General features: G+C 42.4%; 9 protein-coding genes, 2 long non-coding RNA genes and 3 other non-coding genes across 20 annotated transcripts; 9 read left to right on the top strand and 5 right to left on the bottom strand.

Moving 5' to 3' along the window:
• Positions 1 to 34,791: 34,791 nt before the first annotated feature.
• On the bottom strand, positions 34,792 to 47,864 carry gata2a (GATA binding protein 2a). Of its 3 annotated transcripts, none has more exons than XM_086291623.1 (6): positions 47,435 to 47,864; positions 42,956 to 43,360; positions 41,613 to 42,188; positions 38,774 to 38,919; positions 36,687 to 36,812; positions 34,792 to 35,988 (listed from the first exon to the last, which is right to left on the bottom strand). In XM_086291623.1, exons 2-6 carry the CDS (start codon positions 43,182 to 43,184, stop codon positions 35,689 to 35,691), a joined length of 1,377 nt encoding a protein of 458 aa, XP_086147749.1. In that variant the 5' UTR covers positions 43,185 to 43,360; positions 47,435 to 47,864; the 3' UTR covers positions 34,792 to 35,688. The 3 variants fall into 3 exon arrangements, with proteins under 3 accessions (XP_086147749.1, XP_086147748.1, XP_086147751.1); XM_086291622.1 differs by lacking the exon at positions 47,435 to 47,864 and adding an exon at positions 43,596 to 43,689; XM_086291625.1 differs by lacking the exons at positions 42,956 to 43,360; positions 47,435 to 47,864 and adding an exon at positions 42,294 to 42,591.
• A 9,255-nt stretch (positions 47,865 to 57,119) lies between these two features.
• rpn1 (ribophorin I) lies at positions 57,120 to 62,720 on the bottom strand. The gene is made up of 10 exons (XM_086291617.1): positions 62,353 to 62,720; positions 61,334 to 61,398; positions 60,746 to 61,052; positions 60,443 to 60,652; positions 60,169 to 60,361; positions 59,988 to 60,087; positions 59,755 to 59,893; positions 58,542 to 58,661; positions 58,162 to 58,407; positions 57,120 to 58,074 (listed from the first exon to the last, which is right to left on the bottom strand). The coding sequence occupies exons 1-10, from the start codon at positions 62,590 to 62,592 to the stop codon at positions 57,892 to 57,894; spliced, it is 1,803 nt and encodes a 600-aa protein (XP_086147743.1). The 5' UTR covers positions 62,593 to 62,720; the 3' UTR covers positions 57,120 to 57,891.
• A 250-nt stretch (positions 62,721 to 62,970) lies between these two features.
• On the top strand, positions 62,971 to 63,043 carry trnaf-gaa (transfer RNA phenylalanine (anticodon GAA)). The gene has a single exon. It is a non-coding gene; the product is annotated as a tRNA-Phe (tRNA).
• A 4,778-nt stretch (positions 63,044 to 67,821) lies between these two features.
• trnaf-gaa (transfer RNA phenylalanine (anticodon GAA)) lies at positions 67,822 to 67,894 on the top strand. Its single transcript has one exon. It is a non-coding gene; the product is annotated as a tRNA-Phe (tRNA).
• A 512-nt stretch (positions 67,895 to 68,406) lies between these two features.
• Positions 68,407 to 73,338, top strand: rab7a (RAB7a, member RAS oncogene family). Its single transcript, XM_086291621.1, has 6 exons — positions 68,407 to 68,749; positions 70,331 to 70,409; positions 70,594 to 70,720; positions 71,221 to 71,439; positions 71,613 to 71,741; positions 71,849 to 73,338. The coding sequence occupies exons 2-6, from the start codon at positions 70,357 to 70,359 to the stop codon at positions 71,942 to 71,944; spliced, it is 624 nt and encodes a 207-aa protein (XP_086147747.1). The 5' UTR covers positions 68,407 to 68,749; positions 70,331 to 70,356; the 3' UTR covers positions 71,945 to 73,338.
• On the bottom strand, positions 72,398 to 76,872 carry hmces (5-hydroxymethylcytosine binding, ES cell specific). Of its 2 annotated transcripts, XM_086291620.1 has the most exons (8): positions 76,674 to 76,872; positions 75,595 to 75,747; positions 75,216 to 75,437; positions 74,736 to 74,879; positions 74,430 to 74,624; positions 74,081 to 74,235; positions 73,812 to 74,004; positions 72,398 to 73,720 (listed from the first exon to the last, which is right to left on the bottom strand). In XM_086291620.1, exons 2-8 carry the CDS (start codon positions 75,745 to 75,747, stop codon positions 73,529 to 73,531), a joined length of 1,254 nt encoding a protein of 417 aa, XP_086147746.1. In that variant the 5' UTR covers positions 76,674 to 76,872; the 3' UTR covers positions 72,398 to 73,528. The 2 variants fall into 2 exon arrangements, with proteins under 2 accessions (XP_086147746.1, XP_086147745.1); XM_086291619.1 differs by lacking the exon at positions 76,674 to 76,872 and having other exon boundaries at positions 75,595 to 75,795.
• A 70-nt stretch (positions 76,873 to 76,942) lies between these two features.
• Positions 76,943 to 83,314, top strand: LOC147330065 (tubulin monoglycylase TTLL3-like). Its single transcript, XM_086291616.1, is given in 16 exon segments — positions 76,943 to 77,185; positions 77,313 to 77,437; positions 78,788 to 78,885; positions 78,977 to 79,148; positions 79,239 to 79,294; positions 79,411 to 79,539; positions 79,624 to 79,724; positions 80,005 to 80,048; positions 80,417 to 80,521; positions 80,608 to 80,797; positions 80,905 to 81,053; positions 81,132 to 81,352; positions 81,354 to 81,376; positions 82,030 to 82,289; positions 82,438 to 82,613; positions 82,703 to 83,314. Coding segments are annotated over 15 exon segments (1,869 nt in total). The 5' UTR covers positions 76,943 to 77,185; positions 77,313 to 77,337; the 3' UTR covers positions 82,748 to 83,314.
• Positions 83,315 to 83,503: 189 nt separating this feature from the next.
• On the top strand, positions 83,504 to 88,834 carry uqcrc1 (ubiquinol-cytochrome c reductase core protein 1). Its single transcript, XM_086291618.1, has 13 exons — positions 83,504 to 83,705; positions 84,657 to 84,797; positions 84,917 to 85,003; positions 85,127 to 85,256; positions 85,485 to 85,683; positions 86,260 to 86,339; positions 86,442 to 86,557; positions 86,716 to 86,859; positions 87,278 to 87,438; positions 87,536 to 87,621; positions 87,941 to 88,029; positions 88,164 to 88,239; positions 88,333 to 88,834. Exons 1-13 carry the CDS (start codon positions 83,643 to 83,645, stop codon positions 88,395 to 88,397), a joined length of 1,437 nt encoding a protein of 478 aa, XP_086147744.1. The 5' UTR covers positions 83,504 to 83,642; the 3' UTR covers positions 88,398 to 88,834.
• Positions 88,835 to 91,137: 2,303 nt separating this feature from the next.
• LOC147330062 (uncharacterized) lies at positions 91,138 to 96,149 on the bottom strand. Its single transcript, XR_015129060.1, has 3 exons — positions 95,485 to 96,149; positions 92,196 to 95,268; positions 91,138 to 91,801 (listed from the first exon to the last, which is right to left on the bottom strand). It is a non-coding gene; the product is annotated as an uncharacterized LOC147330062 (long non-coding RNA).
• Positions 91,721 to 93,385, top strand: LOC147330063 (uncharacterized). Of its 2 annotated transcripts, XM_086291614.1 has the most exons (2): positions 91,721 to 91,922; positions 92,250 to 93,385. In XM_086291614.1, exon 2 carries the CDS (start codon positions 92,262 to 92,264, stop codon positions 92,631 to 92,633), a length of 372 nt encoding a protein of 123 aa, XP_086147740.1. In that variant the 5' UTR covers positions 91,721 to 91,922; positions 92,250 to 92,261; the 3' UTR covers positions 92,634 to 93,385. The 2 variants fall into 2 exon arrangements, with proteins under 2 accessions (XP_086147740.1, XP_086147739.1); XM_086291613.1 differs by lacking the exon at positions 91,721 to 91,922 and having other exon boundaries at positions 92,226 to 93,385.
• cidec (cell death inducing DFFA like effector c) lies at positions 95,564 to 100,238 on the top strand. 3 transcript variants are annotated; one of them, XM_086291612.1, is made up of 6 exons: positions 95,564 to 95,792; positions 97,077 to 97,145; positions 97,254 to 97,407; positions 98,088 to 98,237; positions 98,824 to 99,017; positions 99,750 to 100,238. In XM_086291612.1, the coding sequence occupies exons 2-6, from the start codon at positions 97,093 to 97,095 to the stop codon at positions 99,931 to 99,933; spliced, it is 735 nt and encodes a 244-aa protein (XP_086147738.1). In that variant the 5' UTR covers positions 95,564 to 95,792; positions 97,077 to 97,092; the 3' UTR covers positions 99,934 to 100,238. The 3 variants fall into 3 exon arrangements, with proteins under 3 accessions (XP_086147738.1, XP_086147737.1, XP_086147736.1); XM_086291611.1 differs by lacking the exon at positions 95,564 to 95,792 and adding an exon at positions 96,651 to 96,807; XM_086291610.1 differs by lacking the exon at positions 95,564 to 95,792 and having other exon boundaries at positions 96,886 to 97,145.
• A 986-nt stretch (positions 100,239 to 101,224) lies between these two features.
• On the bottom strand, positions 101,225 to 130,147 carry LOC147330058 (uncharacterized). Its single transcript, XR_015129059.1, has 3 exons — positions 129,714 to 130,147; positions 123,304 to 123,414; positions 101,225 to 101,551 (listed from the first exon to the last, which is right to left on the bottom strand). It is a non-coding gene; the product is annotated as an uncharacterized LOC147330058 (long non-coding RNA).
• On the top strand, positions 101,272 to 115,490 carry LOC147330060 (G protein-coupled receptor 22-like). The gene is made up of 2 exons (XM_086291609.1): positions 101,272 to 101,558; positions 112,528 to 115,490. Exon 2 carries the CDS (start codon positions 112,639 to 112,641, stop codon positions 114,169 to 114,171), a length of 1,533 nt encoding a protein of 510 aa, XP_086147735.1. The 5' UTR covers positions 101,272 to 101,558; positions 112,528 to 112,638; the 3' UTR covers positions 114,172 to 115,490.
• trnaf-gaa (transfer RNA phenylalanine (anticodon GAA)) lies at positions 117,814 to 117,886 on the top strand. The gene has a single exon. It is a non-coding gene; the product is annotated as a tRNA-Phe (tRNA).
• Positions 130,148 to 140,814: the final 10,667 nt, after the last annotated feature.

Below are 140,814 nucleotides of genomic sequence, written 5' to 3'. Positions count from 1 at the left end.
TCGAAAGCTGGTGGGTGGTTGCGGGCACCTCTCTAGCACAGCGTTAGCACTGAGGCCCGGCCCCGGCGTGCCCTCAGGCTGCCAAACCTTGTAGGATAGGAACCACTTGTCTAAACAGGGTCGTCCAGTGCGGTTGGCTCTGAAAATGAGGATCTCTCACCATGGGGCAGCCGCCGGGGGCAGAGCCTCGGCGTCAGGACCACAGGCCTCATTAAGTTGAGTCGCCAACGTGTTTACAAGTCAAACTCAACAATATTGAGTTCTTTATTTAAGCTTTATTTAACCTCTGTTTAAGTTGGAAGTGAAATAATAATAATAATAACATATCTGTTAAACGCACTGGTAGCAGTTAGTGTAGGTGAGCACGCTCTTGAATGCCTGCTTGTTACACTCTTCTTGTTTCACTGTTCTTAGGTATAAAGCCTTTTAATCCTGCGAGGATGATTTTTAATCTAGTGGTTGGGCGACGCCTATGCGCACTTTCAATTGTGACACGTAGCGCATAAAGCCTTTATTCAGATGTGTTAACCATTGCGCTTTGCTCCATACAAGTGCAAATCGAGTTAACGCTCCGTGTTCGCCTGTGTTTGCACTCCCTGCGTCATTACTCCGCTCCTACTGCCGGTGCAGCTGATTCTCTGTGCCTGCACACACGCAGACACACACACACTGCACACACAGATCCTCTGAAAGGCCACATGTTAATCAGCTGTGAGTTAAACTTGCAGCAGAGAAAAGACAACAGATCAGCTCAATTAACACAAAAAAGAAAGTGCTCCCTGCGCACACAGTCACACACGCACCGCCTTAGCCATTGCACCTGCAGCTGAAGGGGCATTGTTCCAGCAACCCCCTCCTCTCTCTCTCTCTGTCTATCTGCCCCTTGCTCTCTCTTTCTCTGTCTCTCTGGAGGGAAAGTGTTTTGTGGCTGCTCTTTTCTCTCCTCTCTGGGCCTTGGCCTTTCCACAGAGCGCCCCCCCTCCCATTTCCCTGGGTCGCCACTCTCTTTCGAAGATGCAGGGCGCCCCTCGCCTGCCTTACTGCAAACACAGCTGACAGAGGCCTGCTCACGTGCCGCTCCGCAGGGCCCCCAAATCCTTTCAAGTGTGAGCAAGTGCCGGCGTGAAACTTTGGGGGTTTTTTTTGGGGGGGGTGTTGTGTATTTTAGGAAAATCAGCGCCATTTATCCCATTGCTCTTGATGCTGCGGATGTCTGTCCATCCTCAGTTGTCTAATTAAATTGTTTCCTTAAGCAATTCAAACATCTTACAGTGTCCATAAAAGTTGAAATAAAGTGCTCAGCTAAATGTGGTTTATTTAAAAAGCTAATTTGTGTTCACTGAAAAATGAAAACTTTCTTAGATTGTGGTCTGTGAAGCACCTGTGTTACCGTGTTTTTTCTCCTAAGTGACTCAAAGCTAAATAATATAACGCGGAGAAAAAGACTGAATGACAGATATCAGGAGGTTATTGTTGACCCGCTCGCACTAAGACGGTGAAATGTTTTGTCTCCACTCCTCTTGGAACATCACTCCGTCCTTGGCTCTGACGCCGTTTTGCATCGCTCTCCTCTTTGGCTCCCTGTCCCATTTGTCACCGCAGCCCGTATTGCTCATTCCCACTGATCATCCTATCACAGTGCTATTTTTCATATTTCTCATATCCGCTCCCCTTATCTCTCCTCCAGTGCCTGGGCCAGACACGCAAAGCTAATACAGGCTCCCAGTACGTGCGCAGAATTCAGTGACCAAAGATTACAGCGGTGTGAAATACATATAGATTTCATATGTTATTCTGTGTTTGCTTGTAATAGGATCAGGCTTATCCCATTTCCAATAACCCAGGAGATAACATAAAAGTACACGCCGGTGATCAATGAGGAGGTGAAAGTCCTAACAGGTCCTCAACATTCCCAAATTATGACATCAGTTAATTATTTCCAATCTTATTTATTCATTGACCAGTGAGTCAATTTGTGTATTTATTGTCTAACACACTGAAAAAGATTTGCGATTTACACAGAGCTTATATTTTGTGTGTGTGTGTGTGTGTGTGTCCCAGCAGTTGTGCATATGCGAGTATCTGTGTCGAGGCTGTGACGGATGAGCTGCTGTAACTGTTTGAGGGCTGCTGCTGGTATTCTAACCATGCCGACTGTGTGTTTTATTGCCCTGCTTTCATATAGAGCCTGCATGGCTGCATCTATCTCCCCCGGTTAAAACAAACAGAAACAGCTTCCACCAGCATTCTGCCCAGCCTGCTTGGCCTGCCCTCCTCCTTCCTTGGCTCCAACAGCCCCGTCCAGGGGGCAATAAACTCGTTATCTCCCCTTCTCAGATCCTAATCTGACCGCCCGCCGCCCTGCGCGCTGCCAGGTGACCTGGGGTGGGGTAGGGTGGAGGGGAGGCAGAAGCTCCCTCTTCAGCTCCCCTCTGCTTGCCTTTTAAATCTCTTCAGCTTTCCCTGCCTGTCAGCACCATCTTAACCCCCACTTTCTGAAACCCTCCCTTGCCCGGGGCTCTGAAGACCTCCTCCTCCTTCTTCTCAGTCTCCTCCTCCCCACACCCTTTCAGCAATTAATCCAGCTATTGATCACAGTAAAAGTCTAAAGGCTGGGAGGCTGTGGAAAGACTAGTCGAGGCCCATTCAGGCCTGTGGCTACACAAGGCCACACTGAGAATGACGTTAGAGCTTCATGGCTTATCTCAATTGCTAACTTTAAATAAAAAAAAAAAAAGATGGTTAAAAGATTGAATTTCACACACTGGCTTCAGTTCTCCAGAGTGTAGGGACAAGCAAACTTTGTTTTTCACGTCTGAGCTCTATTACTTGTCAGCTCTGCCATATTGTAGCAGTTGATCTGTGTGTCTGAGAGGCTGCAGGCATTTTGACTGAGTGGACGATTTTGGCAGAATTCCAGTCATTCTTCACCTCTTTTTGAGGCGTGTTTTAAGATACTGCCCCACATTTAGATTATTATTCTTTGCATGCAGGGTCAAGAAAGGCCCTCCAACATTTTACAGTAAAGTAGAACCAGATAGATGCTGTGACACTCCTTTGGCGCACTCTACTTTTAGATTTATTCATAATGTTGACATAACCTGACTATGTTTAGTGTGGCTCAGACAGCATCTAGGGGCTTGCTCATAAGCCAGACCACCACCTGTGATAGTTGCTCAGGAACTGCGCAGATGGACGTAAGCTCTGTGTGACTGCCCCAGTCATAGCATATGGAAAAGTCCCCAAGATATCTATTGATTAAACATCTGTCTGACGGTGTTGTTATGCAGGTTTATCTTTCAGTATGTATGCACAAGATTTTCTTCCATGTAGGCGAATGTGAGTTTAATTCTTGGAATCGCAGCAATCTTCTAACTGTATCGTCAGATGTGTTTGTGAAACATCTCACGGGGTTTTCCATGATGATCACAACTGCATTTTAAACCGCTGTGCTTCTCCCTGGTGACACAGTCACTCTCTGTGCTGGAGCTGAGGGTGCAGTTTGGGTCCAGGTCTTTGATGTAAGGGATGAGGCGGGCTGTTTGGGTGTTTGGGCAGGAGCTGGGACAGACGAGGGCAGAATGTGATGGAGTGATTACTCTCCTTGCTGCTCTCCTGTCTGCCCTGGCATGAATGCCCCTCTTCATCCATCCTAAAAGGCACATTATTGGCCCGAGGAGAGTGGGATATCCTGGCCACTGACCCCAGTGTAGGGGTCAAGGGGAACAGGGGGGCAGATGAAAGGGAGCGTAATTATGGGCAAAAGACAAAAAGAAACCTTGTCTCCAAACAACTATTTTGGTGGGAAGTGGAGGGGGAGAGGGTCGGGAGGAAGGAGGGGTACAACTGAGATCAAGACTTTTTCCCTGGCAAGTTATGTCCTTATCGCGTCCCCTGTCCCGCCGTGTAAAGATGAGGACCAGCTCTGATTGGTAGAGATGTGGTTCTTATCTGATGGGGATTGGCTGAGGCCCGCGGGCACAGGAAGTGACAGCATGGTTCCCACAGTCCCACCTCTGTGAGAAAGATTCTGATTCACTGTGGGAGTGTACTGGTTTGTGTTTACATCTGTGTTTTGGTTATCCATGTCACCATATATTCAGTTTTTTATTTATATTCATTATCATCATCATTATTACTATTATTAGTAGTAGTAGTATTAAACTCTACACATATATGCATGCTGGCTTTCGCACTGTGTTCTACATGTTTAGTGTTTTGCGCGTTGGTGATTTTATGCATAGAAAAATATATTTGCAGAATATATATTTAGTCAGTGTGGGAGGGATTTCCTGCACTCCTGCTTTGCCCTCTGACATTGTGGCAGCCTCAGGGTCTGTGTTTATTTGACCTAGCATGCTCTAATTGGCCAAATGACCACCTGACTTTGAGTTTTTCAGGCGTATATTCCAGGAAAACATTTTTTTTTTACTGTAAGAAACCTGTCAGTCCCTGAGTTTGATGGGTTTCAGATGGCTGTTCATTGCATTTAAAAGCTCATCTAAGAAGCTACTATACTTCACTCATCACCAAAAAGGGCCACTGTGGGACATGGTGGTTTAGTGCGGTTTAGTAATGTGATGGCTGCCCTTTTGAATTAGGGGAGTTCCCAGTTTTTGAAGAATGACCCACCATATTGTCATGGGAGCCATTTACTGAGATATTTTCTGCTTTTGCGGTACATATTTTAATGTTCTGTTGTTGTTGTTGCTTTTTTTCTTTCTTTTTTAGTTTTTTATAAAAGCCCATCCTTGAAAAAGAATCACAATAAACACTGTGGCACTTGTCATTCCTGAGTACTCCCAAATAAGAAGTAAATTAATGATAATTTTTAGTAAGACTTGATTTGAAGGAGTGCACATCTTGGGTAATTTTAATCGACCATTTTTGATAAATTAAAATAGAGAAATCAGGAAAATAATCAGGACAGCATTATTGTATTGATCCTCACAACTCATGTTCTCTTTTAAGATATAAAGCATGCCGCCTTCATCTTCTGCTGGAGTGGGGTTTTCATTACTCTTTCTTACAGGTTTATTCAGAGAAGATGTGACACTTTAATGGGATCTGCCTCATTTCTCACGTGATATTTGGCACCTGATGCTTGAGTGAGATGAAAGGCTGTGTTCAGAGAACACAGAGCGTATCAGGGAATTCCCTGAAATATTTTTGTGTCGGTTGCATCATTTAACATTATTAAAGCAAATCGCACTTCCTGTTTTAAAATATTTGACAAGCTGAATATTTACTGGTCATTTGAATGATGTTTGAGCAGTTTTAAAACTTACTTTTCGCTACTCGTGAATGCTAAATGGGTTTTTTCGACTGCTTATGTATGAGGAGCATCTCCTTGCTTAAACTTAGATTCAAATGTACTCATTCAAACGGTTAGGGGAACAAATAGATGGATGGATGAATCTGTTTCTGTTCCTGTTTGTCTCTTTGCATTAGAAATGGAGAATAAGTTGAGATAATACATGTATAACGTCTTTCTTAGAAGGGTGTTGCTACGGCCTTAAATTAAGTTATATGTTTTGTTCATTTGTGTCATATACATACTGTTATGATTTGGATACTCATGTTAAGAAGGTTAACATAAGTACAAGTAGAGCCTAACTACCAATATGTCGGGCATTATTAGCTATTGGTTAGTTGTTGTTTTGGATATATCAGTATCTGAAAATATAGCAGTCAATAAATAAAATAGAAAAAAGTGTGTGTAAGAGGCGACTCTACAACTTGCCTGCTGGCAATGAGGCCACAAAGAGAAAAACCAGCTGAACCAGCTGAAGGAGCTCGAGCAGGGCATAAAGAAATAATCCACAACTTTTTGTGACAATACTACAAGATTATTTTTTTTCATTGTGTTATTACCTTAGTAAGAAAAAAGTTTAAAGTCTTAGATAAATCATTTATGTTTTGAAAGAAGACGACATATGACCTATATATACAGGTCACCAAATATTGGTTTTAAAAATCTTCAATTAGTCAGTATTGGTTGGGTTATATGTAAAAGTAATGGTAATAAGGCAAGGCAAGGCAAGGCAAGTTTATTTGTATAGCACAATTCAACAACAAGGTGATTCAAAGTGCTTTACAGAGACATTAGAATAAAGTCATTTATATAGCACATTTCCTTACAGATCATCTCAATGTGCTTATATAAAAGATGGAAACATAAAAACATGCGTAAGTTTGCCGTCCCTTCAAGTACCAAAACAAGAAAGCCAAGTTTACAGAGAAATTAATTCCAAGCTAAGGCACACAAAAAGAAAACACAGTAATTAAATGTATACCTTTGAGAATAAAAAAGGTTTTAAATTCATTTCCACCTTTTCTATGTCCAGTTCTAAAGATTTTCTAGACATCTAGCAGTTGATTTCATCTGTGCAGTTACTTATTTGTGAATGGAGGTTAGATCATCAGAGAAAAATGATGGGTATAACAACTCAGACTGAAACTCTGAGTCGCTGTTGATCTGTAGGTCATTGATGACTTTAGTAAGAGTCATCTGTCCTGTGATTGGTTCTGAAACCTGATTGTTGCTTATCATAAACTCTATGAGTTGAAAGTTCATTCAGTTATTTCACATTTCTTAAAAATATTTTGTTTTAGAAACAGTAAATATAATATGGCTCTATGCTATTTTTCTTAAGTTGTTGAAATACAGATTTGCACATTTTGATTACGATGACAGCAAGAAAAAAATTGCAAGACTTTATCTGATCTTCCAGTTTGTTTGAATTACAAGTGAAAATATAGACACCGAGTTTCGTGGCAGTCATTTAATAAGAATGTGAGACTAGAATATGTGCTAGATAAATGACTACAAGAGGCCTAGATATTACCTTGAATATCAGAAACTTTACTCAGGAAATTAACAAATTTGTTGCGTTTAACGTTGGAAAGAAATCAAGTTGGTATCGTTGTGACAGGATTAAATAGTTAAGAATGGATCAGAATAAAAAAGTAGAATTACACTAATTATTAGCCTATGGCTCAGGCTTCACACTGGTCTAAACGCTCAGTTTCCCAGTGGTTTCTCTGTTCTTGAATCTGTTTGATATCAACAATAGGACATGTCTCCAGGGTTATCACCTTCTGTTTAAACCTTCAATTTGGGTTGGGCAACCAACCAGAAGACAGTTGGTTTACGGATATTTTGCTCTTCCCTCATAAGAGACAGAGGATTAGGCTGCACCAAAGCCCAGTATAAGAAAAATAAGGATTATTGTGAACTGTGAATCATTTGAAACTACTCTAACGAAGTCCAAGAATAGAAATATAGACCTGGCAACTGTAATCTCACAGGCAATCATTTCAGATTAGTGTTGTGTTGAGGATGAAACCGGTTGGTCTAGTCAGACTTAAAGTCAGGACACGGTTCAGGCTTTCAGTTCTTATAGTTTAGAGGTTGTTTTTTTTTTGCTGGAATAGAGGAAAACTAATTTGAGAACATTTTGTGCAATGCTGAAAATGTTTAAAGTCACAGTAAGAAATGATACACCAACCTTAAAGTGCTATAAAACTGTGCATATAAGCCGACATATAAAAGCAGATTTCTGCCTCTGACGGGCCTCAAAAACAATCTAGTATGGATCGAGCGTTAAGCTAGGTTGGCCGCTCTTTCACTTTGAGACAAGTTTAATAATGCTTTACTTTGTCATAACAGAGATCACATTTCTGAACACAGTGAAATCAGTAGTTTTCTATGAATGACATGATTCAGTGATTTTGGGGACATATCTCAGTCCCCTAAGGTTCAGCTGTTGAAACATGCATGGATCCTCTTACCGTAGACCAAAAAGATAGTGTTGTAAGTGCAACGGCATCACGGAGCATCCTAGAATAGAAAATTACGGCACTTTTTATGAACTGTGTGTGAGCTGCACTTGCTTTTCTTAGGTGACAGTCTTGCTGCTATCGTAATCATCTTCAAGTATTAACATTAGTCTGCCCTTGCTGTTGATATAATTGTAAAGTGTAGAAGTAAATTTAAATCTATGTCCTCTGTTCTGCCTACTCGTCTAGCAGATGCTGCATTTTTGTACTGGGACAGTTTGCCTTCATCAGCCCAGAAAGACTATGATCTAGTGAAGGATAAGCTGAAAGAGGTTTTTGGTCCAAAATATTCTCTGCCATTCTTCCAGACACATGTGAATGCTCGCCCCTGGAAACCAGGTGAAAGTTTAGATGTGTACAGCGCGGATATTACCCGTCTTGTGCTTGAAGCTTTCCCTAACTATGACTACAATGCCTTGGAAGGTGAAAAATTTCGCCGTTTTGTTGCTGGGTTGGACCCCACCTTGCAATCTAAGATTCATGAGATGGGTGCAGAGGATCTCGACGGAGCCCTGCGCATTGCCAGCCGTTGTGAGAGAGCACGGGCAGCATTGCAACTTACAGCTGCAGGATCCTCTCATATTCCGTCTTCAGAACAGGTTGCTATGATACGTCCTCAGCCTACTGATGCTAAACTTCTTCAAGCGGTTGAGGAGCTCACGCTTACTGTAACCAGCCTGAAACATGAAGTACAGCAGTTACGGAAGAAACAGAGTTACCTTGCCCAACGTTTGGACTCCAGTCGTGATAGATCCTCCTCTTCCAATGTTCAGTACAGCACCCGCAGTGCGTCCCCGTCGCCTTATCATGCCAGACAACATTCCAGAGACTATTGCTCGCCTGAGAGGCGTTATCATCGTGATCCAGAGTCTCACCGTGAACGTCCTTCTTCCCCTGTTCCCCAGAGGTTCAATGAGTGGGACAAATGTGAGAAACACGATCAACGCACATACCCTTCCCAACAGCCCCCCCAGTATTCCAGGTACAATTACCCTGACAATAACAGATACCGACGCAGTCCCAGTCCTGCTCCACGTAGAGTTAGAGATGCTGCGTCCTACAGTAGGACCGGTGTTCGTTTCCAGTCCCCGGAAAGGCCTGCACATTTCACCTCCGGCCCACAGGGAAACTTTCATTAGCTGCTGTTGAGGGGCAAACATCAGCTACAGTATCAGGGCCCCAAAACCACATCCCCCAGTTCCCCTCAGAATCTGATGGATCAGTCTCCTCTAACGTCTTGGCTATTGTCGAGGGCATTGAAGTGTGTGCTCTAATTGACTCTGGTTCCTTTGTCTCCCTTGTGAGTGAAGATTTTCGAAACGCTCATCCAGCTTTGAAAAAACGGCCTATGGTAGCATCCTCTGTGCCAGCTCGTTCGGTCAATGGAGAACGTCTGGAAATCTTAGGCAAGTTAACCGTTGGTATTAGGCTTGGGACTCAGGTATGGCAGCAGGACTTTGAAGTCCTCAGAGGTGCTTACCAGCCAGTCATTCTAGGTTGGGATTTTCTGCAGAGGCACCATGCTCTTCTCGACCTCAAAAACAAAGTGCTGCAACTGTGGGACATGAAAATTCCCCTGTTGCCCAAAGGACATGAGGTGGCTGCCTGCTGTAATGTTTCCGTGTTAGCGCCAACCAAAATTCCAGCTATGAGCGAAACTCTGATCACAGCCTGTGTGTCAGCAGCCACACCGGCTTCTCCTGTTCCAACAGACTACTATGGTGTCTTGATCCCTAATCCAACATGTGACATTGTTGTGGCTCACACTCTCAGTGAAGTTCAGAATGGTACTACAGTGGTTCGAATGCTCCAGTGATGAAATCGAACTGTACCCTGGACAGCATCTTGGTGAGTTTCATTCAGGCTCATCTGTTGATATCATTCCACTGGAGCAGACATGTTGTGCTACTTCACCTGTGTATGATTCGACTCTGCCGGTAGAAATAGATGAAACAAACTTGTCACACTCCCAGGTTCAGTCCCTGAAATCACTTCTCCAGAAGTATTCAGGAATCTTCAGTAAGCACTCAGAGGACAGAGGTCACACAGGCATAATTAAGCATCATATTCACACAGGTGATGCTACACCGATTAAACAAAGAGCCTATAGAGTGACACCTGAACAGAGAGCTGAAATACAGACTCAAGTTGACAACCTTTTAAAGGCAGGTGTCATCGAAGAAAGCTACAGCCCATGGGCCGCCCCAGTTGTTCTGGTGCGAAAGAAAAATGGTACGTGGCGTTTCTGTCTCGACTATAGGAAACTCAATGCAGTGACAATCAAAGACTCTCATCCTCTTCCAAGGGTTGATGATGCACTGGATGCGCTGTCAGGTTCTGCCTGGTTCTCCACAATGGACCTTCAACATGGCTATTGGCAGGTTGAACTGGAAGAGAAGGATCGTGAGAAAACTGCTTTCACAACCGGCAGTGGACTTTACCACTTCACTGTTATGCCCATGGGACTCACAAACGCTCCAGCCACATGTCAGCGGTTAATGGAGATGGTACTTCGTGACCTTCCCTGGAAAACCTGCTTAGTGTATTTGGATGATGTCCTCATTTACAGCCGCTCTTTCGCAGAACATCTCCAGCATCTGGAAGAAATTTTTGGCAGATTCCAGGCAAGTGGCTTGAAGCTAAACCCCTCAAAATGCTGTTTTGCCAAAGATCAGGTACAATTTCTGGGCCACATTGTATCAAAACATGGCATCCAGCCTGACCCCAGAAATGTGAACAGTGTGCAAGCCTGGCCTATTCCACAAACAGCGACAGAAGTAAGGTCATTCCTTGGACTTTGTTCATATTATCGCAAGTTTATTCAAAACTTTGCGCACCACAGTGTCCCCCTACATGCTCTCACTGAGAAGCATGCAACTTTTCAATGGACTTCTCAGTGCCAGGATGCATTCATGTATCTGAAACATGCCCTCTCAAACCCTCCAGTGGTTTCATTCCCTGACTTCACATTGCCATTTTCTCTGTATACTGATGCTTCTAGCACAGCTATTGGCAGTGTACTAGCTCAAAAACAGGGACAGCAAGAGAAAGTCATTGCCTATGCTAGCCATGCGCTTACAAAGGCAGAAAGAAAGTGGTCGACTTATGATCGAGAACTCTGGGCCATTGTTTGGGCAGTTAGACATTTTCGGCACTACCTCTACAAGCAGCCATTTGTTATTGTCACGGATCACAAGCCCCTCCTGGGTCTTCGGAAAATACCCATTGACAGTGATAGAACTGGTCGCCGTGCTCGCTGGGCTCTTGAACTTGATCCTTTTGAGTGGACTGTGATTCATAAAGATGGCCACCGCCACCTCAATGCGGACGCACTGTCACGTCGCCCTGTCACTGGTGAAACCGTAGAGCAGGACACAGTCTGCACTGCTTCTGCTACCTTGAAACCTGAAGAGAGGTGCGTGGGTCCTGCAGGCCCGCCCAACCAACCATAGTCCCTGCAGTACTGACCAAAAACACATTCCATGCAATGACCTTCCTGATCCACGACTGCAGTGTGCAGCGCTATCTGTTTCATCCACATTTGTGCTTGAGCTGCCTGAAGATGATCTCAAAAGTGAACAACAAAAAGATCCTGTACTGTCAGAAGTCATTGGCTGGAAAGCTAAGGGTCAGAAACCACGCTACTGGCGTATGAAAAAATGCCCACCTCAGGAAAAAGTGCTATGGCATGAGTACTCTAGACTTACCTTTCACAATGGCTTACTCTGTCGTAAAGCTTTCAACCCGTCCCAAAAGTCAGTGTTGCATCAGTTGGTTGTTCCTGAATCTTTAAAAGACACTGTCCTACAGCTGCTGCATGGCAACCCAGTGTCCGGTCACCTATCAGCAGATAAGGTCCTGAAACGTGCTCAGCAGCTATATTACTGGCCATTCATGTCACGTGACATCAGAATATGGTGCACACAATGCACTCCATGTGATGCCAGACGGAATCCCACACCTCATCACAGAGCTCCAATGAAAACAATTGTTGCTGCGGAGCCATTTCAAAAGGTGGCAGCTGACATACTTGAACTCCCCATTACGAGTCGTGGCAACAGGTACGTGCTCGTTGTTCAAGACTATTTCTCGAAATATGTCAATCTCTATGCTATCGCAGACCAACGTGCCACAACAGTTGCAAAATGCCTGTTTGACAACTTCATCTGTCAGCACGGCGTCCCTGAAATGCTACACACGGACCAAGGACGTCAGTTTGAATCTGACCTGGTGAAACATCTGTGTCAGCTGCTAGGCATCCAGAAGACACGGACCAGCCCATATCACCCTCAATGCGACGGGATGGTCGAGAGGTTCAATCGAACACTTATTGACCAGTTAGCTAAGTTACTCCTTCAGCAGCCTGGCGAATGGGATGACTGCCTCAATCAAGTTGCTTTGGCTTACAACACCAGTCCTCACTCTACCACGGGGTTTACGCCATTTTTTCTCACACATGGACATGAGGCACGGATGCCTGCTAATATGCTGTTGCCTACCAACATGTCAGCATCATCTACTTCTGTTTCTCCTGCTGACTACGTCACCCAGTTGACTCAGAGACTTCAGTCTGCCTTCAGCACTGCTGCATGGAACAGAGATTGTGCCCACAACCAGCAGAAACAATTGTACGATAGGGGCATCAAACACACTCCTTATGTTCCGGGTGACTTGGTGTGGTTAAATGACCCCACTACAGCAAAGCAGAAACTTGCTCCACATTGGAAGGGCCCCTTTGAGATATTGGAGTGCCTTGGAACAGATGGAGAAAACCCTGGTGTCACGTACAGGATTCGCTACCTCCTGGACCAATCAGACAAGACTCAAATTGTTCACTACAATCGTCTCAGGCCGTACAAAGCACCTGTTCCTAAAGGTGGAACCAACTCACCTGCTGGTGACATACCTGTACAGCCCCAGATTCCACAGTTGACTGCATTATCAGGTGCGTTGCCCTTCACAGCTTCAAAATCTGCAGCTGAAGGGAGCTGGAATGTTCAGGGCCGCAGCCCTGCAACCTCATCAGACCCTCAGGTTTGTCAGCCACCACCTCTAAACCAGTCACGACCCCATTCCCACTCTCCTTTGTCCCCTTCTCCTCGGTCTGAGACTGTAACGACTTCTCCCTCTGGCCATGTGGTGATACACCAATCAGACATTGTCCCTTCAACTCCTCATCGAGTATCTGGTGTTTCACGGCGATGTGGGAGACGTCAAGTTGTGCCTCCCAGATACCTCAAGGACTATGTTTTGAACTGAACTTGTTTTTGGTTTTGCTGTTGTGTTATTGTTGTCCCCTTTGCTTGCAGCATGTTGGGGGGTTTTTTTCTCTTCCTTTTCTGTAGGGAAACGGGGACGTTTCTTATGTGAGGGGGGGAGGAAAATGTAAAGTGTAGAAGTAAATTTAAATCTACTTTGATATACAAAGAGGTGTTTACAAAGGTTATAAAGCTAGTTATGTAGCTATTTAGTGGTTACGTGTTTTGATATTTACATGTTTACATGTTTGAATGTTTAGACATGCATGTTCAAACCAGTAATAAGTATGTGTTATATCTACCTGGTTGTTTTCCCTGTTTTGATCTGAGTATAAGATTTCCTGGCTTCTGAGAGGCCAGTGAAGTATTCATGAGGGCGGCACACAGGAAGTGTGGGTTGTTGTTGCAGGGTGCTAAAAGTAAAGAGGCTGCTAAAAAGTTATCCGTCTCCGTCTTGCTGTTCCTAATTATTCAGAGAGATTCCCAACCATCTAGTGAACCCTCACGTTACATCATTAAGGATTTGTAAGTGAGGAGTGAGGAGTTGAATATCTGACCACTTGACAGCATTATCTAAAAGTTGACCGATTAAATAGTTGTGGGCTGTGTGCTTAAAGCGTGTTTTGACACCTGTGGGCTGCTGGAGTGGATGTGCTCAGTTTGCACGTGTCTGCATGAAGGGCAGATGGATTTAGGATAAGTAGAAGTGAGCACTCCCCATCACTCTGATGGATGGAGGTCAGGGAGGTGCGGGGTTCTCCTGCCCACCCAAGGAAGATTTTATTGGGGATAGGAGGAGTGCTGCCACGGACTGCTTTACCAGTTCAGGACTCAGATTCCTGGCCAAGATTCATGATTGCCCTTTACAGGAATGTGGTCAGGCAACAGGAACAGTGTGTGTGTGTATGTGTCTGTCTCTCTCTGCATGTGTGTGCATACATGTTGTTAGGGGTTTTTGTGAAGTGCCCAGCACACGAGCAAACTGAAGTGTGCGCTTACGATCTGCGCCGCTACACACGCGTATGTGTTTGATCTAGACTAGACCGATACTTTTAAACCAGGATTGAGAGCTGACACTTCAGGATGACTTAGTGGGAGCAATGAAAGACAGTCAGGGCTTGTCTTGTAAAAAGTACAAATTTGCGATTAGGGAGAGAAGAACCAGCATTAGGAAGGAACACTGGCCTGAGCAGCTTTATTACTGCCGGAGATTTACGCTCGACTTTATTCCCAACTGTCACTCGTAAAACTAAAGGAGAGGAGAGGCGCAGGGAGGGAGGGGATGATAAAGTAGCACGGCGCTATATGATAATCAAACCCAAACAGGAAGTTAGGCGGAGGACTTGGCAGGGGACGAGGATGTCATTGCGAAGCTTGATGCTCTGATGGCGAATGATATTTCTGTTATTACTCAATTCACCTTCAGTCAGTGCCCCCCCCCCCCCCCCCCCCGAACTGTCTTTCAAATGAAACCCTTTTTTTAGTATTTCAGAGAAAGAAATTCAATAAAGAATGGTAAATGGTAAATGGCCTGTATTTGTATAGCGCTTTTCTAGTCCCTAAGGACCCCAAAGCGCTTTACACAACCTGTCATCCACCCATTCACACACACATTCACACACAAAGAAAGCTAATAATATTTTCACTTACATAATGGCTGACTGCCTTATGCAATAGGATAATTGCCATATCCTTATTAACTCCTTTCTAACATAAACATCCTCTGTCACACAGGCACACACATGATAGTGTGATCGTGAATGTGTGTGGAGGGGCATATCCTCGGGTGATCTTTCTAAGAAAAAAAACAGGGGAAAAAAATGCTTTGACAACTTGAGGAGGAATTTGAAAAACTGTCCTGAGGAGTGTTTCTGAGAAAATAGATAAGATAAACCGATGGAGGAGTTCAATGAGGCATTCGGAGAGATCAACCCCTTTGATAAACTGGGAGATAAAGAGGGGAAGAAGGGGGGGTTAGATAGTTCAGGTATGTGTGAGGTAGTAAGATTTAGGAGATGCAGTTGGCGGGTTTTGTGTACGAGATTGTTGTTAGATTGCGGTATCTTATTTGAGAAAGCTAGATACATAGAAGTGGTAAGAATCACTTTTGAGCGCAGTGCCTGAGCATGCGGGATGGGCCGCGTGCTGTTGTTCAGCCACGCTTGGCTCTACGAGCCCCTCACTCGGACTGCATTGTAAAATCACATTGATCTGGCCTGACAAGGCGTTGAGTCTTATCCCCGCAGCGCAAGCTTAGGGGTTGACGCCACCGGCTGAGGAGGATAGCAGCGGCGGATAAGATGAGGGAGAGGCGAAGATCCTCTGCCTCATCGGCCGCATTAAGAGATGGGAGGAATCTAAAGTGTAAAATCGGCCTCTTTTGCGATCAGTTGGGATTTAGCACTGGTTTATGGCAGTCGGCACTGGCGCTGAGTTCTCCTTCCTGACAGGGTAATCGCCCAGGGGCTTAGCGCAACAGGAAGAACAATACCTCCCACTTCCTCTCATCTCATCTCACGGATGATCTGGACAAAGTACACGTCCACATCGACCATATCTGCCGGAGCGAAGCAGCCGGGGAGAGACAGGAGGATGACAGGCCGAGGCCTGAGAGAGCGCTTAGAAGACCAGCATGCTGTCAGTGAGGGGCAGGCATGAAAGAATGTTTGTGTTTGTCTGAAGTGTGTATGTGTGTGTTGTGGTTGTTGTCTATGCACCCCTCCGTGTCTCTGAATACACTGTTTATGCATTTGTGCATCACTTTGTGAGTTTGTGGGTTTTTTCTCTCTCTGTGTGGTCTGTTTGTGTGCACACAGCTTTATTAGATTACGTGTTTGCACACCTTAATCATGTATGTGTGTTTACGATATTGTTGAACGTGTGTACCTGCACTCAAATAATATGCTTATAAATGTATGTGGGGAAAAAACACGGCAACCACGATCGGGGGGGTCAGTGCTAATCTGCCTCAGGTTTTAGAATCTCGAATCCTTCCTGTTCCCACTAATAAGCACCCTAAATAAAGCTGTATCTCTGACACATGCAAATGAAGCAACGCAGCAGTTTAAAAAAAAGATCAAAAGATGAGAAAGGCTGCTATTACAGTAATCTACCTCAGCGGAGATGAGAGGCTTTTATCTGGCCTAAATTAACTGTCTGATCCGCAGTCCATCATCAGCCACGGGATCAGGAAAGCGTCAGGTACCGCTGCGCTGCACAAATGTGTTTCCAACATAAAACACTAAAAAACAGCCAGCGGTCTCCTTTTATCAGTTATGCAGAGTAAACTCATTTTAAATCTTTTCATCTCCGCCGAGCTCTTTCGGTGTGGCTCCTAAAAAAAAAAAAAATGCTGCATGAGGGGGTGAGTTTGGCAAAACTGCGGAACTGCTGAAGTTGTTGAATGCAAATGGGATACACTTACGATCTGAATCAGGAGGCAGACGCTACTCTGCCAGCTTTCTCTGTTTCATCTGTGCGGGCTGAGCCGGCTGCATTGTAACTCGAGATACAACTCTCTTCCCCGTAGTCCCTCTGTCCAGGTGCTGGGCTTCACTGCCCGTCTAAATCTGTTAAGTACAGTCTCACTCCTTTCTGTCTAGCACCGTGATAAGAAGCAGAGTTTTCCCGTCTCTACCTCACACGTGCATTCTCATATAACCCGGCCATTACTTTCCATCATTGGGGTTTATTTTACACGATAAGCGCACTGAGGGTCCATTCTCTCACAGCAGATCTTAAGGAGGACCCGGTGCCCTAAAAAAGGTTTTTGCTCTCTGAGGTATGACGGCCATTTTTATGGCGCTGGCCATTGCATTTAGCGGCTTGTTGCCAGGTTCTCATGTCAGGCTTTTACACAGCAGAAAAGTACACCACTGTGTAAATAAAAACAATCAGGGGTAATTATGTTACCATAAAAGCCCGCTGCTCAAAAGCCTGAGAGTCATTAGAGTGAGACGGAGTTGTTTTTACACGCATAAATCACTGATACACACACATCGGCACACACAAACACATCTGTGCATGCACACACAGACACGTAATGTAGCCCGAAGGCATGACCTCTGCCCTGCAAGAGCTGCTAATATGCTTAAATGACTGCCTGACAACTTAAAAAACATCAAAAGGGTGACTGCTCAGCGTAAATGACATGTGCCTTTGACCATGCAATTAGCACCGCAAGTGGCCACAAGAGGTCCCGCCTGTATGTGTCAGTGTGATACAAACTGAAGTTCATATCCATGCTTGTTTGACAAGCGTATATTCCCGTCTTTGTTTAGTGTGTTTGTGTGTGTGTGTGTGTGTTCGTTTGTTGTGTGTTACCTGCTTCTTTTGGCTGGAAACTGTCACTGTCTCTTTCTAATCGGATTGAGAGAACACCAGCGGCTAATGCAGCCTGCTGCCATCAAGTCGTCCATTTAAAGCAGCGCTGATCTGATTGTCAGGGTTTATTGATAAATGGAGCAAGCAGGGGCAGGGCCGAGCTCCCCCGCGTTCCCTCTGCTGTAGCTCTTTTCACTGGGAAGTGCTTCAGCTTTTACCTAGTTAGCACCCTTATCAGTCACAGTGAGTTTGGGGTCACTTTGGACAGGGACCTAGAGGGAAATGTTAAATGTAATTTCATTGACAGGAAATGGGGCTTTGGATGCGATTAGATACTTGTGGGACAGGTAGGGGAGAAGAGAAGTGCTGTGTGGAGTTTGTTTAAAAGCTGAATGTGCGGCCTGCGGTCCTTGTATCGCTCAAAGGAATCAGCCGCACTGCAAAGTCATTCAGTCACTTCACTTCAACCTCTGGCTGGGATTAACCGGCTGCTACTATGCATCCATTTGGTTTTTATTTTTCTATTATTCTTACCGACTCGGGGGTCTGAGAGAGCCATAGGTGCCCTGCTGTCACCCAGTAAAAAATGTTTGTAACACACTCAGATTCAAGAAAGCAAACTGCGAGGGTGAGCAAGGCTGCCGCTCCGGTGCAGCGGAAAGACAAAGATTTTCAGATTGAAATGTTTGTGTGAATAAATAGCTCTCCCCAGTGACTTGCGTTCAAGTATGTGAGTGTGTGTGCAAACCCTTTACTAGTCGTCTCCCTCCTTTTCTATGACTTCCTGCGACTCCCCCACCCCTCGCACCCCCACCTCCCCCCTCACGCTTGTGGCCACCACTCTCCCAGTTTCTGTCGCTCTGCGATCTTATCACACCTCTTCTGATTTCATTTGACCGTCGACGGCTAATCAGAGGCCAACATCTGGATGGTTCCCATAGCAACCGGCAGGACCAAATATTCTGGGCCTTAAAAGGTGGGTTGAGGTCTCGGTGCGGGGGTGCTGGGGAGCAATGAGAATTTCCCCGAGATTGACAGCTTTGATGGAGAGATGAACAGAGGCCTGAATGGTGCTACACTGCCACTGTGTTTTGTTTAGGGGTTTTTTTTCATGCAGTGTGTCTTTGTGTGTGTGCGTGTGTTTGGGTGGGAGTATATGTGTTACCTCATTTCCCCTGAGTCCGCTGCCCATCCCATGGACCCAGTGGGAAAGGGTGGAGCGGAGGGCTGTTTGTTTGTAAGTCTGTGTGTATGTGTGAGTGAAAAAGAGTGCAGGTTTAGCAACGGAGCTATTTTCTAACTGTACCAAAGGGCTACAAGCAGCCACAACAGTGGCCACAGCTTATAAATACATTCATACGCACAATAGTGTTTTTTTTCCAATAGTGGGAGAGAGGAAGTGCGCTGAGCGGTATGTAGACCCCTGCCGCCTTCATGTTGAGTCACCGAGAGCTTTACAGCATTACCAAGGCTTTAGTTAAATCATCTACTGTCATAGCTGCCGGTAGACGTCAGTAATTCTGTTAGCTTTCTTGTCTTTAGGATGCAGCTTTGTCGCCACCAGCAAGACAGATAGGTTCACATTGGATTGATCAGTGGATTGAAGGATCACTTCACCTGTTAATTACTGTCACTCTCCTTCTTTCTCCTCTCATATGAGCATCCCTCGCTGCACTGGCCTGCCTCTCTTCTTCATGTATTCATTAACCAAGGTCCATTAAAGTTGGACTCCCCGGGGCAAGTAAAAACCTCATTTAGTGCAGTCGGCTCAGCCAAGACGGGAAACGCCAGACCCCCTTAGCTCTAACTGGATTAGGAACCAGCCAACGGATGGGCCGCAGGACAGAACTCTCTGGTCCAACCACTTAAGACCATGCTACACCAAATGAGAGGTGGATAGGATGTGAGTAAACCGCTAGGCAATTTGGGGATTTCCATAAAAGAACATTAGCATTTTACTATAGTCTGTCTTTGCTTATTTTTCTTATCTTTTTATAGTTTCATTTTGTTCCTTCTTTAATGTAAGGTGTGGAGAAACGCACAGAGGATCATAAATATTTACGGACTGATAAAGGAGAGTACTTAAAGCTCCAGGAGATGGGATCTCTAGTAGTATTTCTGTTTCATTAAACTGCCGTAACTAACGTCAAGGTTAACGCTGGAAAAAGTAAGAGTTTAACACTGAGCAGTTAGTGATAATGGCTATCGGGACCCCACTGATGTGGTTTGATAATAATATCATCAAACAGTCCCATGAATTAAATGATTCGCATCTTGCTGATTCACTATTGCTGCGTATTTGATACATTTTTAGCTGAGCCTACTTCAAACCAGTGAAGCAAAATTTAAATTTAAATGAAAAACACGCCACATTTGGAGGATCTATTGCTCTTTTTTTAAATTTAGGCAATAGATTTTTTTTTAATCTCTTTTTTTTGTGGTGTAAAAAAAACCTCATGTCATTGCCAGTATTTCTTTTATTTTAATTTTAAAAAACTGTCAAAGGAAAAAGAACTATGACTATTAAATAAAATTATGTTAAAAAAAACACTTGACATATGAGGTGTGTTTTAGCAAGTAAAAAAAAAATATTTGGAGATTTCAGGTCATTCAAGAGTTTGAACGATCACTGATAAACACAGCGGTATGTAAGCACTCCTCTCATCCTTCCAGCCCTACCTCCCTGACTCGCTTATCTGGCTCTCTCTTGTGACACATTTTAAGACTATTTTTTGATGATTTACACGTCTTTTCTAAACAGGATCACAGATCCCCCCAGCTCAAACCGTGTGCTCCGTTCTCCCCCTTTCAGATATTACTCACACGGGACATTAATATGTTTTATTACAAGAATTTTGGTTTGTTTCTAACCACAATGATTCATTTCTTATTGTTGTTAGTCATGTGTAACCATTGGGTTTCATAAGTAGAGGAATTTCTAACTATGAGACTTTGCACCTGATGTGTTTTTCCTTTTTCTGGAAGGTAAAAAATCCCAGACTTTATTATATTTGAAGAAAAAGTTTTAAAGAGGTAAAGGTGGAGTTACGAGTCAGAGACAGGGTGGGACTTTCCTCAGAGAGCGCAGCATACCAAGAGAGGACGGGAGGGAAGGAGAGAGGAAGACACGTTTTAGACCTACACTAACACAAATGTTGTTTGATCTGTCGGGGAGCTGTAATTCACAACAATAAAATTAACTGCTGTTTCATCTCCCCTCCCCTCTCTTTCCTCTCGCTTTGACACCTAAATCAATCACCTCGTTTCCTTGCGGAGCTCCGATGTTCTTTTAGAGGTCAACAGGCGATAAATTTCTGCACAGTTTACATTAAGGTCTTCGAATGCCTTTATGATGTCTCATCATGTAATTTATGTTGCTGATTATTAAACCCCCACCCACCCACCGCCTTTTTTTTTCTAGCTGCTTAAAGCTCAAGATTATGTGTGATGTGATCATAATCAGATACAGTGATATTATCCAGTGTTATTAGCTCATTACCAAGTAAAAGCACAAACAAAGCCCGCAGCAAGATGACGTCTCAGTTGACAGTTGTGGGCGTTTTCTCATTATTGCCATGCACTATTGGTCAGTGTGAATCATTGCACACCAAAATACATCAACCATGCCTGCACCAGACTGGCCTTATAAACCCTACCGTTAGGAGTAATACTCCAGGGAGCACAGAGAAGCTGTGGGTGTGTGCATGTGAGCATGTGTGCCTTTTTTTTTTGGGGGGGGGGGGGGGGGGGTAGAAAATGAGGGAAATAGAAAGTAGAGAGAAAGCCACTGAGTGTCAGGGGGATTGTATGGATCCATTATGGTGCAGCTATAATTAAGAGGGACAAACAGAATGTGTAGGAAGAGCACTGCGGCGCTAACCACGGCCCACTGGGATCAATAAGTGTCTATTTACATCAGGCTGGACAGGAGCTGTCCAGCTCCAGAGTGCTGAGCCTCACTTTGTATGACTCAGACTGAAACATCAGGGGCTTCCATTGAAATGTGAAATATTATCTACTGAGATGTACAGTGTAACACGCCGTGCAGACAGCGCACTGAAAGGATCTCATGTCTAACACCTGTTGAAGGCGGCTAAGAGTACATGGGAGTAGAATAAGAGAGGGACCTGTCGGGGAAGATAATGAAATCAAAATGACAAGACAAGAGAGACGGATAACGGGAGCCCACGTTGAGAAGATGATGACAGGCAGAGGGAGGAGCGCTGATAACCTTGCTAGCTAAAAAGCTTCCTCTGGAGCTTAATCAGGCGTCCCCATTACAAAGACGAGCTCCCAATGGCTGCCCCCTCCCACTGCCTCCTCCCTCCACCCTTTCCAGCGCCTGATGCTCCCCTCGATAAACGGCATTATTAATTAAAAGGCTCCAATTGAATCTGTGTCTGATGGACGAGCCTTGGGACGATTAGCTACAGGACCTGACAGAGCTTATTTCTACATGACGGAATCTGTCGATAAAGGGAAGGAGACAGGTTCACGCACCAGCACAATGTCAGACGCACGGAGACGGGGACAGTCACACTGAAGGAGCCTTTTAAGTGAATATTTGTTTTCTGTTTGGGATTTGGCGCTGTAATATAAAAACTAGGGGATGATTGTAAAATTCTGGGATGCTGCCAATGACCGTTTCTAATATCAGAGTTTGGCTGATAGCTGATATTTTTTTTTCTTGTCTTTCAGCTGTTTATCATACAGTTTACAACATTTCAGTCAGTGCAGAACAGACACAATGCAACAAACAAACATTAGCCTCCGACACTGCCAAATGCAATGCCATGGTGCCGATATTTGAACACAATCACAGAGAATAACAGCATTTGTGTCTTTGTACCTGTTTGGTCATCTAAGAGGTCGTTGTTTTAATTTAGGATTGTTAAAACAACAGCAAATAGGATGATACCTTTACCAGCTCAGACTTGTCATAGAGCCTTTGAAAGCTTACCTGAGTTAACCTGAAGTTTCTACCTGCACATTGCTGTGTGTCTCGAAATGCTTGGCCATATAGGGGGCAAGAACACACCAAGACCACTCATGCATGTGTGTGTAGGGACCAGTTACAGAAAGCATTGTCAAAAAGAAATGTCTTGTTTTCATTTTACAAGGTTATACTGGGTAAACTGACTTTGCATCAGAGTCAACTTTTCTCAGAGGGATGGTCTGTCTACTCACATTAACACAGTTTTTACTGCGTGCGCAATCAAAACAAATCAAAATAAACCCAGGACTGCTGTCGCTACATTTTTCCGTAATTGTGCACGAACATCGACATTAAAATGCTGCTTAATGTGAATTTATTAGTCATAACAATTTATTTATTTTCCAGAATATGGGAACTTTTCATTTATGGCTCTATTCCTTTTGGTTGTCTGATGGTTTTCAACAGTTTCATCTTGTCAGAGATGTCTAACTGTTAATATATCCTCAGCTTCATTTAAATATATTTTGTGACATCAATCATATATTAGGACCCGTGAAACCACCTATTAGGACACATTCTCACAGGTTGTACGTCTCTGATTGAAAGTTAGGCAATAACTGCTTATTGAGGTATGTAGACATGGCTTGGCTTGGCTGGGACGCCCCATCACCTCGGCTCCTCATCCTCAGGGGAGGCTTGAGGGATCAGATAAGACCAGGTTCCCAGATCCGGGTCAGATTGACAGCTGAATGCCTGAGGAAGAGTGATTGGCTTGGGACTCAGATTGGGAGGAGGATCCCTTATACTGGAGGGCCCCCAAAGGGACCTCCGGGGCCCAGAAAACATTTGGACCATATTGGTACTGATTGCTTGATTGGAGAGAAATCGCTCTGGTGACAATTTATTACAAATAATAAAATTGGTTATTATCCAGCTAATTTTATAGGGCTGTGTGTGGTATGTTTATCTGTTTGTTTGTTTGTGTGTATCCAGTTGGCTTGTGAATAGGCAATAAAACATTTATAGCTCATGCAGTTTGAAGAGAAAAAAACCCTTGATAATTAAAGTCTCCTGGGATGCTTCGTGTCTTCCTGCTGTTGCAGGGCAGAACAAGATAGTTTAATAATGATAGCTTTAGTTGTGGTTGATTCCCACATATGCATCAACCATGGCTGCAACCACATGTTGGAGTAAAGGTCAAAGGGTAAACTCAAGGATTTTATCTAGAGAAAACTATTCAGTATAAGCAGTGAGAGTCGCCCCTCAGTGTCCAAGCGTGGCTTTAATAAGACTGTAGTGTTAGATTTTTGTTCATCAACTAAATAGACAAAGTTAGCTCTTTTATAAGTTGTAATTAATTTTAACTACATTATATAACTTGTGGCCTTGTGATTAAGAAGTTGTGTTTTGTAATTTTTCTTTTTTGTTTGAACATGCTTATTTAACATAGTAAACTAAAGAACAGATGTAGCCTTCAGCAGCTTCTGGGAAAGGGATTGTACTCTGTGTTATTCTGTGTTAAAAGGAGAAAAAATGAAAGAATATGGAGGGTTGCTAGAAAAAGAGGCAACTTGCTCTCAAGGCCATCTAGGACTCCTCCGGGGCTTCTGACTTAACCAGAGAAATAATGTTGGTGCAGACACAGACGGCATTATTGTCCTTAGCCTGCAGACAACCTTTCACATATTTTCCCTTTTTGGTTGATGGAGCTTTGAGACTTTATGTCTCTGGTAGACACACATGCAGGCGCGCGCACACACACGTTTGATTATATACACATACACATGCCCTTTATAACCGTGAACTGACCTATTAACCTACTACAGAGCGCCATTTACATCCAGTCACACACACTCACATATGATTACGCACTCGCACGTCGCGCTGCGTACGAAGCAGACTCGTGGACGCGGGCGCTCAGCAACCGTCTCCGTGTGGCACATACACGTGCTGAAACGCACACGGTGTTGGTCGGACAGACTAACTGGCTCTCGAGCTAATTGAGTAGAGTGTGTGGCCCCGTGTGGCCCCGGCCTGACCCCTCTGTAGCAGGGGACGCCGCTGAGCCTCGGCTTTGATACATTTGATACGGTTTAAGTGAGGAATGAAGACCTGAGCTTGTTTATATTTGACCTGGATTAGCGTTGGTGATGGTGCAGTAACGACAGAGAGAAAGTAACTGACAATGAGAGTCAGAAAAAGCAGAACTTTTGGAGGGGATGAAAAGAGGAATCAGTTGCGTGTTGTCATTGTTTCATGCGCATCTTTGTCATCTCCACTTTTTTTTGTTGTTGTTAATGCTAATTGTGTGGACACAAGATGAATATGTTGACATCGCTGAAGTCGGCTCGTGCTCAGTGTTCAGCTTGCCTCTTATGAAAATAGCTCACGCATTTGCAAGGCCTGCCGGAGCAAAGGGAGCAGCGTTCTCTCTTTGCTTTACTTTGTATTATGTCTATCATTCCATTGTGTATTAGTAAAATCACTACCTGGGTATTATTTTAATTGACTGACTGAAAACAAGAGATATCTGATATCTCTGTGTCTGTTTCTGTATGTGTCTGTTGTTCGATCTCTTACTCCCTTTCTCTCTCACTCTCTCCTTTTTCCTCCAGTAATGATTTGCTGTTGCTAATGGCTTCCTAAATTTTGTAGAAAGGGCAGAACTAGCAACGTCTAGAGTTTCAGGCACTGGAGGTCTGCCAAACAAGAAGGGGAAAGCATGGAGGGAGGGGGGATTCAAGGGAGGCTAGGCTGGATTGGATAGTTTAGGTAAGGAGTAAGGATATTGATTATTGAGGACCGACAGCGTGTTATCCTCATAATGGCATGCTTTCAAGATCTTCATATTTCATGTTGTTCCAACATTCATCCTTAACAAAACTGAGAAATCCCCCCCCCCCCCCCCCCCCAAATAAATCAAAGTGCATGATTCTTTTTTCCAGGAAATATTAATAGCAGTGGTGTCGTCAAAAGACGGAGCATAAAATAGCGTGGAAACTCTGATTCATAAGTAGCATTAATTGACTTGTCACATAGAAAAACAAGTAGCAAATTGTGGATTGGGCAAGGCCATAAGTGCAGTGAGTAAGTGATAACATTTTGCCTCAAGGTGTGTCTGGCCACTGCTGGGACTAACACACACGGACACACAGCCTTGGTGCTGCCAGTAGAATGGATCCTATTGTTGAGAAGCTCCACTGCCCATTCAACTTAGCCCACATGAAAGCAGTCAACGGAAGGGAGAATGACGAATGAGTGTGTTGCTGCTTGTAGTTTACATGCTTCTACATCTGCTGATGTGTGCGCGTGCGTGCCTGTGTGTGTGTACGCGTGCGCACTGCGGCGGCATGTTTGTGTGTGTTTGCTTGTTTGTCACATGATGTCCTGTGGCGATCCCTAACTAACCGTACAGGCGCCAGTAGAAGGTGGGGGGGAGTGAGGGTGGGAGACGGGCATGAGCAGACACAGAACAGGGAAGAGGAGCTATGGAGCCGTGGAGGGGGGCGCTCTGGCTGACTACTGTCACATGATGGGCATATAATGAAGCCAAACTACATTCAAACTGTTGAATGCACAAATGACTCATGACCTGACTTAGCATTGTGTAAACATGTGGCTTCAGTTCAGTCTTCTTAATAAACCACCATATGAGAGGATGCACTGCTGTCAGTGCTGGACGCAGACAGCTTCACGCTCTTTTAAGAAGTCTAATGAACGCTAAGAACCTGTGCCGTAGAGCTGGGACCTGCTAATGTTCTCACTGTCCTTTGATAGTATATGTGTGTGTGTGCGCACGTGTGTGTCCTAGAAACTTGGATCTTGGATCTCCTGCCAGCTTTCAGTACACGGCCTGTGAAGTATAATGTCGGTATTAAAAATACTTCACCAAGGCAGAGCATTTCATCACTTTCAAATTAAAAACGAAAGATTATGCCAAGGTGCTGTTTCAGACCACTTTTCCTCACTGGCTTGACAAGAGTCCATAGTCAACAGACAATGTATGGACGCAAGCGATGCTGAAAGGAACCACAGTGGCTTTCTGGAACTCTTTATCACAGAGGCTTACTAATCCTGTCATATCTAATGCTCACACTCCATTAATCAGCCAGGCTGTGTGTGTGAGTAGGATTGCGTGTTCCATGTGGCCGAGGTGGTAGTGTTTACCCAATGCGCAAGCCTCTGTTGGCCGCAGGCCTGGTAAGCCTGGCCATGATAGGCCACTGTGAAATGTAGCTGACAGAGGCAGCCCGTTGCCCTCTTCATTGTAATTGTGTTTGCGTTTGAGTGTGTGTGTGTGTGTGTGTGTGTGTGTGTGTGTGTGTGTGTGTGTGTGTGTGTGTGTGTGTGTGCATGAGCATCTGTGAATCTGTCTCAATCACTGTAGACTCTGCTGACTTTACTGTGTTGTGTACACATTGTTTCCAACTTCAGTGTGTACAAGTGTTTTGTGTCAGTGTATAGGGATTATTTTTAATACTGAAAGAACAAGAAGGCGTTTAGCTAATAGCTGAATAGTTGAGGAAGGGATAGAGAGAATGTTAATAGGGTGGGAAAGGGGAAGTGAATCAATGGAAGGCCCTGGCATTTTAGCTTGGTCAGCCCGGCCCCTCTCCACTAGTCTGTCGACTATATTTTCCCCTCTTTTCGTTCTCGGGCTTGCGATCAGTTCTCTTTCCCCTCTCCACTGCATTCCACACAGTTTTGTCATCCTGCCAAGGAAACAAATCAGAGAGCCCTCTCTCAGCCGCCACACTTTTCCTTTGTCTCGTTCTGACTTTCTCTGCTTCTGTGTGCTCCGCTTTCCTGTTCGGTCCCGCACCCAGCAGTCTCACCAACACTTTGCCGTGACCGGCCGCAGCCTATGATGTCACGCAAGGAGCAAAGGCTGTTGGGTAGTGACCCGAGGTCAAACGAGCTTGTGTCCAGCAAGCATTTCTGCTGCCTGAAAGCATGTTGTAAAATGCTCATTCTTCCTTTCCAGGAGAGTGCTTCCCTTGTTTGGAGAAAGTGTCTCCTGTTTCAAGAAGTCCGTCCTGCCCTTTTAAAGAGTTTCAAAGTGGCTCCCCGATTCCTTATTTTTCTTCCTCAGCTAATTTGATGTGTCTGTACTTGCCAGTTATCATACTACAGAGCTTGTTATTTGCGCCAATAATTAAATGAAGCCATTTACTGCGCTGACTTTTTAATTAATTTTCATGGGTTGTTTTCTTTTCCTTTTTTTCCCCGAGATGATCTCCAGTGAACCATGGCAGTTGTGAAATGTTTTAATCAGACGTGTAAATGAAATAATTCTATCAGTCAATTTGGTCTTGTTTTTATTTTTTACACGGGTGATTAACCATGTTACCAATTGGCTGGGTGGATTAGCTGGATTAGATGTTCCGTGTTTGTGTGTGTGTGTGAGAGCATGTGTGATGCCAATTAATGATGGTTTGGCAAGCTAGAAGTCAATCAGGGGCATAAACATAGCAATAGGGAAATGTACTCGACTTCACCAGAGCAAGAGAAGTGAGATTATACCTGCCCACATGACCGCAGGCCTCTTTAAGTGCCCCACCCAGGTGGAGAAGAAGTAGAGGATGGGACGTCTGAGATGTTATGCAGGATCTGTTTGAGAGTTTCTTGCTGGATTTCTGCAGGTGTAGATGCACCAGGAACATGTATGAAGAAGCTCCCTGTGACAGTTAAACCTCTCACCATCGTCTATGTTCTTGGCAACCCTTAGTACCGTGAGCAGCTCGGTGGTAAACGTGTTGCTCTGCTGTCTCCCGGCTCTTATCAGTTCATATAACCCTCACATAGACATTCATACCCGCACAGTCAGATCTTCTGCTAGCCACAGCAGTAGATGGAACTGATGCAAGGCTTCTATGACGACAAGAGGACAGGGCCTTATCTGAAGTTATGGTGATGACCATGATGGAATGATGACAATCTGCTTCTTGTGTGTTTTCTTATGGGTAGTACTGCGCAGATGTACACCTGTGCAGGCCTACAAGCACAAGCACGGTCCGCGATCAGGTGCTTTACAGTGTACGAATGCAAATAGCGACGTTTAACGTGGTGCATCCGTTGCATTCGAGACGAACATCCACTCGGCCAAGGAGTCCATGCAAACAAGCAAATGATCATGGTCATGCAGAAACCACAGGGAAGTGTCACTGGCCCGTTTTTTTTGACTCATCGTGCTTTCACCGCTGTGTCTTTCTTTCCGACAAATATGACAGATGCATATCAAGCTGTGCAGTCTGCTCAGGGGAGATAAGGACCAGTTAGGTGCTGGGGTTGCAACATCCCACTGAGCCAATGAGTGAGCACAACACCTTTCTCATACCGATCGTCAACAGATAGGCCTGCAGTGCATGTGTGAGTGTGCGCACGTATGATGCCTCTGATAATTCCTGTCTCCACTGAATTCTGGCATCGGCAGTGTTATGGTTCCAGGTCTGCGCACATCTCCTGTTCTGAAACTTGTTTGAAGTGAAACAGAAGTTGTGTAAGCAGATTTGTCTGTCCAGTACACAAAAGTTAAGGTTTCTTGTTGTAAAGAAGTTCAAGGCTGTAGTCTTACTGACCTTACTTATTTGCTGCTTTTGTTTTGGTTTTATTTTTTGTTTTCTTAGTGCCAATTCACAATGACAGTCTTCTCAATGTGCTTTATAAAGTAAGGTAGATTCCCTTGAATATTAAAGAGAGAACTGCTGCTTGGTGACGTGGCAGTGGTGAAGAGAAAGAACTCCAGCAGACACCAGGTTCAACGAGGGCAGCCATCTCTCACAGCTACATAGAAGATGAAGGGAAAGCAAAAAGAAAAGTGCAAAGCATAGAGTAAAAACATGCTATGGAAGAGACAAGACAAGAGTAAGTCATGGATAAATATAGTGACTGCAAAAACGGGTTTGTGATATCTAAATGTTCAAATCTGTCTAGAAACCAAAAGGTTTTCTTCTTTTATCTCTGGTTTGGATCTAAGAGCAGTCGTCATGCAGTTTTTCCTATTAAAAATAACACTCTGACCTCTCTCATTGATCACATTGTGCCTTTTTTAAAAATTAGTTTTTGCTGAATAAAAATGTCCTGTATATGTTACCGTGTCTTCTTATCTGTATTAACAAAGTCAGAGACACAACAAGATCTTTTCCTGGAGATAAACAGATAAATGTTGTCTAGGAATGCGCACACCCGATGTAGTGTTTTCCGCATGAGCGACTGGACTCGCAAGACCGAAATGAGATCTGGATCCTGTGAAATTTAGCAGCAAGGTTTCTCTGGTGTACCAGCGCATTTATGCAAACTTGATTCGTGCTTTCAGTGGAAGCAGGTAATCTGGGAGAACCTGAATACCTCAGTGCATTAGGGGTAGCCATGCTTTGTTGCAAGGACAAGTTGGTCCATGAGAATTAAGGAGGCTTGAAATTAAATTCAGGGCAGCCACAGAGCAGCTCTGTCACTTAATCCACCTCACAAGCAACTATCGTTGGTCTACAATAGCGACTTGAACAGCTTGGGAGTCTGAGCTTGGCACATCAGGTCTCTGTGGGCTTCTACTGTCCTCCTGTTCTCTGTCTGGTCATCATTTTCCAGTGGGAGTGTCCAGAGGATCCATCCAGGGGTAGGCACCTGGGTCCTATCCGTTCATTCCTGGCTTTGTTCCAGGATGCCCTCAACTCCCCCACTCGAAGCTTTCTCCAGTTACCTGTGAATGAAAGCGAGAGGAGCGGGACCGGGGCTGGGAATGGTGTGGGACATTATATGGGTGCGGAAGAGGATGGCAGGTCCAGACGCCCACTCCCCTGAGCCCTCCGAGGTATTTGTACTGTACTTGCCCACCAGTTTGTCAATGGGAGCCTGCAGATGAATGGGCTCATTTGTCCTCAGACAGTGGGGATGAATTTTGCCTGTTGGAGCAGGTGAGCAGGAGGGCCTTAGTGCAGCATAACACAGCATGAATGAGAACGTGAACACTACCTGTCCCAGGTGAACATCCTGAATGCTCCCTGTCCCAGGTGTGAGGAGGCTGACCTCGTTTTTCAGGGTGAGCTGAGGGAAGGGTGCTCTGCATGTCCACACCCTGCTTCCGACATGGACTTCTCAGCAGGTTACAGACAAATTACAAACAAAGGATGAACGCATCGGTGCAAAAGAGTTCAGCAGTTGGATGACTGATGCTAATTTATTAAGGTCTCAGGCTGAATCGCAACAAACTTCCTGTGGTTAGGAGAGCTGGAAGGTGTAGGAATTTTGTATCCGCTGTGTTTTAGCATGGAAGCGACTCCCCCAGAGTAGGACAAATAATCATTGTGGAGTACGATGTGGGAAGTGGAAAAGAACTATAACTGAATGCATAATTCAGAAACGTCTTTCAGTATTAGAGCACCACTCCCAGAAACCTTTTCGTTAACCACAAACTATGACAGTAAGGTGGGTTTTATTTCCCTCTTTCACTTTTCAAGTTTCATATTAACAAGCTATCCAAACTTACTGATGCTGACCAAATAAATCACGAAATAGTCTCCTGGGGTTAAAACATTTTACCTTTTTATTTACACACTTGTTTTTTCTTTAACTCTTATACTGTAAGGCCTATTTGAGGTGATTCAAATGATGTAACATGATCTTGGGTAATCAAGAAATATATATTACATATAGAAGAGTTGTGTGGTTGGCTCTCATGCCCTGATATAGTTTGTGGGACAAAATCGTCCCGACCTCAAAAAATTCAGCAAATAGTGAACATTTTTCTAAAGTCAGTGGCAGAGTGATTTTTAGCATTAAGTACTCATACCACAAACGCTGCCCTGAAGCATGAAACTTTGCACAGAATTACTCTTAAATACTGTACAACCACGCATCCCTTGTAATCAATCTCTTTTTTCGCTGTCTCTGTCAGACCTCTGTGGTCTTAATTGGTCTTAATAGTACAACAGAAGTATTTCCTGTTTGAACTTCTCGCTTCCTGTTTTTCTTTTTTTTCAGTGCTTTGAAAAAGCTGTGTCCTCAGTCAAGCTTGGTATGCAGCTGTCACTAGCTGGTGGCCTTTCAGTGCTCAGCGCGAAGGGGAAGAAAATAAAGTGTCAAGGGCCGTGAAGGTCATAAAAAAGTGAAAGATTACCCAAGATCAAAACACTTCTTCTGAATAATTTTCGACACATGGAGAGATCATTGGTGAGATTTGGTGTTCTAGCGGGTCAGGATGCGGTAGTTTCCTGTCAGCAGAGGTCATCGCAGATAATCTCCTGTCAGCTCTGGATCGCTCTCTGAGTGACAGCTATGACTGTCAGAGCCCCGCTCATCACATCATTGCTACGTGCTATACTTGATTAATCTTAGAAGAGTTGCTCGAGTGACAAATGGTGTGTATCAGTAGAGGTTTCCATGAATAGTGTTCACCAGGTGCTTTACTGAACATACACACCTTTTTCCTGTCAGGCTCAGTCAGACGGGTATTTCTATGAATTTCTCTTGATCCGTGAAAAGAGGAAGTTCACGTGTCGGCCTCTTTATATAGCTCAAACGCTAACTTGGTAACCATTACAGTTCAAACAGCTAAAAGCTCAGTTAATGCTTCATCATAGCATGACTTAAGTTCTGTTTTTGACTCCACAAATGAACTACTTGGGGAACTTTATAGCGACCCAAGGCATGAATAAATGCCCTGTGTTTGTATTATCTAAATACTGTCCTGACTAGCAGTCTTAATATCCTTATAGGGGTCTGAGGAAGGAGGGATGCTTTTTTAGCTAGGCCCAGGCAAAGGTCAACCCCCATTGCAACACACACACATTGGGAGACCTGCATTTGAACTGCACTGCACTTCCTTTCATCTTCTACGTCTCTCTCTCCCTAACTCAACTTTGCGAGGGGATGGTCGGGATACCTTTTGATTCCGCTAATTCAATTTGATGGAAAAACAAATACGCTGGAGGAGTGGGAGACAAGAAGAAAGTGGGAGTAGTAGGGGGATGGAGTGGGGGGAAAATGAAGAGATGGTTAGTTATATGCGAGCGCAGGGGGGGAATGAGTGGTGGTGGGGATGGTGGCGAGGGAGGTTGAGTACAAGCGGAAGAGCGGAGGGGAGAAGGAGAAGGAGGCAGGGAGTCGAGATGAGTTGAAACATCCAGTTCCAGGTTGAAGTCGTAAACCTCTCGGTGCTCTGATCTAGGTGGCCACCATGTTCAACCCCGCCAACGCATCTGAGATCTCTCCTCTTCATCTCCTCTATGGAATGCCACTCTGATAGGGAAGATAAGTAACATCCTATTTTACAGCTTTTTTTTTTTTCTTTTTTGTGTCACATAACTCAGGATGTGAGTTAGAAGGAGATGTCTTCTTCAATGTAGCTGTTGGTTTGGTGAGACCTAGTGAGTAAAAAGGATACAAAACCCTCTTGTTGCAGAAACTGAATCAATTTAATGGGGTAGAAAATTGAGCAGGAGTGGCACACGCAGACACCGAAATACTTCACCCAGAAGTCATTTCATGTGCAAGCGTGCGTGCCTTGTGCCCGCTACCTAATGCTACCTAACCCTTGTGAGGCATGTGAGTTAAAATGTAGGCCTGCTTCCTACAAATATGCACACCAGGTTTATGATGCTTGGTCACACACCACACCAACCTTGTATGCATGTGCACTTGCATGTTCATGTCTGCATATGTGCTTGCGAGCTGCTGGCCTGGCAGACTCTGGTATTATTTTTGGGAGAGCTTCTCCTTCCCTCTGGAGGGCCTCATTGAGGAGAGCTGGCTCTCTCCGTCTCCCTCTCTCAGTCCGGGAGTCTGGCCAAGCCCGGCCGAGCAGGCTCGCTGACTATAGCGGTGCACAACTCGCTGGACTCGTGGCCCGTGCGAGGCCCAGCTCCAAAAACACTGTGCTACACACAGATGCTAGGCTGCTTGCTGGCAGTGGAGCGTTACGTTTTCACTTACGTTCAGCAAGTGGATCAAGATGATCCCACCCCCTCAGTGAAAACAGACATTCACATGCAGTCCTTCAGTGCTGTGTTCATGCATGTCGAGCCAGTCAGTGTTGGGAGTTTGCTACAATGTAGCATAAGCTAACCACAGAGCCTTCCAGCTTCACTGGATAGCAACATGCCCTCTATATGTAAAGCCTGGATAAATATTATTTTCAATGTGAACGGATCAAGACTCTGGGAAACCCCAGCAGATCAACCTCTGCAGCAGTCCAGCAGATGTGAGGAGGGTGGAGGGTTCAGGGAGGGGTAGTTGTCTGATTTCACCGTAGACCGTTTAATCGGATGGTTTGTGCTGTGGGTGTGTGAGGGCACGCTGAACTCAGCGATGATGACCTCAAATTGGCCCTAATCGAGCAGACTCATTAGCGGCTGGCTCTGTTCAAAGTTTCTCCAGCCCCGTTATTTTACTGTAATCGTCCAAATGGGAGGGAAGAAGCAGAACGACAAGCGCGGAGGGAAGAATAGAAGACAAACAGAAAATAATGAGAGAGCACGAAGAGGGAGAGTGAAAAAAAGATAAACAAAAGAGAAAGAAAAAGAGGAGGAGATGAGGGAGAAACAGAGCTGACGCCTGCTTCCTGGCAGCCTCAGCTGCGAGCACATCTGTGTGCGAAGGGTTCAAGCAGACCCCCATGTGTTTGCTCAGGTCGCCTGATTGCCTTTCCTTCCTCTTCTCTCTCCCACTAAAGACCCACTGTCCTTCCTCTCACTCCAATCACCCTGGCCGAGGCAGAGAGAGAGAGGGCTACTCCGACAGACGCGGGGAGCAAGAGCAGCTCCTGCTGAACTGAACTCATGACTCAGTATTTTTCACATGCAAATTCATCAAGAATTTGGCTGTTAGAGATTTTTTTTTTAAAGTAAAGAAGAAGGAGACCTTGCATGTATTACTTGGTTAAATTAGGTGTGAATTAGGGTTTGCATTTGTGTGAGAGCATGTGGGTCTGTGCATATGTATGACTGTATGACTTGGGAGCCCTTGGTTGGAGCCTGCTGTCTGGGTACAATGGTCCAGCCCGGGGCTTTAACTCCACAAAGAGGCCTTTTCTTAACAACGAGCCATCACAGATAGAGGAGGAGCCTGACCAAAGCATTACCACGCTTAAGGGATCACAGAGCTTCCCTTGATACATCTGATATCACTTATGATTTTAATAATCAAGTAGTCTTCATTAAAAGGACCGTTCAGGCCATAATGTGTGTGCACATTACTGTGAAAACACTTCAGACACATGATGTGTTCTATCAAAGAGGTACATTATCAAACCTTAAACAAACAGAATCACAATGAGAAATCCACCAACATAGCAGGAGTAGTTTAAAAACAAACTGGGCTCAGGTTGTTGGGTTTTTTTAAAGGCAAGGAGTGGTCACGCTGTTTTTCTTCTCTTTACTGCCCTTTGTCAGTTGGAATGTGTGCAGCGTATAAGGATAGAGACAGATCTTACCTCAGTATTAAACTTTATTTCCTTTTCTGTGTGAGATGGAAAAATGATAAAAACGTACAGCTCAGGGACTTTTTCATCTAAGACAGGTCAGTGTTTTCTTTACATAATAACCACAAAATTAAAATCAGACGTTTTCCTTGTGTTGGACAAAAGCTTAAAGAGTGAAAATAAATTATCGTAGCAATAATTATAACAATATAACAACAATAATAGCAATTAAGCATTTATAAACACTCTATTTACTGCGTTTTTTTTGTTTGTTTGTTTGCTTTGTTTTCATAAAACTCTGTTATCAAAAACAGGTGGTGTGTACAATCCAGCATGTTAGAGGGGCACTGGTTTTGGGGTGTACTGTTGGTTGGATCTGACTGGTCAGGAACAGGGGCGCATGACTTCTGCGGCAGTCTGTTTAGCCAGTCTGAAGACTTCCAGCACTGAGGAGCAGTCGTGAACGACAGCCTGGGGATGGACAGGGCGCGTGTGTCTCAGTATATAATGAGATGGTCGTGAGGTGAAAACAGCGGTTCTTTTTAAGCCCTCTCATGAGTTTCCTGTTGCAGGATCAAGGAGAGGTGGGTACCAAAGTGACTTAGTAAAAAATAAGCAAAAAAAGAATGACAAACATCTCCAATCCTGCTATCCCCTGTCACCCAAGGACTAACGAACCCCTCCTCACATTAGCTCTTTACAGAGTCCACTTAAGTCTCGCTCTCCGCAGCGGCTCATCAGTGAAGTCAGCCGTGACGCAGCCATAAGTCATCAAGTCCGACTGAAAGTCTTTTCCCTACAACCACTGTACACGAAACAAGGCTGCTCAGCTGTCGTGACTCGGGAGGCCATTTAGTGTTTATGGCGATGTGATGACTCCTACAGGCGAGGGGGGCTCTGGGTCTGAAAAGGCCTCAGTGAGGCTCAGCCCAGACCGGCGAGCGATTGGAGTGGTGGGGGTGACCGAATGAAGGGTGAATGGGCGTGGGCGTTGGCAGCATGTGTCCCGAGTGGCTGAAGGGGGGCAGGTGACCCATGTGGGTCATGTGACTGGCGAGGCCAGGCGCACCACCAAAGGGAGAGGCCTTGTCCTGCATGCATTTGGAGAGCTCGTCAAAGCCGTCCCCTGATCGTTTGTTCCTCTTGGACTTGCTGGACATCTTGCGGTTGCGTGTCTGGATGCCTTCTTTCTTCATGGTCAGAGGTCTGTTGACCTGTGAAGAGCAGAAGAGCGGCACATTAGCTCAGGCGTGGCGAACAAAAGCACCACTGACAGTGTGAATACAGCATTGTAGACATTTAGGTTTAGGTTACTGTCACAGCTCCTTTACAGCCTCTTTATTTTAAATCTTAGCAGAAATATGTCACATGTTGCATGTTTACTGTTTTTTTACTATCCCAATAGCCTTTTATGAATAACCTCAGCGTTATTCATAAAAGGCTATAAATAATGAGCAGCTGTTTTGCATATATAGCTCCATTATAAAGCGAGTCAGGGGCGTGTGGGTTTTTTTAATCTTTTGTTTAATTGTCCAAACCAAACAGAACCACAGTGCTCATTAATGAATACACCGGGATGAGGACCAGGCTGGGCTCTGAAAGGAGCAGCCAGCAGACAAATCCTCATCAGTGTAACCGACGCCGTTACACTGAATGACAGTCCCACCCGGCAGCCTCTCTGGGGAGTAACGCCCCCCATTGAAACAACGATGGTTTAATAAAAAAGCCGCCCGGTGGGTTCTGCTCGACAGTGTGAGCAGGCTTTGCCTCCCCACTCTCACTTTCTGTGCTCCTAAATCGATACGAGCTGTCCGCCCACTTAACCAGTTAAGGACCAGCAGCCCTCCCCTCCTCCTTCCATTCCAAACCCCACACTCATTTTTCTCCCCCCCCCCCTCCCGAAGCTACTTACATTGTGCAGTTTAAAGTAAAGGCCGCAGGCGTTGCACACCGGATCTCCGTTCCCGTTGCGCCTCCAAAGGGTGGTGGTGGTGGTCTGGCAGTTTGCACAGCAGGTGCCTGCACGTCTAGCAGCGGACTGAAGGAAGCAGGAAAAATGCATCATAAATACTAAACTCGGTCACTTGTGGAAGGGAGGTCAGCGCAGGCGCATCACAGTAGATTTCGTCTGAACCATTAGCAGCAGCAGAAGCATCATTTAGATTAAAATAAAGCCGTAACACTGATACCTTATCCCAGAAAATGTGCGACACGACGGGAAAGTTAACGGGAGGTTTTTCTTAAACTTCTTAAACGGCGGCACGTGAGGTCCCATCTCTGACCGCACAAATATGTGCAGACAAACATCAAAAGAAGCGACGCACAGACTGGAGAAATTACTTAACTTCTCTATTGAATCAATTGGATGTATGTCGCCCGCTACAACTATGATCAAATTTTGTAATTTGTGCAATAAGACATGGAGCCATTTTTTTCTTTCTCCCCCCCTGCATACGTCTCTCACGCTACTCTACAGGCCCGCTAGTAATTTTATTTAATGATAAGTATCCTATTAATGGAGGTCCTGCGTAAACTCTGCATTTTATCACGATCCAAGAAAAAAAAATGGGCTGCGAGTCGTGTGAGACACGGTGTCCTGTCTGACAATATGCCGCCGTGCCCATTACGGATCGATTTTCCACACATAATAAAAAGCATTAGCTTCACATGCAAGGAGCCTCCGGTTCCGTGCCGTGCGTGCAGCATCCAGGTTAGTCTTTTAATTCATTTCAGGTGGAGTCGTTGCTGTTTACCTGGCGAGTAGCAGCAGCAACAACAACCCAGGTCATTTTCATATGAGGTAAAATATAAATGCATCATAATTTAAATTTAAAAAATGCAAAGCGACTGTGCGTTAAGCCTAGCACTGCCCACCGATAATGACAAACAAGAGAACAACATAAATCCATTTATTTTCCAGTCCCCGCCCCTCGCGGTCTGTCTCTTCACACATAAGCGGCTCCTCCAGTGTTGTGATAATCTCTTTATAGTATATGTCAGTCTAGCCATAGAGAATGCAGAGCGCTGGTTGAAGGCGGAAACAGCCGGGAGCCTGACTTCCTTATCTGGGCCGGCCAGATATCCGGATAGGAAACAACTGGATGCCCCTTTGAACACAACTCTGAAAAACACTTGAGCTGAAAATGCAAAAGCTACAGCCACATGGGCCGACCCAGTGGAAAATGTAATGGACTTTTTTTCTCTTTTACGAATAGGAACGACGTGGAAATCGTCAAGAAACAACACGAAAAACGATCATTTCAAAAACGAGTTTTAGTATTTCAGAAAAAAAAAATGCGGTGGAATTTTTCGAATTTAGCAGAAAGTGTTAATGAAGACCATCAGAGCCATCATAATGAGGTTGTGTGAACGAAGTCAAAGGTTACGCAGCTCAAAACAATTTATTAGTTTAGACCTTATTTTTTTAATACCTTAATTAATATAAATCGGCACATTATTATTATTATTAGTAGTATTATTATTATTAGTATTATTATTATTATGCAATTTGATTACAAATTATATCTATAAAATATTTTAACAAAATATATATAAAGCATACTAGATAGATAGATAGATAGATAGATAGATAGATAGATAGATAGATAGATAGATAGATAGATAGCCCCGTTTTTAGCAGGTTTATTGTGAATAAAGACTGAGCAGCTCTGCAACATGGCACAGCCACCACAGGATTCCTCTCTGTCATTGCTGCCTTTCATTTACTCAAGCATGGTGTTAACTAAAGCAGCATGGGCATTGGTATCAGTAACAGTATCAGAAGTACCAGCAATAATGATAGCAGGAACAATGGCAATAGTAGCAGTATTGTAACAGGCCATGAAGGCGGATCATCGGGGGGTGAGAGGGACAAACAATTCCAGGAAGATCATAGGGAAAATATAACTTTCCTGGAATTGTGCTGCCGGCATCTGCTTTGTGCTCATATTTGGGTGCCTTCTCTCAGAGTGAGGGGATGGAGCGAGATGTAGGACTCACCAGTCTCCGTTTGGGCTTGATAAGTGGTCGGTTCTGGCCGTTCATCTTGTGGTACAGTCCGCAGGCGTTGCACAGGTAGTGGCCGGTACCGTCCCGCCGCCACAGCGGGGTGGACGTAGCACCACAGTTTACACATTCACGGCCCTCTGCATATAGTTCAAGAGGAGGAGACAAAAGGAAATTTTATATAATTAAAAAGTTCCCCCCTCTTTGTGGAGCAGCATATAGCAGCTGTGTAGCACAACCTGGTCAGGTAGTTATAGTAGAGTGGTGCATGACCTCAGATGGCCTTGTAATATGAAGTCAAAAATTGGGGTAGTGACAAACATCCATATCAGTGTGCAGGTGTACCAAGTGTGCACGGCTGCCCAGGACACAGACACCTCTATGTAAATTGATCTGGAGTGGGGAGGCCACAGACAGCCAGAACATGTCCAGAGGTGTCCAACAAGAAGAGTAAGACACACCATCAAATTAAGCCTACATTATTGATCAGCTTAGTGGGCACCCACGAGAGGAAAGTAAGTGTGTGTAGGTGGTATTAAATGTGTCGGAAAGTGTTTGATGAGAAGCTTGCGTGCTGGTTGGTGTCAGAAACAGCAGTGAGACAGCATTGTATCAGCACAAGTTGTAATATAGTTTCTATCATTCTTGGTGACTGGATCAATAGTCAGTGTCCTGTGTGTGCGCATTCTCTTCTGTACAAGCTGCTTAAAGAAAAACTATTCCCACAAGTTTTTCTTCCCCCGTTCAGGTTTGACTTCAAACAGCCTGTTGCTAAACCAAAGCTCATTTAATTCAGGTGTTCCCCTCTCCCTAGAGCATCACCTCATTATTTCTGTTATAATGCCAGCGACACCCAAAGTCCCACCCTTGCACCACAATAGGACCTGACCTGAGCAAAAAGGAAAAAAAAGGCTGGGTTCCTTTTGAAATGCATTTCTTGTGTTTTCGTACCTCCCTTCTCTTCCCCTTAAAGAATTTCACAAGTCAAGCGACCACACACAAGCAGTCTCATTAATATGTTTTACATATTCGCCCACAATGACTTACAACTTTTTGCCTTGCACAATGCTCAGTGTTGAAATACGAAAAACAAATGGGAAGGCGAAACAGCTCCGTGCATAAGGTGAGCTGCACGAGGGGAAGGAGCTGTGGGTTTGAGGGCCAGTTCAACAGGAAGCCGTACCGTGAGGTATTCGTGCTGACAGAGAAAATGTCATTGTGGCATTTTGTCCAACAATCAATCACAATTACTGGCACTGGACATTGACTTTGATAGATAAGAGCCTTTTTTTTCTTTTTCTAACGTCGTGGCAGATATGTTTGTGTTGCTGATTCAGGCACAGTCTGGTCAGGCTCTTTTAAATGTCACAGTATAACATTTCTCCACCACAACAGCTCATATTCGCTCAGTATTATCAGGCACCGAGCATTCCCCAGGTGTGTTAAAAAGCACGGCGACAAAGGATGACAATGCAGATAATTGCAAAGCTACATTTGGAACAATTTGTTAACACACTGCATTTTTTGTTATTTCACGTCCATTCTTTCTTTTGTCCAGTAACTCAGTGCACCACAGCTGGAACAATGTAGGGAAATTACACACTCATTAAGCAGGCTGAGTTGTTTTTTCAAATGTCTGCCCATTAGTGTCAGGCATAAAGTCTAAGTATCCCCCCCTTAAATTTGACTCCCAGCACATGCAGCATATTGAATCAAAATCCTGTCCAGACAGTCAGAAAATATGCTGCTTTATTATGAACATTTTAATGTCTTTAAAATTAAGGGGAAATGGGAAACTGCTTGAGTCCTTTTTTAAAAATCCATGGTTGCTCATTGCACCAGAATGCACTCTCATCTTCACGGAGAATCAGATCTGCTGTGAACTTGCTCGCCCCTCCACTTCATGTCAGCACAGCGGGCCAAGGCCGTGCTTAAAAACACAAACAGCAGGGCTCTGTCGCCTGTGCTTTGTTAGTGCTGGGGAGAGCGGTGGGCGGGGTGGAGGTCGTGATTTGTTCACTTGGAGGTATACAGGATATGGCAGGAGCCAGGGCGTCGTGACTCCCTCGTTTTTTAAGCGCAATAAAGGCCACGTTTAAAAGAAAACAAGCCTGTGGCACGAACATGTACCTGCCTGAGCACCGTTGATGGTGTGGCGTCTGAATGTAAAGTTAGTGTGTAAAAAAATGTCAGTGTTGGACTTTTTTCTCTCTGCTCAAAAAGCGGCTAAATTATTTCACTTATTTTTAAAAACATATACTTAACCAGTTTATATGCATCGTTTAGTTGTTATTTATATGTAAAAACATATACATATGAATAACCAGTCAGTCCCAAAAATTATATAATCCCACTTTCGTTCTCTATTTTTTGCCTATTCGCCTCGATTACACTGACATTTTAAGAGAATGAATCACACAAGTATGAAAAAAAGTGTAATGGGTGAAATAAGACTTGACAGTGTCCGATGTGGAAATTATCGCTCTTTTTTCCGTATAAGCAACTCACTGGAGCAACAAGTCTGAGCCACGAAGTTTACATAATACAAGCATTAAGAAATTGATAAATGTAATTACACCTGTGAATAAATGAAAGAGAAAATAAAAGAATAAAATGATGCTCGCACCATAGTGGAAATACTAATATCACCTTTACGTGGAGACCAATGAAATATTCATCAACCGATGATTGGTTGTGTAAACTAACCTATATTGCGCAACGCTTCACCGCTCAGCTGAATAAACCATAACCATTTAATTAGGCCTTATCGATTTGATCTGCCATCTGATGAGAAAAAGGGGGGAGGGGGGCTCAAAACACACGTGAGACTCACCTGAGCTCGATCTGGCTTTGCTTTTGCATTTGGGCGTAAAGCTGGACGAGGACCCGCCGAGCAGGCTGCCGGGATGGAAGAGACTGCCGCCGTATTCGTGGGGTGTAGAGAGAGAGTAGGCCGGGTAGGTTGGGATAGGGTGATGCGTGGCTGGGGCCTGGCTGTTCATCGAGGCCAGGCCGCTGCGGAGCGGACTGCAGCTCTCCATTTTCATGCCGTCCGTCAGCGGCACTTGGTACTTTATCGACTCTTTCTCATCCATCCTGGTTGAGGTGGAGGTCGGAGAGGTAGGGCCGGGGTCCGGGGACACGTCTTTTGGAGGGGTAGGGGGGAAACTGTACAAGTGCGGGCTGGAATGCGACGCTGGAGTGAGCGAAGACACCGGAGCGGTGCCGGTGCTGCTACTACAGGGGTAGCCGGAGCCGGCGGGGTGAAGGCCGGGTTTGCTGAAGTGGCTGACCGCCCATGCGTTGTGGTGGTGTGCAGCAGACAGAGCTGCTTTACCGGGGTCCAGCCAGGGAATACCGGGGCTGTGGATGAGGTGTGGCCGGCAGACCTGGTTCCCAGTGAGGCGAGCTGAAAACCATAACAGTCTATTTAATATGGCTGTATTCTGCTTTAATTTCTCAGTAATTCACAAGTCTTATCATTAGTTTACAACTCAGTTAAAAAAAATCTTACCTGTTAAATTCCCTGAATTTCTCAAATCCGACATTTAGCTCCAGATGTAGATAAAATATTCGTAGTTGATTTTAAATAATAGATTTATTTTTTTTAAATCGAAATTAAGTAACCTCTCTACAAATAGTTTCCATTAAATGAAAGCAGCCGATATAGCATTATGAAAGCCTACAAAAGTGTTAAATAAACAGCGCTCCTTGTCTGGGCATTATCTTTTCGTCCGCAGCAGCTCTCGGACTAAAGGTTGTTATTAGTAAATTTGCGCTTTTTATTTTATATCCGGGAAGTGCCTCTCTCCCTCCAGAAACTCCTGCCCCAACAGAGAGGGGTTAAGTGACATACTTCCCTTTCCTCTTGCTGTCATTTGTTAGAAATTCCTTTTATGTTGGTGAATTGACCCAGGAAAGTCAAGAAGGACTTTTTCTAACTAATTGCTGCAGAGGCTTTTGTTGTTAGGCTGGCAATAAGCTTTTTTACACACAAAAATCATTAGCCTTTAATATCACACACACACACATTAAAATTATGGTATTATACGACTCTTTTAAAACATGGATCTATAAATGGATTTTTTTAAATACAATTTTATTTATATTGTATTTTCAGACATCTTATCTTATCTGGCCTCACACTTGGTGATCGTAAACTTGAGCGCATCTTACCGTGTGCTTGGCTGTAGGTGACCCTTGCTCGGGAGTTGGTGTAGTAGGGGTTCCCTTGAGAGTCCAAGTGGTTCAGAAACATATCAACCTCGTCCTGCGGCAGTAAAGGCGCCATGGGCTCCATGTAGTTGTGGCTCAGGCTGTGGTGGTGAGAGTCCGGGTGCTGACCGTTCAGCACAGCATGATGGTGCGCCATCCACCGAGACTGATCTGCCGCTGCGACCTCCATGTCTGAGCTGACAGTCTCTATTTTTTCCCCTCTCCCCTTGAATGCCTCTCTGTTTAGGCTTTATTTGCCTCCAAGTGGAAGTCGATTCCTCCTTAAAATATAGTTCCTGAACTGTGATTTACAGCAGAAATAGAATCCTTAAATAACTCGCTCTCCCTTCTTCTCCTCTGGGATACCTGCAAAGAGACGAAAGCAACATATTAGTTTAACGACACGTCTCTCCTTCCATGCAAAATCGAAGCACCCTTCGTTTTTTATCTAATTATAGCGGGTGACACGTAAAGTAAACTTTGCACAATTTAGGGTTCCTGCCATTACAAGTCGGAAAAAACAAGACATCGCTGTCTCCAAGTCGAAGCAACGCATCCTGTATCCGCATAAAGAAAACACTTAAATGTCTCCTCTGGATACCTGTTGCAGTTGTGATCAGCTGATGGTATACAGAGCCCTGGATGTGTAAACCTCTTGATCCTTGCAGTGCTCAGGCGCATTAATGAGATGTGGGGCAGACTGATGCGGCTGGCGCCAGTAAATTCCCATATCAAGCCATGGGGGGCGGGGCGTCGGTCTGGACCAATCATAGCGGGCACTGCCGCAATTGGCTAAATGCGTCCCTGCTCTCCTTCTTTCAATTTTCATTTTCCTGCACCGAAAAACTAAAAGACTTATCAATCAGCAGTGTAATTTCTCGGGGATCTTTTTTTTCGCTCATGAAGCTCAAACGAAATGAGCAATCGACCTCTGATAATCTGCCTTTTTAGCGACGGGCTGAAGACAGAGCCTAACAATGTGTGAAATTTACACCTTAATATATATGGCCCAGTGTTAGCTTTTTACAACGTACCCATGCAGGCGTAGCTCCCCTTGGTCTCTATAAACCCATTTACAAAATATTGTTAAACCTTTCGTTTTTTTAATACTCGTGGGTGATATTTAAAATTCGCACCCACTTGCGAATGTCTTTTGGTTTTATGCCACAGTTGACCGGTTAAAGCTGCATATCAATCCTTATTACTAGCAATAAGCGTAAGTATTTTGATTGTTGTCTTCCCCATGTAAATACAAAAAGCAATTTCAGCACCTCTTAAACCAACAGAGGAGGAGTCGATTTATGACCCCGAATTGCCCCCCTCCCATTGTTGGGAGCGCCTAATTGTCTTTAATTAGTAGCACGACATTCCTTTTGTGAAAACAGTGGTTTTTGTCTCGGGGGCAGAGCAATCAAAACATAGTTTGCATTTCTAATGACGCCCGTTGATAATTTGGCCAGACAAAAGGGGATAGGCGCAAGGCCTCACGTTGCACGTAGGGTACGAAAAGTCAGTGGGTGACAGTCAGAGCGTCTCCCGATGCGCTCATTCACAAACTGCCCACAAAAACAAAAATGAAACCTGGCGGGGTATTTAATCTTTAGACAAAAAGGGAAAAAATGCGTTTCTGTCCAATTATATTTTTTCTTGCATTTATTTCTTTGTTTATTGAAAGCGTGCGTAAAATGAGCAGCACATGCGCTGTTATTTGTGCGCAAGTAGATCTACGTGCACTGCCGCTGCGTTTGTGTGATTGACAAGGAGTAATTGGAAGGTGCCCTGAACAGACTGGCCGCCACGCCGACGCCGGGATCCAACGTCACAAAATCTAACTAGGAGCTGAGCAGTGTGGGTGGGGGCCTGCGGGGGGTTGCCGTGATGACACGGCACAGGTCATTTAGGCGATAATCACGTTTGATGTCATACCTGCGGTATAACTGCGCGCCTGTGTGTGTGTGTCAGTCATCAGTCATTAAATCTCGGGCATGTTGCCAGAGGCAGCGAGTTGATGAGCTCAGCCCTTTGAGCTTGTCAACTCCTAAAATCAACAAATTACAACATGTGTGGCAGCAGAGGGCCAGCGACTCCAATAACTGACATTCCAGTGGAAAAGAAGCCACAGTTGGCAGGTGGAGTGAAGTCTACCTTAATATGCTTATTAATTGTCAGTGACAAATATTGTGTTGTAATTTACACTGCATCAATCAACAATACTGCACCAATTACCCACAATTTAATGCCGCACAGTAATTGCTGTCACATGCTTGAACCCTAAGCAACAAGGACTCCCTCTGTTTGAGCGTCAGTGAGTATGCAGCAATGCTCTTGATCCTGTAGCCATCAGTGAAAGGACACTGCACACTGTGGCTCAGACTTGCCGGTCTGTGTTGCATTCTGGCTGTGTTAACCACTGGGAGAGTGAGTCAGGCTCAGGATAGCTGCTGTAGTATTCCCATTGTTGTTTGCATGTTTGCCAAATGGATTACTCAGCAGGATTTACCCCCTCTGTAATTTATACCTTCATTAATCCCATTTGTATCTTTGCTGGAACAAAAAGATGGGAGAGGGTGATGGAGGGTTAGTGGGAGAGGACGGGGGGTGGGGGAGTTGCTGTTGCCTTTTTCCCTCTGTCTTTCTCAAGGACACAGCAGTATTGTTTCACCCGGCGATGCCATCCAAAGAGCGGAGAACGCGTCCCCTCGCACAACGCCTCCTGAGCTGGGCGAGAACTGTGTGCAACAACTGTATCACCGTGCAGCCACAGTGGCTAATGAACAACAAGATTATCATTCCGATCCATGCTGTTATTAAATGGGATTGGCTTTATCTACCTGTTTGTTCCCATTGGGCACGGTCATCCATCATTATCCAGTGTAGGTGTGTGACTGTGTGCCCAACTATGTGTGTGTGTGTGTGTGTGTGTGTGTGTGTTTTGGGGGGATGGGGGTGTGAAGAGCCACTGTGGGGCTTGTGAAGATAAGCAGAGCCAGAGAGAAGAGAATGACAGAAACCAGCTGAAGCATTATTGTCCCCTTTACTCACGGCTAATTAGATCGAGCCAGGGCACTGGGTGGGTGGGGGGCTTTATAGACACAAGCACCCACCATATAACTGCTGAGAGAGGGAGCCTAAGAGCAGCACAGTCTCCCATTTAAGTCATTTTTGAATCAAAAATAATGACATTTCAGAAAAAGCGGGTAGGACATTAACATGGACTGCACACACTCAACAAAAAGTGATTACGGACCGCAAGGTGAACCTAGTTTTACAGTCAAAACCACTTATTGGAGCTATAAATACAAAAACAAAAAAAACACATTTGGACCTCTTACCATGTTTACTCACAACTCCATCTTCATGCCACTGTTCTTTGCTGTAATCATTTCAATTCAATTCACAGCTTTATTTAGACAGCCCCAAATCTTAACAACAGTTGCCTTTATATTGTAAGGGAGAGACCCCGTGGTAACGCAGAGCCTCCATGAGCAAACACTTGGTGACAGTGGGAAGGAAAAAACCCCTTTGTATAGTCACACACAATCACGCCATGCCTCTTAAATCATGCACACATAAAGCAGACCCAGCAGCACAGGTAAGAGAGGGTGGAAGAAAAAGAAAGGCACTCCTGCGTGCCTGCGGAGACGCACCAGCCCTCCCCCTGTCTCAGCTCCACCAGTGTAGTGATGTGATTGTTCCTTCTACTGATCAAAGAGGGTTACTCGAGTCATTATGCGTTTTAAAGCGTGACAATTGAATACCTTTGTCGTCACTAATATCTCGCTGATGATACACTAAACAATTTAGTTTCTTTTTTCTTTTCCTTTTTCGGGGCCAGAAGACCCTTCCCACGGCAACACGAAAAGTGAGCCACGTTAAAAAGGATTTATTGATTTATTTATTTATTTTAAGAAGCTATGGCACACATACATCCGTTTTGTTAACCCGGACTTAATCTTGAACTTTTTTGGTCGATCATTCGGGAAAAACAAGCGGTGCTGTAGAAATTAAAAGAAAAACAGCGCGCTTGCAGTGAATATGAATAATAATGACGAATAATAATATGAGTAATGAATGATAAAATACATTACAACGTATGACTGCATCAAACATATAATATCACTGTACCGCTTTAGAGATGTTGCGGAGGGTTATATTTGGCCTAATATCCAAATATCTGTGACAGTGGGGATGTATAATTATAAATAAAGAGTTCATAAAGAGTGCACGTGCGATCAGTGTACTTTATTCCTCGATAACCATGAAAATAATGCACAAGCAACCGTTTTTCTTTTTTTATGCTGAGCCTGTAGCAATTATTATTACCAGTACCTTACTTTGAATAGCCTCACATATAATTACAAAATATCAAATAAAAATAAAATAAAATCATAAATAATATTTTAAAGTTCAGATAGTTTAAAAACGCAGTAATTGGCTTACCTCCACCAGTCTTGAACAGCAGACAAAGTCAAACCGGAGAAAGTGGAACCATCTGATTCACTGCGCAGCTTCGCGTCTTCTCTGCCCTCCCCTCCTTCTCCTCTTCCTCCAAAAATAAATGATAACAATAATAATAACGGTGCAAAATGAACGACCAAACCGAAGAGGTGTCCAGATCTGCCCCGTTTTTATGATGCTGTCGAGACTAAATGGAAAACCCGGTGGCCTGATGGTCGCTGCTCTGTGTGCTGTGTCGTCACGGAGCGGAGAGCGGTGAGTGTCTGCAGTATCCCCCCTCTATTCTCGCTCTGTCCAAACCTCTGTGAATATGAGCATTAAAAAAAAATGAAGAAGAAAAAAAAACTTGTGTGCCTGTGTGAGAGGCTGCGGGCACACAGCAGCGTAATGGCACGTCAGCCAGCAGCCTGTCTTCCGGGTCCTGGTTAAATACAAAAAACTGGCAGCGGTACCTGTCCCCGAGAGGTTCTCAACATACTTTAGGATAGCTTGTGTCTCACGTGCTTTTCAGCATTTCATCCTTTTGTTTTTAAAATGTATATCAACGTTCCTCGAGGTCACTGTGAGCTCTGCCCTGACAGACTGATGTGCTGCTTACCTGAGCCTGTGGATTTAATATATGGTCTACATACATGCAGGGAAATAAAGAACTTCGCTAGATGTTGGAGCCACCAAGGGAGCGAGCAGAGTCCCCGAACCCAACTTGTCCCAGCTGCATAATGCGCAGTCATTATGATTAATTTGGGGCTGAACCTGAGGCTTGTGACCGGGGGAGTGAACTTAGAAATTGCATAGCTGGGAAATGCACGGTGCTCTTTCTAAAGCTTTCCTTGCTCAATAATTAAAGTCTAAAAGCTACTTTTTAGTGATAATAAATGCTCTATCTTCTTTTCTTGTTGTTTTCTTTTCGCTTTTTGTAACAACTCGGATAGACCGAGAGCCTCGGTCCTAATTGACTTACTGAGATATTTGATTTGAGAGAACCCCCCCCCCCCCCCACCTCCCGCCCAAAACACTGAGTTAAACATGTTTAAAAAAGAAAGAAAAATACCCATCCCTCCCCCTCCACCCCGTTTTTTTTTTTATGTCTGTGTGTGTTTGGGGGGGGGGGGGGGGGGGGGGCTTTATATCCCACACAGCAACAACAACTTTGTAAAACATGCAAAGCCTCTAAAATCTCTTGCACGCGACCTGGGCTCGTGCGTTGCGCCGAAGCCAGGCAGGTGCAAGGGGCGCGAGGACCTCTGCAACTCGGGGCCCGTGCTCCCCAGAGTGCGCGCACACACACATACACACATGGAACAAAAAGGGAAGAGAAAAGAAAAGAAAATGTGAAGTCTGACTGAATTGCTGAATTGGTAAACATTTGTTTTAATGTTTGGACTCGTCAGAGCAAAAAGCTTGGAGGCACGAATAATAGACGCCAATAGGCTAACATAAGCACTTTTTATACTTTCTCAGTATTATTTGGACTCTTAACAGTCTAAAAGTATAAGGTTTTGCGGTTTTGAAATAAAGCATTCTTTTTTGTTTTATTTGTTTTTAATATTTTAAATCTGAAAACTGTTGGCTTATTTTAGGTTATTTTAGCGAGTTGTTGTGGACTAAACAACGTTGTGTATTTTTATTAAGTTGATAATGCAAACCCAATAAATGTGAGTTCACATATGTGTCTTTTAACAACAGTTACAATTTATTCGGTAGTTGTTTTTTTATGTCTCTCAAATACATCATTATTATTACTTTTCCAATAAGTTGAATGTTTCAAATTCACTAAAACTTAATATTATAATAAATATTTAGCAATATTTAATAAATAGTATTTGTTTTGTTAATGCGTTTTCTGTGCGTTCTGCACATACTCCGTGTGTATGTGTGGGTGCGCGAGTGTGTGTGTGTGCACGGCTTTCGTCAGGGAGATATTATATGCACACTGCATTAGATGCCAGGGTCCTTCTCCTTCTGATTATTACCAGGGGTAATATTTCATCGGCACCGCGCAATCTTTGTTCTCTGTGAAGATAATAAATGGCCTAATCGTTATCAGCAAACTGCTGGGGGTGTCAGCACCGACCGAGGCTGGAAGCGGGGTCCAAAGTGCTGCTGAATAAATTGGTGTTCCTTATCTCTCACTCCCAGATTATCGCCGCCTTTTCAAACTTGCACAACAAATACATTCAATGCATCTAATGCATCATTTGTGGGGGGGTGGGGGGGATCCCGCAGGTTGATAGAGACAGAGCGCAGGGAATGAGACGTATTTACACGTTTTCCGCTGCAACTAATATAAGCTCTATTTGACATTAGAAGGAGTTTATTGGCCGGACCACTGGTGCACGCACTTTACATATCACCGCACGCCGTGATGCTATCTCTCTGATTAGCCTCATCCTTTTCTATGTGTTAGATTAATCTGTCTCTCCTCTTTCTTCTTCTTCTTCTTTTTTAAAATGCATCCCATCTTTTGGGAATTTATGATACAGCTTATTTTGGGATTTTACTAAATGAGGCAATATTGTCACACATTTCCAAACTAAATTTCAGTAGTTTTTTTTTTAGTAGGTTGGGAATCAGGCTATCTACAGTAGCCTACAGATAAGGTGATAAAGCTCAATTTCCAGCTATAATTGCACTTGTGAAAATGATTCCGTCCTAATAAACACATCGGAACACGATAGCATTATCTTCATTTCCACAATGGGATAAGCCGCTTAACATGCACCGTTAGTTTTCTCTGATTTGTCCGGTCAGCAGGCCTGCTCCTCCACAACAGGGCCTCGCTTTAAAGGCCCGTGTTATCACTTAAACAAACTGCTGTGGCATTTGGTTGAATGAATGCGCCTCGTCCGCCACAATTCAGTTCAGCTTCGTCTAAATTTTACAATTGATGTCACTAAAGTGCATTTTAATCTGTCCAATCCACTGTTCTGGGGACTGACCTTTCTTTAAAATGGAACTTGTAACTTCACCACTAAAAAACAGGCTTCGTTGTAAATGTGGTAAGAAAATAGTTGTGTGTTCTTAATCGAGCACGAGATGCAGCATTCAAGAATGACACTTATAGAAAAAACAGAAAAAAAGAAAACAGTCTCCAGTTGACACACACACACTAGCACGCACCCCCCCCCCCCCCCCCCCCCCCTTTTAATACCACGGCATCTCCACCGGCCCGGTGCTCTGATGGTCTCCTAGACAACCGAGATAACGGTGCAGCAGTTTTCCATATCGGTCCCGGAGTCTATTATGGCTCGGGATTAGCTCTCTTTCCGAAAAGGTCATATACAAAGTCACCAATCCTGCTCTTTTCGCTGCCATATGGCCCCACGCGTGAGGGCACATTCATAAACATGCGTGTGTCATTTGATTTATTGCCATTAGACTAATGGCACTGTCCCGTTTTACTGCGCTTCAAAAACTAGTCATGTAAACTGGAGCCTTGTGAGGAGACAGCGAGACCACGGTTATCCCCAGGACTGAGACTGCGAGTTTCTGCAGGAGAGACAGCTGGCCAGGAGACCATGTGCTGTTATATAGCGACCCCTGGCGAGAAAGGGATGTACTGTAGGACAAACGTACAGTACTTGGATTCAGAAAGCAAATCTCCCTCACTTTAACACTTCTGTTGCAGTCCTGCTCTACAATCAGCAGTTCAAAACGTCATATGGATTTAGTTTTTAAATTAAAAGTGTTCCATCATGTTTTCAGCAGCAGATCATTGGGTCATAGAATCTGCAGGCCTGGATTAGTGCACTTTATCACACTGCTCTTGGCTATCGTCTCTCTCTCTCCAAGTGATAGCGAATGTACCCACATCCACCCACCTGAAATAACATTTTTTTGCTAATATTTATCCCCTCTCTACACTGCACTCATAACTCATTCACATTTATGGTTTCACACTCTTCCACACCTCTACCACAGCTAATTTGAAGTTCGCTTTTGCTGCAGTTGCTGGAGCTACACGGTGCACCCAGATTCAAATAAATACACACTTTGACACTGCTTTGTGGTCTTCAGTGATGGCGAGGACGTGCGGCTAACATTGCTCTGTCATTGCATTAATATGTTTGTTTTTTGTTTCCCACCTTTTGAATTGCCTGTCTGCTGCACCAGACGTTGTGGGTGGAGCTGGTTCAAATACTGAGGTCTAACAAGCTGACTAAACCATCTGCAGTGAAAGCATAGGCTCCATTTTTATCCCTGTAGTTTCCCCACTTTGTTCCCATAATCATTTGCTCTGCTAGTATATAGAATTATTCATCTTTATATATATTTGTATACTCCTCATTGATCAGCCTGTTTTGTGCGCTCTTACTTTCATTGGCCTTACTCTTACTTTCATATTTTTTAAAACCTTTGGGTAAAACATTCCAAGGCTACACCTGTGTGTATTTGTCCTTGGACTCTATCAGGCGGGATAGGAAGCTGTGCTATGAAAGCTGAACTGTCGCACCAGTCTCTGATCACCTTTTCAGGGTCTTCGGTGTAATTGGCTGCATTCATTCTTCACTCAGTTCAGTCCAGTCTCCCTTTTCCTGCTGCTGAGAAGTTCCCCTCTAGTCGCGATGCGTCACCGTCCTTCTCTGTAGGTGGCTTTAGTAGTCAAAGTGATGAACACGGGGTGTGCCAGACGCTGTGCTTCGAGCTATACCCAGATAGTTCAGCTTTTATCTCATCAGACCAGGGAATGTCCTTTAATGTTGTATTTTACTAAATATGTGGATGTGGCAACATTATATAGTTACGGTGGCTGTTCTAAGGGTAAATGTCTGACTTGATGGAGGGCAGCTGAGAAGGATCAGTCTCTCTGTTACTATTTCACTGTTGTTGTTTAACAGGCTTCTTGAGAATATCCAAGACTTTTTAAATTATTTCATACCTGTGAAATGTGCTTTTCCAAATTTCCAACAGAAGTCTACAGAGAGTTCCCTTGAGTTTGTGGTTTAAAGTGAATTGTGAGCTTTACATATAACGGGTACATTACTCTCGTACCTTACTCTGTTCAGTTTGGCAAATGTCTCTGTCTTTTTCTTTAAAACATTAAAAATAAATAAATTAACTTATAAAATGTTTTCTCTCTGTCATTATGACACTTACGTTGATATACAAAACAAATGTGTTCGCGTTCCCATGCATCACATAAAGCAGGCTAAATTGTGCAAAGAAAGTGAAAGGCTGCAAATACTTTCCGAGTCTCTGAAGACTGGGTAACAAAGAAACGGTGATATTCAAGCAGTACAGCAAGGGAGGGAGACTAGTGCACAGCTGGAATGTTCCAGCTGGGATTCCCGGTGGCTGGACAGGAAGTTTGAGGAGTTCTGACAGGAAGTGTGTTCTCAGAGAGGGTGGAGAGAGAGAGAGAAGGGGGAGATGTTTCCTGTTGGTTCTCCCCACATGTTTTGACGCCTTGCTCATTCTGGGTCCTCTTCACACCCACCATGCACACGTACCAGTATGCAAATGCTGCTGGTCACATCCACCCGTGCTAATAGCAGACTGCTATTAGAGGATAGTGGTAAGCTGAGAGAGTAAATCATGTACGTAGGGCAGGATTGTGTCACAGGATGCAGATGTCACCACATGAAGTGAAACTTCCTGCCCATCAAAGCAGTCAGTACCAGTTTAATGGACTCACAATGTGGAGCCCGTGTAAATTAGGCTTCCAAAATTCAGGAGGGAGAAATGATGGAGGAAAGGAGGAGAGAAGGAAAAAAATAAAGTGTGTGTTTGCAGGGGGGTGGGGGCGGGGGGCTGTATTGTAGGAAGAGATCTGATGGAGTGATATGTGGATTGCGAGAGGAAAACTCTCTTTGTCTCTTCTGAGCTCAGTGGACAATCAAAGTTTCCTATCAGCTCTGGAGTAGGGGAAATTGGCTGCCCTGGGAAGGAGAGGGCCACTCTCACAGCCAATGGGAAGTGCCCCTGTCACTCTAATCAGGTCTGATAGAGAAAGTAGGAAACGTGTGTGTGCCCGTGCACATGCTCCGACGAGAGTGGCTTTTAACAGAGAGCAGCTTTGTTTCACTTGTCTTCGTATGATCCAAGATGATACAAAGTAGCGTCAGGCCTTCATCTGCAGCTTATCCCCTGCACTGAGGGACAGACATGAGCTGCACGGGCACGTTTTTTTTGCCAAAAACTTGCCCTGAGAGGCATGACCATCGGTGCTTTGATGGAGCGCCATGTGGCAGAGATCAGTGGGTCTTAGTGGGAGCTGTGGACAGTTGCACATAAGGACGGCAAGGGAAGAGGATTACTGTCTCATCAATACAAATCCATACAGGGAAGGAGGCTGACATCAATATGCACAGAGACATAGGCAGGGGCTTTGAGTGAGCGTGCACGGTGTAAACATCTGCACAAGAGGACCACAACGGTGAACTCTGGATTCATGGGGGGAGGGGGGGTTGTTGTTGTTTTTTGTGCCATCCATCGTTCTCACTGCCCCTCCATCCCCACCTTCTCCATACCAGACAAGAATGCCCCCCCACCCAACCCCCAATCCTCTGTTTGAAGTCCCATCTCCATCTCTGCGCTCCTACACTGTCCTTCCCTTCCTCTGCCTGTCTGAATGTCATATCTGTCAGCCTCGCTCCTCCCCGCCTCCTGCAGCTGCAACCGGGGCTACAGACGTCTTCATTGTCCTCCTCTTCCTCACTCTGACGCTTCTGCACCCGGCCACATCACACCTGCCACCTGCACAGGAGGCAGAGCCCTGGGACCTGAGCCGCGGGGGCTTTCATCCACTCCTCACCTCGCCCTTCAAGAGCCTCTCATCCCCTCATCCCGGCGCCCTGTCACTGAGGAATGGCCGGTGCAGAGGGCCGTGGCAGAGTGGGACACAGAGCTCCTGTTGTAAAAAAAAAAATGTTTTAAGCGGAGCCAGAGGGAATCAGTGCAGGTGAGGCGTGTGTTTGAGGGCGAGTTTTGCGGTTAGATTTGACTCATATTTCTTCTTTTTGATGATATTCCTTTATGGCTGAGTATGAGGAGTGGATGAACTGAATGAATGTATGTCATGAGGAGCGTGGACCTGAGAGTGTGCGCATAATAACATGCTGACAGTGAGGGTGGTGGCTCTGTCTCAGTGATTTATGAGAGTGTGCTGTGAAGGGTCCTCTGAGCAGGATATTGTTCCCTGACTGGTGACTTCTGCCTCTCTCTCTCTTTGTGTGTGTGTGTAGTTGTGTGTGTGTGTGTGTGTGTGTGTGTGTGTGTGTGTGTATTTGAGAGCAAGAAAGATTAAGAGGGAGAGTACTGCAGGTGAGCCCTCAATGTAATCAATCACCACCACGTCACCAAGCCTAGGGACTTGTGGATTACCTCTTCAACTGATATCTAGTTTGACTCCAAATCTTTTTTTCCCCTTCTTTTTTTTTGCATATTCATTATTTCTGGCAGATAAAGAATGAACACACTCTGCATCATTACTATACTTCAGGAAAGGAAGATAATAATCGACTCCATGCCTGAGGGGGGACCGTGACAGCTCAACCGCATGGCCCAACCAGTCCAACACCCTGCACAAACCCCACCATCCACCTCAAACACACACACACACACACACACGGTTTGCCACATCAGGATACAGTGCTGCACACGAATTCCGGTTCAAACAGTATTTTGCTCGGTTTACACCAACAGATAAACCGCAGCTCTTCTGTGACCGGTAATCATATCCTGGCCCAGAACTGAAAAGACTGAAAGGCCTCCAATGAGCCACAACAAGACAAACAGCCGTGTAGGGAAGCGAATGCATCAACAGACTCATGTTTGACACGAGCATTAAGGTGCAGCCACGTTCGATGGCATCTCCGTCGGAGTAAAATACCAGAGACAATACAAGTAGAGTTTACGTACAACTGTAAGAGCGTTCCAATTTCTAGCTTTGATACCTTCTGGTCCTTTTGTAGGTTATTCTGGGGGAAAAAGACACAGCCTGCAGTAGTGTGCAAAAGTCTGGAGCCACTCTTTATTTCTTAATATCTTCTGTAGGCCAGACTTTCTTTTCATTTTTAAAGTGAAGGTCTGCTGAAGGTCTTTTTAAGTTTTTATTTGGACATTGACTTTTGAATAATTTTAAATTGCATCTTTAGGCTGTTCCCATTTCTTTATTTGAATCTATAGAAATGCCAAAGAAAACCGTTTGGTGGGTATAAACTTGTATTGGAACAACAAAATGATTCCCAAAGAGCTATAAACTGATAATTTGGCCTATTTCAGTGAACATTTTGTTCAGTATGTGTTTGCTGATATACGATACACAACTTCGTCCCTGTCATGATTGCAGGCATTAAGGCAGAAACTTGCTTCAATTTAAAATAAACATTTAAAGTTTTGTAACTCCACGAAAGATTAACTAAATAAGTTCATGTTTAACTTGCAACTTGATAAATTATGTTGGTGTCATTCATTTTAAAAGATGTGTTGCATATATATTAGTCTCCATCACAAGGTTACCTCTGTATGATGAAGTGCTGCTCTGAAGTTAGAGAGAAAGTAAGCTCACTGGCCACTTCATTAGTTACACCTCTCTAGCAGATCCAGTAAGGTGTTCAGAAAATTTTGTGTCGTCCAGCAGATTTGCCCAATTTCCTGTTCACCCGCGTCCCAAAGGTGCTCCATTAGATTCATGTCACGTTCAAGGAATCAGTTTGAGAAGATTTGAGCCCTCTGACAAGGCATTTTCACCCAGAGAACCGCCGCTCCCAGTAGATCAGCAGTTTCAGCCCACCTGGCACTAACATCCATGTCACTTAAATCACCTTTCTTCCCCATTCTGATGCTCGGTTTGAACTTCAGTAAGTTTTCTTCACTACATGTTGCTAGATTGGCTCATGAGGCATCTGCTATAACGAGCAGTTGAACAGGAATACCTAATTAAGTGGCTGATCGATGTATTTGTCAGTGTTCTGTCTTTAAGGTCTCAATGTCATTTAACACTTGCGCATAAAAAAACCCGTCTCTGGTGCTGAGGTGGACGTGAGCCCGCTGCTGTGAGAATGAGTCTGTGTGGCTCTCTGGACTCACGCCGCTCCAAATCTCCACTCGAGTAAAAACATACAAACAAAATCACCATTGTGTGGTCTTTCACCAGCAACCAAGCATCAGTGCTAACAGACATTGTCTTTGCTCTCTCCCTGCTGCGTATTTACTGAATGATTATTGTATGGCACATACAATATGCGCACACTGTCATTGTGAGGGGAACTGGGCTGTTATTATGGAGCAGGAAATGACCTGCCAGGACCCCTGGTGACCTCTGAGGGAAAGTGATGACCTCAGACTGACCCTTCTGTTTGTCCTGAGCTCATACTGTGCTTGAGGCAGGTCAGCTCCTCTGCTGACTGGGTAGGAGAAGGCCATAGGTGGGGTTACTTTCAAGCAAGGAATGCAACAATGAGCAGGAAATTCCCTTTGAAGTGCCAGTTTTAAATGAACTAGTCAGTGTGGAAAAGTCGCTTTTTCTTGTTTTGATGATGTCAGGATGGCACAGCGTAAATTTTAGTTATCTCGGTATTCGAAGGTACAAGTGGGATCAAAATGCAGTTTAATACGGTTTGACTTTTTTTCTTCAGCATGGTAACACGTTAGTTATTGACACAAGCACACCCCCTTATGATGAACCAGGGGTACTGCATGCCAAAATCACAACTTCCAACAAGAATGAGTGTCTCAAAACTTTATTTCAAATTTGACAGTTTTCCACATTACTGCCCATTTCACAAACGTGTTTTCCAGCTTCAATGTCTTTTCTCACATACAAGATAATCTCTTTTATTGTTTAATCTCACAGTCAAAAAAACATTTATACCAAGAAAAATGTAGAACATAAGACTGAGGGACATCTAAAACAAGCATTTTGGGATGGCAGAATCAGAGCTTTGGATTTTTTCAAATACACACGTCGGGCAGGGGAGAGCAAAAACAAAATGCAAGTGCAAAAAAGATAAACAGATGGCAAAAAAAAAGCAAGTCATCTTCGAACTTAAAAGTTAGAGATGATTCAGTTTTAAAGTACAGCATACGAGTAAAGACAGGAGACTGAAAACACTCGGGCCGTTCAGCTATTCGTTTCAAAAAACAGTCCCTTAACCCTTAACTTCAGAGTGGAAAAAAAAGAGAGATTTGAACATGGAACGGAAGAACAAATCTGTGACAAAGTTTTAGCTCCACTGAAAAACCAACAAGAAGAAAAACAAACAAAAAAAGCCAAACAGTTGTGATGAAGCTGCTCTAGAGCTTAGTGACTTCAAGTTTATCGCAAGGCACGAGTGTTTGGATAAACCCGTCACTACCGTAAGAGCCGGTGTTCATAGTCCATGTCTGGATAGTAAAATACTAAAACAAGAAAAGTGTGAGCATGAGTCACTTCATCAGATTCTCATACAAACAGTTGGTTTATGTTACGGCAAGGGTGCCTGTCAGCGTGTCGCAGTTTAAAGGGCATCCAGCAGACTGTCGATGCGGCCGACGAGCTCTTGCCTCTTGCTGGTCAGATTCTTCTCGCTCTCGATGTAGGCCTCCTTCTTGACTTTCCCCGCCACCAGCCTCTCCGCTTCCTGGCAGGAGCGGCACACCAGCTCCTTCACCTGGCCGTCCAGCTTCTGCACCTCTCCGACCTGATGGGACAGAGAGGTAAGGCACTACTGCTGCGCGTCCCATTAATAAAAATCTAATTTTCCTCACAATCTCCCAAAATCACTCACCTTGTCGGCCAGGTCAGAGCCCTCTGCCTTGAGGCGGGCCTGCAGCGAGCTGATTTCATTGGTGAGAGTGCGGTGGTCGGCCTCCAGAGTCTTCCGGCCGCTGTTGAGCCCCCCCGTGTCGCGGGACTGCTTGTAGCGGTTGACCACCTCGTCCATGTGGCGGTACAGGCCCAGACGTTTGTTGACCAGAGTGAGCACCTGCTCTGTGATGGATGCGACCTTCATGCGAACCTCAGCAGCTGGATCCTGAGTAAAGACAAGAAAACAAAGTGAAATGAACAGAATGAACACCATAAATCTACTTTTGTGCAGGGTAGCTGCTTAATGAGGGGAGATCAGGTAAAATGCGGTCAACATCAACTAGAAAGGTGTTTTCATACCTTTGTGATGGCGAAGTCCAGACGTACATAGATGATGACGGTGAAGAAGAGTATGTAGAAGGCACCTACAACCAAGAGAGGCTCCTGCAGCATCAGGATCTTATTGAAGTTATAGTGAACCTGGTGATCAGGAGAGAGGGGGCACAAAGAATCACATGGAAACAGTTTAAATGTCAGCGCTGTCATCATTATATAGCCAATGTGTTGTGCAATCAATAATTACATCATGATGATTAATTGCGGGAACCCCCCCCCCCGATTACTGCCATTTTTATACAGCTCTCAATTTTACTGCTCAGCACATTCACACAACTCTTCTGCCAGTCTAATCAGGCTGCAGTATTTCCCCCAACACTATCGAGCATGAAGCTTTTTTTTTTTTTTTTTCCTTTCCCTTTCTTTTTTTCCATTTTGTTGCAAAAATAACATAAAATGTGTGGAGAAAAGCAGTAAGGATCTCTGGCTGTACTTGAGCCAAAGCCACTGTGATCCAGTCAGTGTGTCAGCCTATAAGTTACAATTTTTCCCTAAACTCAAAATAATTAACAAGTACTCAGGAAAGTTAACAAAAAGATTTGCCAAGAAAGTTTCTTCAGCGTGAAGTGTTAACCCCCTTTTTTAGACAGACAGAAAGAGATTACAATTGTAAAAAAGAAATGCTATGACTCGATATAACCTCTATGCAGATGATATTAAATACCAAGCTCACTGACCTAATGCTACGGCAAGAAGAAAGATGATCAAATTATCAAATAATTAAATCAGTGTGTAAAATGTTGCTGTTGTGAAGTATTCAGTGCAGACAGGTGTCTGCCAAGATCTGTTGAAGCCAAGAAAAAACAAACTGTACAGCTTCAACATACTTGGACACGTGGTTCATAAACTTGTGGTAACAACTCAAAAACCTGCTTCTAAATATTAAGTGTTCGTGTATACGCATAAAACACGTCTCTACCATGTTAGCATCAGCACAGATGGTCGTTAGTGGAGACCTATTTTTGAACTATGAGCTCAAAGATGATGCAGCTAAGAGCCTCCAAGCCTAATTTTACTGTGGCATTATACCCTCACCCTGATGATACTCCATATTGATAAAGAGTGACAGGTTCTAACAGCTTCCTTAGTTACAAAGAGAAAACCACTTCTGATCTGAATAACCTCAAACCTGAGACACCATGAATGGATTTTTGGCTTCTTCTACGGTGCATCTTACCACGAAATCCTGAATGTGCTGCTCCACCAGGTTGTTCTTGGTGGCCACCAGCACTGGCCGCCCAAAAGTGTCCAGGTATGTATAGTGCAGCTGGTTCGGCATGCGGCTGATTTTGTAAGGTGTATCCACATGAATGTTTCTGAGAAGACAAGACAAAGATATAGAAGGGAAAATAAATACCAAGCCCTGTAAACACTCCTCAAAGGAGATACTTTAGGTGTGTTTGCACTGACCTGGCTCCCTCTGGCAGGATGATTTTCACAGTCATTTCATCAATCACCTGGTCATCATACACATGGTCAACAAGTCTCATCTTCAATGCATACTGATCACCTGGGATATACAATGGCATGACATATAAGCTAAGGCATCCAGAGATTAATTAACAAAACTGGTGATCAGAAATCGACTCACCCAGCATGTAAAGGTACTCATAACTAGGCAGATTGTAGCCAATTATGTAGTGAGTCTTCCAGCCTCCAAACAAAGGAAAACGAGGCCTGACCTCTACCTCCACTGAGTCATCCAGAACCTGCAAGTGGGAGGTGGAGATGTTTCCAATCTCATCCCGATAGTAAACGTCTTGGGCCGAGGCAGGGAGGATAGTCTGGTGAGGAGAATCTATATAATTATCAGAGAAACTGTGAAAGCTCAAATGACACTGGTTGGGTGTCTAGAAGAAACAAACCTTGAAGGACTTGATAGATGAGATGCCGCTGTCTGACTGACGCTGGTAATCATAACGTGAAAAGGGGCCCTTCAGAATGGCTCCGGTGTGCCTCAGGTCGATGGTTTCTTCCACTGCAATGTTGCCCCAGTGAGACACCTCAATGGTACGAGTGATGCTGCTGATGGTGAGGAAGGGTGTGTTGTTTTCATAATGGATCTTCATTGCGTCCTGGACAGAGGAGAACACAAGCAAACAGCAGATCAGTTTAGCAGCTGTTTTGTAGCTTCGCTATAAGCTAATCAAACCTGGTCAGAGCTGTACCTTGCTAAACGGAGCAATGTCGCGGAAGGGTCCATACTCAATAATCTCATCGGTTTTGCTTGGGTTGCCCAGCTTTGTGTAGCTCTCCGCGGTCTTGGACGCAAGGCGGACGCGTGTGGTCTGGGTGCGGGTTGGATACGGGGAGTAGAAGTAGTGGTCCCCCTGGAAAATCACCAGCTGACGCTCAGCCTGGGTGATGTGTGTGGGGAAGGGCTTCAGGACGTGGCTGAACGTCATCTCCACCTTGGTCTTCAGCTGAGCACCTGCAGCCAAGCTGGAGGGCAGCTGCACTTTATAAAACTCCCCACTGTTGCAGAAGAGATGACAGAGAGGAGCACAGGTAAGACATATTTGATGGATCACATCAGATTCTCGGGACATGCACGTCTTGGACGTGCACGTCCAAGTTAAGAAATCCTGTTTTGGATATTGATCAAAAATAATCATGACTGTGATTTTCGCCAGAAACCAGCAACCCTACCATCTTCCAGAAAATAAAATGGTGCTTCAAATGCACCAGTTCTGCAGTCTGTTTTCATCATGTAAGGTCTTTATAATCTGCTTAGTAGACAGTGTCTGATCTCTCACCTTTGACCCTGAATTGTTGTCTGCTGTAGTTCAAGTGTGCCATCCTCCTCTTCATCACCCTTCACCTGTGAAAGCAGGCAGTCGGAGAATATTTGTGTAATGTATGCAGTTACTTGCACGATAAGTCTCTTCTTGAATAAATGGTAAGCGTTTCAAGTAATTTCTTCATTACTTTATGAAATGTAACAAATATTTTATAGAGTTAGGTTTGCTGTTAGCCAATTTAGGTTAGTGTCGTTGGTTTGCAAGTGACAGCTTTTTTTTAATAGCATTAGCTAACTTCTTGGCTAATGCTAACTTCATTGGTCAGTAGCAATGTTGTTACTCGACTAACATTGTTATGATGATGCAGGAGTGCCACAAACACAGGCATATAGGATCGTGCTTCAACACTATAGGACTTTGAGGGAATCGTTCGTAACGTATCTGTTATTGTGTCATTATTCTGTCAAACAGGAGCATTGTTACGGTTTCATTCATAGTGGAAGGGGGCAGGCCTGTGCGCAGTCACACACGGAAGTAAGCTGCCCAGCGCATACGTGTCATTCAGCCACTGACAGAGCGTGGAGCCCTGCGGAAGTCATTGTCTTGTTACCCACATCCATAGCACTTTAAAATAAATATGGCTCTTCTGGGCATAAATAACTACATTTCCCGAACTGGGGTGAATGCACTGCACATACCGAGCTCGTAATACTTGCTACTGTTAGCTAACTGTGTCTATGTGACTCCCCACTTGCAGAGCTCACTGCCAACAGAATCACACTGTTGAATCACACATAGCCAGTAGCTTTGCTTCCATGCATTCAATGAACAAGCCGTGACCTTTTACTACGGGAGGGCACTGACTTCTGCAGGTTTGCTGTTGGCACCTCACAAAAATAAAAAACTGCAAGCTGTAAAGACAGTGCACAGCACTGCATGTGTAGTTTGCAACAGAACAGCTAACAAGCTAAAGCTAGCTAGCCGGCTACAGGCGGAGGTGTTAGCGCAGTTTCATTCACTGATGTTTAGCTCACCGAAGCTCCGATGTATGCCAGATGCGGAGCCAGGCCCTCCTCCACTGCGAGTATGAAACTGTGCACGGCCGAGTTCCCCTGGTTGGACAGCACGATTTCGGCAGTGATCTTGGCCAGATGCGTGCTCAGGTCCACTGTCCTCTTCACATCCTCGTTTACCAAACCGTCCGCTGAAACCTGCGGACCCAGAGCAGCCAGGAGCAGCAGGTAGGCGGTGAAAAGCGGGGAGGTTTGGGTCATGGTTAAAATAAGATAGGAGCTGAAATGCTGTAGTTACTGGGTTAAGAGAGGAAGAATTGTAGAGCAGCAAAGAAAGGCCGCCGTGCCGCTCTACATCGAAAAGGATGACGCCTCATTCAGTACGACGTGATGACGTCACTACGCGCACTTTTTCAACGTGCAGTACGTCGGAACCGGTTGCGAAACAGAAAAGCCGTCAAAAACTGTTTTGCAAAATAAAGGAATCATACAGTTTGTCGTTTTTTTCTACAGCGCAAAAGTCAAACATAATGATGGTGGTCGTCTCAATTTATCACTGGAATAACAACAAGCTTATTGTGTTACTACCATTTCTGGCTGTGATGACGTAGATCAGCATGTTTGTACACGGTACAGCGAGCCGAAATAGCTCAGTTGGGAGAGCGTTAGACTGAAGATCTAAAGGTCCCTGGTTCGATCCCGGGTTTCGGCAGCATTGGGGAAACATTTTAAAGATACACCTCGCCGTTTTTCCGCCGTTAAGTTTTTCTCTTACCACATTGGTTTTTGGTTTTACAGCACACTGAGCGTACTATCACAGTATGTACATCATATCTGGTATTACATTTGGTAAACGATTTTAAAAATGTTAAAAGATGAAGGGGGGAATCAACTACAAAAATAATTACAACACTCAACTAGCTTTTCTTCTTTTTTTTGCTTTTTCATATATTTGTGTTTCTACTACAGACTGTTGAATGGTTGCATAGTGCTTTGTTTGTCCGAGATTCTGAGATAAGCTTTTAATACAGAAAAAGGTAGTATACGTCTACTCCATTGACTGTTTTTCAGTTTAAAATGAGTAGTCTTGAAAGTACAGTCATTAACTCTTTGGGTTCTTTAATAGAAAAAACAAACAATGATTACTCATGAATCTGCATTGATTATTGTGTAATGCATCTTCCGACAAACTGATGCATTCTCATACACTTAGAATACATTAAATCAACAATCAATTAATTCAGTAAATATACAGAGCTGTGGATGTTTTTTTGGAAGCCACCATGTTTTCGCACCATCATCAATATACCATTCTGTCTTAATCCCATTACAAAAGGCAAAAGAGAAGAGAATTGGTACACACTCATGTACGTGGACTGGTCATGCAACATAGAGCACCTGTATAAAAAAAGCCCAAAGCCGACTGTACTTCCTTAGGAGGCTGAGGTCTTTTAACATCTGCAGGAAGCTCCTGAGGATGTTTTACCAGTCGGTGGTTGCTGGAGTACTCTTCTATGCTGTGGTGTGCTGGGGGAGCAGCACAGCAAAGGACTCATCCAGGCTGGATAAACTGATCAGGAAGGCTGGCTCTGTGGTCGGCATGAAGCTGGACACTCTGGTGACAATGCAGAAAAAAAGACACTAAAGAAACTGCTGGACATTATGGACAGTGCTGGGCATCCTCTGCACACGGCCATAAACAACCAGAGGAGTCTGTTCAGTGACAGGTTGCTTCTCCCAAAGTCAAGAACCAACAGACTTAAAAACTCCTTTGTCCCACACACCATCAAACTGTTTAACTCCTCTCTGTAGGGGAGAGGGAGGGGAAACAGGAGGGGGACAACTAAGCTGTAGTGCCTCTTCACTGTGCAATACTTTTCGTTAATATCCAACAGTGCAATAGACTTCAATATGTGAAATGTGCAATTCCCTTGTATTCTTATTCCTATTTATTCTATTTATCCCTTTTGTATACTCTGTATTTATATATGTGTATATATGGTATATTTCTGCTCACATTCTGTAACTTCTATCGGTGCTGTGCTATTGGAAACAGAATTTCCCGGAGGAACCCACCCGAAGGATTAATAAAGTTTTATCTAATTTAATCTAATCTAATCTATGTTCCTTGGAGGCAATTTTAAATTAATGTGTGAACCTTCAAGGATCATACCTATATTTTATCATCTGAGAAGGAGCCACCTTCACAAAGAAGTGAAACATGAAGGAAAGAAACAACATGACCAGCTTCTGGTAAAAGGTCCTCATCTTTCTCCTGACCCCAAGCCGCATCTTCTGAATTATATAATACACATTGGACTAAACATACTCCTTTCTTCCAGATATTGACACAATTACTTATTGTGTTTAGCTAGCTCTTGTCAGACAGCTGATGAGAGCTAGCTAAACAGCTCGTTATAAGCTGATATTATGCCAGGTAACATCCGGCTCAAGTGACCTAAACATTTTGATTACATTTTCACATCGTTTTCATTAACGCTGGCAACCGACAGAAAACAGCAGCATTTATCATTTAATTTATCTTGAATGACTTTACAATTACTGTGATTACTTTCACAAACTTTTACAGCCTCTAGAATAAATAGATGTGGACATATATTGACAGCTGAGGTAAGCAGCAGACTAACAGCTTACACTCACAAGAGAGACACAGTGGCCACCGTAGAAAGAATTGTGCAGGGATTAATTTATAAAGAGATATAATTTATAAAGCTGGGGTCAATGACTGATTCTCAGTGTCAAGCAATCTTAAACGTTTTAGTTATATTATAGGCTAGCGAGCTATATGTTTGTCTTTTTATGTGACTCAAGAGGCCGAAATAGCTCAGTTGGGATAGCGTTAGACGGAAGATCTGAAGGTCCCTGGTTCGATCCCGGGTTTCGGCAGAATTTGGGATGGCTTTTAGACTGTATTTAGTTTGTGTCACAGTAATTGCAGAAGTACGGAGGTATGCGGCCTTGAACCTGTAATTCATATTGTATGAGATCAAAATGCTAACCATTGTGTGCATCACTTGATCAACTCACATTTCTGCATCAAGGCAGTATTGCTTAAATCATCCTTCACCTCTATGATCTTTTTTCTTCATGTGCTTCATGTGCATATGATCAGTCCTGTGCTGTTTTACCATTTCATTCTTTGAGGTTCTCCCATCATCCCTCAAAGACCAGCAGATTTTTGTCTTTCTGGGGAACCCACAGTCACAATTCTCAGGACAGGGTTATGGTCATTCTCGAATTTTGTTACTACTGTGCTATATACGAAAAAAGCACCCTTGTTCAATCCTGGGTTTTGGCAGCTAATACAGCAAATTCTAAACATGGGTCAGATAAATAATGTATCAAATCCCTCAGGAGAAAAGAGGAAGAATCAGAAAATAGCAGCAAGCGAGTTGTAGAAACACAAACTAATGAGTGATTTAAACTTCGCGGTAGGTAAGTGGCTAATGTCGTTGGTGTATTTATGCTTGTGCTGGTGGATAACATATTAAATACCCTGTGGTCATGGCCTGGTGTTTTATATGCAGTACAAGCCAATAGAAACTAACACAATACTTATTTCTGTCCCGTGTCCCATTATTTGTTGTGGTGAGGGGTTTTTTGTACCCCAAGTTTTTTCACTTCTTTGTACATTCCCTCACACTCATTCTAATATTTTCAATGATCTCCTCCAGGAATTTGCTTATATCACTATAATGATTATAATTCCCTGTATTGAGATGATGATTGTTTTTTTTTCTAACTGGTAAATTCAAAAACTTTGTTGAAAAAGTAGCAGGAAATTCACAGGAGGAATTGATAGTAATGAACAGGCCAATCATTTGCCACGTGTAGCTTCATTTCATATATACCCATAGCCTGTAGCACTTTTCTAATCTAACTAAGCACTCAAAGCAGTCTTTACTATACCTTTGTACATTGTCTAACACTCACGCATACACTGCAATGGATGCATCAGAGCAGTGGCGGTCCTAGCCTGTTTGGCGCCCTGGGCGAGACCTCCCTCTGACGCCCCCCCCCCCCCCCCCCCCGCGCACACACGCACACACACGCAAAACATATTAAAGATTGTACATTAACATAGAACTGTTGTCAGAACCATAATGAATTTCACCAGAGACACACACACACACATATGAAGAGAGGGAGAGTATGCATTGTATGCAAACGGCTACCAAACAGCCATCATAATTCATCATACAATGAGAACAGGACGAATCAACAACTGAATGACTAATTAATATTAAAATCATAATGTATTGTTTGGAATTTAGTCTGTTACTGTTAGCATTTTTATCATTTCTTCTTGGAGCAACTGTGACGCACATTATTTCCTTAGGGATTAATAAAGTATTCTGATTCTGATTGTTTCAGGATGACCTGCCATTATCCAATGACACATCTGCTTACCTGCATCTTTTGCTCATTTCTCCTCCTCTTCTTTTCTCTTTTTTCTAAACTGAGGACCTGATGGCTTTGAACTTTTCTTTTCTATCTTCCATTGCTTTTAATTTTGCACTCCAGTATGAACACAAATCCCCCAACTCGAGGATCACCACAACATAACCTAATAGACCTACACCTTAGTTCACAGATTCACTTTGTCTAGGGTTTATTTCTGGAATTTCACACAACCCAGGATTCAAATCATGAATACATAATGGGCTTGGATTTACATCATTATGAATGAAATGTGCTCTATTTGGAAGCAGCCGGCCTCCCCTTTCGACGGGTTGTGTGTGAGACTTTAAATCATCAAACTGTAAATTATAAATTTCAAATTGTTATTGATCCCTTTACCCCTGGTCCCTAAAGTGTATATTTATTTTCTTACTCTTCTTATATTTATTGTTTGTTTACTTGCACTGCTGTAACTGGAGCCTCGTCTCTCTATATACTGGACTGTATGTAGTGGAGATGACAATAAAGTTTACTTTGACTTCAGCGCGTATAGAATTTCGGAAAAACATCGGTGCATTATAAGTCCCCCGCCGCCCCACCCTCTCCTCCCTGTGCCGCAAGCAGCAGGCGCACCTCGCAATCCGAGGGCGCTCTTACTCCCAGCAAATGGGCGATAGAAAACCGATCGGTGCCTATGCCATTCCCTATGCGCTGGCATGACGTCGGGGCAGCATGAGTACGAGAATTTTTTTTTTTGCCGATGCCCGTTCTGCCGCCCCCCACCACGATGCCGCCCCGGGCAACCGCCCGTGTGGCCCGTATCAAAAACCGCTACTGCATCAGAGGCAGCTCTGTGTTCAATATCTTACCTCAGGACACTTTGAAATACAGATTACAAGAGCCAGGAATTGGGGAACCAACCTACCAATTGGTAGATAGTGTATGTTTAATTCTGCCCCAGCTAGGGTCAATGACTGATCCTGAATTTCAAATAAACAATCTGAAATGCTTCAGTTCTACCATCTGGCCAGTCGCCAGTGTGTATTTCTTTCCCCCAGCCCATATATAGCCGAAATAGCTCAGTTGGGAGAGCGTTAGACTGAAGATCTAAAGGTCCCTGGTTCGATCCCGGGTTTCGGCAGCAGATCAGGAGTGACTTTTGACTTATTGCGAATGGAGTAAGTTAAAGTTAAAACCTTTCTGCCAAGTTTCCCTATTTGTCAAGTACGTTGGATAAACTGACAATGGTTATGAAGTTTCAGCTTTTAACAAAAAATCTCAAGTAAAAAACAAACAAACAAACAATAATCATAACAATAATAATCTGATGAACTGATGGAAGATCTTTAAAAATGAGGTGACATTGGACAAAAACAACTTCAATTCTTATAAGTTATAGATTTCAACAACATATACAACATGGTTGGATGGGTAATTTTAGCTTCATAGTTATAGAAACTCCGTAACGAAATAAAATAGTGGAATTTCATAATAAGAATAAGTTTCCTTACTTTCATCATTGAAGGGTAGTCAAGGTTGTTTATTTTACTCCATATATAAAGGTCGAAGTCCTTCCATAATGTTATATATACAGTATGGGCAAACATTAGCAGCTGTGTGTCACGGTAGCGCGTGACGTCAGCGCTCATGACGGTTCTTGTTTTGGAGGAAGTGAACATAGCTCCGCTAAAAGCTAGCACGCTAGCTCGACAGGAAAAGCGAGCGTCAACGGGAACTGGACAAGAGCATTTTACAAAATCGTTAGACGAAGGGAGTTAAACTTCGGCACTGGCAGTATTGATTTCGATAAAAAGGGTCATTTGAGGGGCTCGTTGTCAGAAATAAATTAGCTGTCGACGCTGTGTACGTGTTGTTTTGTTACGCCAGACATTTGGAGGAGCCGTTAGCTTGCTCGCTAGCCTGTGCGTTAGCCTTCCAGACGAAGCAAAGGAAAAGTCCACTTTTGACATCTGTTTGTTGAAGGACCACTGCCCAGGTTGGTTTGTGGTGACTTTGATTGTTTATTTTAGTGATAGCATATGATAAGAGTATAGATGTCGTTATCTAAGTTTTAAATTGGTCAATCAGGCTTGCGTAGCTAACGAAACGTTAGCAAAAAATCAGAAGTGTCACAGATGTGGTAGCTAGTTGACACTGTCCAAAAAAGAAAAGGAAAAACGCCCCAACCCCCATTGTTTTGAAATTATGTTGTATTTATTAATGACAGTGTTTTCAAGCTTCACCCTTTTGTTGGATTTACTCAATTAACTATGTAGCATTTAGTGTTTTAAATGTAATTTTTTTCTGACTAGCTAGCCCCTTGCAAATACGTTCAAAGTCTTCACGACAGTTTGCTTCAATGCAAGTGCAACATTGTTTTACAATGTATAAAGTGAAAATAACTATAGTTAGCCGGATTTACAGTTGAGTCCATATCGATGGATCCTACCCCTTGGTGCACCGAGGCCAGCTAAAGTACTTATTATGCTCAACATGCTTGCCAAGTCATGGTTCCGTTGGTCCTGTGTTTTAACCATGTGATCAGTCGCTGACACAGTGTCATGGGGCACAGATTATGAGAGCCGCATAGCGCTATGCTAGTTTTGCCTCGAGCCGTGGTTACTTGTTCTCATAATGGGGTGATCTGTGAAACACAGCATAATCTGTGATTAGGCTCTGTACCTTCTTTCAGTAATGTTGTCTCCAAGATAAAAAAAAAAAAATCCCGATTGGACTGATAAAGCCTTTCTGTAATTGAGTTTGGACTTTGGTCACTACAGCAGTGAAAGGTAGTTATTAGTACGTAGCACACTCGGTCCAAGTCGGAAATGCTCAGTGATGTCTTGAGCAGGCACAAAGGATGAGGATATTTGACATCTGGATTTTAGTTATACACATACAAACAAACGAACTAGACTTGTGATCAGCAGGGTCTGGGATGTTTATTGCAGCTCTTGGATTTTGTGTCACCCCTTAACAGAGATTAAACAATGAGAGGAGGATGTACTACATTTGAGGGGGGTGGGGGGGGGGGGGGGGGGGAGAATAGAAAATGGCTGACAACTATAATACATTGTCCCATTTCCTCAAATTTAACAAACGGGAACTGTTTATTAAGACTTATGAATTAAATTGTGAAGCTAAACGGTGTGCAATACCTGCCTTGTATTTGGATAAATGCATATTTCAGAGAAGACATCATCAAAATGAATTCATACCCATTTTGGAGTAACTGGGCATGCTTCCATTTCTTTTGACGTTTGTTTTTATAAACCTCCAAGAATGGTTGCTTCAAAATGAAACAATGTAGTTTATTCCATTGAATGGTGTATATGAAATATATAAATAGAACAAAATGAATACTTTACAGCATAACAAAAAGAACCAAATGTCAGCTCAGATCAACGGCCTCAACATTGCATTGTTATATTTTGAGCCTCGTGGTACAGTGTAGCCGTTTTCTTTGTTACCAAAGTGAAGAAAAGACAAGTACAGGAGCAGTTGGTGCACTTAGTCTTAGTCTCGTTTGTCTCATTTAAGCTTTTCTAGTGCTTACTTCTCTTCTCTTCTAATAAAGTTTGTTGTCTTCGCGGCTGTGGCACAATGACGTCGAGGAAGAAAGTATTACTCAAAGTCATCATCCTTGGAGACTCTGGGTAAGTGATGCTGAGCAGCTGCTTCAATGCTAAAGGGGTCTGAATAATGGCTCACTTCAAATTAGACACCAGTAGGAATAAGTAGGATTTATAAGCTTTACAAATGAGTTCATTGTGGTGATTTTGTTTCGTTTGTTTCTTCCCTTCATGTGTGTTAAATATTGTTCTGCAATTTTTGTTCTAGAGTTGGGAAGACCTCGTTGATGAATCAATATGTGAATAAGAAGTTCAGCAACCAGTACAAAGCCACAATAGGCGCTGATTTTCTGACAAAAGAAGTAATGGTGGATGACAGACTTGTCACAATGCAGGTACTGCCAAAATATGCTCACAAGAATACTGAAAAACTGAATGGAAATGTTAAGTCTTATGTACCATGGCAACTTTGTTGATAAAGCACTTTATAAACAGCTGCAGCGGACACAAAGCGCTATACACAAAAATGAATAAGTACATTGAAAACAATAAAAAAGAAGTAAAAATAGGCAACTATAAATCAGTTAAAACAACTAAGATCAATGTCTCATGCTGGGTCAAAAGCCAGGAAGTATAAATGCGTTTTAAGATGAGTTTTGAAACTGGACAATGTAGGTGACCGTCTGACCTGCAAAGGCTATTAAACTAGTTATACTTTTTTCTCATTTTTATTTCTTAAAAACTACAAAAAAAAGTGAGAAACTCAAATTAGGGGTAAAAGTTAGATGTGGTTAATTTCAACCATACAAACCAGTGTTGTTGGGTTTTTTTTTGTTTGTTTTTTTAAATTTCTGTTTATTTGGGGCCTGTAAGCATAAAGATTCTTGTCTCTCAGATTTGGGACACAGCAGGTCAGGAGAGGTTCCAGTCTTTAGGTGTGGCATTCTACCGTGGAGCAGACTGCTGCGTCCTGGTGTTTGACGTCACTGCACCCAATACCTTCAAGACCCTAGACAGCTGGAGGGACGAGTTCTTGATTCAGGCCAGCCCACGAGACCCTGAAAACTTCCCCTTTGTGGTGCTGGGCAACAAGATCGACTTGGAAAACAGACAGGTGTGTTCAAATGTAACTGTGTCAGACGTGTTACATCATGTAAGTGATGCATCATCTTTTATCGAAAATGTGTGACAGGTGTTGGTAATTTGTCATACGAATGGCTTAATGAAACAAGAATAACTTGTGTTTTGCCAGATGTTTTTAACCTCACCATCTTCTTTGTGTTTCAGGTAACAACCAAGCGAGCACAAGCTTGGTGCCAGAGCAAGAACAACATCCCATATTTTGAAACCAGCGCCAAGGAAGCAATCAATGTGGAGCAGGCCTTCCAAACTATTGCACGCAATGCTCTTAAACAGGTAAGGTGATGTCAGCAGGAAAGCTGTTGGGCAGTTTTAGACACACAACTTCATGGAGACTGAGCTGTAGAGCTGCACACAGACTCTGTTACCTTGTTTGATTTCAGGAGACCGAGGTGGAGTTGTACAACGAGTTCCCTGAGCCAATTAAACTGGACAGAAACGAGCGAGCCAAGCCGTCAGCAGAGACCTGCAGCTGCTGAGGACTCTGAAGATCTTCAGAGGGTTGTCATGCCCTCACTACCCTGTCTTGCCTTGTCTATATATCCTCTTTCCCATGGCTCACTATGTTATTCCCTATTGCCCAACATACAAGCAGCATCCCACTTATTGAGAATACTAGTATACACAAACATGCTGCACTCACCTCCTTATGTATACAAAGTACACATTTTCTATAAAAATCTAAATTTCCTAGCCCAAAGAACACCTCGAGGGAACAATACAACATTTATTTGTATTAAGCCTATGACTTCCCAGTGTTTTCTCATACTTTTTCATGGCAGTGGTGGTATGGGCTGATCTCACTTGGAGTTCTATGTTTATCAATGCTTTCAGTCCCAGTTTTGGTTGTAACAGTTTTTATTTGAATATGTCCAAGTGGGAAATCAAAGCATTACTTCTTTAGTTATTTGTATTTCTAATTTAATTTAAACTTCTTTTTTTTTTTTTTAGTGGTTTTCTTACTTTCACAGCCCACTGCTGCTGCATGAATAGTAGAAACACTGCTCCCCCTTCTTACTCATTTGTGTTGTGGCTTATGTTAGTTTCACTCTGAAACACTTGTTAATGTGGTTTCACTTGACCTCATAAAAATCTTTAAAAAACATAATTCTGACACTTAAACAGGGATACTGTGTAAAAGTGTAGATGATATCATCATACTGCCTGCTGATTCTTAGTAATTGGTATAGAATTGGAAATGCAGATCGATAACAAGTCCATTAGACAAGTGTGTACAGATTATTTTTTGCTTTCATCTTCGGTAACTGAAAACTTACTGAAACATCTCATTTTGGAGCCACAATAAACACAATTGTAGCTCAGGTTGAGAACATTGTGTGAATACAGACTCAGTTCCTGCGTCCAAGTGCTGTTCCTCTGCTGGGGAAATGAAGGTTGTAAAATTCCAGATAGAACATTTGACATGAACCAAATCAAGACAGCATGTCAGTCTACCAGATAGTCCTAGAGGAGAGATTTTTCTCGAGTACAAATTGTCATTCATAACCCAGTACTATTAGCTAGTACATTTCTTTTTATTGTCAACTGTTGCAACTTTGTATATTTGCAGACCTCTCAATCATTGTGTGGGGAAAACATAAAGTTGTGTTGTAAATCTCCATATCTGACTCTGCCAGATGCTCGTGTTGGCATACGATTCAAGTGCTTGACATTTCTTTTAACTGATCAGATCTTTAACTGTCTGTTCGTATTATTTTAAAACTTTGAAACAAGATGACATACATACTGTAACTCTGAAGGACAAATGTGGGGGGGAGTGTTGGCATTCATCATTATTATATTATTAATATGATAATGCATAGCATTTACATTGTTTCAAGTAATAAGGGTAATAAAAAAAAACCTTGCATTATTGTGTCTGACATTTATTGATGAACTCTTAAATTGTTGTAGAACAATGAATTACATTTAAAGTATTCATAAGTACAAGTTAAATTTTCTTAAAAGTTTAAACTTTTTCTTATACAATTGTACAGCAGCAGAGTACAACAAGTAAGGCATGAATGGTCTTTCAAACACTGTCGAGTTTTCAGTTCATGTATTTACTTTGTTCTTGGTTTCTTGTTGGTTCCCTGAAGCCACTGCTGAAGTCCTCCTGCAGACTTGCGCTGATTCTGTGGCTTGCTTGCTTGCTCTTCTTTACTTTCACTTGTGTGGGACTCCTTCCTCTTTGAAGGTGAACTGCTCGACAGCCAGCTTGCCATCATCTTACTGCTTGCTGTGGACTTGGGTTCCTACGAGTGAAAGAGTCAAATTTCTCAGCTGTAACCGCTCTTGTTAGTACAAAATGGCTAAAATTCCCAACCACATCATTATATCTGATACCTTTTTGCTGTTGAGATCCACTGGTTGGAGGCATTCTGGAGAGTTGTTGCGCGTGTTGTTGACAAACGAAGAGACGGGGTGAAAAGTCAAAATATTTTTTGACTGGAGCAGTTTGAGAGCTTCTAGAGACTTCACCTCCCCAAAATCCAGCCATTGCCTAACCTCTTCCTCCCCATCAAGGATCGCTGGCATCCTAAAAAGCAGTCACAATGATTTATGATTTTACACAGCACGAATTAAGAGCATGTTTCCTGGTCTGGGATTCTTACCTATCATGGATGCTTTGCAGATTTGGGGAAGCATTCACAGTTATTACACTATATGAGTAAAGGGGTTCTCCACCTCCAGGTGGTGTCCAGCAGTCAAACACTCCTGCCATAGTTAGCAACCTCCATCCTGTCCACTCACCTGCAGCTTCTCCTCCCTGTTAAATACAGAGTATAATGGGGATTTCAACAATGCAACAGAAACACCTGGTGGACACATGCACATTTTTATCTTGGCTCATCTCCCACACAGGAAACTTAATATCCGCCTAAGCTGCATTCTCTCTACTTTTGAAGTAGATGAAAAAAATGTTTGTGGAGCTTATATTGCAACAGAAAACCCAAAGCAAACCTTCATCAAACCAGAGGAGGCTTTGGCTGGAGGGCGCACTGACTCAGAGTCTGAGTTCTTTCTTTTCTCCTGGCTGGGTCCTGACTGAGTCTGAGGGAAGTAGATGAAGAAAGGCTGCTTGCCTTTTTCAACCTTTTGCCACTCATAGAAACCATCAGCTAGAATGACACAGCGCTGTCCTTTCAACATAGGGTCCTACAGGGAGATGGTAAAATGGTTAAGACACTCCTATGTAACAAAAACCGACAAGTAAAGCAACACGTGATGCACAGGAAATGTAACATCGCTTGCTACTAGGTAAAGCACCTTGTAGGACTTCTTCTGCAATATATTCTCACTGCGGCAATTGCTGGTACTGTATTGCATCTTGCTGGGGTCACTCTCCTTAAACCATGAGGGTACCAGACCCCACCGCATTGAGGCCAACACACACTTATCCACAGGAGCATCCTGAAGACAAAAGACGGACACAATATTCAATGAAAAAAACCCAGAAGGACAGAATATGTTTTTGAAGCCTGTAATATTTAATACATAGTCGGTCAACAGACACAAGAAATACATTAGCAAATGTTAACATCACGTTTTTAAGTTCTATAACTGTAATAAAATATATAAGGTTTTATTACGAGGTTAGACAGTGACTGACTTCACCTGGGGTCCTCTACCAAAAGCCCCACTTCACTTAAAAACGTCACATCTTCCACCTTCCTCGGGCGCTTCCCCAATATAAGTTAAGCTATAACAAACAGTTGACATGTTAGCTTCTGTATACGTTATAATTACCTTGTCAAAATGCCTCTGTGACAGCAGGACGGGACTCATGGACTGCGGGTTCTTATTGTAGGAGGGTCGATAGTTGTCCGCGTCTCCATCCCTCCAGCGGGGCTGTCTCCTCTGCCCCCTTCGGTTTCTGTAAGAGCAGGCTCGTTTCAGCTCGTCAGGAGCAAGGGTGCATGCTGTTCTTCCACACATTTTAAATGAGACGAAGCAGAACTTTTCCAACACCTGAGAACGACATTAAAGGTATCGTGTTAGCATGTTAGCCTGACTTTTTATCGACCAAAACATAGCTCTAGAGCCGCTGACACTATTTAGGACTACTTGCCCCACCACTTTCCCAATGTTGTGGTATATTTGACGTGCATGAAAAAGCTGTACTTACTGTATCTGAGCCACTCTTAACCTCTGAGTTTGTGTCCGAGGTGAGGTTTAGAGTTCGGTGTATTTTTGAATATAGGGCGGGTATTTGCCTGGGCAAGAGCCGTGAAGGGGGCGCGGATGTACACGCCGTGACGTACACCGGCTCTGCTTCCATCTAGCCAGAGCCAAGATGGCGGCCGTACGGAGAATATTTTACCCGGTTGTTCAGTCTGACGTCACTAGCCGTGTCTGGGTCTAAACTCCGCTGCAGGTCCATATATCAAACGATCACTGTGGCATTACTGAGAGTTGAAAAACTGTCTAAAGTCTTTCATCTTTAATAAAATGATCAGCGATCTGCTCTACCAGGTGTAACAATTGAGTTTAACATCCAGGCATCCATGAAAACGGAATTTATGACATTTAACGGAGTTAGAAGTTAGCAGGGAGTTAGCTCGCTAGCTTCTATCTAAATACAATATAGCATGTCCTGACTGCGGGGTTTTGGAAACAAATTAAAACGTACAGCTCTGTTATCACTTCCAGCATAAATGAAGACAGAAAACTAAACAGCAGTGACGTTTGTAGGGTTACTGAAGTTGAGCTACCTGCTATATAATGATGTGCTACGTGACCGCTAGCGACACAGCTATGTTAGCATAATATAAACAAGCTAACTTTTTTTTCCACTCGGCAGGATGCTGTAAAAGGACCAAACTTCAGCCAGGAGAACAACTGAGATAATCCATCCACAATACGAAGTTAGTCATTCATATGCTGCTGCATGGGCTGGGCTGTAGTTACATCCTAAGGTTTTAAAAACTGAGCTTAAATAAATGATTAGCGGTAATAAAAGCCGAGGGAGGTCAACAGTGATCACTGACTGTTTTAGGAGCTTTTTGAGATCAAATAGAAGAAAATACATAACATTAAACATGTTAACAACACAAAAGCCATATTAAACGCAGACTACTTTAGACCCGGAAGTAGGATTCGTCGCGTCATCACTGAACAACCAGAATAAAATAAAAAAATAAAATAATTATTCAAATATTATATTATATTATATGATAGCTACAATGTTTAATTATAAATAAGTACCTAGCTCTTCTTTGTGCCACCAAAAAAGTACCAATACAACTGTGCAATTAAGACCACTGAAAATATTTATGACAGTGCAACAGGTAAAATGTAAAAATTAATAATAACAAAGAATGAAAATGAAGAATTAAACATATATTGCATTCCATGAAATAATATTTGGCATAAACGTAAAATGTTAAGCGATTTCCATCAACACACTAACCAAGCGGAGTAGCTAATGTTAACGCCTAAATATTGCTCACATCGCAAATAGATAAAGACGGAAATGTTAGCGGCTTTCCACGAGTTGCCAAGGCAACAGTAAACAGGTAACGGTTCAGGCTCAGCATGCGCTCCTGACACCTGTGGGTCTCAGCAGGTGAGAGGAGAAACGCGATGGTGACATGTTTTATTGGAGCAGCTTGTGAGTTTACTGTGGTTAGCTACGCTGCAATGACAAGACAATCTTGTTAGTGTCTAGACTGATATGTGTAAATCTATGGCTCCACTTCTGGCCTTCCGTTCAAAAGGTAACTGAAGGACATATCACACCCTGCAGGGGCATTAGACACAAACCTGACAGGTGTATCAGGTGTATCAAATTAATTGCCCACCCCTGCATTAAACCGTGTCCCCGTTTTGTGTGTAACTATGAAGCAGAGCACAATGATCCTCCTGAGGAATGAGAGCTGATGTCAGTATGGAGTCTCATCGGTCTGTCCACATGGACCAAGAGGGACACCAGACCACAGCTGGACACTGTGCTCCATGCCCAGAGAGCGGTGAGAGATACAAAACTATAAAAGCAAATGCTGCCTCTGTCTGAACTTTCCAAGGAGCAGGCAAATGCAACTGGAAATCACTGGGTTGTATTTTCTTTCTGGCTCCATCAATATCAACTAATGCTCCCCAGTTGATTCCCAGGTTTTGTGCCAGTAATCCTTACATTTATTTAAATTTTATTACCCCATTTTATTGTTAAATGTACAGATTATAACTTTAATAGAGGAAATTCTTTCAGAGGAAGCCATTATTGTTGAACTGAAACATGAACAGTATGTTTTCACACCTCAAGACAACTTGGCCTCTTTCTTCACAGACATGGCTTGTAGATCACAAATGCAGAATTAATCATGAGGTCACACTCAGGACAGGTGGCTAAGTGTTTGAATGCCAAAACTATGCATTAAAGTTTCATGAGCTTGTTCCTTGGTCTTCACTTAAGATACTAAGCCTTTAGCCTCTGGTATTACTACCCTAGTCTTTGTTATGCTGTACCTATCATGTGCCAACAACACTTGTGTTTAGTGTCCTTTATGCATTGGGGTCCCCCCCCCCCCACCCCACCCTCCCCTCCCCCAGCTTGCATGATAGTTTAATAGTTGATATGATAGTTGCATGGGATACTCTTTGTGTTACACGGGGGAATCAGAGGCTTGTTCGAGATGGAGAATGCTGGGATACAGAAAGACGACCAAGAGGAAGCCAAAAGCAACCTGCAAACAAGTAGATTCACTCTGCATCTCAGAAATCAGCTTAGTGAATCATTTTCCCAAAGTTGGGAAAATCAATGCTACATCAGTTAAAATGAAGATTTAAAACAAAAAATTAACAAATAGCTTAAATAAGTAAATGGCATGTAGCTCAGTAAAATGCAATGTGCCCAAACAAATATCTTGATATGGTAAAACCTAGGCTAAAATAAAAACAAAGAAAAAGAAGTACATGTTTACATAACTGAGCAATATGAGCAGCACGTTGGTGTGAAGGTCCTGGGGGGATTTCTACATGTAAGGTACATGTTCTCCCTGTGTCTGCATGGGTTCTCCAACTTTCTCAGGCAACCATTAGGTCAGCTGGAGATTCTAAATTGGCTCTTAGTGTTGTAATTTTTTAAAACATTTATTCATATATATTTTATGTTACATATTTTGCATAGTGTTATTGTTTTTAGGTTGTGGTGCATCTATTTAGCCCTCCGGTCGACTCTGCTGCTGTAACAATAGTAATTCCCCACCTCTGGGACTAATAAAGGTTATCTTATATTAGGATTATTGTCCAGCCAATAAATGCAGTCAATATATTCTTTTCAATGACTGGAATGTGATTGTTTATATGGTTGTGCATGCCAGCTACCCATCCTGAGGTCTGCCGCAATTTTGTCAGCCTGCCTGCTCTTGACCTGGATAGACTGAGAGAAGCCAGGGTTGTCGTAGACAAAGCTGTCAAGGTAATCCTGCACTCCTGAATGTGTTCAAAGCGTTCATGTGTTTTCAGGATTGCGAAGCCACTGTTTGTTTGTCTGCTCTCTGTCCTCTCAGATGCATAAGGTGTTCTCGATCCAGGGCAGGTATCCTGTTATCAGGGAAGGGCTGAGGGCTAGAGGCTGGGTTGAGCGGTGTATGGTCTACTCTAAGCGCCGAGTGCGTCGCCATCAGAGCAGTAGGAACAGAACCGACTCGAATTATGCTGTGTGTAGTGATAGAGATGATGGTGAGCTAGAAGCGTGGCTGACTCAGAAGACTAATCGTGGGTATCTCTGCACACACCATCATTTTATCAACATTTGGTTCTTCTTTTCAGACAACTCAAATGATGCTGAAAAAGAAAAAGATGCTGACAGACTTCACAATGTCATGGTAAGACCAGCTTTTCATGTTGAGGAAGTATACATTGTTAACCTTGGTTAAACTGATTAAAATTACAGCCAATCCCAGATTCAGATCTCATCTCTTTCCTCTGCTCATTTCTGTAGTCTCGCCTGGTGTGGAATGAAATGGTTTACTTCTACTGGACAAACCGCAGAAAGGCCATCAACACAAAAAACCTGCATAAGGAACAGATAACTAATCATTTTTCAAAGGCAGGCAACTTGACCACCAAGGTACATTTATTTGCAGTTGTTATTTCAGACAGCCTTAGGATCCAACTCTGTGCCCCCCATCATTACTTCTCTTTCCCGTTACAGACAGGCTTGTGTTTGAATCTGAGGAAACTACATTGGTTTGATTCGGCTGACCCAGACACATTCTTCCCCCGCTGTTACAGACTAGCAGCACTAGATGAGAGGCATGCCTTCATTGGTTAGATCTCCTTTTATGTCTTTTCAAGCTTGACCTCTTGTACTGTACCTCTTTGTAATGTTTTTTTTATTTTTTCAGTTTTTATTTCTGCTTTACTCATCTCTTGTCATGGTGCTGGGTCGGTGACCCACCGTTTTGTGTTTATTAATATTATCATTATTATTATTGATTATATATTCTAGCTGAGAGGTTTTCTTCCCATGCCTCCTTGTGTGTCTGGTTATGTGTCGGTGTGCTCTCTCTATGCTCTCTTTCATGTCCCTGAGTCGGTGTCTGCAGTTCTTTCGATGGTTCCAGTTTTACTTTGAAGGTCTGTGTCTCGTCTTGTTAATTAGGATCAGCTGTGCCTCCCTTCGGTTTGCCATTTTGTGTTCCTCTGTGTGTATATTTATAGTGTGGGGTTGCCTTTGCTGGTTGCCGGTCCGTCCGTTAGTTGGTGTTCTCTGCATCTCTCTCTGCTTCTCATCCCATGTTTCTCCCTGCATGTTATCGTTTCAGGTTTGTTTATTAGTTGCCCCAGTTTAGGTTATGTCTTAGTTCTGTCCTCGCTTTTGTTTGCTTTCACCTTCTGTAAATAAAGCTCACTCGCATCTCAGCCAGTGCCTGCATCTTGGGTCCTTTTCTCACAACACCACACGGCTTGCCCCGCACACCATGACATCTCTGATCTCTGTGCAGATGACTACAGGAGGACTGCGTGCACCAGTCTTCTGAAGTACATTGTGGAGAAGGACCAATATGTTCAGGGAGAGAGAATAAGTCACACCATACAAGCTGTTAAGGGTATGACCTTTTCTCACATAAGTGTATATTACTCTGTTCAAAGAAAAAAAGAGAGAGCGATCTGTGTTTTTCGTTCTTTCCTTCAGGTAAGAAGAAACAAAGCAAACGGCAGTCTAGCCCAGTGAATATTTCCCAAACGATCAACAAGGCACTCAAAGTTTGCGAGGACTTTCTGCAGAGTCTGGAGCACAGTGACATAGACACTAACTTGGAAACACAGCAAACACCCGCACAGGAGTGGGCAGAGTTTTTAGACAGTTACTATCTAGTTGTGCAGTGAGTATGCATCACCATGTGCGTGTTAGAGAATTATCCAGAGGCTTTAGCAGACCAACATGCTCTTCTCAGTCAAGTACAACTCTGTTGTGTGCTTCCTTGCTCAGTGGTGGAGCAGAGATTGATAGCAGTGATTATTTAGTGATCCACTGCAAGGCTATGCTGCAGAGGATGAAGATAGTCAATCCCCAGCTGGAGATAGAAGGCATCCATAACATCTGGATCATCAAACCTGGAGCAAAGTCCAGAGGCAGAGGTGAAAGGCCACGCACAGTCAGGCCTTTCCCAGATTGTCTGACAAAGTCATGGTTGATCTGTTTTACTTTCTTTCTAGGGATCAAATGTGCTAATCGTCTTGACCAGATCCTCGACCTGGTGAAGGGTGATCCAAAACTTATCAAGGAAAACAAATGGGTGGTACAGAAGTACCTGGAGCGCCCCTTCCTTATCCATGACACCAAGTTTGATGTGCGCCAGTGGTTTCTGGTCACCGACTGGAATCCTCTGACCGTGTGGTTCTACAAAAAGTGCTACTTACGCTTTTCCACACAGCCTTTACACGCTAGATTCAATGGACAGGTCAGATGAATAACATAAGAGGTGAAAATGAGAGGAAGGGGAAGACATGAAACCAGTTTGACATTAAAATAGAAAAACAGGAAGTGAAAGGCCGCACAGGGGCAACATTATTTTGCATGCCATTTTTGGCGGGAAATTTGATTTTCCATCTGTGCATCATTTGAATAGTTGTTAACTTTCTCCTCTGGGTATAGTCAAATTCTAACATCTGCCTCCGCATACTTCAAACAAATAGAAAGCCACAGTGCACAGTCTGTAAGTGCTTCCATTGAGCTGAGGGGGAGGAAATGTGGGAATCCTCGGAATTTGTGTATTAGAAATATATGAAGAAATTATATGAGTTTTGTCAGGAGGGATTAAGCTGTTGCAAACTTCAAATAGTTCCAACTAGGTTGCAACTCATGTGGGATTTGGTTAACCATATTTACCGGCCAATTTGTTAGGTCCACTTGTTTGACTTCTCATTAATGCAAATATGCAATCAGTCAATCACATGGCAGCAACTCAGTGTACTTAGACATGTAGACATAGTCAAAATGACCTGCTGATATACAAGCATGTCCTGAGTTTGTGTCTCCTGTAACACTCTTCTATATCCTAGCCTAACAAACTCTACCTCTGTCCAATAACAGTTTTGTCTTTTATTTTTTAAGCTCCATGCACTTGTGTAATAACTCCATTCAGAAGAGCTTGAGGCCCTTGCTACAGCGGCACGGAAGCATTCCAGTAGACAATATGTGGTTGGTTGACCAGTTCAAGACATTTCTGTGCACCAAGGACCGGGAAGCTCAGTGGGATACTGTAGTCGTCCCATGAATGAAGAGAGCTCTCATCTATGAGTTACAGACAGCACAGGATCTGATAGAGTCACGCAAAAACACATTTGAGCTCTATGGTGCTGATTTCATGCTAGGTACAATGGGCCCGCCATACATGACACACTGTATTTCACATTACACTCTCTGCATTCATTTCATTTAAATAACATTTAAATATTTTTACTGTTATAAGAACAGAATAATTATCAACAGCTAACATGTTATAACATGTTCATTTTTCAGATCGTGACTTGCATCCGTGGTTGTTAGAAATCAATTCTAGTCCCACCATGGCTCCATCAACCCCTGTGACAGCCCATCTCTGTGCTGCAGTGCAGGAGGACACTTTACGAGTTGTTCTGGATCGGAGAGTTAAGCGCACAGCAAACACAGGAGACTTCCAGCTCATATATAAAAAGGTCAGGAACAGCTTTCCCTTCGTTATGCTTTATGTATATTTAAATGGAGACAATGATGGAGTACTTCAGATGTCATTTTTCATCTTTAGGCAGCTGTGAAAGTTCCTCAGTACGTGTACAACAGTACGTGTTGAGGGATTCAGAGTTAAATGCCCCTACTCGCTTCCTCCCCTGAAGTCCTCCAGCTGTGCAGTGCCAAAACACCGTTCCCCATCAAAGACAAGAGTCCCTCAGCAGAAAAAGTAAAGTCTCTTCCTAAGCTACCATTAAAGGATGTAGCTCAAAAACACCAACTGTGGGTTTCTGCCACCTCCTCGTCTTCTTTCTCTCACCCTATGATGGTAACTCAACAATGTCTGACAACAGAAGAGATGTGTAACATCTAATAAGATAACATTGTGGAAACTAGATAAACGATTTCATTTTAGTGGTGATTTTGCATTAATTACAGTTTTATATATAGAAAGCCCAAAATAATCATGAAAAGGTCAGAAAAGAAGTATGAGGGGTTAAAATATACCAACAGCGATCAGGAGGAGATAGACTGAAAGAACTGGGATTGCTTTTGTGAAAAACGGAGATCACTACACTCTCACCGGAAATCTCTTTCTAACAGAGATGGAGTAAAATGCAAAAAGCTAATGAGGCTTAGTATTATTTAATATCGCTGACATTGAGACTCGCTAATGAATTCCTCAAACAGAAGATACCGTAAACAGAATGGAGAAGCTGTCAGTAACGACAGTGAACAGGTGGCGGCGATCATGCACAGCTCAACGGTACTGTAAGGGAAGTCCACGCGAAGAAGACACATGAGCGCGCCTAGGTTGTACTAGATTGGATCAGCGGGGAACTCTATTGTGTTGTGATTGGCTGCTTTCCTTCGGCTAACGAAGTCTAAACCAATAATAGCAGAGGTGCTGGCGCCTGCATCACACTGTAAGAACCAATCACGGCGTCGTCCCTTCGACAGATCCAATCTAGCACCAACCGAACAGCCGAGACTGCCTTCTGTAACCGTACGAAGAAATGGCTGCGTCCGTATGCCGAGTGGGGAGCACTGTGGGTCGAGCCCTTGCCAAAACCCACAGAGTAAGTATCTCTTTAAAGGTCGTACAGAATACTTTGTTAAAAAATGTGGAATATATTGGCGGAATGTTCCGCAACACTAAAAGTGTTCTGGTACGTGCTAGCCAGGAAGCTAGCTAGCTGTGCTATTCGCTGTACAGCTATGGAGAGTCTGTAACCGGTTAGCATTAGTTAGCTATCACTGAATGCAAGGTCAATCGGCTTATGAATCAATACATATTGTAACAGCTACCTAAAGCACTTTGTCCACTTCATTAAAGATCTTTCAAGCAGTCTTATTGTCGTTTTACTTAAATTTGGTCATTGACGAGGTAACATTTGCTATTTGTCCTCACTTGCCCTCAAAGACAAGTGAGGCTAGCACCGATAGTGTAGCGACTTTGGAAAGACACATGACTACTGTTGTTGATGCGGCTGAAGAGCCGGATAAGAACGAATACGTCAACTCGAAAATAACATGAAAACGTCGTAATAACACCCAGGTTGGATTATACTTGTAGCATAAATTCAAGATTTTACCAGATTTTGTAATAACAGTACAGTTCTGTTTACTAGTGACAGCCCCTGACATGTCATTACAGCTGTACCGTCTTAAAAAGACACTGCTCTAGAGGGATTTGGGGTTAGCCTTTCTTTTTTTGATCACTCATTCTGCAGGTGATAAAGATTGTGCTAATGAACTGATATTTATTACCTATTAGCGCATACAAAGTCAGAAAAAACATGCTTTCCTCCCAGGTAATCAGTTGTAAACACAGAACAAAATGGATCATTTTAATTAAAAGCCACCGCTAGCAGGAGAGTCCTTTTGAACTTGCAGATAGATCATTGGGATGGTACACCAAATGTTCTTATATTGGGATGTTATGTAGTATAATAAAATATAAAAGTGGTTCTCCAGAGTCCTATTTTAAAATTTATTGTTTTAATGTTTTGCATCTGTAACTTCTCCAGCCCATCCTGCTGTCCTTGAGGCGTGGACAGGCCTCAGTAAGCTATGCCCAGAGTCTGTCAGGAGCCCCTGAAACCCGTCTTACTACACTGGACAATGGTTTGAGGGTTGCGTCTGAGGAGACTGGACATGCTACATGCACTGTAAGAACACGTCATAAATAATGCTATAAGTTGGAGTTGTTTAAGCACACGATAGACACTTTTACTCATGTAAACCTCAGCATATTTATTCAGCACATGCCATCTCTTCTTTGTCACAGGTTGGACTGTGGATCGGTGCAGGCAGTCGCTACGAGAGTGAGAAGAATAATGGAGCAGGCTTTTTCCTGGAGCACATGGCTTTCAAGGTAAACTTCATGACCTTTGCTATCCTACAGGGCTATTTGTTAAAGTAGAATTTATATATCCAAAATGACAGAGGTTGCAATTACATCCCCCCCTTCAGTAAATGTGTTTTGTCTTCTTTGCAGGGAACCAAGAAGCACCCACAAACAGCCCTTGAGCAGCAGGTGGAGTCTATGGGTGCTCACTTGAGCGCCTACACCTCCCGGGAGCACACTGCATACTATATGAAGACCCTGACCAAAGACCTGCCTAAAGGTGAGAGGCAAAAAAAAACAAAAACACAGATTCTTCTCTAGTTTTAATAATACAGTGATCGCCAAGACATCACAGTGAGATAAACTATTTAATGAGAATATAACAATAAATCAGTCATTTATACTTGGTTCTCTACTATGAAGGGAAGAAATTCCAACTTTCATTGTTTCTTAGCACCTAGTATGTGCATTTCTCCTCTTAGTTGTGAACAACATCTGTGTTTTCCAGCTGTTGAGCTGCTGTCAGAAGTCGTGCAGAGCTGCTCCCTTAACGAGGCTGAAATCGAGCAGCAGCGGAGCGTGGTCCTGCGTGAGTTGGAGGAAGTTGAGAGCAACCTGCAGGAAGTTTGCCTGGACCTGCTGCATGCCACAGCCTTCCAGGGGACTGCTCTGGGACACAGTGTGCTGGGCCCCTCCAGCAGTGCCAGGTGGGAGGAGCTGCCTGCTCATGAATATCTCTAGATTATTATTATTATGTCTTAGAACAGCTGTCAGGGGAAAGACTACTCGGGCTATTCGAGTTGGCTCAGTATAGCTTGACTTAGTTTTTAGGGTTTTCCATTTAGGTGGAACTACCTGATACCAGGTACTATTTTTACTACCTACTTGGCTGATGTTCCAAGTGATCTTAGGCGAGCTGAAAATGTGACATCAGACTGTTTGCCACCGACTTGCTAGTCAGTGGTGTCACTCGATGATTCCCGAAACCTTCACGAAAATCAAAATTGCCATTTTTGAAAAATCCAGCAATGAGGGAAATATGCTTATATTGTACTTTTTTTTTTTTTTTCTTTCTTTTTTTTGGAGCTAATAAATTGTCACCTGTTTGCTATCGCAATAAGTTTTATACTGCATATAAATTTATACTGGTATTATTGCAGACAATATGATATGGCACAGCTCTAATGATAGTTGTTATAATTCTTTAACTAACACAGCAAAAAAATCACACAATTTACACCTTTATGTAAAAAAATGACTAATCTTTTATACAATGCTCACAGGAATCTGACCCGCCAGGATTTAGTGGATTACATCAACAGCCACTATAAAGCTCCTCGCATGGTGCTCGCTGCTGCTGGAGGTAGGTGTTCTTCCTCTTACGCTGTTAGGACGCATTATGGTGCATTGTAATGCTCTACAACCTTGAAAGCCTTGATGCTTATCTGGTGTGTTTCCTCTACAGGTGTGAGCCACGACGAGCTGGTTGGTTTGGCCAAGTCTCACTTCAGTGGAGTGTCTTTTGAGTACGAGGGAGATGCTGTCCCTGTGTTATCACCCTGCCGGTTTACTGGCAGTGAGGTGAGATGTGTTAATTAAAAAAACAAATAAAAACTGCATCTTCATTTTTTTTTTCTTCAGTATTTGTGTTTATAAAGATTTCAAAAACCTGGTTCTTGTTTAGAATGACACGTGGGGACATTCAAAATTATGGTAAATGGTCTTCTTCCTCTCCTCAGGTCCGTATGCGTGACGATGCTTTTCCCTTGGCACACATTGCCATCGCTGTGGAGGGTGCTAGTGCTGCTAGTCCAGACATCGTGCCTCTTATGGTGGCCAACGCCATCATCGGCAGCTATGACCTTACCTACGGTGGTGGAAAGGTTGGAAATGTTATTTATTTTTTAAAATGTACAGTGTAGAACAGACGGCAACGATGAAAGTGTAACTGTAGTATTGAAATGTCCACAAACATGACATCATCATGCTGGTTCTTTATCTTTTAAGCTTTATTTGTTCTCAGGTAAAAGTGTTGCTGCCACAGTGTATAGTATATCAGATTTGAGATTTAAACTCAGAAAGGAGGATCTTGCTGAGATGAACAAGTCTTTGTTATGTCTGACAAGAAAGTGATTAAAATGTAAACAAAAAAGAGTACTTTTTTTTAGTAATACTGTAATTATATTGTGAGTGTCAGCTATTGAATACACGAATCAGTTCAACTGGAAAAACTTGACTCTTGGTTTCTTCTTTAGTTATGAAGAAATATAATAACATATTCCTTTTTCTTCTCTTTTTCAGCACCTGAGCAGCCGCCTGGCTCGCCTGGCGGTGGAGGATAACCTCTGTCACAGCTTCCAGGCCTTCCACTCCTCTTACAGCGACACTGGCCTGCTGGGCATTTACTTTGTGGCCGATAAGAACAACATCGACGACATGATGCACTGGTCCCAGAATGCCTGGTCAGTAATGGTTCACGGACAGAGAGATGCAACGGGAACATTAGAGTCTGTGGTTTGTTGCTAAAGGTTTAATTCCTTCATATTTTGCTCCCTGCAGGATGAATCTGTGCACCACAGTGACAGAGAGTGATGTCGCCAGAGGCAGGAATGCTCTGAAGGCTAGCCTGGTTGGACAGCTCAATGGTACGTAATATCTGTAATGGATTATACATGTGCATATAGTTTTTGCACACCGTTGAAAACCTGGAATTTTTAGATCTTTTTCATAAGCTCCTTTCAAAAAAGTAAAGTCCTAAAACGTTTTTGAGCTGAACATGTGCAGCAGAATGAATTTGAGAGCAATGACACTACCTGATGATACTGTGTGCACTGCATCCCTGAAAGTCTCACACAGTACAGTATGTTTTAATCACAGAAAAAAAGAATGAAAACGTTCTCTTTTTATGAACTCGGACACACCACTCTCATGAATTATAAGTTGACACTCCTGTTTACCTTCTAGGAACAACACCAATCTGTGATGACATTGGCAGACACATTTTGAACTACGGCCGGCGTATTCCTATAGCAGAGTGGGATGCTCGGATTGATGTAAGTTTACTCTAAAGGACAAAAAGATCACGATGTTCTGTGTCTTCACAGCATCATACAGTACCTTCTCAGATTTGGCTTAGTCCTGTAGTCTCTCCCGGATGAGCGTTTTAACTCTAAATCTTTCCTTTCAGGCTGTGACCCCCAAGATGGTGCGTGACATCTGCTGCAAATACATTTACGATAAGTGTCCTGCTGTGGCTGCTGTCGGTGAGTTCTGCTGTACTTTTAGTCTCTTCACAGCAAGGATGCAGCTCATGCTGCAACTATTTTCTGTAACCTGTCCCTCCTTCTCTCCACCAGGCCCCATTGAGCAGTTACCGGACTACAACAGAATGCGCAGTGCCATGTACTGGCTGAGGTTCTAAGATTAGTTATGTCTCTTCTTCCTCACCCTTACTTCACCTTCCTCCCCTTATCTCTGCGAGAGTAAACAGTGGATTCTCCACATGTTGGTGTGTCAGCAAAGGCAGCCATCCAACCTCTGCTTCCCGTTTTTGTCCAACCAGCTCATTAACAGTAGCCATCAGGGGGCAGCCAATCTGCATATTTTGTCTTTAAATTGCGTTCTGGTTACATATTGATTGTACTGCACAGGTACTGCTCACCTTATACTGATTTATAAAGGGAACAGAGGGCTGACTTGAACATTGAATAATTATCAGTGTGACATAATATGGTCAGTACTGAATATCACCAGATGGAGCAAGAGTATATTTATAATTTCTGTAACATTTGTTTCTGTCCACTATTGTACATAACAGAAGCTCTCATTCCAACAAAAATTAAAAAAAAAACTGTAAAATATTTGTCTTGTGTCCCTTTGTTAGTCATACAAAAGGATTTCTTAATGATTAAATTATGTAAATACAGAAATGTTGACTATGAATGTAAACAGTACGCGTGTGCACAATATAAGCAAAGAGCTAACCTGGTCTTACTGTGAGTCGCATTCACACCTCACAATGTTTTTAAAACATAGGTTTGTAATATCAGACCACTAAGGAAAAAGTACTTTTTAAACACAGCAAGGGCTTTTCAACATAACATTTCTAAACACAGTAGTTTCCTTTAGAAAGCATCAATTGTGTTTCCGCATAAGATTTTTCAGCAGAAGGAAAAACTTTAATTGAGCCAAAGCACAAACCACTGCTGTGCAATGATGCACTTTAACTTTGCGATACTTGAAACTTATAAAATCAGGTTAAAGCTGAGGGTTATCTTCCAATTTACACACAGTATAAAAACAAAGAGTGCGCCACAGAACAAGACTAGGACTGCACAGGAATGGATTGTGAGGTTAGCAAGAGAAAACTATTCGTGCAGAAGAGACACCTTGAAGTCAGACTGAAGCATACTAAGGACAAGAACAGATGAGATGAAGCTACAGCTTTTTGACCATAAAGATGCTGCTCATGTTTGGAGAAAAAAGGAGCGGCTACAACCCAAAGAACACCGTCCCCACAGTGAAACACAGGAGTTGGGAGTATTATGCTGTGGATGTGGAGAAAGAAGAATATGTGAAGATTTTGAAGAAAATATCAAGCTGTAAGCAACAAAACTAGTCTGGTCAGTGCTTTGTTTTCCAACACAATAACGACCCAAAACATGCTCCTGAAGAAGACCAAAGTGAAAGTTATTGACTGACCTCATTTGAATCCCATTGAAAATCTGTGAGGTGAACAGAAGAGCAAAGTCCGAGAAGACCATCAAATCTAGAGCAGCTTGACAGATTGGCTAAAGAAGAATGAGCTGAGATTACTCAGGAGGCATGTTTGAGACTTGTTGAAATTCACAACAAATGACTGCAAGCTTTAATCCATCAAAAAGGATTCACAATTATCAATTAGCATTGGGTGGCCCAATAATTTTGCCCCTGGCAGATTTTGTAAAGTAAAATAATGTAAGCATTCAAAATAAAACTAGTTTGTTTGGAAGAGCTGTGTGGGGGCTAATATTTCTGTCTGGAGGTTCTTGGACGTTTAAAGCACTGATGATGTGGTTACTAGACTACCTTCACTTTTAAATCTAAAGTTTTTGCTGGAACTTAAATTGTCACAGTTTTTGTAGTGTTGTAAACATCGCACTTTTTACTTTTCTGAAAAAATTGTATACATTAATGAACACATTATCATTCATGTTGTTGTCCTAAACCAGACGTGCCATTTGTATTATCTGTGCTCAGACTTCAGATGATATGTTGGGTTAATCTGTGATCTTTGTCTTGACGTTTAAATTGTGGCTGTGGCCAAAGCGCAGTTTGCCTACTTCAGTTTTGCCACAGTGAATAAGTATTTGCAATTGTCTTCTAATAGCCTGTCCTTACTGCTGCCAATTGCTGCGTTTTATTAACAACGTCTTTAGAACTTAAACATTTCATGAATATTAAGCGGGGCGAACAGTCGGAGAATAAAGTGCTCTCTGATACGCATCAGGCTCATTGTAAACAGCCTACGTCATTAGTCAGTTGAATGGGCAAGTAGGACCTGCTATGACGTATGTTTTATCTTGAATCACACAGATGACATCGTCTGAGGTTCATGTGCTGCTCCGTGTCATGTTGAATAATGCTGCTGGTACAACTCAGTACATCTGTTTGTTGCTGTGTGACATTACTGTGACCTGTGGGTAACTGAAACGGCTCGTAAGCCTGAGGCCCTCAAGGACCCAGCAATCGTAATCTGGCTGCACTCGTAATATATCATTAGTCGGATGAGAGTAAGTTCTTTGATGGGCCCGAATGGAGGTGACTCAGGAAACGAGATAGGCTTCGTCTTGTTGAGTTGCCCTCCTGGCCCTGTAAGACTTTTCCTCCTTGTTCTTCTCCACGGGGCTTTATCTGCAGTCACTTCTCCTTCTAACCTCTTTATACTCACCTCTTCTCCTCTGTGCTCTGTAGAAAGGAAGAAAGATGTGTTCTCACAGCACGTTCCTCTAAGAGTCAATGTTTTTTTTCCTGGGGCATAGGCGTAAAAACACGTCAAGGAGGGGCTGTCATGCAGAGGGTCAGATCGAAAAGACTGACATTAGTCAAAGAACAAGTTTCAAAACTGGCAGCCAGTGAAAAACTTTTATTCTGTGTTGTTAATTGGTATTAACAAACACACACAAAAAAAAATTCACCTCACTCACCTCATGTCTTATTTAGTTGCTGTGATTTCCAGCTAATGCATGTTACAGAACAGACTCACTCACACTGTTGTCAGTAAATCTAAACCAGCTCCCAACCACCTTAATGTTTCAAACTCCTTAAATACATTCAGTTAAATTAGACCAAAATGGGCATGTCTCCCACAGTGTTCTTATCACTGTCATGTTTGATGTTCACTCAGTCTGCACGGATGATTTCCAAAACATAAACTAACAAGCATGATGAAAAGATGAACAATTTATGGGACATTTCAACACCCAACAATTACTGTTTTCTCGCAGCGTCTCCATGCTTAACTTCTGAATGGACGTGGAGGTGGGCTGTGCTTTGACTCCAAATTGGGGCAACTTTTCAAGTCACTCCAAGCAAGCTATTGTGATTACTATTGTGTTATTTTTAGAAAGAATAAGATAGCACTGAGTGCAAAGGAAATGAGATGAAATGAGGGGAGGGCGATGGGGTGTAGAGATGTAAACGATAAACAGAGAGGGGAAGGGGCAGTGTCACGGCGAGGATTAAAGTGGTTGAAGACGAAGCAAAGGACGAGCGGCTCATCGTCAAGTCCAGTTCAACATCCGACCGTGTTTGGTGCACATTGCTCCTCCGGTGAAGAAGCAGAAGCTGTGAGACAGAAAATACAAGATTACAGGACATCTGAGCATAAAAAGAGCTGCTGTCTTTAACACAGAGGAGGGAGAAGTGCCTTTTTGTCAAGTTACCAACTTTTGATATTGGTGACTGAGTAAGTATTGATTTTGGCTGGCTCTTGACGAGGTTTGCAAAGATTTATCTATGCATGAATCAGAGAATACTGCAGACTATAACAGGAGGATCAAATGGATGGATGATTGAAAGGTTAAGAAACTAAATATTCAGATGATCTAAAATGATTTGCAAAGAACTGTATTAAAGAATTTTGTGTTTCATCATCTTTTTATTGCTGAAGAAATAAAAAGCTATTTTTATTTTTGTACATCAGTTGGATATGTTGTTGTCTTTCCATGCGATCACTCACTGAAGTCTTGCACTGTCACAGTTGTGTAATATGGAGCTGATTCTCTGCTTGCAGACAGTCCTGACCATGAGAAGTGTGCGTGCGTGCTTCTGTTTGGCTCTGCTGCTTCCTTTGTGTGTTCAGAGCCGGAGGAGCAGTCTGGCTGTTGCCAAACTCGATGAAGACACAGAGAGGGACATGCTGGCTGTCGACATCTTAAACCGCAACGGTGCGTTGAGCTCACTGCTCCGATCACAGCATCATCTCGTGCTCAGGCGAGCCCCGCGCCCTGCCTCCCAGGTGCCAAAGAGAGCCCAGCAGGCGTCCCGTTTTGCTCTGTCCCTTGATGTTCCCACCAGCATCCTCAGTGTACTCATAGACCTGGCCAAGAATCAGGACATGAGGACCAAGGCAGCAGCCAATGCAGAGCTGATGGCACGAATAGGCAAGAGGAAATGAAAGCCCCCCCGGAGAAGTTTGAAGGCTTGATGGAGGAAATCTCACTTCACAACAGAGCTAACACATTGTGGCACTGACACCTGGTTAGAAACAATGTTAGTTCATGTGAAAGTAGTCATTGCGGTCAGTATCTGTCCTTTAGAGCTTAGATCTGCTTTACTTTTATACTTATATTTAATCCATTCCACACACAAACCACACCATGGACTGATTAATCACTACAGTGATGTGAAAAAACAAAACAAAAAACCAACAACAACAATCACAACAAGGACACTGCAAACAATGTAAGATGATGCTGGTGTTTAGTCTCAGATACTCACCATTGGCTCCCAAACTGTGACTCGGAGAAGTGTTTTATTGTATTTGCATGCAATCCGTAGAAAACATACAATTAAATCCAATATCATAATCCATTTTTTCTCAAGTCTAATTCATTTCTGCACTGATATCAGGCACGCTTGCCATAATTACAAGCATCAGCAGCCCATAAAGCACAAATGAATGGGTCTCAGTCAAATGAGCCTGCGTCACCCACAGCAGGCGCCGATGGGTGATAACAGGACAAAGACACGCGCAGGATATTGACCTCTGAAAAGAAGAAGAGACCCTTTCTAAAAACCTTTGTTCACTACTGATACATTTGGCAAACAAGTCACAGCTATTCTTAGTCTGAAGCCCTATCTGCTCTGGAGTAGACTAACATCTATGGCATAATTAATCTGTGCTGTGAAGCAACAGAGTGAAATAAACTGCTCATCTGATTTACACTGTGAGGCTTTTTTCTTCTTCTCTGTTTTATGCTGACCATGACTTTGGCTTGATTTAAATATCATCTTCACACTTTTGGACCTCAAAACGTGCGGATATAACAGAAACTAAATGAAACAAATCACTTCAATTACTGTGATTATAATACAATAAATATAAGTAAAGAAGCCACTAATACCCTGCTGAGCAGCAGACAAACTATCTGGAATTAAGATAAATGCTCTGACGGTTATTTACACAATAGTATTAGATTGTTGCCTTAGCTGGCATTAATTAGCTTGGGGTTGTTTACACTGCCATGAGAATATTATAACAGTATTATCTCTGTTTTTTTCAAACCTTTAGCCTAAAAGCATCTCTTGTAGCAGTTACCACGGGCGGTAAACCACAAATAAAACAAGTGTTTCTGCTTTTAAACAGTAATTTTACTCTGTGTTTAAGCTGGAGCTTTGTTTCCCATGACACAACTCTATAGTCTGACGTATCTGTCTGGTGAAGCATACTTAAAATATGAACTTATTATGAAGTTCAAATAAATACAACTCACATCATCATCATCATCACAAGGCAGTTATCACCATAAACCGCAACTGGAGTGTACTCTGATTTATGTAATGAGTGCTCTCATCTGTGACACCGCAGTCTTTATTTGTCCCTTTCAGTTTGGCTTCCAAGTTGTTGCACGCATTGGCCGAGACAGCTGCTAAGAGTACAGGAAATACACTCGGACTGAACATTTCAGTCAGTAAGTAACCATTTCCCCTCCTAACAAAGCCTACAGCGTTTGCCTGTCTGAGCATTTTTTGAGTATTCCAAATTTTCACTATTCCACTGATGATGAGATGAGAAATGCTTTGTTTATCCCATATCTTTTGAATTGGACACTTTTATAGTTGTGATGGAGAGGAGGCTTGTGAGAGGAGGCATATTTGGGAAATTCTTTTGAATTTACCAAATAACCTGTTGAAAAAAATCTGGCAGATGGTTCTTTGTCAGACAGATATATTGTGTTATGGAGGATGATAATGTGCGGTATGAAAGATTTCCCGTGTGTTTCTTTGTGACAGCAGAGCTGAATCAGTCTGTTAGAGAAGGAGCTCTGCTGCCTGTCCAGTAAGTCATGCAGAGGTTTCTCAGGATTATCCATGATGGATGATGGTTTTTCAGATGCCTCGTCTTCATCACAGCTATAAAAGTGTCCAGTTTGCAGCCAGTCAGAGGGCCAGCCTTCCTAATCAGTTTATTCAGACTGTTGGTGTCACCAGCTTTGATGTTGCTCCCTGAGCAGACCACAGCAAAGGATGCTGAGTGATAGAAAACCTCCATCACTCTGTTGCACATTGAAGGAGCTCAGCTTTTGCAGGAAGCAGAGCCTGCTCGTGCCCTGTTTATACAGCCTGTGCTGGTCTTCCAGTTGTACTCCTCCACCATATCCAGATCCTGTCCCGTAAACGATAAACAGAGAGGGGAATGGATTGTTCAGCCAACCTCTTCCTTCTGAAGTCCATCACCATCCAGGTGGTGTCACTGCTTTACAGATGATTCCTCACAGACCACCCCACAAACAGTTTAGTCCTCCTCTCCATCACTAATACATCCAACCACCGCAGAATCATCAGAGTATTACTGTAGGTAGCATGACCAGGAGGTATAAGGGAAGTCTGAGGTGTACCAGGAGAACGGGAATGGAGAGAGCACAGATTCCTGTGGAGCTACTGTACTGCACATCAACCAAATCACACAGAGCTCTGTTCAGCATACTGCACCCTCTTTGTGAGATAGTCAGCAATCCATGAGATGGTCGAAGTTTACTGACATTTCCTGTAGCTTTTCTCACAGCAGCAGCCGATTCATTCAAAATGCACTAGAGAAATCAACGAAAGTGAGCTTCACTGTTCAGTCATTACTGTACAGATGCACCAGCATGCAGATGCTCTCATCATCTTATCATGATGTGGTCTGTATGTGGTGGTCACATTTGAAGATTAAAGATTTCTGTATATTTAAATGTTTTGTAATAAAATAGATTATGTATAAATTGCCCAGTAAAGTTACATATGTAACAGCAGAAAGTTCCTACCTGCAGTTCCTTGCTCATCCACAAGATGTCCTTTGCTTTCTTTTTTTACTTCCGTAATTAATTGAAATCTTCATCCACTATCCTTTGAGGTGCAATTTTAACATTTTGGATGAATAGGTGTTTTCACAAGTAATGAGTATGCCCACTGGATAGCATGTTGTTTAAAAAAAAAGAACGACACTAACCCTAAAATAAAGACAGGTACATTCAAAATGGCGCAGGCTTCAATTACAGCCGTTAGCAGGTGTTATTAATTAGCGGTTCAGCAAGCTAGCGGGAAGGCGCTTCACGGGAGGAACACTACAAACGTAAGGGTTCATCTAAGGATTTTGCTTCGCTATGATTTGTTTTAATTACCACGAACAGATTTAATATAAACCGTGAACTTTAACGAGCATTTTCTTTATTTTTCTTGTTTTTGTGGAGCCATTGTCTTTGTTTGTGACGGTGTACACTTTGTTCACGGGCGAGAAAGCCTAGTTTAGAAATGGCTAAATCCCCCATGTTTAATAGGTGAACTCCAGTGTCCTTTAATTCATGTATTTTAAATTGTTAGCGGCTTTCATTTGTCTAAACATCCGTTTTAGCTGGATTGAGAGATAAACGAGTATACAGAAATGTATCTGCTGCTTTTTCCTACAGTAACTTCTTGACTTTTAGGATTTTCCTTCGGTGCTCACAGGTGATGTCAGACAATGACGTGTAGCCCAGTGTGATAACACCTGACAGTGCGCACACACCTCGTCAGCGTGAGCCAATCCTCCAGTGTGATGTGCTAGCAATGAACTATGACCTAATTTGTGAAAAGTACATGTTCCCATGTCCTCCAGCATTATACAATAATGCTGTAATTAAAGCGTACATTCCCCTAAATAACATCTTTCCTCAGATCACCTCAACCGCTTTGGAGCCTCACAGATTCAATTCAGTTTTGAAGCCACTAAGCAGTGGGGTTAGTTAGAATTAGGTTAGTGCTGCTCTGCTGAACACACTGCCTGATTCTTCATGCAGCTGTGTATTTTTAATTTTAGCTGAACTTTCTTTAAGATACTGGGTTATTATAACAAATTAAAATCCAGGGCCAGTGGGAGTGTTTATGCAGGATTTCTCAATAAAGCTGACGAGTTGCAACCAGATCAACAGTCATCAGCACAAAGTTCAGTGACCAAGTGTTGCAAGAAACAGCAACAAGAGAGGAGCGTGTACTTTATCTCAGAGGCTTTTGTGGTCCACACTGCTGGGAGCAGCGCTTCGGGAACAAAAACGATCAACATAAGGATTATATTCAGACAGGGTTGGGAGAAGTCTTGAGTTTCCTAAACTGTAAGAGTTATTATTCTTGATTGTTTCTTTTCTTTTTATTGGGACATAATCATGAAATTGAAGGAATGTTTATCTTACAAGTTATATTTATAAATGAGTAAGACTGACTGCCAAAAGTGGCCTCCAGTTCCAGAATTTGCTGAAATCGTTTTCCTAATTTTATTACTGGTATTTTCAGTTTTAAACTGCAAAGCTGCCACTGTCTCCTTCTGTCTCCTCATTTTTCACATGAAGCCTAGCTGCCACACTGATCATACTTATAATTGCAGGTCGAGTTGTTCTCATATGGATTATGCGATGAGGTCACTCAGCCTTTTCACGCCATCTAACCTCTCCAAGTAAGTGCTTTGTGATGGTTGTCACCCTTAGCTCTTTTGCTATTTAAAAATTTTTTTTTCTTTTAAATATATGAGCTGATGACCTGACGTCTTACACCTTTTTCTCAGGTGTGTAACAGCGAGCGTGTCAGCTAGTGCCTCCATGACCCAGCAGCTCCTGTCGGGTCGAGTTCCTCGACCGAAGCCTTTCAGGGTCACGAATGCTGACCGCAGTGTGAAAAAGGGTATAATGGCAGACACGCTAGAAGACCTGACAAATAAGGTGAGAGAAAGATGTGAGGTGTAAAAATGCTGTGTGTGTCGGGGGGGGGACTTGGTCAGCAGCTAATAATCATGGTAAGGTGGTCACAAAGCATTTGGACTAAAAACGGAGGAATCAGGGGGATTCTGTGGTGTGTATTGACCATTGAAATTAGATAAAGGTTTGCCACTTGTTGCTGCACCATCTGAAGTGATTGAGTGTGTTTCGAGCTCATGTAAGTGAAATGTAACAAGAAAAAGGGCTGGTGTCAGACTATAATAATGTTAATTTATAAAGAAGCCAAATTTAATCAAGCCTAAAGTGTCTTAGCAAGATCTGAATGGCTTCAGTATGCCTTGGCATTAATTCAGTGCTCCTTGTAACTTTTGGTAAAGGGATGAAAAACAGGCTCCCTGAATCAGCTTCTTAATGATGGCTGTGGAGAGTGCCGTCTGACAGAATGGTGTAAAGGGTCCGATGGGTGTTGAAGGTTATCATATGTGATTCATAGCGTTTTCATTACTCATCAAGCCGTCTGGCTGTTGCCTTAACAATGGAGTCATCACAGAAGGGACCACTCCCAAAATAAATGTTTCAGAACAGCTGTGTAATAACTGCTTTATGGTTTACGGCATATTTTCTTGTGATGAGGTCACTGTACGTATTTATTTTATTTTTTCCTCATCTCTACTCTCGCTCAGGCCAGTGACTCGTTGGGTATACTGTGCGTCAGTGCGTTGGTGTTGGATGAAGATGGCACTGGTGTGGACACAGAGGAATTCTTTCAAACGCTCCCAGAAAATGCTGTTCTGATGGCTCTGCAGAAGGAACAGAAGTGGAGCCCACATCCTGTATGTAGTTTTGATTAGCCACTAGATGGCACTCTTGGCCAGCAACTTTACTTCATTGTGGCCGTGCAAATATTAACATATTGATAGCCAGTGATTCTTTGATGTAGACTGATAGAAAGGCATAATGCAGAAGCCATGAATATGGACCAGTCTGTGTTGTGATACATTGGCTATCCAGTTAAATATTTTATCCATCAAATTAAATGGAAGGGCAACATGCCATTTGTTGTGCAAAGGCAGAACGCGGAGTGAACCTCACATTAGTTTCTCCCCGCTCAATATTTTTGAGAAAAATGGAAGGCAGGGGTCTGATACTAATTGGACATGAGGGATTTGTGAGATTGCAGTAACATTCACCCAAAAGCAATTAACTTTCTCAGTAAGTGATACATGCATTAATTTGGACCCCTTCCCAAATGTTTTCTGCAACGACCCCTCATTGACCTTTTCTCATTGTCATTTGCTACTCACATCATCGCTGGCAGGAGCGCCATCAGTGTGTAGTTCAAGTGTGTGGCGGTGGAGTTGAGCGCTGATTTGTGCCCATTTGTCCTGACTCATATCCCTCATCCTGTCGCCCCCCCAGTACAACCTCTCCAGAGATTGCCTTATTGACTGCAGGCAGCAACAGCAGCGGAGAGATGTGGCCAAGCTGACCTTTGACCTCTACAAGAACAACCCCAAAGATTTCATTGGCTGCCTGAATGTGAAGGCAACGCTGTATGGTGTTTATACTGTGTCCTATGACCTGCGCTGTTACGCTGCCAAAAAGATGCTAAAGTGAGTGATGGAGGCTGCCAAAATATTCTGATATTTTTGTATTTTGTGTTGAACTATTATGTAACTGATTGTTTTTTCAGAGCATCTCTGTGGCATCTTTACTGAAACATATTGTTTGTAGTAATAGCTTAATCCACTTAGAGCTGAAAACTGATCAGTGTGAATGAATTTCTAATGCATAAATTAGCACGATTATCTTTTGAGACTTTTTAGTATTTTTTTCCCTCCCGTGCTTCTCTTATAAAAGTATTAAAAGCAGACCCTTGTGTATAAATGATGCACTCGGGTTTGAGCGTGTACACCTGTGTGGGTGGTGAAATGCGCAGACCCTAGAAGACCAAAGGCTAGATTTTACTGAGATTAATTTTGTTATGTCATCGCTGCCGAGACCTGCTGGTTTTCAGCTTGGACTCGGAGCTTCAGTTGAGAGGATTACATTTTGCAGACTTGTCAAATGCGATGCTCCTATTGCAGGATGTGTGGTTTAAAAGGTCGTGGATATCAGTTTTATGAAATGCAGTTGATGTCAAAATTGAGCATCTGAGGTTGTGACTATCAAGACTATCTGGCTTCCTTGTGTTGTGACTTGTCTGAATTATACCAGACTGATACTCGTATCTCGTTACATGCAGGCTGTTTGTGTGGGCCTATTGGTTTCCACTCATGTCGCTGTAAATGGGAACTGGCTATTTATGACCATCCTCCCTCTTGTTCTCATGCGTGTGATTCCAGGGAGGCTCTGCGATGGACCATCTTCTCCATGCAGGCCACAGGCCACATCCTGCTGGGCTCCTCCTGCTACATCGAGCAGCTGCTGGAAGAGGAGGCGCGAGTGGAGAAGAGCCTGGCGCTGCCACAGGAAAGCAGGATCAGACAGCTGCAGAACATGCTGCTGGGAAAGATTTCTTACTTATGATAGACTGACAGTGGTGAGGTTGAGCTCTTACCCACTCTTAGATGTACATCAGTGTAGTTGTCACAGATGAAGCATGCAGTTCGTTTCATCATCTCATAGTTTCCAGTGCAGTTTGGCAACGTCATGAATTCGGCAGTCTCTTTTCAATGTCACTTTTTTTTTTTTTTGCTGTTACATTTGTTTACCTCTTATGTATGTATAAACCAATGCCACAATTTATTCCTCTAAAATCACTTTTACTCACTATTGTGCAACTTTTTCCTATGATGATATAATAAATAAAAGCAACTGTTTTTATTTTGCCATTCCTGAAAGTTCATTTAAATGTGAATGCAGCAAACCCACAAGACACTTTAGTGTGTGTGTGTGTGTGTGTGTGTGTGTGTGTGCGCGCGTGTGTGTGTGTTAGCAACAGGTCCAGCTGTCTCTCCCACGCTTCCCTAATTGTCCCCTGGGCTGCAGTGTCCTGTCAGCTGCAGCCTGCCTCTGTCTCAGAAAACCAGAGCAAAAGATTGAAGGAACGGGAAACAGCTAGCAGCTGCATGGGGTGAGGGGACGGAAGCAAACCATTACAGAGAAAGATGTTTTCAGCTGGCAGCAGAAGTGCCACTTGTGCCATCTTGCTGAGGAAAGGCGGTGGCAAAAGCAGGACCGATTTTAGCCTAAGTGGCTGTCTTGCATAACCTGATGAACTGAGTGCGACTGTGGTCTTGTCGCGCAGCGTTATCTAGAAGATTCCTTTTTGCTTTGACATTATCTACAGAAAATAACTTGGGTTGGTCACTTGATATTCAGTCCATGTCTCTAAATTCATGAACTACTTGCACACATTTGTGTATATACTGCGCGAGTATGAACAATGGCCATTTCTTCCAAATTCTTTGCGGTGAAATGAGGCAAGAGGTACATTCTGTGTCCTGCTGTTCCACAATCATTGTGTCTGGAAACAAGGAGGCACCACTCAAGAGTGTGTGTGTGTTTAAAGTAGCAAAGATTCAATCAATGTTGATGTCTTTGGCTTGTGTTAGCTCTTTCAGGCTGTGGGGCTTGTCTGCAATTTTAGGGTTTTTATGCACAGTAAAAATAACTGGCCATGTGTTGCTTTAATATTAGTTGACCTTGACCAGGTTTGATTGTAAAATTATAGCTGTATTGTAAAATCTGATTCAAGAAAAAAATTGGATCGCCATGCTACCAACGTAAAAAGTGATTCAAACTTTTTTTTTTTTTTTTTCTTTTTTTAAGCAGCTTCTTGCACAAAAACAGGCTCTTATAATCATCTAGATCAGGCTTCAAAGCTGTTCCTCAAATACCACTACAACTATATTTTCAAATATTAGTCATTTAACTTTGTAAGTGGTGTACAGTGTTTGGTCGTGATGATCCCGCCTCCTTCACCCAGTCAGCTGAAGTCCTACAGACGGCAGAGTCCTCTGTGGATCCAGCAGGGGATGAGCTGCAGCCGTCTGTCTGTCCCACTAGGCTGTGTTGCTGTTAGCACTCCCTCCTGGAGCTGCTACCGCTGAGCATGCGCTCGGCTCGTACACACCTCTGGACAGAAGGGACGCTTCTCATCAGCACTCTCATGGTGAAGGAATGGATCGTTGAGCCCAAGGTTCTGAAAGGTAAGAGTGCTAATTGGCAATAAATAAATAATGGATTAAAAAACGAAAAAAACCCCGACATTTCAGTATATAATGCGCAGCGCTTGGCAAGTATTTGGCATGCACGTCACCACTGTCCATTATTAAAAGTTACTAATTAAAGGTCTGATTAGTATGGATGGATTTCACATATTAAACCACCTGCTTAAGTTTTGAAAATGCTTAAGTTTAACTTTTACGCAGCGTATGTTAAACGCAAATTTAGAACCTGATGTTTATGAACTATTATGACTGCACGTAGCGCCGATTGCATCTAACTTAATGTGTTGATTGGGCTATATGCAGCTTTGTATGCAGGGTTCGTGTGATTAAAGATGTTGTTGCGCATCGCTCCGCGCGCTTTTTGGCACAAAGTGCTTCACGAAATATCGATTTAGCACAGGAATCTGGGTTTTATTAGAACCTCCGGCTGTGTGTGGGAGTGGGTGCTTGACACAGTTACGGTCTCCGAAGCTCTGTGTTTTCTCCCACGCTCCTGAGGGAGTCATCAACGCGGTCCGCTGGAAACATTTCACCGCGCGCATCAAAGTGAGGCTGTCTGTTTGGATTGTGTGTATGCCTGCGATGCTTAACAGTTTGTATTTTGCTGTGTGCTCCAACGGCCTTGGGGACATGCACAAGTCGTAATCTCACAGCCCGCCAGCCTACAGTTATTACTGACCATACCTACTTCACCTTTTTTATTCATGAGGGTAAGTTACCACAAAATCCATATTTTGGCCTCATATGCACCAATTTAAAACTTAAAGTTAAGATAGACTTCTCCCTGCACTTTATTTTGGTTAAGTATCAGCAATTTAAAACATTTTAGGGAAAGAAATGTCTTCTTTTCCCCTGTGATTAAACGTCTGAAAAATATGTGATTGCAAGTCTGCATTTCAAAAATACTTTTAGATTGAATGAACAGTCAAGAAAACAATCTGAAAATTGATGATGGAAAAAGGAAAAAACTATTAGCTGCAGTTAGTGGTCCAGATGTATTTATTTTCAGAGGCACAGAAGACAAACAATTTAAATTTGCTCTGGGCGGAGTCAGACTTGCGGTCTGCCATTATAAAGTCAAATAAATAACTTGATACTCGTGCAATCTGCGGGCTGTGTCATGCAGCTTCTGTCTCAGCGGTTAATCGTGAGCAACACTTTGTCAAAGAACAAAAACAAGAAAAAAAAAAGATGTGCAGAGGACAAAGGACGACTTTGAAAATGAAACTAGACGCAGCAGGCGAGATGAGGAGTAACAGAGAAAGGAGGGCGGCTGGTGACAACAGTGTGGAGGTGGAGGAAAGTAAAGAGAGAAAAAGGGAGAAGTCTGATGAAAGTGTTTGGTCCGAGCTGTGTCTCCACCATACGGTCCCCGTGTTCTGCTGTGAACGGCTTTGATTGTGAACATGAAGGAGAGAAAGCAAAATCCCGCCGGACACATGAAGGCAGAAAGTGTGTGTGTGCGTGTGTGCCTGTCTGTCTATGTTGCCATCTCACTAAACGGATAAACTGTCTTCTAACTGGCTCTTTTGCCAAGTTAAATAACCTTATGAGCGTTCACCAAGAAGCTATTTCTCTCATATCTCTCATTCACAACACACATCTTCTCTCCTCACCTGTTCTGCCTCTTCCCTCAGCTTAGGTTTTCTATGGCTGGCTATTTCAGGTCCATATTTTGGCACTGCAATGAATTATTCAGGTAACAGGACAACATAAAGGCTCTCAGTAGGATGCTTTGCTCAAACCTGAATTACCCCTCTGCCATCTGGGAAGTCTGCCTGAATAATGGATTTGTTTCCCCAATACCAAGTTGTTTGATGGTCTGTAACTGAAATGGCAATAGGTGCACTAACAGTGTGTGTGCAAGTTAACTCCTCCAATCTTCCCAGCCATCATTTAAAGACATGAATGCATTAAAGATTACTCTTAGAAAAAAAAAGTCTGGAATTGCTTGATTATACTCCCCATATCTCTTTTGAAGCATTCTCTGGAGTCTACATATTTCATGCCTTCCTGATTGCTTTTTTTTTCTATTTTTTTTTTCAGCTTCATTATGAAATGAATGGAAATATTTATGACATCAGGAAAGCTATAATCTACCATAGAAAAAAATGGATGCAACTTAAACAGCAGTCATAAATTAAAGATTGTAAAAAGCCCAGACAATCGATCAATAAAGCAATCAAACGGACGCAGACCATTTACTTTGCCCCTCGGTGCTTGAAAACTGTGGTGAGACACTACAGTACTTACAATATTATGTTGTAAAGGGTTTCTTTATGCACAGTGTAAATTGTTTGGTTCCCTTTTGTTTGTTTTGTATCCTGTTCAAGTGCACGCAAGTATAAATCAGCTAGTTTTGATTCCTACAGTTTAAATTAATTTTGACACCAACTTGAATTTTCATGTCATTTCATTTTTAAGTCACCAGGAAAAAGAAATGCCACATTTATCAAAGTCTGACGGGTCTCTAACGAACACAAGCGGATGCTCAGATAGTGACCCCCAAGATTAGCAGTTAATTTGTAGGCGAAGTCATGGTCAAATATCATTCAGTGGAATGGCGATTAGCTGTGTTTTTAATCAAAATAATAGGGATCTGTCAAAAGTCAGATCTCCACAACTCACGAGGAAGTGAATAACGGTACGAACAAATGCAAGATGCTGATGATCGTCGGGCTGGAGACACATCTCTGAAGCTTCTGGACTCCATCAATCCACCGACAGACAAATGAAGGAAACTGAAGACCTTGTTACCCTCCACAGGAGTGATCAGCCAACAGAGATCACTTCAGGAGCGGGACATTTAATAGTTGCGGAGATCTAATCAATGAAAGGTCTCTCTCACATTGACTAACGTTCAGGTTTATGAGTCCACCATGAGTCCACCACTGCCTGCAACTGTGGAGCTTTGCTCCACAGTTGCAGGCAGAAAAGCCGAAAGGATCAACGTTCCAGCTGAACATGATCCAATCTGTGAAACATGGTGGTGATGGTATCATGGTTTGGTCATACTTCGATGGCTCTGCACGAGGCTCACAGGCACTATTAGAGCAATGAGTTTTGAACCGTGCTCTCGAATTCTAAAATACACAAACGACATGAACTGAAATATTTAAGAGAGAGTACGCGTGCAGCAAGACAGCGATGCAAAACATACAGGTTGCTGTGCAAAGAACGGACAAAGAAGAATAAAGATGATGTTTTGTGGTGGCTAAGAAAAAGTCCTGATCTTAATCCTGAAGAAATGTTGTGGAAAGACAAAAACATCAGAGGATGTTTTAGGTCATATTAGTAAAGGTGTATTGATGATTCCTCGCAAAGCATTTTTCTTGCTGATGCTTCCTCCCATTCCACTGTAACCATTGTTGTGATGTATGTGATGCAGAAAAAGTGGATCTAGAGTAGGAATGGTTTTGTAAAATGAACTCGTAGAATTTGTATTGTGCAGTGTCCATGCTGTCATATCTACACGTGAGGGATGATGGAGATGTACAGAACAACTCAAACTTAACTAAAAACTAAAACATTTTAGTGACCAACATAAAATAAAAACTAGACTTTTGAAAATCAGCCGTGGTAGGGCGGTGTTTAATTGTGTTTTTCACGTCACAACCATATCAAACTAGCATTTGCATTGAAGCTTATTGTTTACCTTTAGAAAATTCCTGTGCACTTGATAATAATATGCATGATCTTTGCATGAAGTTGGAACATGGAAACCGTAATTTAATCTAAGTTTAAGGACAGATTCACTCAAGGATCTAGACTTCAGTCTGGATTTATTATCGTTTCATCTGCTGGCACACAAATAATGCCAAACATTTGCAGCACTGTGAGACAGTCTGAACTTTCATCTTCAATTCTTACACCTTTTTCTCCAAGACCACTTACTGTCAGCTCAGCAGGCATCCTGTTGTAAAAGTGTGTTTGTGTGTGTGTGTGTGTGTGTGTGTTACTCCGGCAATGTGTTGTGCTCCTATGTGTCATTTTGTCTCTGTCTTTGCGTGGTGACTAGAGAGAGAGCTTGATGTCTCAACAGGAGTCTACATGGTACACTCTCACTCACTCACTCACTCACACACACACACACACACACACACACACACACACACACACACACACACACACTCTGTGCTGCTGGGTGTTTATTACACCGACTGAACGTATGTGTTCTGTGTTCTCATGCTAGCTTCAGCCTTTTTGTGTTGTTCTTCACCCCCTCACTGCAGACTTCAGTGCTGTCATCCCTGCTCTTCTTCTTCTGCGCTGCTTTGTCCTTTGTAATGTCTTGTGAGAATCAGAGCTCCTTCAGCTTGTTGGTGGCATTCTCGTGATTAAGCTGCCTTTTTATCTTTTTTTTTTTTTTTTGTACAAAATTTTGAATGATCAGATTCCCAGAAACTAGATTTTATGATTTTTCCCAATGCAGTGATTGCAAAACATAAATGTAACATGATTACATTCACGCTGCACATACTGATCACATTATCTTTTTATTTTAATGCGACTTTTTCTGTCCTGCTGCCACACTGACTCACTCAACAGCAGCACAGGCAGAAACTTTATTCTCTCCTCGTGCCTTTCTTTGTTGGAATTTCTAATCTGATTAGATTTTCAGGTATCTTGCATAACTTTATATTTTAGTGGAGGAAAAACACTTTTTTTTTTGAGCTAGAAGCTGAGTAAAAGTTTTTAAGATGTAGAGCAGCGAACACATCAACCCCTAATGTTGGAGATTGTGTACAACATTGTGTATGTTGAGATTCTCCTTAATTTTAGTGTGTGGTTTTAACCACCAATTAGGAACACATGCATCGGGTAGCATGCGCTTTGGTTAGTGTTTAAACTAAAGAAATAGCTTGCACCTGAGGACAGCAGCTACAGTCTTCATCCTAAGGAGCATGTGCATGAGCCCAATCTCGCAGAAACATGTGAAACACGTGAGCTCTTAGAAACACATTACATTGTGAAATGTCATCTCTGAGCCCGGCTGTGGTGCATGCATAAATCCCTCAGACGGGACGTTGCATGAACCTCAGGGTAGCACAAATCAAACCAAGCAATGTCAACCAGTGTCCTCGGGTTTAACTCTCGTGTGGACTTGATGGACTGTTTATAGGAAACGATCATGGTTGCAATTGCATAAAATAGCACATGTAAATTCTCTAACCCTTCATGGCAGGGCTCATCATGCTGTCACAATAAGAGCTGACTTACTGTGGCTCCACATACGTGTGAAAGGAATGAAGAAAAATCCAAGATCTAATTTTAATTTCTTCTAACCTCCCCTTCAAGGCCATCTTTCTGTGTGTCTCTAGGCTGCTTTCAGTTCTGCTGCTATTTTTAGATTTTTCCCTTTGAGTTTTTCTCTTTCAGTACATCCATGCTTATCATCCAGTGGTGTTTACGTCTGCTTAGGCTGCCACTGGGGCATAAGAGTAGTGTATTCAGTGCCACTAACCTTCTTATGTATTCATAAAAAGATCATTTTCCACAAAGCATAAAGTTCCAGTGCATTTCCCATTCATGTATGTTTCTTCCTCCGTTCTCACTAGCCGTGTCACTTTGAAAACCTGTTACATCAGCTTGTCTCAGAGGAAAAGCAAGATTAACTTTCATCTTTTTAATCTTTGTCCTGCTGCTTCTGGGAATTGCTGATGTGCCTAGCTGTTTAATTATACATGCCATATAGTGTCTTTCACACACTGTCTGGTTTCCCCACACCAGAGGGGAAGAGGTTGCAAGGCATCGCTTAGATCTGTGTGGAAAGCATTAGCTCTGAACGTGCTGCATGGCTTTGCAAATTCACCTGCCCGCTGAGGCTTTGATGCACTGTTAGAAATATATTCATTATACTGACAGATTATTGTCTGATGATTAGAGGATTTGTGCTTAAAATCTGTCCATTTCCTACATTTCTCAAAATGACTTCACACAAACAGAAAAAACACAGCAATCTCTCTCTTTTTTTTTTTTTAATTGCATTTTGGAAAAACTATTTATTTTCAAAATAAAACAATAATGACAAAATCAGAAAAAAGATATATCAGTCAGATTGCTATCCCCCCTGTGTTTGGAGCTTTTGTCTATTGTTTGTATGGTTATGTTGAAGGCTTCTGTTAAAATAACATAAAGAAAATATTAAACAAAGTTAATATCTCTAACAAACCTAATAAATCAGCTATTTAGTTTCTAAATAAGCACAAAAGTTGTGAATTCCAAAGCTGGGCCATAAACAACATCACAAAGGACACAATCAGCACCACAAACCAGTCACATAAAAAAAAACCAAAAAAAAACTATTTTAATATAAATGACATCAAACACAAGAGATGCTCCTTCAAATTAAATAAATAATTATATAAATATAATATTTTATGCTTCAAGATCCAAATGTGATATAAAGTATCGTGAAGAGTCAAATGAAAATATTTATATTATATGTGGTCATGACCTGAAATAAGGACTACAATATTCAGTTGGACTAAGGCTTTTATTGTGAAAGTTTTGAAAAATATGTTTATTTTGAGTTTAAAAAAAAACAACAAAACAAAAAAGTTGGCTGTGTTGCATCACTTTCTCCTTGGGAGCCAAACCACTCATTCTTATCTGATATCTACCTGGTCAGCTATTTAGCAGTTAGATTTTTGATTTCATGTAGTAAATGTTTTCATTGGGTGAGAAGTCTGGGGTGCGGGTTGGCCTGATGAGATGCTTTTATTGTGGAGCAGAGCTGCTGTAATATGTACAGAATGTTAATTTTATTGTAAGTCTGCAGATTCTGAGGTTTGTAACATTTTAATTTCTTTCGTAATTTGGCACCGTTTAGAGAAACTGTATCTGACCTTGCTGGGACACCTGGATCCTCCAGACCAGCAAATTGCCCAAACATCTGCTTTTATAAAGGTGCTCACACTTACTGATGATCAGTTAATTGAGTACATCTGATTAGTTACCCTTTTAAGTCCTATGAAAGCAGTTCTGGCGCCCAGGATTTTGGAAACTGAATCTAACACCATGTATTTTAGGGCATCATTTTTTACAAATACTTAGGAATATTTAAGTAGCCTTCATTTGAATTTTTGCCAAGAGTTTGACAGGAAGATAACCGCGCCCAGGTAACCAATCAATACCCAGGAAGAAACTGCTTTCCAGGCTCTAACTGCAGGAAGTAAAATTCAGCTCACCACATTATAGTCTTTTTTATTTTACCTGTACAGAAACAAAGTGTCAGGACATAGTAGCTTACTTAACAAACTTTCAACATTCCCTGAGGAAGAATGGGAAGTTACTGTGCCTCTTCTGGCCAAAAAATTGCTAACTCTGAAACTGCCGTCCTTGCCTTGGGTTTTCCGTGCCTGCACATGGGGTGATGGAAATGTCCCATAACATGACATCATTTTAAAAATATAAACTACAACAGATTGAAATACCAGTCATCTTTTCACTGGAATAGCCTTGGCTCAATTTACAACTTCAGAGAACACACAGAGCACAATGTCACAGTTCTCAGCACTACCTGTAGAGCTCAGCTGAAAATGTGTCACTGCGATCAAGCTGAACCTCATTACCCTGTCCCAGGTTTGAAGGGAAAAGGTGTTGCCGAGGTAGCCCAGCCACTTATCAAATCTAGCACCTCGATGTGGGCTTTTCCTGGCTCTCAGCGCGCCGGGGCCTGAGTGAGAATACTGCCTTATTATTATATTGTTGCAGAGCCAGAAAATGGACACACACACACATTCACAGTTACCTGGAGAACTCCCTGGTGTGCAAGTTAATTAGCAAAGCATCTTAAGAAATGCACCTGGTTTCACACTTGCTTTCCTCTAACAACGGGACAGTGACAAAGCGGCAGTGCTGGTTTCTGAATTCAAGCAACGAACGCCAAATTTGACTCGCTAATTCTCATTCTGATTGGCATTTTTCAAAGAGGAAGCAAATTATTAATAAGCAGCTTGTGAATGCAGACCAGTGTGAAACCGCGCGTTGTTCTCCAGGGTCAGACATGAGTCACTTTGGTTCAAGCAGGAGGGGCACACTGATTGATTTTTCACCTGTCTGCATCACACAAATGCCCTTTGAAACTGAGCCTTTTAACATATAGATGATGAATCATATTTAACTATAAAACATACCTTTACAAAAAGAAAAAAGAGCAAAGTTTGAAAAGAAAAAAACAACAGAGCCACAGTTCTCTTAAAGCAGAACACTATGAAGCCTGTGATAACAGTCCCCACAGAAAAGCCTTTCAAGCAGGTTGATTTTCTGCTGTAATTTTACGCTCTGTAATATCTACACCTTTCCTGTGCTGAGCGTCTAACCCGTGCAGTCATCACGCAGCTTTTCACTCAGGCAATCATGAGTGGAGTCTTTGGGGACTGAAGCAGTCTTTTGGGGACTGGATGCAACCAGGAAACCAGCCGCAGTTAGAGGAAGGCTGATGTAAGACTGCCACCTCTGCTCCCTGGGACATCTTGTTTACCGCTGCATCTGGTTCACCCTTCTTTTCTACTTCCTTCCCTCACTCAGGCGATTGCTGTAATCTGTCTCTCAGTGCATGCACATTTTAAAGGTATGAATTCATTTAAATGGATTCATACCTTCTCCATCCAATCCCTTGCTAAATTCAGACAGTCTGTGGACGATCAGGCCAGCTGGAAACCTCCAATCCGAGTCCAGCAAAGTTGCTGCGAGAGTCTGCGCTCTTGCACACCATCAGCTCTTCACTCAGTTTTTTTTGTTTATTTTTTTCCCCACCAAACCCATGTTTTGTTTTTTTTCCCCAGTGGCCCCTCTTTAATTTCTCCTTAAATCCCCACGAAGAACAGACAAGAGACAAATCAAAGGAAAAACCCGAACCCTTGACCCCAACAGTTTCATCCTTTTTATCTGTCGCTGCGTCCTCGAGGGAAACTTTTACAGTTGAAAGTTGATGCAGGAATCTGCATCCTTTCTGGCTTAGTCAGTGCTGCCATAACTTAGATTTCGTAGAATTTGCTTATATGGATTAAAATAGTTTAATCACAATCTCGAAATCTCGTGGGACTTTGATTTCCTTCCACACTGAGTTGTTTGTATTGCCAAGGGAAAAAAGGGGACGCACGAAAGTCAGCAGAGTCATTGTGACATGGATTATAAGACACGTTATTCAAAACATCTGTAGCACAAGGCTTTTACCGCTGCTGGCACTGTTGGCTCAAAGCTGAGCAGGAAGCCCCATCACGACACTTATTCGGTCTCCTCTGTCTGTTCCGCAGGAATGCGGCGCGTTTCAAGCTCTCCGATTTGTAGCTGAGAGCTGTTCTAACTACTACTACTCTACTGCTCAGTGTCCCGCACTTCAGCGTACCTGTGCCCTCATTAATGTAGTTCCTTGTAGCGAGGTTTCCGTGGTAACGGAGGTGAGGAGAAAATGAGTCTATCACTCAGCTGAATGCCTTGTTACCAGAGCGGAGGTTGATATTTCAGGCTCGACTTGTTGTGCTGGAGTCAGTTTCCTGTGCTCTCGACTCGGAGGCCAGTCACGAAATGTTTTGAGCACCTGATGCCAAGATATTCATTCAGATAGCAATTTAGAGACATATGAAGCCGTGATTTCACTTGTTCGGTTGATTTCCCGCAGGTGCAATTAGTTTCCGCTCCCCCTCCACAATCAATGATGAGCGGCTGTGTTTTACACACTGACTTTAATCTTGTAGCTGTCGATGTAACAATGACATACTGCTGGTGTTTATCAGTAAGGATAGGCTGTGTCTGTGGGCTGAGGTTAGTTAACTCTTTAATATGGTGCGCTGGAAAACTCATTTTTAGTTAGGTGAAGTAAAAACTGTTCTTTAGAAAAAAGGGAAACACAAATAGTTTCTTTAGTTTTAGTCCTTATCAGTATGATCAAAATCATCCCAGAAGAAATTCTTACTCCTTGTCTAACATTTTTGCAATGCATCAGGGCAATTATTTGAGCTGTCATTTTAGTGTTTATCCACATCGATAGGATCACCTGTCAAATCTCATATAACAGGCTTAAAAAGTCCCAAGAACAAGGTTTTAAAAGCGTTATATAAGTCGATTTCCTTGTCATCGTTCGGACTCACGTTGTTCTATCACTACAGTCATGAACATTAGGCACATAATAAATTTAGGGTATTTAGGAAAGGCAGCTCTACCCGCCTTTGCCCTGGCCCTAAAATGAGCAGTATCTGTTTTAAAAAGTGATCACATTAAAGGTCTGACTTATGATTGGTTATGTCTGGAGTATTTTACAGTCATTCCTTTGGTTTTTTTTTTACAGTACTTTAAGGGAAGTAGTCTAACTCTTCAAATTACACTCTGATGTTGGCATCGATGCTATGTGCATGTCTGTATGTATGCTTGTCAGCTGGCAAAGGCTTACCAACACTTTCCAATAAATATGCCCCTTCGGTGCCGGAGCTATTTTAAATGCATTATGCGGTCTGTTACAGCTGGCAGAGAAAAGATCATAACCAATTTTGTGTAACCTGCTGAGTGTGTTGTATTTACTGATCCACTGAGAGTAGTTGATTTCTTGCAGGTCTAATTATTTAGCTCCATTCAATTTGGGTCATTCCCCAGAGCTCCAGTACACATTAGTGATGGCCTATTGCGACGGCCTGCTGTTCTGGCAGCTTGTGTTCACGTCTCAAGCTGTGGCTGAGTCAGAATGGTAATACTGATAGGAGACAGAATGAAGGATGGATTGATGCATAATGCAGCACCTGCTCAATCTGCAGATGCTGGAGTTAATGCGTGCAAATGTGTTAGACAGACAGACAGAATTCTTTTGGCAAACATGGATAAGTTATGATCTCTGTTTTTATCCAAAGTTATGTTGGGATCTCTGTCATGCTGTGAGAGAGAATAATGTGTTTTGATTTTCTCCTGCACAGTTCATCTCTCATCTGTCTGCGTTGTGTTCCCTTCTCCGCAGTGCTGTCACAGAGCTGTTATTCATCCCTGCATCATGGAGGATCGGCCAGGTGCATCATGGGAGCTCATCAGCAGTGTGACAGATACAATATATGAAGACTGAGAGGTCGTCATGGAGACCGGCAGCTACACGTCAGGCCCGGCCACTACTGATGGGGTTCGGACAGCCGCTGGGCTGGAGGGACTCGGAGTCCTTCAGGAGCGAGGAGGAGGCGGCTCTTTCAGCACCCCTGCGTCCTGGTACCCTCCGTACTCGCTGGGCTTCCAGGTGTCACTCACCGCCTTCCTCATGCTGGAGCTGGTGTTGGGATTCAGCAGCAACCTGACTGTGCTGGTGCTCTATTGCTCCCAATCCAATTTAGTGGACTCTGTGAGCAACATGGTGACCGTCAACCTCCACGTGCTGGATGTGGCGGTGTGCGTGCTGTGTGTGCCCCTCACTCTGGTTGTTGTTCTTCTGCCTCCGGGACCCAACCTGGCCTTGGTGTGCTGCTTCCACGAGGCCTGTGTCACCTTTGCCAGCATCGCCACAGCCATCAACATCCTGGTTATCAGCTTGGACCGATACGACATCTCGGTACGACCGGCCAACAGGCTGCTGACGACACACAGGGCGGCGTTGCTGCTGATCGCCGTCTGGATCACCTCGCTCGCTGTGTTTTTTATCCCATTCTTGGAGTTGCAGTGGTCCACTGAAGAAGAAGCAGGGGAGACGGAGAAATCCTTGCCTTTGTCCTCGTATGACATTAGTTCCACTGTGGCGCCAGCATGGCGTAACCGGACCGTCCTATGTGTTGGTGGTCAGGGCTTTCACACCGGCCCCGGTAGGTATTACCATCTTATCCTCCAAGTGCCCATCTTCTTCACCACGGTGGCAGTCATGTTGTTTACCTACTCCAGAATATTGAGGGCTTTAAACATCCGCATTGGTTCCCACATGAAAAAGGGCCAGCGGTTCAGGGGCCCCTCCTGCAGAGGGCGCCACAAGAGGCAAAAAAAGGAGAAGCCGGGGCTAACGACTGATGGTGGGGAGTTAGGAGGAGAACAATGCACGACAGATAATACCAAACAGCTCAGCCACCCTCCCCTCATCCCATCCCCAACCCCGACAGCTACCTCTCCCCATGCCGTGTCATCCTCTGCTCCGCTCGTCAGCTCTGACATGGGCGCTGCCACCCCCATGCCAGCCACAGTGGGCGTTCAGGCTTCCGTGTCGGCCATCATCGCCCTGCGGCGGGCAGTGAGACGACATCGAGATCGCCGAGAGCGTCAGAGACGTGTCTTTAAGATGTCCCTCATCATCATTTCGACCTTTCTGGGCTGCTGGGCTCCCCTCTCAGTGACCAACGTCCTAATCCTGGGCATCGGCCCCAGCGACGTCCTCGTCAGCCTACGCCTCTGGTTCCTCGCTCTGGCTTACGGAACCACCGTCTCCCACCCGCTGCTGTACGCTTTCACCCGACAGAAACTGCGCCGTGCCCTTCGCGCCAAGGTTAAAAAGAGGGTGGTGTCCCTGCTCCAGGTAGACCCTTCACCAGGTGGGACTGTCATACACAACTCCTGGGTGGACAACCGAAAGACCAGCAGGCAGGTGCGTCTAGAAGCGAGCGAAGGTACCGAACGCTGCCTGGGAGAAGCCCTGTGAGACTGAAACATGCAGGTCAGGCTCCATAATGAAGCTCGTCGGTGCGAGAAGCCGGTGTGAGAAATGTGCAAATCACATTTACACCTTGGGGAGACCTTTAAATGTAACCACCAGCAGCAAGCTCCTGCTACACTCTCCCCTCAGCGCAGGCTGCAGTGGAAGCAGGGTGTCACAATCACTGTGGCACTCACAGCCTCTGCAGAGAATCATTCAACACACACTGTACATAGTTTGCACTCTGTGAATCCTGAAGTCTATTTACATATGGAGCTGAATAATAGAGCATCCTCATAGTGGTGCTTACATAACCACTCCAAAGAATGTGTTTAGCCAGCAGAAGATATGATCTGCCTTCTCCCACTTAAAGCCTCCAAGGCACTTCAAACACATAAATTCTTTGAATGTATTTAATATTATCTCTGCCTTAAACGTTCCGCTAAATGGTATACTGTGCATTCGGAACAAAAAAAGGGAGCATGTCAGATATTTAAATGAAAGGCTCAGTGACAGCTGATAAACTTTTAACTTTTCAGGGTCTGCCTGGGGAGAGACGATAAAGAACAAGTCAGAGGACAGTTAAAAGTGTAAATTAGTAAATCAAGTTTTGCTTTAGTGTGAGTTTATCGTGTGCTAAGATATTAAAGCGCTTGCATAAGATTTCGCAACACTTCTTTTGCCCCCAGTTTATAGCAAATGGTGTAATATATTATTTGGTATTGCAGTCTAGCTGTCTCCCCCTGTTTCCACTTGTTATGCTAAACTAAGTTAACTGGCCGCTGGCTGTAGATTCGCGTTCACTGTTAGCATGAGAAATCTTCTCATGTGACTCGTGATGGGAAAGAAAAGACACAATCATCATTCACAGATACTGTGTTTATTCCAGGTCTATAGTCTTAGACTGCATTTTAGATGTAAAGCTGCTTAGAAGAAAATTCCTGTAAATGATGTAAATACTGCCCACATGATGAAACGGAAGTGTGTGGTTATAAAACGACTTTCCTAGAGCAGAGCAGTGATCCAGCTGCCTCGTCCCTGTGTCGTTGCACCCAGACATGCGGTCCCACAGGTCAGCTCCTCCCAGAGGAGTGTAACGGTCACCACAGCTGGGCCCTGACAGCTTCCTGGCGTTATAAAGAGTAGTGTTGACTTTACCTGCTTGTGTTCACTGCTCTAACATTGTACTCACGCTATTGTTCATTGCAGCGGCCGTGTGATTTATCACACTAATAATGCATTAGTGAATGTTAACAAGTGAAAATATATAATATATGTACACCAAGAATATCTTTAGAAGTTTTCTCCACAGTGTTTTGATGTGAATGTGTCACAAAACAGTGAATTAAAAGAATGAATTGAGTTTTTCTTTCGCGTGTGTGCTGTGTTGCAAGTTTGTTTAAATTTCCAGCTGGGGGTCAGAGCTACTCAGACTTCGTCCAAGATAAAAAAACAAAAAAAACAACAGGTTTTACATTTCTTCACTAGGTTTTTTTAAGCCTCCTACAAGAGGAATAACATGAGGACAACGTGCAGCTCCGTACATATAGCCTATATAATCACTCAGGGCTATGCTGCAAAAGAACATAATGTCCCCACAGACTCTCGCTCACACATCAAGGAATCTCTGTATGTCCATCTGGTGAAATCGCACATAAGAGCATACAGCGACGTCTGAACAGAACATAACTGCATCCAACCGCTCTCGAACTCCTCAAATGAACTTCATCAGCAAGTATGATCAACACAAAGATGTGATGCGCACAGAGACTCCTCCATTTGTTGGTGAGACCAATAGTCGCTTTAACATTTGCTTTGTGTGGTCTCTGTGTTGAACAAACGGTACATTGTGTTTGTGGATGTGTTCATTTATCACCATCAGATGCAGCCAATAATGAGTGGGTAGTGCCATTTACATGTGATAATTTTAGTATTGTCTTTCCACTGGTTGGCGTGCTAAACTCAAACCTCGGCGCTGTAGGCTTTTTTATGTGAAGATGTGCTATTTCAGTCTGTGCATTCATGTTCAGTAAAAGTGCCCTCTGTAGGAATGCAGGCACCTATACCTGGCAGTAATCATCACATGCCCCTCCCACTGAGCTCTCCTGTGGCTCATGGCGGCGTAGCGGCTCAAAAGCTGCCTGCATGTTTGAAAACGTGGCGTGGGCTTCGTGTTGCGTGGGAGGGAGGCGCTACAGACCTCGGCAATATAGGGGAAAAAAAGAAGGTCATCCATGTGGGATGAAGCCTGCAAGGTAAAGTAGGCTAATTCAGCAGCACTTAAACCTCGAAAGAACAATTAGGCCACTGCAAATACCAGTGACATAATTTTGGTTAAAATTAAATGACATATAAATAAATCATTTTTAATTTATTTTTTTGTAAATGGAAAAAACCTTTTTACACTAATGGGGAGTGTAACATTTACACTGAAACTCAAGGGTTATTATCTAACATTGCACAGCGGAGTATGGATATGATAAAGTGCCCTTTTCTATCCTAGGTGCTGTTTTGGGGTTAAAGGTTAAAGCTAATTTAGTTGGACAGACATCAGGAATAAATGGTCAGGAGTGGCTACCCTAAAAGGTACCTTGTTTTTTTACTTTTTAAATTAACCATCCATTTCTCTTGGCCCACAGCGTGGCAACCAATTTCTATAAATCATGTGAGGACTAAGAAATGTAGAGGACGGAGTGTTGAATTGTAAGGATATCTGTGCAGATACACTTTTATGGAAAAAGCCAGCATTCTTTCTGGCACACAGTGAGGTGATCACAAGCTACAGTGAAGGAGTGCATGTAATGTGAACCAGTAGAAACTGGTTTTATGTGGAATTTTTGGAGCTGATGGCTCTAAGCATCTAAAGTCCATGTCTCACTTCAGCAGAGGCATGTTTCAGCTCAGTGTTTGCAGCTTTTATGTCTAAAGCTAGTTCTCATTAGAGAATAACAAACATATGGGAATACAGGAAAATGGTTCAGGCGGTGTGTAACCTAAAAAAAACTGAAAAATGTAGTAGGTTTGTGTAAAGAGGAAGACGCATGATATTGTAAAACTGGGATCAATTTAAGCTTATATTATATTGTATTGTGTATTGGCCTATATACTACTAGCCATCCACTGAATGACACACTGTATGTGACTGCATGCCATTATACGCTAATTTAGGCTGATCTTTCAGTGTATCGTAAATAAGATGTTATTGGTAGTAGCTAATGGATGCAGGAAAAGGAAAGAATAGCGTTCAAATCTTGTCCAGAGGGCTTGTGGCACTTAATGTCCTGTGATAGAGCGCCCTCTGGTGGGGAAGTTGAAAATTGCAGACGTAGATATTTCATGACCGAGTTTGTGGAGCCTCAAACTATACATTTGAAAGCACAGGCTACGTGAGATATGAAAGTGGAATATGCAGTCCTCTAATGAAATTAGATTTATTATTGTTTTTTAATCGACATAAACTGAAATGCTCATATTACTCAGTTAATTCATTTATGTGGTTTTAAACGGACATGTGCAAACTACTATTAAATGAAACGCGCTCTATACATTACATTACAGTTTGCAGCTTGTAGTCATCACTACAACCGAAATATAGCGAAACATGTCCATTTTGTTATAACCGGTAGATGGCGGCGTATATTCACGCCAGCCGAAATAGCTCAGTTGGGAGAGCGTTAGACTGAAGATCTAAAGGTCCCTGGTTCGATCCCGGGTTTCGGCAAGCGGGCAATGGGCAAATTTTTTAAGTGTTCCAACTCTCTTTATGCATCATTTTTAAGTGCTACTACTTTAATTGTGATTTTAAACTGCATCTGCATTTAAGGAATTGATAAAGAAGTATGTCTAATGTACTGCCAACTACTAGGCCACAAAGGAGTAGCATTTGGTTCAATAGGTTTCTGAAATGTCTGGCTAAAACACTTGAAAAATTATGTAACTATGCAATGTAATGTGCTTGTGTTAAATACCAGTCGCAGCAGACAGCAGAACGCACCAGAGGAGCCTCAATGGGACTGCGGTAGGTATATGGGACCCCCTATGGTACATTTGGATTCTTTGACTGGGTCTCAGCTGTTCTGATCTGAGTGCCAGCCGGGGTGTGTACAAGCAAGAAGGCTTCAGTCCAAGAGAGCAGGCCTGGGACCACAGGGCACCAAATGGGTCACGAATTTGCGTCATTCCTTTTGAAACTGGAATGAACAGCCAACTGGCTCTCTGTGGTGATGTGTTAATCAGCAGCGCAATGATAATGAAAAGACAGAAAGCGGTTCAGGGATCTAACAAGGTGCAAAGTGTTCAGATGGTTTGTGTTTGCATACATAATGTCTGCAGACTCAGAAAGACACTGAAGAGGACTGGTAACAGGAAGGCAGTTGAAGTAGAACAGGTCTGCAGCATTTAGGACTTAGAAGCTGCAGTAATATTCGAACTTTCTCTGAAGAAATGTGACAGTGCTCAGCTGAATGTACTGCAGTTACCAAATATGATATCAGAATACTGAACACTTAAATTATCCTGTAAATAAGACAGTTTTTAAGACACTGGGCGACCAATGTTACTCTGCATTTTTAATATGGATTGTTATATTTAACAGTGACAATGCCGAGAAAACAATGTACACCTTTTCAGCTTAACCACACTTATTTAAAACCCAAACTTTGGCAGATTATTCAAATTAATTGTATGCATTTTCATTGTCTCTCCTCCCTCATTTGTTGCCATGTAATTTGTCACCACATAATATCCTGTGCTGTTGGTTATGCAAGGTTCCCTCTCTCTTCCTCTTCATTGTTGTTCACACTTTCCACTGCTGTCATCTGGTTTCCTGCTGGCTGTTTTCCCAGTGGTCTTGGAGAGCAACAAAGAATGCCTGGAGAAGCCAATCAAGCCCAGTTCACCAATTCAGTTTGGTGGTTGAATAAAAACCTCACAGGTGGAGAGCGGTCCAGCCAGCCGGGCGGATGGACAGGCACAAGGAAAGGATGTTTTTGCTCTAATTAATCAAAAAAAAAAATCTATTCAGTAGTGTTCCATTTTCAAGCAGCTCCCACAGACGTCTCGACTAATTTGGAATGGCTTCAAGGCTTGCATAACTGGAGCAAAGTGACTTCTAACCGGCAAACTTTCTGTGCCATTTGCCAAACAGATTGAACAGGTTGAACTAGAAGCAGAGTGGTTCATGACATACGACTCGGCAGGTTTTAGAAATATGCTTTCATAAAGTAAAAAGAATAAACGATCATTGTTATTAGGTTGAGAGTGTGACATCACGCTAAATTCCTATGATGCACTGCAATCTATTATTGCATTTATTATTTATGGGAAAAATACAGAAGAAGCTGCAACTGCAAAACTGCAAAATTGAATTGGTATCTGTACAATTTACAGAAATGTTTAACAGTGCTGAGAGACTGTTACTATTATGCTTTTTTTTTTTAAAGACTGGTACTGGTTTAACTGTGTCTGTCTATCTCCAAAAGTTGATTCTGTTCATCTGGACGTAGCGTTTTGTGGGAGAAACGTTTTGGTCCTGCAGCTGACCTGCAGTCAGCTGAGACTGAAGAAGTCACTTGGATGAGTGACGAAACATTTCTCCCACAAAACGTTGCGTCCAGATGAACAGAATCAACTTTTGGAGATTTACTTCCCTGGATGATTGAGCGTGCATCAAGATGTGTCTGTCTAAATCTCGCAGATTTCTTTGATTATTTTTCTAGCTATATATAAAGCAGCAGTAACTTTTCCAGGTTTTATATTCCTGTACTATTCAGTGTCCTACTCAGGTGTAGTAGAACAAGCTGTAAACACCAAACATGACACGAAACATGACCTGCTAAAGTTTATATGCTGATGGCGTTATCAAATGTCTATTTACACATTTAGCATTTACAGAGCATCATTACTGTTCTCTGGGAGTCATGTTTTTGGTCACCGGATTAAATTAAATCCTGTGTTTACACTCTCTCTGCCTTTGTTTATAACTTCAATGGATAATTGGAAAAATCTGTCTCTTCAGCTGCTGAATGTTCTTCTATGTCACCGACTATAAACAGTGATTAAAGGGGGAAAAAAGAGAGTCAACAGCTGTCATCCCTGTATGTGAGCCGGATTTTAAAACGCACCATGGGTACGACCTACGACTATCATGTGTACCCACATGTTCAGCTTGTGTTCAGATTTTAATTTTATTACTATCCAGTACCACTCTGTGCACATTTGCTTGTCTGTCTCTATTCATCAAGAAAGAAAACTGGAAGCCAGGTCTTGTTAAAAAAAAAGAAAGATTGACATTGGCTTCTGTTGTTAATGCTGATAAGACAAGAGACAGCAAAAGAGGACATGACAGAGCGAAAAAGTTAACGACACAGTCACTGTAAAATTAAAGAATAACCTCTTTTATTCCTAAAGGCTTTATGTGTCAGGAAATAATATTAAAACATTTAAATAATCTGGTCCTTACCAAGTCTTAAAGTTAGGAAAACCTACAGAGGAACTACAAAAACCCAAAAGCTACATCTGCAGATGTTTAGGTAAGTTTAGGTAGGTGGTTCTTAAAAGCTACTGACTCATGGAGTTCACACAGCTTCTGCATTTTGGTTTAGTTTTTATTAAACAAATAATGACATGATGTAATATGTCAAATGTTGTTGTTCACCTCAGGTTGTATTTAAATCATTTTACAACCTGGCAAGGACCAGATCATTATACATATATAAAACCCTAAAATTTACTTTCTTTTACCCTGACTGCAGGTGCATTTTAACCTGACTGCACACTTTCCTGCTATGTCCTTGTTAAGAATACACAAAAAACGATAGTTGGTCAAAATGAATACATGACCACTTTAGCAAGTGATCTGAGTGATTGATCACACTGGATCTTGGCAGTTATTTTTAGTGCTATCCAAATGTGATCACTTGGATTACACAAACGTACACATGCATAAACGTACACGGTCGGCCTTTATTATCATTACAAACTTCCTTTTTTGACAAGTAAAACATATTACGTGACAAGGACCTGATCAACTTCTCAGCCTTTGTTTACAGTTTCCCCAAAAGTTGTCTTTCGTGTTTGATGGTATGAACAGTCAGATACCTTAAACCACAGTCAGCATCATCCAAACTGTCAGATGCAAGACAAGTATTTTTCTAAGGAGGTCTTGTTGTAAAGCTCTTGTGACATAACCCACCATGATCCATACAGTCATGGTGTGACAAGGGCTTGTTATCTGAGGGAACAGTGACTGACCCCCGCTTTTGTCCTTTGAGACAATAAGTAGGCATTGTCTCCTCAGACTGACTGAGTTCAAAGTAACAAACCCACTCAATGTTCCTTGAACGAGCTCCAAGGACATTAGGAAAGCTTGATTCTCTGTGTTAATCTGTGCAGATGTCATCTCATAGAGTTGTGTTGTTCTTTCACAGCACTGCCCTGACCTTTGTAATTGCTTGGGCGCTGATCTACGTCATTATATCAAAGCCGCAATTGAGTAAAGTCTGCTGTCCTTGCTCTTTTGTTCTCTGCTGAACAATGCAGCTGGACCGGCAGCTGGACTTTTGTAATAAAATAAAAAAGATGCTTCAAATGAAGGTATCTGAGGTAGTTATGCATTACTTGAAAAAAATCTCTAAGAAATTTGTTTTTTGTTAACTTATGGAAAATAATCTACATTTATCTTGTCTGACTAGACCTTTGCTTTCCTCAGTGTATATGTGGCTGGACCACAGGGAAGGTTTGAAGGTTTGTGTAGTTTATTAGCAGGTTTTCATAAGGCAGATGAAGATCATTGACATCATCCACCGGAGACTGACACCACCAGGTGCCCCGGTCACGGTGCTCTGTCTGTGAACCTCCATGTTCGAAAAATTTTGAACACATCACATTCAGTCGTCCCCGTGCTTCTACATTTCACATCCTTTCCCTTTGACTCACACAGGTCAGGTTAATGACCACAGTCGCGGCTGTTACCCAATGCGCTGTGTCACCATGTGCTCTCCAAAAAAGTATTGTCGTCTTAGCCAATCTATCCCTTCCTTCTTCTCTGATGTAAATGTGTGTATGTTTTAGCACGTGTGTTTCACATGGGGTGGTGCCTCTGAGGTTTTTCTACCATCTGCCAAAGGCTTAATAAATGGCCAAATTTAAAATAGAAACTGAGTAATGCATTTAGGAGAGGCCCTGAGATTACAAGAGACAGAGTGGGCTCCAGAAAGCAAACACTTTAAAAAGGTGTGCCCATTCTCTCTCTTTGTCACTGTTCATAAGTGATCTCGCTCTCTCTCTCTCTCTCTCTCTCTCTCTCTCACACACACACACACACACACACACAAGGAGAGAGAACATGGGTGGATGTGTCTCTGGAAAGGATTTGTCTATTGATATCTGTCTGGGGCCTGGCTGCCTGCCACCCCTCACCCCCACACTGCAAACTCAAGTTCATGACCTGTTATGCAACTCTGCTCATTGGCCATTGTAACAGATTTAAAACACATCTGCATCTAAAACAGATGTAGTTTCCATTCGTCACTTAAAAGTAAGTAAGTAAGAAATCACTCATTTGACACCATGCAATAATACTTATGCTCCAGTATTGTAAATATATACAGTGCTGTGAAATGCATTAACAATTTTGTTAATGCATAATATTTTTTTTTACATATTTGTCACATTTAAGTGATTCATATCAAGTTAATTTGAATTTTAGACAAAGATAATATGACTAAATACAAAATACAATTTTTAAGTGATGATTTCATTGATTAAGAGATAAAAGCTTCAAAACCTACCTGGCGCTATGCAGAAAACTAACTGCCACCTAAACTTAATAACTGGATGTGCCACGACCTGCAATCAAGCATGTGTGATAACTGGCAACGAGTCTTTCACATTACTGTAGAGGAATTTTGTCGCACTATTCTTTGTAGAATTACTTTAATTCAGCCACACTGGTATGGAGGACCAGCACATTATTATTATTATTATTATTATTATTATTATTATTATTATTATTATTATTATTATTATTATTATTATTGGGGGGATGTGTGTGAGTCTTCTGGTTCTCCACAGTTTACAGTCAAAGCATCTCAATCTGATTTCAGTCCAGACTTTAACTAGACCACTTCAAAAACTTACATTTGTTATATTTCCGAGGTGGACTTGCTGGTGTGTTTCAGATCACTGTCCTGCTGTTCACTCAAGCTTCTGGTTATGAACAGATGGCCGCACATTCTCCTTCAGGATTTTCTGGCAGAGAGCAGAATTCATGGTTCCATCAGTTACTCATCCTGGATGAGTCATCGGGCAGCAGCAAATTTCTGACTATATTTTTGTTTGATGATCTGAAACATTTAAGTAGGACAAATGTACACAAACGGTAAGAAATCAGGAAGGGGTGAAATACTTTTTTGCAGCACTGTGAATTGTTTTGTAGTGAATAAAACAGCCCACACAAGTACAAACACCACAGTGACATAGCCAAAGCAGTGAAAAAGCACTTTATTGTTGTTTTTTCAGCTAAGATTTAAAGTGTGTTTTTGGCTGGTAAACAAAATGTCTATTGACTGTTATTTAAAAATTACATTTTAATATTAAGTTTGCAAAATATTTTGACTTAGAGTCAGGTATTGCATTCGGTTTCTTCTGGCCTTAAGTGTGTTATCCTATCTTAAATCTGAATATATCTTAAACATATAAAACAGGAAATATAGCAAGTAAAATAGCAACCTAGCATTCCTCATGTGCCAGCTGTATAAAATTACAGAAGAGGATTAGGGCCACTGGAATAAAAAAGTGGGCACGTCTTTTTTTTCCTTCTTTACCAGAATTCTGAGAAAAAAGTCAGAATTCTGAGATTAAATCAGAATCAGAATACTTTATTGATCCCTAGGGGAAATTATTTTGGTTACAGTGCTCCAGTATAAACAGTAACAAAGACAGACAATACACTAAGTAAGAAATAGACACAATATATACAATATATACATGCATATCTATCTATACACATATAAGTCACTTATTGATAAATAGCTGAATAAGAAAGAAGAGCATGTGCAAAAAGGGTGTAGCTATTGCAGTATACAGCGTGTTAAGTGGATGAGTTGTACAGAGAGATGGCCACAGGCAGGAATGATTTCCTGTGTCGTTCAGTGGTGCTTTTTGGTAATCTCAGTCTCTTGCTGAACGTGCTCCTGTGACTGACCAGCATGTCATGGAGTGGGTAAAGTCACAATTCTGACTTTTTTCTCAGAATGGAAAAGAAGAAAAAAAAATTTGTGCCCACTTTTTTTTCTTTCGGTGGCCCTAATCCTCTTCCATATAAAATAGGGCTGCAAATAATGATTAATTAAAAAAAATTGTGCAGTTTTACACTTTAGATACATTTACTGTTTCTCTGTTATAGTCCAATAAATCAGTCACACATTGAAAGTTTCACTACTTTCCAGTGTTGGGAAGGTTACTTTTAAAATGTATTCCATTACAGAATACAGATTACATGCCCCAAAATGTATTCTGTAACGTATTCCGTTACGTTACTCAATGATAGTAACGTATTCTGAATACTTTGGATTACTTAATATATTATCATGCTTTTTACAACAACGTGAATGTACTATTGCTGTGTGATTTATTACTGTTACTGAAGGTCAGCGACTTCGAACTGTAGTAAAGGGACCTCTGACTAATACGGCGGGGTCCCTGTCGGCTGGTAGCCGAAAAATAGCTTTACTTTGTTGTGTGGGTCAACTTTTCTTGCGAGAGACAGAGAGAGGCGTTGAAAGGCTGCTCCAACGGAACTTATTGTTACTTGTGTCAAGCCAGCCTCCAATTCGAGACTTGCAGTCAAGCCAGCCTCCAGTTTGTTTTACGTTCCCTGTGTATTCAAAGTATTACGGGAATGGATGTGGAAACCGGATTTCAAAATATAAGCCAACTTCGAGTGAATTAACAGATATGTTAAGAACATAATAACATATAATTTAGGCTTTTTTTTTTTTTTTTACAAACTCTAATGTTAGATCTATATGACACAGCCTTGTACCCTAATTGTGCCCTGTCACTATCAAGGCCATCTTATTTTGGATTTCAAAGTAAAAGCCCTGTGAATCTTCATTTTTGAACTACTCTTTCAATGACTTAATAATGCTCTTAAAAGCAAAAGTCGTATTTCCAAATACTATTTGAACTTTATATCAACACTTTCCAACCACAGTCTTTTTCACAGTGATACCATATCAATATCAAGTCAGTCTGATTTTGCCTTTCATAGTAATGGCCCTTTGAAATTGCCGATATTTGATTTAATCTTCTAACGATTCAAAATGCTCTAAAATGAAAAATTCTTGTTTCCACAGGGTAATTCCACCTTAGATCAACAGTATACAACCCCACAGTGATACCATATCAATATCAAGTCATTCTGATTATGCCTTCCAAAATAAAAGACTTTTTAAATTGTCCATAATTGACCTACCTTTCAGTGATTTCAAAATGCTCTAAAATGGAAATTTCCTGTTTCCACAGGGTAATTCCACTCCAGATCAACAGTATACAACCTCACGATGTTACCATATCAATATCAAGACATTCTGATTTTGCTTTCAAAAATAAAAGCATTTTCAAACTGCCCATATCTGACTTGCTCCTGGAACAATTTCAAAATGCTCTAAAATGGAAAATTCCTGTTTCCACAGGGTAATTCCACCTTAGATCAACAGTATACAACCCCACAGTGATACCATATCAATATCAAGTCACTCTGATTATGCCTTCCCAAATAAAAGCATTTTTAAATTGTCCATAATTGACCTAACTTTCAGTGATTTCAAAATGCTCTAAAATGGAAATTTCCTGTTTCCACAGGGTAATTCCACTCCAGATCAACAGTATACAGCCCCATAGTGATACCATATTAATATCAAGTCATTCTGATTATGCCTTCCAAAATAAAAGACTTTTTAAATTGTCCATAATTGACCTACCTTTCAGTGATTTCAAAATGCTCTAAAATGGAAAATTCCTGTTTCCACAGGATAATTCCACTTTAGATCAACAGTATACAGCCCCACAGTGATACCATATCAATATCAAGACATTCTGATTATGCCTTCCAAAATAAATGCCCTTTCAAATTGAGCATATACGACCTACTTTTTTAACGATTTCAAAATGTTCTTAAACAGAATTTTGCTGTTTCCACAGGATAATTTCACTTTAGGTCAACAGTATACAACCTCACGATGTTACCATATCAATATCAAGTCATTCTGATTTTGCTTTCAAAAATAAAAGCATTTTCAAACTGCCCATATCTGACTTGCTCCTGGAACAATTTCAAAATGCTCTAAAATGGAAAATTCCTGTTTCCACAGGGTAATTCCACTTTAGATCAACAATATACAGCCCCACAGTGATACCATATCAATATCAAGTCATTCTGATTTTGCCTTCCAAAATAAATGCCCTTTCAAATTGAGCATATACGACCTACTTTTTTAACGATTTCAAAATGTTCTTAAACAGAATTTTGCTGTTTCCACAGGATAATTTCACTTTAGGTCAACAGTATACAACCTCACGATGTTACCATATCAATATCAAGTCATTCTGATTATGCCTTCCAAAATAAAAGACTTTTAAAATTGTCCATAATTGACCTACCTTTCAGTGATTTCAAAATGCTCTAAAATGGAAAATTCCTGTTTCCACAGGATAATTCCACTTTAGATCAACAGTATACAGCCCCACAGTGATACCATATCAATATCAAGACATTCTGATTATGCCTTCCAAAATAAATGCCCTTTCAAATTGAGCATATACGACCTACTTTTTTAACGATTTCAAAATGTTCTTAAACAGAATTTTGCTGTTTCCACAGGATAATTTCACTTTAGGTCAACAGTATACAACCTCACGATGTTACCATATCAATATCAAGTCATTCTGATTTTGCTTTCAAAAATAAAAGCATTTTCAAACTGCCCATATCTGACTTGCTCCTGGAACAATTTCAAAATGCTCTAAAATGGAAAATTCCTGTTTCCACAGGGTAATTCCACTTTAGATCAACAGTATACAGCCCCACAGTGATACCATATCAATACCAAGTCATTCTGATTATGCCTTCCAAAATAAATGCCCTTTCAAATTGAGCATATACGACCTACTTTTTTAACGATTTCAAAATGTTCTTAAACAGAATTTTGCTGTTTCCACAGGATAATTTCACTTTAGGTCAACAGTATACAACCTCACGATGTTACCATATCAATATCAAGTCATTCTGATTATGCCTTCCAAAATAAAAGACTTTTTAAATTGTCCATAATTGACCTACCTTTCAGTGATTTCAAAATGCTCTAAAATGGAAAATTCCTGTTTCCACAGGATAATTCCACTTTAGATCAACAGTATACAGCCCCACAGTGATACCATATCAATATCAAGACATTCTGATTATGCCTTCCAAAATAAATGCCCTTTCAAATTGAGCATATACGACCTACTTTTTTAACGATTTCAAAATGTTCTTAAACAGAATTTTGCTGTTTCCACAGGATAATTTCACTTTAGGTCAACAGTATACAACCTCACGATGTTACCATATCAATATCAAGTCATTCTGATTTTGCTTTCAAAAATAAAAGCATTTTCAAACTGCCCATATCTGACTTGATCCTGGAACAATTTCAAAATGCTCTAAAATGGAAAATTCCTGTTTCCACAGGGTAATTCCACTTTAGATCAACAGTATACAGCCCCACAGTGATACCATATCAATATCAAGTCATTCTGATTTTGCCTTCCACAGTAAAAGCCTTTTCAAATTGTCCACAATTGACCTACCTTTCAGTGATTTCATCCATCCATCCATCCATCCATCCATTCGCTTCCGCTTATCCTTTTCAGGGTCGCGGGGGGCGCTGGAGCCTATCCCAGCTGTCATAGGGCAAAAGGTGGGGTACACCCTGGACAGGTCGCCAGTCTGTCGCAGGGCTAACACATAGGGACAGACAACCATTCACACTCACATTCACTCGCACATTCACACCTAGTGACAATTTGGATTAATCAATTAACCTATCCCCACAAGCTGCATGTCTTTGGACGGTGGGAGGAAGCCGGAGTACCCTGAGAGAACCCACGCAAACACGGGGAGAACATGCAAACTCCACACAGAAAGACCCCGGCCTGATGGTGGAATTGAACTCAGGACCTTCTTGCTGTGCGGCAACAGTGCTAACCACCGTGCCACCGTGCTGCCGACATTTTTAAAACATTCTGAAATAATTGAAAGAGTATATCACATATGGACAAATTCGACGGGCCATTAATTTGAAAGGCGAAATCAGACCAACATGAAATTTACATGGTTTTACTGTCGGGTTGGATACTGTTGATCTAAAGTGGAATTATCCTGTGGAAACAGCATCTTTCAATTTAAGAGCATTTTGAAATCGTTAAAAGAGTACGTCGTCTACGGGCAATTTGAAAATACTTTTATTTTGGAAGGCAAAATCAGAGTGACTTGATCTTAACATCGTATCTCTGTGGGGTTGTATACTGTTGATCTAAAGTGGAATTGTCCTGTTGAAACATGAATTTTTCATTTAAGAGCATTTTGAAATCGTTAAAAGAGTAGGTCGTATATGGGCAATTTGAAAAGGCTTTTATTTTGGAAAGCAAAATCAGAATGACTTGATATTGATATGGTATCACTGTGGGGTTGTATACTGTTGATCTGAGGTGGAATTACCCTGTGGAAACAGGAATTTTCCATTTTAGAGCATTTTGAAATCACTGAAAGGTAGGTCAACTGTGGACAATTTGAAAAGGCTTTTATTTTGGAAGGCATAATCAGAATGACTTGATATTGATATGGTATCACTGTGGGGCTGTATACTGTTGATCTAAGGTGGAATTACCCTGTGGAAACAAGAATTTTTCATTTTAGAGCATTTTGAATCGTTAGAAGATTAAATCAAATATCGGCAATTTCAAAGGGCCATTACTATGAAAGGCAAAATCAGACTGACTTGATATTGATATGGTATCACTGTGAAAAAGACTGGTTGGAAAGTGTTGATATAAAGTTCAAATAGTATTTGGAAATACGACTTTTGCTTTTAAGAGCATTATTAAGTCATTGAAAGAGTAGTTCAAAAATGAAGATTCACAGGGCTTTTACTTTGAAATCCAAAATAAGATGGCCTTGATAGTGACAGGGCACAATTAGGGTACAAGGCTATGTCATATAGATCTAACATTAGAGTTTGTAAAAAAAAAAAAAAAAAAAAAAAAAAGCCTAAATTATATGTTATTATGTTCTTAACATATCTGTTAATTCACTCGAAGTTGGCTTATATTTTGAAATCCGGTTTCCACATCCATTCCCGTAATACTTTGAATACACAGGGAACGTAAAACAAACTGGAGGCTGGCTTGACTGCAAGTCTCGAATTGGAGGCTGGCTTGACACCAGTTTATTGTTTCGGAGGAAAACACGAACACGGTGTACAGTCGAGTCTTAATAGCTTACTTACAACTGGGCTCGTCAGGCTCTCTTCTTGGCTGCAGTGGTTATTATTATATTTACATGCTTCCAGCTGCCGTTTTTCCTCGATGACAACTCGTACCTTTCCACTCCCCTTTTTCTCCCTCCTCGCCCTCACAGACCCATAACGTGTATGGCAGTCCATTCTCCCTGCAACACGGACTACACTGCCCATGAGGCTACATTCTTTAGAGCTATGCTTGTAGCATTCTGCCTGTTAGCTTAGCACAACAACAACAACAACAACAACAAAAAGGCGCTCTCTCACCCAGGAAACACACAGTCGCAGAGAGAGAGCGAGCGTCGCCCTGTAACCATGGCAACCGTAACGCTGCCGCCTGGAACAACAGAACGTAGCTGTCAAACAAAACCCAAACAGTCCTGACCCGCGACAATATCAAACAGGAAAGTACCGCAGTGTAATCCATTTATTTCAACAAAGTAACTGTATTCTGAATACCACCTTTTTAAACGGTAACTGTAACGGAATACAGTTACTCATATTTTGTATTTTAAATACGTAACGGCGGTACATGTATTCCGTTACTCCCCAACACTGCTACTTTCTAACGAGTATTTCTATTATGCTTGCCTTTTGTTTGCTTTTAACAACTAATTCTTCAGGTCTGCTTAGACTATATATTTTCTTCTTCTTCTGTTTTTGGTATCCTCCCATTCACGTTATGCCTATGAGCATGGACTTCTTTACATCACCTTACATTACCTCTGGAAACCTCTGAGGACTCACTAAAAGCTTAGGTATCGTTGTAAGCCGCATCTAAAACATGATACAGGGATTCCCCTGCCTGAGTGGGGACATTGGCTGGGATGGCTGGCCTCCCCTGAGCTGGATAGTGCCTCTGGAAACTGCAGTCAGGTGGTTGCATGGATGATGACAAGCTGTCATCGGACTGAAAATAAATTTCGGAGCCATACATTTCACAGAGACTTCTCGTTTTCATCTCCCACAGTGCTTGCGTGCACGCTTGACCCAGACATGTTTAAACTTTCTTTTTTCTTTCCCCCCAGTCAGATTTACTGCACAATAATTAATCATTTAATCTGTATTTAGTTTCTACTCTTACATCTTTGTCCCATGTCTTCAGGGTTCCACTGCTATGGGTTTGTAGTCTGTACTATGTGTTTCAGGACCATTGCTTGTATTATGTGCTTGAAATGCACATTACACTTGGCTGCTGTGTTCTACTTTCTGTCCACAGAAAGCCGAAAATGTGAAAAGTCTCTGCAAAATGACTAGGACCTGAGTGAGATCATGTGCAGAGGCTGTTTATGCAAAGTAACAGGTCAAGTAAAAATATATTTTTTTAAAATGGTAAGTTGAATGATTCTGGTATATCCTGCCAGACAACTTGTGACATGCTACTTTTTTGGAACTAGCTTTGCTTGAACTATTATTTGTTTGGAACTATATTCAAACAGCTTTAGTAACCCTTTAAAAGTCATTTATAGCGTTTGCATAAAAACCACAGTGCGTAACCTTTCTATTCCAGTTTTTGATTACATCAGAGGCATTTCTCACAAGCCTTACCCTTGTGATGCTCATTCGGTTTGCCTGACGTCTCATACAGAGATTCCTTAAACGCATGCGGTTTTTCGAAGTTAATCTCACTGTCACTCAGCTCCTGTTAATTTGGCAAACCTCTGATCTGGAGGATCTTGTTACACACATATCCGATGGAGTGTTTCCTGCGGTAGAGCTAGCTGTGAGCTTTAAAAAATGGGATCTATATTTATGACCTGATTTAACTTGTTTGGGCAGTTTTCATCATTTGTATGCACACTGTAGAAATTTACACATTTGCCTAATAATCAAAAGCTTACTGGTTCAGTCTTTGGAGGAGACACTAATCTCTTTTGGGGTTGCATCAGGAAGGGCATCCGGCATTAAAAAATTGCCAAATAAGGTATGTGGCACTACCTGCTGTGGCAGTGAATAAAGGAGCAGCCAAAATTAGCTTTACATGCATAAGGCTTTACACTTTGAGTTGTTATGGAGACATCCCACATACCTTACTTCTATTAGGCTGTTGTCACCACAGTGAGGCTACCTGCCCAGCAAGCATTTGTAGGATTGTTTTAATGAGAGTCACAGAGTATTAGTATTACACTGTGTCAGAAAACCTTTGAAACGCTGCCCTATTGCCTCAAGGTGTAAAGCATAGCGTAGTCCACAGCTTTTCACCAGCACAGGGTGAAATAGACGCTTGACACTAAATGGTGTCGTTATAGAGAGAAAGCGACACTGCGCTGCTGCTAGGCCCACATATCTAAGAATGGCTGAGTCCTAGAACCACCAGTGCTTCTTTGACCTTCTTGAATAATTTAGGCGCTTACTCGTTTCAAGCTGGGCTATCGTTCCTGTTTATGGCTGCCACTTAGCAGTCGGTCATCATCTCTCAGTCATGGAAGGTGTGACGAGTTTTAATCCCGAGATTGGCGATAATCTCCCCACCATCTTAATTTTTTTCTGCTTAGTTGCTGTGAGCCCAGTTTGAAAATGGCAAGCGTGTTCCTGGGAGGTTCAGCGTGAGGACAGATCCCTGGCCCATGCCAGGGAAACCAGTTGGACAGAGAAATAGAGCGAGATATTTGTCATTGAGAGGACGAAAGCGGTTCTGTTCAGTGCGCGACCGACCCGCTCCGAGTAGTTGTGGTATAATGTTGAACAAATGCCAGCTGCATTCCTGTTTCCACCTCACTCTCTGTAGCTCCCACCCTGCCATTCAGGCAGACTCATTAAGTGCCCTTTTGTTGGGGGGATTACAGAGTTTATATTTAACCTGTGTTCTCACTGTCAGTGGACTGCCGAAGCAGTGGCTGGCAATGCCAGCTGTGGTCATCTGGTGTCTCACTCCCACAAGTATCTCCACACATTGTCAGCCCCTCTGCCTCTCATCTCTCTGTTCCCGGGACTTTTCTCCCTCTCAACAAATCAGAGCTCCCCATCTATTCCAGTTATTGTTTTATCTATATTTGCCAATACAGGTTCAAGTTTCTTCGCGTGAGGGTCCAACTTGGCACACGCAAGACCTGAGCACCATGAAAACTGCCTCTGTTTTTAAGCCATTGTCTTGCACCTGATTAGTTAGGCATCCCACGTTTTCTGAAATCTTCCCAACTGCACTGAGTGCATTTGTGTGCATGTACATATAAAGTGCCTTGAGGCAACTGTTGTTGTGATTTGGTGCTATATAAATAAATTGAATTGAATGTACGTGTACACAAACATGCATTCACGCAATGCACTTTTCCTTGTCTGCCTCTATGAGTGTGCACTGTGGCTTCAGGGACATAGTGTGCTCATCATGCTGAGCAGAATGACTCGTTTGACTTCTAATTTGTCACTGACTCATACAGAATGCAGTTTTATGGCTTTAACAAGTCCTTAATAGCAGAAACATTGTAATAGTAGATGAGGTTTAAGACATGGAAGCAGCAGATTCTATTTTTGGGGATTTGTTTTGCGTCTCTTTGTGGCTGAGTTTTATTTTGACCCAGGTGACTTTTTTAGTAGCATATGCAGAGTGTGTGATAATTCTGAAGTGGTGCTCGTGTCGTTTTTTGCTATTGCACGTAGACCAGCAGGCACTGTTCTTGAAGCACACTAAAGCAGGCAAAAGGTGTTTTTGCTTCAGCTGAGCAACGACTCTCATTGGTGTGCAACAAACACTAGACTCTCTCTCTCTGGACTTTCTGCCTCGTGTTTCCTCTTCTGCTTCCTCAGGCTAAGTTTCTATCTCTCTCTGTCTGACTAAATCTTAGGTTTTGTATTAACTAGTCAAGGCATGATAGAGTTTTGGATGTATGTTTTGGACTGGCAGATACAGATCAGGCATTTTGCCTCCTGTGTTCAGTACATAGGTATGGATCTAAATGTTCTTGCCAAGTGATAGGAATCGCTATGTATCTAGGCTCCCCCCTGGCGCCCACCGCGCAGCCACAATTGAAAATAGATGTGCATAATTTGGCTGAGCTCTTACAGGTCTCTTTCAAAGGCTACATGCTGAGCAAATATCCGGAGGCTACTTCGTACCTCGGACTATAGATGGGTGACAAATGGAAAGAAACCCCTTCTTGAGGTCTTTTTTGTGTGAACCTACAGAAATGGTGCCATTTTCAAATAAACCCTTCAGAACCTTTAAACCCTTCAAACCACCTTCAGTGCACTTCACATTTAGAAAAATCAGATGGAGTAATGGAACACCTTTCTTCCAAAAGTACCTCATTTGGTACTTCTAATGATGATTGTGGTGATAAAGAGCCTAGTCTAATACACTGATCCAAAATCTCTCATTGAGGTGGGTTATGGCTTGGTCACTGCATAGACAGTAACATCTAATTGACATTATTTTTATACTCATCAAGCCATTCAGTTGTTGTCATTGTTATCCTGGCAGAGATTGCTTATGTCAGGATAGAAATATTTGGGACAAGTGGATCCAAAATGCACCTCACAGTATAACATAGCCATGCAGCCTCACTGTAGTGCAGTGTGTTGTTTGTTGGTTTTTCGTTCATTGATTTGTCCCTGTTTTAGCGATGATCTGTCTTTTGTGATAGTAATGAATAGTTTGGACTTATTTGCAGATGACTCAAACCTATACTGTGAATATATATATCTGAGAAACTTTTATACCATTTTCTTCTTTCATCCATCTATACTTCCTCATGAAAGCACAGGATGCTGTCAAAAACTATTTGGTACTAAGTCATAGGATCTACATAAAATACAATTTGTGAAGTTACTCATTATCTGTTTGTGTTAAGGTTGTACGAGGAGGATGCCCTTTCATTATCAAGAAAATAAAATGAAATGTTGTCCAATAGTACTTTGGTTTATAAAATGAGCCCGTATAATAGAGTGATTAAATGTGTCTTAGAAAAATTCATAAATGAATACATTTATCATAAAAATAAATGTATTAATGTATTAATTTACCCTCGAAAGACCCAAAGTCTTTCGTGGCATGTATTTTTAATTTCTCTTTGCTATTTGGGCTGATTGGGACCTGATGAATGTAAAAACAAAGAATTATCTTTTACCTGATTTTGCTCTACAAGGGCCGGATATCCACATATGAGGGCATTTGTTTTAATTTTCGATAGAGCAGTGGCAGAATGTCCTGCATGCGCACAAAAAAATCTAACCTGTATTGAAATTAAAATAAATACGTTAACAATTCATTCTGTTTTGAAGTGTGAGTCAGTAAGTGACTGGTGACTGGCTGCTCCAGCCAATGATGCGATTCACATTCATATATATGCAGCTAATCAGCGTCGTTGACAGGCTATGACAGCGTCCTTATGTGTCGACACGGGTGTTTTAACTAGGAAAGCGGCTGATGTGGAGTGAAGCCACGTTTGCAATGTTTGTTTTTTTTCCTGAATACTATCATTGTTTGTATTTACTGTGTGGAGAAACGGTAAAACGAAGTTTTATAAGGAGAGCACTCGAAAGCACTCCGCCTGTGAGCAAAAACAAAACCAAAAACCCGCAGCCTTTCCTATTGGTGGAAAAATGCACCATGTCGACCAATCAAAAAATGATATGGCAACATGGCATTTAGTTGTTTAGGAAGAGGGAAGTTACGGCGGTGTTTTGAGATGTGTGAGATTTGCGACATTTAGCATGTTTGGAGTCTAAAGTTAGTGTGTTGTCTTGTGTAGTTAGTGTGTAGTGTAGTCAATAGTTTTGTTGTGTGTGTCAGAACAATGAGGTGACTGCTGAATGTTACAGGTGTTACAGGAGTGATACATCTCCTGTTGTCAGGCCTGCAGGTATCAGGCTGTTGTTCTCCTTTATCTCATAGTGGACAGAAAGAAATTTTTGGAGTGGCACAAATAATTTGTGTGGCATCAGATTTGATGCAGAACAGCTGATTGTTCTGTAAATAGTTTGAAATGTTTATTTAAAAACTGCCTTGGCTGCATTTGTAGGTAAACAGCTGCAAAAAACTTTGTTGTTTGCAAAACTCAGTTACTTTTTTGAAGAAGTAACTATATAATTAATTGCCCAACATTGGTCATTATATTCTGTATTTTGCAGTTACAGACTCTCTCACAGACCACAGACTCATACTCGTAATACAAGTCAGAGCTTTATTTTAAAAAAAGGAGTTCAAGTTATTTTTTACTTGCAATAGTGTTAACATACGACACAAGTCATGAACAAGACTTTTTAAAAATTTCATTGTAAGTGGGCTAAAGCAGTTAATTAAAAAATAGTCTAACATAAATGCTGTAATTTGATTATTTTAATAAACCATGTAACTTGGATGGATCTGATGCTGGCGTGACCACAGTGCAGACGTCTAATGTTGCTCACAGTGGTCCAAGGGACCGCTCAGGGAGTTTGTGTGTTCGCTCCGACACATGAAAAATTAGAGGGAACATTGCTCGTAAGGGATATCAGGCCCTTGTTGAGCAGAATTTAGTATTTTGGGCTAGACAAACCCATGTGATGTCCACATATGTGGATGTCAGGTCCTGCAGGAGGTAAATTAATAAACTAAACTTATAAATTAATTAACAATACAGATAATTACCAAAGAAATTGCATGTTTCTATAATGGTTAATCCACAGGTATGCACAGGCTCTTTAATCAAAATGACATTTTTAATGCTAAAATATAATTAATGTTTGAATCCATGCATTTTTGAATTAACATTTTTAGAAAAGCTCAAAAAAATGAATCAAATAGTAAAGCACATCATTATCTTTGATTAAGATGCAAAATTACAGTTATGTTCATGTGCATCCCCAACCTGTTTGGGAATGTACATTCAGTTTGATGCTGCTGTTTTAAGATAGAGGAAGGCTCATTCGTATTACTTGGGCTTATGCATCTGTAATGTGCACTGGATCACTTCTGCTGTATCAAAATAGAAAACTTATTTCTATTTTGGGTAAAGACAGTTAAGCCTTATGAAGAAATTAGGGCAGATAGGCTTAGCCTTCAGGCCTGGACAAAGCAGACACAAAGATGGGGTGTAGATTGGGAGCCAGCTCCACCATATTTTGAGGTTTGTGGTGAAATCACAGACATGCAAATAGTCAAGACTCAACTTTGAATGGTGTATCTGAAAATGGCACCATTTCTGTAAGACCTCAAAGGAGATGTCGACCAAATTTAAATCAGGTACATTTCTTACTATTTTTTGGAGTCACAACTTTTTGATTCCTCCTTATATCTGACATTAACAGTTGCCAGACGTCAGTCTGGTTAACCTAACAAACTGTCTTTAACCTTATTTATGAAGCATTTATTTTTAATAGCAAAATGCAGTAAACAGCATGTAGCTCCATGGTTAAATTCAGCAAAGTGTACTTGCAAAAGTGACGCTAGTTCATATTCTAACAAAATATTTGCAGGAAAGATGAAGTTACGAGTGTAAAAGAGCCACAGGATTGCTATACATAGCTTCCTGTTCAGTTTGTGGTCATTCTAGAGAGGATCTGTTTCCTGTTTACATCCCTATATATTAACCTGTTAACCCCCCTACATATATTTTTATTTCTTTATATTCATTGATTGTTACAGATGTTATCTGGCTAACTGTTAAAGATTGGGAGGGTATAATAAGCTTTCTGTTGTACATCACTTAGATTTCCTTTTTTCTACCTCCATGGGCCCCAGGTATTCTGTAGACCCCCTTTGGACCAGCGCCAGGCTTACAATCAGCACCCACTTAGAGACCATCTTCTGATTCATCAGCCTCCCCACAACCCTGCATATCTGTCACCTCCACTGCTCATTATCCAGGTACAGAGCTTTATATTAGGATAAAAGCAGCCACACTAATGGGTGGAGAGTCAGAAAGGTCATTTCAGTTTTAAATGAAGTGGAGGATGAGAGGTTAACAGCGGGTATTGAAGTTTCATCCCATTTTGTCCCAAAATGGAAGTTTCCTTCTCCTTTAGGCATCAGTTTTGTGGACTGAGTGTAATCTGTACTGTGTCATCTTGCTGGCTAGTCTTTTGCTTTGAGAGGATGAAGTGCTTATTATGTTGGATAAATGCTGCTGTTTTGGGGGAAGATTGAGGACTGGATGTTCACTTGACAAAGAGATTGAAATGATGGCTGCATTAGTACGGGAAGGGGTGTAGTTTCTGTATGGGAGGAGGATCCTTTGGAGGGGGATGTGGATGGGCTCATCTGTAATCCTCTGACATGTGCGCTGTTTCTCACGTGCACACACAACCACTGCAGTGCAGAGCAATCTATGGCACAGAAACATGCTGCACTGTTGCCAGTGCAGCCCACGCTGCTTTGTAGCAGCCAACGTCCCCACCCACACACACTTGAACCCACTGTGCATTTCAGTGCCTCGCTAGACATTTCTGTGCTGTTGTACCTGTGCTACAGTGGAGCGTTGGAGTGCATCTTCACGCTGACCTTTTTCTGCCCTGCCACAAAAATCTGCACATTAAGGCCACGGGGATGCTTGTTGGTACATTTTGAAAGCAGTTTCTGGTCTTTGCAATTATGTGAATCACTTCTAATTGACTGCTTCTTGACCTACTTACAGATTTAGAACTGGTTGTCCTATTTGTGTTCTCCAGTTAAATTATACAGTTTAATACCAATAAAAAAGCTGTTTGGTTGTCATCACTTAAGCAGGTCCAGTAAAGGGTAAATAAATAAACATAAACTAACAACTACAAGTATTTTACAGCTGACATCAGTGATGTCAGTGCTTTCATCAGTGTGAGACACAGAGTTTACATGCAGCCTGTGCTGCAAGCCGTGTGAGCAGCAGTCAAAATATTAGGCAGACTATCACTGAACCACAGCAAGCTTTTGTTTCCCATCACAATAATGTGCATCTAATAGTATGTGCATGTATTTGAGGTCAGTCAGCACCAAGCTTCTAAGTTGCTGTAAGTGGACACCGTATTAGAGTCTGATCTTACCGTATTATGTTTATGCACGTGTGTGGGTTTTTTCCAAGGATTAATATTCATCTGGGCAGCAGTCAGCAAGAGCTGAGGCTGTGTGGGCCTTCTTCATGCCGAGTTAGTTTACAGTGTAAAGTGTCCTGGAAGGGTACTCTTGCCTTCAGGGCTGTGGTCACATTTCTTTTAATAATATGATAGCAGGTCTCAGCCATTAGTATGTCTGACTTTACTCATACGATTATCCTTCAGTCCTCTCTCCACATCTCTCTTTTCTTCTTTTTCATCTAAATATTACTCACTCCACTGTTTCTTTTTTCTTTGTTTACTAAAATTACTGCCTCTTTTAAGTATGGCTCTGGCCCTTCCTTATAAAGACATAAACAGAGATGCACGTGGTTGGACAGTGTGCTGTCACCTCTTGTTATGGCGCATGTCCTTGTTGGGTAGAAAGTAGCTGTATCCAAATGGCTGCATTTGGCTGTGCACATTAGTGTGTAAGTGTCTGCATGGAGCCTTGTTATAAAGATTACACTGAGGACATTCCATGGTGTTTATGTCAGATCACAGCTTTTAAAGGTTTACGATGAGGGATATGTGTGCTATTCCTGTAGGTGAAAGACGTGTGTGTATGTTTTTATTAGGTCTGAGAAATGCGCTGTTGTACTAAATGATGTTTAGCGTTCGCTCTGTTCCGTCACCTTGTGCAAAGCGGTAGATAGCTGGAGTTGACACACTTCGGATGTGGGATAATGTCAGTAATTCACATACGGTATTCAAACACACGTGCAAACCCATGCGGGTTAGTTGTGTGCTAGTTATTTTTATAGAACGTGTAACAGAAATGGAAACACTTGACTGTGCCTGTGTATGAAGGAACATCAGAGCAGATTTTGATGCTTCTTAGCTTGTATAATGACATTGTAATTACATTGTTATTACAAATAAATTACTGCTGGAAAACTATTGATACTGCATTCAAAAGTAAAAAGAAAAAAAAATACAAAAACCCCATTAATCACTGGGCTGTGCATTTACAACTGCAGCATCTGCAAAATGTTGTTGTTGTCTGTCTTGGAAACAGTTCAAATACCGACACTGTCATGGTCCCTTAAGGCAAAGGAGGAGTGATGAGTGTTGTTGACATGCTACTATGTCAAGAGCCCTATCTATAGGATTAGCAGAATGAGGGCTTCCAGCCACCGTGCAAAGAACAAGTTGACGAGATGCCTTAAGTCCTGTATGACAGGCATTATTTCTTTCAGCATCTTGCCCGACTCCAAGCTTCCTGGCAAAGACAGAGAGCCAATAATGGATCTATTAAAATGTTTATGAAAAACTAACAAAAGCCAGTAATTTTTTTAACAGCCATGCCATAGAACTGCTGTTCTATCTCTGTTATAATCTTCATTCTTTAGTTTTTGAAAACTAAATCAGAGAGTGTGGGCGTGCCAATGCCTTTTGACCTTTCTCAGCTGCAGTGGAGGAACTCAGCCAGTTAGCCATGGGAAAAGTTCATGCAAGGCCTGTATGAGCACAATCCCAGACCCGGATAAATCCGTATGGACTATGGGTTCAATGTCACTGATATGCTAACATTACCAGTTGTGAAAATAATATCTATGAAAACATTATTTGAATAATATAGTGACCTTTTCTTAAAAGTATTTCTGGGTATCATAGCTTAATGACAAAATCTGCACCTTTTGACTTATTGTGCTGTCAAATTAGTGATGAGTTGTTTCCTTCAATGAAACTGCTGTGTTCATGAGACGTTAAGCAGCACCCAGGAGTCCATTAGCAGTTCTGTGTCAGACAGGAGCTGGTAACCTGCATTGTGTCAATGGACTGGAGCCAGCTCAGTCTCTCTCGAATGCTTCTGTGTCACAGTGTCTGTGTGTGTGTGAAAGAGAGACACTTTAAGCATGTGGCAAAGCTTAATCCAGGAAGTACGTGACGTCTACGTTCTCATTTCCTGTACATTGCTGAGCTTTACGGCTTCACAAGCACTCCCCTAAGTCAGTGACTCGCCATCCAGTCACAAACTTTGGCAGTACTCCTGGATTAACAGTTACTGGGAAGACCGTATTATACTAAGAAGCATTGTCAGTCCTCTATCCTGTTTTAATTAATTAGACGACCAAAGACAAGTCAGAAAAGAGTTTTGCATCTA

The sequence above is a fragment of the Aulonocara sp. 'chitande type north' Nkhata Bay genome, linkage group LG5 (genome assembly GCF_057382095.1).
Source record: "Aulonocara sp. 'chitande type north' Nkhata Bay isolate Kocher_YH1m ecotype deep benthic linkage group LG5, A_spYH_male_GT1.1, whole genome shotgun sequence".
Taxonomy (NCBI): domain Eukaryota; kingdom Metazoa; phylum Chordata; class Actinopteri; order Cichliformes; family Cichlidae; genus Aulonocara; species Aulonocara sp. 'chitande type north' Nkhata Bay.
This window is presented reverse-complemented; position numbering and strand designations above follow the sequence as displayed.

What these genes read in the sequence shown, in the direction of transcription:
- uqcrc1 (XM_086291618.1), top strand. Translation starts at nt 83,643, where the DNA reads ATGGCTGCGTCCGTATGCCGAGTGGGGAGCACTGTGGGTCGAGCCCTT. An exon ending in CCCTTGCCAAAACCCACAGA is followed by an intron (nt 83,706 to 84,656) that starts GTAAGTATCTCT and finishes TAACTTCTCCAG; the next exon opens with CCCATCCTGCTGTCCTTGAG. An exon ending in GACCAAAGACCTGCCTAAAG is followed by an intron (nt 85,257 to 85,484) that starts GTGAGAGGCAAA and finishes TGTGTTTTCCAG; the next exon opens with CTGTTGAGCTGCTGTCAGAA.
- rpn1 (XM_086291617.1), bottom strand. Translation starts at nt 62,592, where the DNA reads ATGACCCAAACCTCCCCGCTTTTCACCGCCTACCTGCTGCTCCTGGCT. An exon ending in TGAGTACCTTTACATGCTGG is followed by an intron (nt 60,088 to 60,168) that starts GTGAGTCGATTT and finishes TGTATATCCCAG; the next exon opens with GTGATCAGTATGCATTGAAG. An exon ending in AGCACATTCAGGATTTCGTG is followed by an intron (nt 58,662 to 59,754) that starts GTAAGATGCACC and finishes CCTGATCACCAG; the next exon opens with GTTCACTATAACTTCAATAA.
- cidec (XM_086291610.1), top strand. Translation starts at nt 96,901, where the DNA reads ATGAGTAAGACTGACTGCCAAAAGTGGCCTCCAGTTCCAGAATTTGCT. An exon ending in ACGCCATCTAACCTCTCCAA is followed by an intron (nt 97,146 to 97,253) that starts GTAAGTGCTTTG and finishes CCTTTTTCTCAG; the next exon opens with GTGTGTAACAGCGAGCGTGT. An exon ending in TAGAAGACCTGACAAATAAG is followed by an intron (nt 97,408 to 98,087) that starts GTGAGAGAAAGA and finishes ACTCTCGCTCAG; the next exon opens with GCCAGTGACTCGTTGGGTAT.
- gata2a (XM_086291623.1), bottom strand. Translation starts at nt 43,184, where the DNA reads ATGGAGGTCGCAGCGGCAGATCAGTCTCGGTGGATGGCGCACCATCAT. An exon ending in CAAAGCCAGATCGAGCTCAG is followed by an intron (nt 38,920 to 41,612) that starts GTGAGTCTCACG and finishes AACTATATGCAG; the next exon opens with AGGGCCGTGAATGTGTAAAC. An exon ending in TTTACTTTAAACTGCACAAT is followed by an intron (nt 35,989 to 36,686) that starts GTAAGTAGCTTC and finishes TGCTCTTCACAG; the next exon opens with GTCAACAGACCTCTGACCAT.
- LOC147330060 (XM_086291609.1), top strand. Translation starts at nt 112,639, where the DNA reads ATGGAGACCGGCAGCTACACGTCAGGCCCGGCCACTACTGATGGGGTT.
- hmces (XM_086291620.1), bottom strand. Translation starts at nt 75,747, where the DNA reads ATGGAAGCAGAGCCGGTGTACGTCACGGCGTGTACATCCGCGCCCCCT. An exon ending in TTAAGAGTGGCTCAGATACA is followed by an intron (nt 75,438 to 75,594) that starts GTAAGTACAGCT and finishes TGTCGTTCTCAG; the next exon opens with GTGTTGGAAAAGTTCTGCTT. An exon ending in CCTCCTCTGGTTTGATGAAG is followed by an intron (nt 74,236 to 74,429) that starts GTTTGCTTTGGG and finishes TGTATTTAACAG; the next exon opens with GGAGGAGAAGCTGCAGGTGA.
- rab7a (XM_086291621.1), top strand. Translation starts at nt 70,357, where the DNA reads ATGACGTCGAGGAAGAAAGTATTACTCAAAGTCATCATCCTTGGAGAC. An exon ending in ATCATCCTTGGAGACTCTGG is followed by an intron (nt 70,410 to 70,593) that starts GTAAGTGATGCT and finishes TTTTTGTTCTAG; the next exon opens with AGTTGGGAAGACCTCGTTGA. An exon ending in CACGCAATGCTCTTAAACAG is followed by an intron (nt 71,742 to 71,848) that starts GTAAGGTGATGT and finishes GTTTGATTTCAG; the next exon opens with GAGACCGAGGTGGAGTTGTA.
- LOC147330063 (XM_086291613.1), top strand. Translation starts at nt 92,226, where the DNA reads ATGGAGCTGATTCTCTGCTTGCAGACAGTCCTGACCATGAGAAGTGTG.